This window comes from Cryptomeria japonica, chromosome 5 (assembly GCF_030272615.1).
Source record: "Cryptomeria japonica chromosome 5, Sugi_1.0, whole genome shotgun sequence".
Taxonomy (NCBI): domain Eukaryota; kingdom Viridiplantae; phylum Streptophyta; class Pinopsida; order Cupressales; family Cupressaceae; genus Cryptomeria; species Cryptomeria japonica.
In genome coordinates, this window is record NC_081409.1 from 25,013,109 (window position 1) to 25,157,287 (window position 144,179).

The 144,179-nt window shown below is 37.2% G+C and overlaps 5 protein-coding genes, 1 long non-coding RNA gene and 2 pseudogenes across 7 annotated transcripts; 6 read left to right on the forward strand and 2 right to left on the reverse strand.

Moving 5' to 3' along the window:
* The first annotated feature begins 25,770 nt into the window (after window positions 1–25,770).
* On the forward strand, window positions 25,771–30,754 carry LOC131033697 (probable CoA ligase CCL5; annotated as a pseudogene).
* A 1,458-nt stretch (window positions 30,755–32,212) lies between these two features.
* Window positions 32,213–35,557, forward strand: LOC131033678 (probable CoA ligase CCL5). The gene is made up of 6 exons (XM_057964957.2): window positions 32,213–33,487; window positions 33,845–34,034; window positions 34,472–34,617; window positions 34,756–34,823; window positions 35,015–35,117; window positions 35,232–35,557. The coding sequence occupies exons 1-6, from the start codon at window positions 32,459–32,461 to the stop codon at window positions 35,343–35,345; spliced, it is 1,650 nt and encodes a 549-aa protein (XP_057820940.2). The 5' UTR covers window positions 32,213–32,458; the 3' UTR covers window positions 35,346–35,557.
* Window positions 35,558–35,569: 12 nt separating this feature from the next.
* LOC131033698 (probable CoA ligase CCL5) lies at window positions 35,570–69,120 on the forward strand (annotated as a pseudogene).
* A 29,582-nt stretch (window positions 69,121–98,702) lies between these two features.
* On the reverse strand, window positions 98,703–101,868 carry LOC131033681 (uncharacterized). Its single transcript, XR_009103648.2, has 3 exons — window positions 101,669–101,868; window positions 101,541–101,574; window positions 98,703–98,999 (listed from the first exon to the last, which is right to left on the reverse strand). It is a non-coding gene; the product is annotated as an uncharacterized LOC131033681 (long non-coding RNA).
* A 3,539-nt stretch (window positions 101,869–105,407) lies between these two features.
* On the reverse strand, window positions 105,408–110,420 carry LOC131060704 (uncharacterized). The gene is made up of 4 exons (XM_059220308.1): window positions 108,318–110,420; window positions 108,050–108,213; window positions 106,427–107,952; window positions 105,408–106,336 (listed from the first exon to the last, which is right to left on the reverse strand). The coding sequence occupies exons 1-4, from the start codon at window positions 110,418–110,420 to the stop codon at window positions 105,408–105,410; spliced, it is 4,722 nt and encodes a 1,573-aa protein (XP_059076291.1).
* Window positions 110,421–111,689: 1,269 nt separating this feature from the next.
* Window positions 111,690–115,786, forward strand: LOC131875695 (glutamate decarboxylase 2-like). Its single transcript, XM_059220309.1, has 3 exons — window positions 111,690–112,042; window positions 112,341–112,394; window positions 115,552–115,786. The coding sequence occupies exons 1-3, from the start codon at window positions 111,690–111,692 to the stop codon at window positions 115,784–115,786; spliced, it is 642 nt and encodes a 213-aa protein (XP_059076292.1).
* An 11,354-nt stretch (window positions 115,787–127,140) lies between these two features.
* On the forward strand, window positions 127,141–130,895 carry LOC131033676 (probable CoA ligase CCL5). The gene is made up of 6 exons (XM_057964956.2): window positions 127,141–128,260; window positions 128,926–129,115; window positions 129,717–129,862; window positions 130,002–130,069; window positions 130,266–130,368; window positions 130,490–130,895. The coding sequence occupies exons 1-6, from the start codon at window positions 127,232–127,234 to the stop codon at window positions 130,601–130,603; spliced, it is 1,650 nt and encodes a 549-aa protein (XP_057820939.2). The 5' UTR covers window positions 127,141–127,231; the 3' UTR covers window positions 130,604–130,895.
* Window positions 130,896–132,878: 1,983 nt separating this feature from the next.
* On the forward strand, window positions 132,879–138,541 carry LOC131033675 (probable CoA ligase CCL5). Of its 2 annotated transcripts, XM_059220972.1 has the most exons (8): window positions 133,848–133,985; window positions 134,068–134,333; window positions 134,509–134,698; window positions 135,805–135,950; window positions 136,089–136,156; window positions 136,368–136,470; window positions 136,592–136,601; window positions 138,420–138,541. In XM_059220972.1, the coding sequence occupies exons 2-8, from the start codon at window positions 134,136–134,138 to the stop codon at window positions 138,521–138,523; spliced, it is 819 nt and encodes a 272-aa protein (XP_059076955.1). In that variant the 5' UTR covers window positions 133,848–133,985; window positions 134,068–134,135; the 3' UTR covers window positions 138,524–138,541. The 2 variants fall into 2 exon arrangements, with proteins under 2 accessions (XP_057820937.2, XP_059076955.1); XM_057964954.2 differs by having other exon boundaries at window positions 132,879–134,333.
* The last annotated feature ends 5,638 nt before the right edge of the window (window positions 138,542–144,179 follow it).

A 144,179-nucleotide genomic window follows, 5' to 3' on the forward strand; every position in this document is an offset into this window, starting at 1 on the left:
TGGGTTAAAATAGAGTTATAGTTAGAGATTAACTCGCTTATATATTTAATAATATAGAAATAATAAGTCAAGAGAAGTGCATATTTCTTTATCAATTAATCAAATTAAAGTGCAGGAAGGATATCTCTCACCTCATTCTATATATATTATTAAATATATATAGACTAGAATAGGAACAAATTTATAGGAATAATAGATTTTATAGGCTTTTTTTTAGATTTATTTTTATTTAAAAAATAAATGTCTATTTTTCTGTTCATTTTTTATTGATAATCTTGAAAATAAAGTGATTTTTTTTATAGATATATATAAAAAATTTGATTACTTTTATTTTTTATTTTTTAAATATAGGTAATAAATCAATTAACTATTGTATAGAGATTTGATTCAAACCATTTAAATAAAATTAAATAAAAATTTAAATAAATAATCAAACTATTTGATTACATGTATTACACAACAAATATTTCTATTTAAACAAATAAACCCATGTATCTTTTATAATTATAATTTTGTATTTGTTTTTAATCATTCAATTTTTTATTAATACTTTTTGAAAATCATAATTTTCTTTTTAATCATTTTAATATATAAAATACAATTTTATAACATTTAATCATAAATTTAATTATCAAAATATTTAATAATAAATTTAAATATTTTTCTTTTAGTCATTAAAAAAATACCTATTTGCACTTTATTGTTTATATTATATAATTTAATAATTATTTTATTAAGATCAATTTTAATTAATATTACATAAATATAATTAAAATATTATATAATCTTAACTAATAATTAATTTTAAGATTATTTTTTTTATTATAATTATAATTATATAGATTTAATAATTAAATTAGAATTATATTCTTAAGAAAAATATATATATATTCACTATAATGTTTATAGAATATTATAATTATTACTATTATTTTATCGAAGTGAGAGTTAAAGTTAATATTAAAAAAACATAATTAAAAAAATTTAATTTTAAAATAACAATAATTTAAAATTATAACTCACAATATAACATTAAAAGATAAAAATAGCAATTATTATATTTTTATTAAATTATTGACCAAAGCAAAAAAATCTATTAAGACTACATCATCATTATCATCGTCATTATTATTATAATATTTTTAGATGAATTGATTGAGATAATTATAAAGTTAACTAATTGCATGATGAAGCTAGACAAATTTGATTAATCACTTAAACTTAGAGTGAGTGGGAGTTGAGAGGTGGAAGTGAAGATAAAATAATATCAAATTAAAAATAATAATAATAAATTATTTTTTTTAACTTTTCATGCATTTAAGTGGTCAAATTAAATGCTCCAATTTTTATTATATCTGATTGGAATATGCCTTCTGCCTAATAAACTTTATTACTATATGAAAATTATTTAAATTTCTGTTATCTAAATTTAATGTCAATGAAATTTCTAAATTTTAACTGTTTGTAAAAAGTTTTTCTATTAACCTTTGGGAACATATCTAATGATCTATGATTAAAAATATAGATGGAAAGAAAAATTACACAGTTAAAATGTAAAATATCAATACATTTTTGTAAAAAATTGTGTTCTTAATCAACTTAAGCTTATATTAAATTTAAGATTTTACTCAAATGATTCAAATACAAAAATATTTTAAGATTATACATTATCGTCCATGAACTATAACATTTTTTTTTTTATTGAACCTAAGCTGAGAGCTTTGTAGGAGATTTGTTGATCAGATAACATGCAGTGGCTACAGGTTCGACCCAAAACTTCTACTCAAGGCCAACACCACTTAGCATACTCTTAGCCCTCTCCATCAACATCATGTTCATTCTCTTTGCAACTCCATTCTACTAAGGGGTGTATGGAGTTGTCTTATGTCTTTCAGTCTCGTGCTCTTTACAACACTTACAAGACTCTATAGAACAAAATTCACCACCATTGTTAGTTCTCAAACATTTAACTTTTCTATCAATTTGATTTTCAACTAAAGATTTAAATTCCTTAAACCAACTAAAGACTTTAGCCTTACTCCCGAGGAAATAAACAAATGTCCTATTGTAATCCTCTATGAAATATACAAAGTATATAGGTTTTGATAACGAAGGAACATTTACAAGACCAAACACACCCTAGAAGACTTATGAGAACTTTTATAAAATTGCACATGATTTTGTTTACCAAAGATACAATGTTCACATAAGTCAAACTCGAGATTGCAATCTTCAAGGCCTTCTACAAGATTCTTACATTTTTAGATTTGGAGACCCTTCTCACTAATATGATCGAGTCTCTAGTGCCATAACATTATCTTCTCTGTAGGAAGCTTCATTTCCAAAGAATGAGCACCCTTAGGTACCCAAAAAACACAATCGTCGGAAGTAGATGCAACAGATTTATTCACTTCTTTATCCGATGGTGAGGATGAAGAATCTAAAGATTTATTCTTCTTCAACTTATCAGAAGAAATATTGAATTGAATAGTTCATGCATCTGGCTTGAACAAGGTTCCTATCCGAACTCCTCTAGCCATATTACATCCTCCACTCGAGAAGACAACTTGCACACCCACATCATTCAATTTACTCACTGAAAGGAGGTTTTGTGCCAAACCCAGGATATGCAATTCACCATCAATTTCCTTCACTCAGCCATCGAGGAATTTAATTTGAACTCTTCCACGACCAATTATTTCTAGATGAGAATCATCACTGAGATACACCTTTCCACAATAAAATTCTTCATATTTTGAGAAACAATCTATATGTGACGTTACATGAAAAGATGCCTCGAAATCTATTAACCACACATCTTTAGATGTCTGTGTTGCCAAAGCTACAACCAATGATTCACTGAAATAATCATTCCCCATCTCAATCCTTCCAGATGTGCTTGCCATCTTTTTCAAAAATAGGATATCACACTAATACATTTGGCCTAAAATTCCGATGGAGAAGGTATATTATGAACAAATTTGATTTTTTTTTGCAAAATTGCCCGCATTCGTCGAAATTCCGATGATAATTCGATAATGTTTTCGACAAAGAAGGAATTGGCAACGACATTTGCGTTTTTTACAAAAAGTGACTGCGTTCGTCGAAATTCCGACGACAGCGGGCATTACTTAAAAAAAAAAAAGACCAAGACATTTCAAATCATTTTTGTGGCCTCTTCTCATTCTCATGTTGCCGCCCTAGTAGCGTATTCCTGCCCACAGTTCCACCTTTGTCAAATCCCAACAACTGTATTAAGGTTGTGTCTGCGTAATGCCACGACCAGTTTTTTCTAGGAGGATGGAGCCATAACCTTTCTCGAGTGAGCCGAACAATCCAATGAAGCCGACTACCTCGCATCCTAAAGTGGGTTTTATATCTCGAACTGTTGTTGGAGGATCTGCATACAGAGTGAACAGAGCGAGCTAAAGATAATGTAGTATTGCTGGTCTTACCTTCTTGTACATAAGAATTAGGTTATTAAGGGTCAAACCAGTACAAATTAGAGTTGCAGGATCACAGGCATGGGCCATTATAAAGGCAACAAAGGTAGTGACACCAGCAGGAGTAGACTGTATTGCACTTCCACACCCGCTTACGAGGAGATACAAGTGAAACCCAGGCTTCTATTTAGCTCTCTATTTCTCGGGCGAGATAACGAGCCACTCTATTCAGGGGTAAGGCGAAGAGGATTTCCATGGTGTTTTTTGGTGAAATAAATTGTGTCCTTAGCAATCAATCACGAATTGAATATCTTCAAGGACGTGCATTGATAAATGCAATTGGAAACCTTGGCATTACTGATGCATATGCTGCTGCTCTCAACAAGTTTGGTCATGACCTTGAGAATATTGTAGAGCGGGTATAATTATCTGTTAGTTTTGCGATTTCAGTTTACTTGTATCAAAAAAACATATTATGCCTAACTAGAGCATAACGACTTCAAAAGTTAATCATTTTGACATTAATTTGTAAGCACAACACATATTGTTAACTAAGAATTAACTTTTTTGAGTTTATTGCATATTTTACACATAATTGTTTGTTAAATCTATAAATTCCTTTACCATGGACAAATATCAAACTTTTAATTCCTTCAATTTGAATGTAACTTGTAGATAGGGTAGGTCCAATATGTATTTTGAGCAATTATGTAATCTTAAGGCGAATTATTCTTAAGGCTGTCAACACATGTAATATGCTCTCCAACATTTGGCGATCTCTCTCTCTCTCTCTCTCTCTCTCTCTCTCTCTCTCTCTCTCTCATGCGAAATTTCTCCTCATCCATTGTGTGAAGGTTGGCTGTTAGGTGATACTAAGGATAAATATTCAAAAAGTATAATAATTACACTAATACATATATCACTCTCATGCCTTCCTTAATTTGATATAAGGTCCCTCTAACCTGTTAATGCATGATAGCCTCGGTAAGATAAATGATTGAATGAGAGATAAATGAAGTCTCTCATTCAATCATCTATCCTATCGATAAACTATGATGAAGACTTCAAGCTATTGTTCCTTCATTTGATGATCATTCTTAAATTTGTATATATTCAACCATACTTGCAAAGTTCGATCAATGCTTAACTACCGATAATCATCGGTTGTAAATCTCATAGCACAAAATACTGATTGGTATCGGTTTACATTAAAAGCAATGCACTTCGATTAATATCAGTTAACATATTAACTATGAACACCGATTGTTATTGGGCTTAACCAATGCACTTCGATTATATATCGATTAATATATTAACTGTGAACATTGATTGTTGTCGGGATTAACTAATACATACTGATTAGTATCGGTTGTCTTGCATATGATAGACACATCGATTAAGTATCAGGTGGTTTTTTAAGTGATATACACCGATTTAGGTTTCTATCCACCTCCTTTGTTGACATCCCCTCCCCCATTGTCTAATATATCTATGACTTTTCCAACAACTTTTAATATCACAACAAGAGATAATTTTGTATGAGTTTCTTAAAACCAACTTTATTACTCTCCCCTTGAAAAATTGAAGAAAAAACCATAAAAAAAATTAGGACAATCCTTTTTTCAAGCATCATCAACTATTCCACTAATGAATGCCATGATTTGGAGATTAAAAATCAACAACTTATTGTAGTTCTAGTAACATTTAAGTAATAGGTGACAATGAGTTATACACTCATCATATCCCTTCTAAATGACATTTATAACCTATTATGTTTTTATCTTGCTATATGACATTGGTAGCTTAATTACCTATTAGGGGCTCATTGTCATTCATGGTACTACGATTTCATGTGCAATCATACTTGGGAGGCAACGTAATAGCCTAGTTCTTCTTGTCTCTACATTGTGAAGCAAGAATAATAGTTGTCAATTGTTCCTCTTTTTTAAGGATCCACTTTACCTTTGTTGATTTTTATCTTTTATAACTTGATATCCTCTCTTGCATAGAATTGTCCTAAATCCAAATTCTCTCCTTTCTTGGACGTGTGTGTTCCTTGATTAGGACCTCTTTCATTGTTTTGTAGGCAAATAAACAAAGACATCAACCTCTCCTCTCTACTTATACACAAAATGGCTAATTAAAACCACTTCATATACACAAAATGTCTCCTTGCACTAATCAAGCCTCAAAAATGTGACACCCTTGTTCAACAAGGGTTGATACTCTACAACATGATGCCTATCATTAATGAGCTCAAGGTGGTTTCTTTCATGCTCAATAAAAATATGATCAAAACTTTTTGTAGTTTCACCACCATCATAATATCATTTTGCTATTGTTAACATCATACATCCTCATGCTATGTTGGCAATTCATCGGTCTCTTCAATTTATTCACTCTTTATATGTTAGTGACTACCTTTAACTTATGAACCTTCAAATAAATCATCATAATGACCCCTTCACTATCTTGTGTTGAATGAAAACCCTTCAACTGGACTGCATTGTATAAGAATTTGGTGTGGATCTTTCATTCTTTCCTTGATTTGCTATTTTTTATTGTTCCACCCTACAATTTTGTATTTGAGGTATGTAAAATAGTTGATCTATAGATTTTTTTTATCTCTCTGCATTCTTTTGGTTGCCTTCATTTAAATTATGTAATGTTTCCATAATATCTCTTTTACAACTATCTCTTCCTTTCTTTTGCAATTAAGAGACCATTTGAATTGTAGGTAGACCCCTTCAAATGACAGGGTAGGCTTCCTTTTATACCTAATATTTGTCTTGAAATCATTTTATCCTGATGGCATTAAATTAATGTACTTTCTAGGATACATATTTCCACAGATACAACACAAGTTAAATGTATCCCAAGTCGATGCAAATAAACTTTTGCTCCGGAGATCACCAGAAAATAGAGAAAGAATTTTAATTTAATGCCATCAGCATAAAAAGATTTCAAGACAGATAAATGGTATGCAATTGTATCTATTTGGAATGCTTTACCCAAATAGCGCAATCGATCAGTTGCCTTTGAAAAGAAAGTGGTATGATGAAATCTTTGGGCATAAAATAGATGAAATGCACTCCATACTAATGCTGCACAATATTTTGGTCGATGATATTTTTAAAATAGTAAAGGAAGGTGTATGGAACAACCAAGTTCTTATCATTATAAACAATTAATATTTTAAGATCCTTTTATGATGTGTAAGTTGAGAATATTGTATGGAAGGTCCCTAAATGAATACACTTTAAACTGATTTTAGCAATGACTATCGGATGTAGACAAAATGAATGCTTTTTGGATTAGGATGGTACACATAATCTACTATTAAAAGGTTGTAAAAAATTCTTGGGACTAGGAGGTGTGAAATGGCCTACTCATGCTTTTCATGCCATCAAAATTTGAGTTTGATTGTCATCATTTACTTTGCCAAATTCTTCACATGTAACTCCTGAATCAATTTCCTACACACAAAATGATGAAAAATAGGTTTGTTGATGGGGGATTTCCTAGGTCAAACCTCAGGTTGCGAATTAACCTTGAATTATAATGTTTTCCTTTTGAGGGAAAGGATAGATCTAATCTAAAAATGCTTAAAATTGAACATGATACCTTGATGAATCTTTCTTGATTCCTCACACAAGGTTTTCGGATGTCATGCAGAGTGTTGATCATGAATGTTGTGCTTTAACTTGTGATGTAGAGGAAGGGTGTGATAAATGACCTTTAATGTTTATAAGGGAAATACAAGATCCAAACCCCTAGGCCTACTAGCACCCAAATGGCTCAAATAGGTCAAATGCAAACCAACACTTTTTCAAATGATTCCAAAGGTATGGAATGTTTTTACTACCTCCAAATAAGTTTTTTTAATTGTTTTTGTGGTTCCAAGAACTTGTTTAAGTGCAAAGCCCTCTTTTTAGCCTTCTAGGCATAGTTGCCCAATTAGCCCTCCAGCGAGGAAAATGAATTGTTTTCTCTCAACTTTCCCAAACAACTAAACAAAAAATTTGGATATTCAGACATCCATTTGTCTTCTCTTCAACATACCAGAATATTGCATATGGTTGCTTTGGAAAGTATATGTTGTCCTGTAACTATGCATTGTTTTTAGACTCCAAAAATGACAGTTTTACAAAGGAAGTATATAATGTTTTAACTCCCTCACTCCCAGACTCTCAAAATTCATCCAATATGATTCAAAACTAAGGAAAATGCAATTATTTACAAGTTTTAACCTTCTTAGATGCAAAATCCCTTATTTAGCCTCTCACAAACTCTTAAAAGTAGGGTTTCTCATATACCCCTCTTCCAAACACTATACCATCCAAATGATGATGGATTAAACTTTCATTTGAAATGTCTAAACACTATCAATCATAAAATGTGCCCCTCCTTAAGGCGGATTTGCTACTGCTGCTCCTTAGCAAGCAATTTCTCCACTCTTACATTCGTTGTTTTGGTGATCACCCCAGTTCTCCACCCAATATACACATCAACCTGTTAGTAATTTATTGTACATGTTAGAGGAGTGCCATACCATGAATATTAGGCCTTTTACATTCATGGAATGACCATTCTCATTGTAAATCAACCAAATCAAATGCTAAATTGCACAAATCTGTTAGAACAATGCAACTAGTCTAAAGTTTGAGACAAATGGATTATCAGTGCATCTTCCCTACAAATAAGATGTTCAAGGTCTCTTCATTACATTATGAATTCTAATACACACTCAAGATAAAGTTACCATAAGCCAAAACACCAAAAAAATTCAAGAAAGCCAAAATTTGTTGTTATTGCTCGTCCAAGTCCGTACACCAATATTCTCTGTCGTACAAAGCATTACATCAACCATTTGATCAAAAAATATTAATTGCTGACACACAAGGTCATGAAATTATTTATTGAACTTTCCTAAACTCTTCTAGACTCCCTAAGCCATAAATTCATATTACATCTTTTTGTTGGTCCTAAGATCCTTACCAGGCCCTTTAGGACAAATTACAAACTTATTACAATTTTCATCATTAAAAGCCATAATGGACCTTAAGACATCATAATTGATTGGCTCTTCACTCCTAAGACCTTCAAAAGTCTTTAATGGCTTCATTGAGTCCTTTGGTCTTCCAAATACATCTGCACCAACTTGAATTCTCCTTCAATGCTTGATGAATGCTTGATTGCTTGTTCACTTGGAATTGAATTGATTTTATAATTAAGAGATCACTTGAATTGTAGGTAGACCCCTTCAAATAATAGGGTAGGCTTCCTTTTATACCTAATATATGTCTTGAAAGCTTTTTATCCTGATGGCATTAAATTAAAGTACTTTCTCTTCTATCTAGTATTGGTGGAGTAGAGGTTGCATTGCATCGACCTATGATACATATTTACGTAGATACAACACAAGTTAAATGTATCCCAGGTCGATGCAAAGAAACCTCTGCTCCACAAATCACCAGAAAATAGAGAAAGAACTTTAATTTAATACCATCGAGATAAAAGGCTTTCAAGACAAATAAAATTTGAGTTTGATTGTCATCATTTACTTTGCCAAATTCTTCACATGTAACTCCTGAATCAATTTCCTACACACAAAATGACGAAAATAGGTTTGTTGATGGGGGATTTTCTAGGTCAAATAGGTTTGAATATACCTTGAAATGTGCAATATGGAAGGTTTGTATTCTTAATCTCCTGCCCATTTCTCCTTCAATGGAAATGGAAGTGTGCTTTAACTTGAATTCTCCTTCAATGCTTGATGAATGCTTGATTGCTTGTTCACTTGGAATTTAATTGATTTTATAGTTAAGAGATCACTTGAATTGTAGGTAGACCCCTTCAAATAATAGGGTAGGATTCCTTTTATACCTAATCATACATAAAGTGTTTGAATTTTTTCTCACACATGAGGCAAGAAATGAGGGGTCATATTTTGGGTCCCAATCATGAGTCTTGTCAATTTAGGATGTGACATGCTAAAGCGGGCATCAATGTCTCAAGATTAGATGGACCTTAAGTGATTGTCTCCCTTGCATATGATTTGTTTAGGTGATAAACTTCACCATTCTACTCACAAGAATTTTATTAAGTCTCAAATATAGGGAAACAAAAGGCTTCAAATAAAAAAATTGTACATGCAACTAAATTCATTGACTAATCAGAAGAACAAAATTAAGAAACGGTTTGATCATCTAAGAGATTTTGTAGACTTGCAACTCACCAGCTACTTAGTTTTTGCGGGTAAGAATTTTTTTTGTTTCGGTTATGGTTGTGATGTTTGTAGGGAGACATTTACAAATTTATATCTATTTTCACTATTTAATGGTTTATGGGTTTGTAATGGTAATTTAATGTTCTTTCATATTTTTGTATATATTCTTTATAATAGCCTATTATATTGATTTGTTCTATTATGGATAATGGTGTGGGTCAGATGGCTTTCCCATCAGTGCATGAAAGCATTGCAGGAGTTCTACTTTTAAAAATTACATGAAACATTTTTAATTTATTTGATTGAGTGTTATTTGCAAAAAAGTTTATCAATGATGTTTCCTTTCTCCAAGAATTGTCTAGGATCTTTCCGTTAGATAATATATAACATTGAATGACTAAATCTTTTCTTTACAAATGCTTATTTTATTTAATTATCATTTGAGCGTGAATTAAAATTTATATCTGTACGGAAGCAGAACATACAAGATGAAGACTCATGTGCAAGTAAATTTCATAAAAGAAAGCAAGCAGACATTATCTTGAATGAGATGGAAACAAGCTCATCAGCTACCTAGAAGAGAGCAATTGGAGAAAAGTAGAGGAAAGTGTTAAAGGGTGATAAATACATAGAGAGTATGCAATACAAACAAATAATGTCTGGAGCATGTGATGTGATGTCTCTAATTTATGTCCGGAGGGACTAATTGGTTTTGGAGTTCCTGCAAAACCTATTGGGACACGCTTGGAGGAAATCAATGTGTTCATGCAAGGAGCACCTTTTTTCTATTATGAGAATGATTCTTTTGCACCGAAGGATATTTGAAAGGCAATATCCGAAAATTTCTATAGTGTGGAACCAGAGTTGGCGGACTCGAAGTAATTTTCAGCTTTCAGAAGACCAAGAGGTTATGTACACAATCTCCCAATAGAAGGGTGATTTCAAGCATTGCCTCTCCCCCCCATGATTATTCAGGAAGCACTTCCTCAGACAAAGGACTATTGGCCTCCATGGGATCAAAGAAAAAAATTGAAACATAGACTCTAGACGATGTGGTGGTGTCTTTCGTGAAGAACTCTGCACTATAATTGAAAATTCACGAGGGAAACTGCAAGATAGTGAATAGAAATACATTCTTGAAAAGTGGGAAGAATGGATCTTGGTTTGGGTGGGGCCAGGTCAAGTGGCTCCTCTAGAGGTTGACAAGATAGAAATCATATGGGTAAGTGCACCAAGATGGTGAACAAAAAAGTGGCCACATGCAAAAAAAAAAAAAAAAATTCTCATAACCCGTGCGTGTTCAGGAAATTCAAAAATGCGCTAGGCTTGGTAACACCATGCCTAGCAAAAAACAATTAAAAAACAAAAAGTTCCTTAAAACCCGACGGGTTTTGAGGAAAATTACATTTTATAATAAAAAATCAAAAGTTCGGGTTTTGAGGAAGATTATATTTTATAGTAAAAAATCTAAAGTTCCTCAAAACTCGTACTGGTTTTGAGGAACATTATTTTTTTATAATAAAAAATCAAAAGTTCCTCAAAACCCGTACTGGTTTTGAGGAACATTATAATTTATAATAAAAAATAAAAAGTTCCTCAAAACCCATAAAGGGTTTTGAGGAACATTATACTTTTTAGAAACCCGCTGGTTATGCAAAACTATAAGTTTTTGTCTTAGTTTTGCATAACCCGTATGGGTTATATAAACTAGGAACCAAATAGGAAGTGGGGAGAGAGAGAGAGAGAGAGAGAGAGGGGGGGGGGAGGACGAAGAGAGTTAGAGACAGAGAGAGAAGGGGATAGGAAGAGAGGGAGAGATAGGGGGAGAGAGAGAGAGAGAGAGAGAATGGAGAGGGAGAGATAGGGAGATTAGGAAAAGGAGAGGGGGAGAGGGAGATTGGGAAAATGAGAGGAGGAGAGGGAGATTGAGAGAGAGAGAGAGAGAGAGAGAGAGGGTGATGATAGGATTCAGAGAGGGAGAGGAAGATAGAGAGAGTAGGGAGTAGGAAGAGAGGGATAGAATACGATAAGGAGAGGGGGACGGAGAGAGAGTTAGAGAGAGAGAAGGGGATAGGAAGAGAGGGAGAGATAGGGAAAGAAAGAGGAGAGAGAGAGAGAGAGAGAGAGAGAGAGAGAGAGAGAGAGGTGGAGGGAGAGGGAGAGAGAGGGAGACTAGGAAAAGGAAAGGGGAAGAGGGAGATTGGGAAAAGGAGAGAGAGAGAGAGAGAGAGAGAGAGAGAGAGAGAGAATAGGATAAGGAGAGGGGGAGGGAGAGAGAGGTGGAGAGATAGAGGAGAAATTGGGAGAGAGGGAGAGGTAGAGGGAGGGCAGAGATGGGGAGAATAGGATAAAGAGAGGGAGATTGGGGAAAGGAGAGGGGAGAGGGAGAGAGAGGGAGATTGGGAAAAGGAGAGAGAGAGAGAGAGAGAGAGAGAGAGAGAGAGAGAGAGAGAGAGAGAGAGAGAGAGAGAGAGAGAGAGAGAGAGAGAGAGAGAGAGAATAGGGTAAGGAGAGGGGGAGGAAGAGAGAGGGGGAGAGATAGAGGAGAAATTGGGAGAGAGGGAGATTGGGGAAAGGGGAGAGGGAGAGGGAGAGAGAGGGAGATTGGGAAAAGGAGAGGGGGAGAGGGAGAGAGGGAGGGAGAGAGAGGGAGATTAGGAAAAGGAGAGCAGGAGAGAGAGAGAGAGAGAGAGAGAGAGAGAGAGAGGGTGATTGGGAAAAAGAATGGGAGAGAGGGAGAGGGAGAGAGGGAGATTGGGAAAAGGAGAGGGAGAGAGGGAGAGAGAGGGAGATTGGGAAAAAGGAGAGAGAGAGAGAGAGAGAGAGAGAGAGAGAGAGAGAGAGAGAGAGAGAGAGAGAGAGAGAGAGAGAGAGAATAGGATAAGTAGAGGGGGAGGGAGAGAGAGGGGGAGAGATAGAGGACAAATTGGGAGAGAGGGAGAGGGAGAGGGAGGGTGGAGATGGGGAAATAGGATAAAGAGAGGGAGAGAGGGGGAGATTGGGAAAAGGAGAGGGGGAGAGATAGAGAGAGAGCTAGAGAGAGAGAGAGAGTATGATAAGGAGAGGGGGAGGGAGAGAGAGTAAAGACAGAGAAGGGGATAGGAAGAGAGGGAGAGAGATAGGAAAGAAAGAGAAGGGAGAGAGGGTGAGAGATAGAAGAGAGAGAGAGAGAGAGAGAGAGAGAGAGAGAGAGAGAGAGAGAGAGAGGAGAGAGAGAGAGAGAGAGAGAGAAGCGGATAGAAGAGAGGGAGAGAGTAGGGAAAGAAAGAGAAGAGAAGAGAGAGAGAGAGAGAGAGAGAGAGAGAGAGAATATGATAGGGAGAGAGAGTTAGAGAGAGAAATATATTAGGGGTAGGAAGAGAGGGATAAAATATGATAAGGAGAGGGGGAGGGAGATAGAGTTAGAGATAAAGATAGAAGAGGATAGGAAGAGAGGGAGAGAGATAGGGAAATAAAGAGAAGGGAGAGAGGTGAGAATAGGATTAAGAGAGAGAGAGAGTAGGGGGTAGGAAGAGAGCAATTAAATAGGATAATGACAGGGGGAGGGAGTTAGAGAGAGAGAGAGAGTAGGAAGGGGGATAGAATAGGATAAGGAGAGGGGGAGGGAGAGGGTTAGAGACACAGAGAGAAGGGGATAGGAAGAGAGGGAGAGAGATAGGGAAAGAAAGAGAAGGGAGCGAGAGAGAGAGAGGTGTTGAAATGTGGTGACTGATCAGCAAAGTACTATATACTCAGCACGTATCCTCGTCAGGGTCTAGGGCTGGGCTGGGCCCCAGGCAGGGGTTCAGGGGCGGCAGCCCCCGAGAAAAGTGGGGGTTTCGGGGTGGGAGCCCCCGACAAAATTTTTTTTGCCATTTTTTGTTGATGAAAACCGACATTGTAATTAAACCTTAAAAAGGCCGACTTTGTTTTTTGCCCTAAAAATGCATGTTATAAGCGGCTAGGATGCTTAAGGCATTGTAAGGTTGATGTATTGTTTTTGCTGGATAATAAGAACGATTGGACGACTGTGTATGGTGGACGTAACCCATTCTGGGTGAACCACATTAAATCTCTGTGTTATCTATGTCCTGTTTTATTTCTTTATCTTTTGTATTTAAATCTGCATATAATTGTTAGTTCATATTTGCTTTGGATCTGCTTGAAACCCTAACAATTGGTATCAAAGTGAGGTTTTCTGTAAATTGGCAGGACTTTCAAATTTGAGTGGGAGCAATGGAGGATTCCAAATTCAAGGTTGAAAAGTTTAACGAACAAAATTATCAGTTATGGAAAATGCAAATGGAGGATTACCTGTATCAAAAGGATTTGTGGCGGCCATTGGAAGGAAAGGCAAAGAAAGCGACCATAATGTCAGATGAAGAGTGGGACATTTTAGATAGAAAGGCACTGGGATCCATTCGACTATGCCTTGCACCGTCTATAACATTCAATATAACAGAAGCAAAAATGACTATAGATTTGATGGCAACATTGGCAAAGTTGTATGAGAAACCCTCGGCTTCGAATAAGGTATTTCTTATGAAGCGTCTATTTAATTTGAAAATGAGTGAGGGAGGATCTGTAGCGGAGCACTTAAATGAATTTAATATGATTACCAGTCAATTGTCTTTGGTAAAAATTACTTTTGCAGAAGAGGTTAGGGCTCTCTTGATTTTATGTTCTTTGCCAGAAAGCTGGAATAGCTTGGTTATGGCTGTAAGTAACTCTGTCTCTGGTAAAAATACTTTGGTATTTGATGATATTGTTAGTGTTATCCTAAGCGAGGAAATGTGAAGGAAAAGCACAGGTGAGACTCCAACATCATCGGGTAGTGTTTTGAATGTGGAGAACAGAGGAAGATCAAAGGAAAGAGGAAAAGGCCCTGGGAATGAGAAGTTACGAGGGAAGTCAAAGAAAGGACGCTATCAATCTAGAGGAAAGAAAGATTGTTGGTACTGTGGAAAGCCTGGTCATCTAAAGAAAGACTGTTGGTCTCGGAAAAACAAAGAAGGAGACAAAAATGAAAATGATAGTAAGGAAGCTAATATTGCAAGTAATACTTTACAAGATGCTTTAATCTTATGTTTGGATAATGTTAATGATTCCTGGGTAATAGATTCTGGGGCTTCATTTCACGCTACACCCCATAGAAAATATTTTCTAGATTATGTTCAAGGTGATTTTGGACAAGTATATTTGGGTGATGATGAGCCCTGTCAAATTGTTGGAAAATGAAAGATAAAGATAAAGTTGCAGAATGGTAATGACTGGTTTCTGCAAGAGGTAAGACATGTTCCTAATTTAAGAAGAAATTTAATTTCTGCAGGGCAACTAGGTAGTGAAGGTTGCATAGTTACCTTCTTAGACAGTATGTGGAAGGTCACTAAAGGATCATTAGTAGTAGCTAAAGGTGTGAAGGTAGGCACATTATATCTATGTACAGGTAACACTTACTCTACCCTAGTTGCTATAGATAAAGTTACTACAGGGACAACAACAATAAATGTTGCAAGAACAGATTCGATAATGTGGCACCATAGGCTTGGGCACATGAGTGAGAAATGGATGAAAACCCTTCACTCCAAAAATCTATTGCCAGGACTAAAGAAGATTGATTTAGAGTTCTGTGAAAACTGTGTTTATGGTAAATAGAAAAGAGTTAGATTTCTCAAGGTTGGGAAAGAGAAGAAGAGTGAGAAGTTAGAGCTTGTACATTCAGATGTATGGGGACCGACTCAGGTATCATCTCTTGGTGGCTCTTATTATTATGTTATTTTTATTGATGACCCAACCAGAAAAATATGGGTATATTTCCTAAAACAAAAATCAGATGTTTTTGAAACTTTTAAAAAATGGAAAGCTTTGGTTGAGAATGAGATAGGAAAAAAGTTGAAGTGTCTCAGATCGGATAATGGAGGTGAGTATTGCAGCAAAGCATTTGAAGATTACTGCTCCTTAAATGGGATTCGAAAGAAGAAGACAGTTCCAGGAACTCCATAGGAAAATGGTGTGTCAGAGAGAATGAATAGGACTATCATGGAACATGCGAGGAGCATGAGATTGCATGTTGAATTGCCCTTACATTTTTGGGCAGATGTTGTACATACTGTTGTCTATTTGATAAATAGAGGACCTTCAACCCCTTTGGATGGTGGTATTCCAGAGGAGGCATGGACTGGTAAAAAGGTAAATTATTCTTTTCTAAAAACTTTTGGTTGCGAAGCTTTTGTCCATGTTGATAAAGAAAACAGAACCAAGCTTGATGCTAAATCTCATAAATGTACCTTCATTGGATATGGGATAGATGAATATGGCTATCGGCAATGGGATTTTGAAAATAAGAAAATAATTAGAAGTAGAGATGTTATATTCAATGAGAAGGTTATGTATAAAGAACAGATGCAGGAAAAGAAGCGTGAACAGGACAAACAAGAATATGTGGTGTTGGATGAGATTCCTGAAAATGAAATGCCACAAGTACCTGATGCTCAGCAACAACAGATTGTCCCACAAACTCCTGCAAGTGTTAGATGTTCTACGAGGACAAGTAGACCCCTTGAAATATTTTCTCCTTCTTTGTATTCTATTTTATTAACGGATTCTAGTGAACCAGAAGAATATGAAGAAGCAATGCAGGTGGATGCCAAACAACAGTGGTAGCTAGGCATGAAAGAGGAGATGGACTCATTGATGAAAAATAAGACTTGGGACTTAGTCCATTTACCTACAGAAAAAAGAGCCTTGCCTAACAAATGGGTTTATCGGCTGAAGGAGGAGGAAGGAGGTCAGAAAAGATATAAGACCAAACTTGTGGTAAAAGGTTTTGCACATAAAAAGGGTATAGATTATGATGAAATATTTTCTCTAGTTGTAAAAATGACTTCAATTAGAACTGTACTTAGTCTTGTGGCTATAGATGATTTACATCTTGAACAATTAGATGTCAAAACAACTTTTCTCCATGGAGATTTGGAGGAGGAAATTTACATGTTGCAACCACAGGGATATGAGGTCAAAGGTAAGGAGAACTTGGTGTGCAGGTTGAAGAAAAGTTTGTATGGCCTAAAGCAAGCACCCCGACAATGGTATTTAAAATTTGATAGTTTCATGGCTGAACATAGTTATCATAGATGTCATTCTGATTATTGTGTATATTTTAAGAGATTTGATAATGGCAGTTATATTATCCTGTTGCTTTATGTTGATGACATGCTTGTTGTTGGGTCTAAAATGCAACATATAAATGATCTTAAACAGAAATTAGCCAGGTCATTTGCTATGAAGGATTTGGGTGTAGCTAAGCAAATTCTTGGTATGAGGATTACACGGGATAGGAAAAATAGAACCTTGAATTTGTCCCAAAGTGAGTATATAAAGAAGGTGTTGAAAAGATTTAACATGCAGGATGCAAAAGCAGTTAGTACACCTTTGGCTAGTCATTTCAAATTGACTAAGGAGATGTGCCCAAAGGCACAGGAAGAGGTTAATAAAATGTCTAACATCCCATATTCATCAGCTGTTGGCAGTCTAATGTATGCAATGGTATGCACAAGGCCAGATATTGCACATGCAGTGGGAGTTGTGAGCAGGTTTATGAGTAATCCGGGTATGGAACATTGGAATGCTGTGAAATGGATTCTTCGGTATTTGAAAGGAACTACTACGAAGGCATTATGTTTCAAAGGATCTAATGCTGCTCTGAGTGGATTTGTTGACTCTGATCTGGCGGGTGATATTGATTCACGGAGGAGTACTACAGGGTATGTTTTTACTATAGGGGGAACTGCAGTCAGTTGGATTTCTAGGCTGCAAAAGGTTGTTGCACTTTCAACCACTGAAGCTAAGTATGTTGTTGCTACAGAAGCCAGCAAGGAGATGATTTGGTTACAATGTTTTCTGGAGGAATTGGGTCAGACACAGGAGGATCGCCCATTGTATACTAATAGCCAGAGTGCCATTCATCATGCGAAGAACTCTTCTTTTCATTCAAGGACAAAGCACATTCAGCTCAGGTACCACTTCATCCGGACTATTTTGGAGGAGGGTCAGTTATGCTTGAGAAGATTCACCCAAGTGAGAATCCTACCGATATGTTCATGAAGGCAGTTCCACAGGAGAAGCTAATTTCTTCATTAATTTCTGTTGGTCTTCTTGATTGATAATTGTGGAATTTATACCAGTCGAGTCCTAGTGTTTTATCCAGCGGATGTTGCATGTACAGGGGTGTCATGTAGTATCAATCTCCAAGTGGGAGATTGTTCGGTGTGGAGCCTGATCAGTCTCCAAGTGGGAGATTGTTCGGTGTGGAGCTTGATCAGTCTCCAAGTGGGAGATTGTTAAAATGTGGTGACTGATCAGCAAAGTACTGTACACTCAACACCTATCCTCGTCGAGGTTCGAGGGTGGCAGCCCCGAAGAAAAGCGGGGGTTTGGGGGCGGGAGCCCCCGAGAAATTTTTTTTGCCATTTTTTGTTGATGAAAACCAACATTGTAGTTAAACCCTAAAAAGGCCGACTTTGTTTGTTGCCCTAAAAATGCATGTTATAAGCGGCTAGGATGCTTAAGGCATTGTAAGGTTGATGTACTATTTTTGCTAGATAATAAGAAAGATTGGACGGCTGTGTATGGTGGACGAGGAGAGAGTTAGAGACAAAGAGAGAAGGGGATAGGAAGAGAGGGAGAGAGATAGGGAAAGAAAGAAAAGGGAGAGAGGGTGATAATAGGATTGAGAGAGAGAGAGAGAGATAGAGAGAGAGAGAGTAGGGAGAGGAGGGAGAGAGAGATAGTAGGGGGTAGGAAGATAGGGATAGAATAGTATAAGAGAGAGAAGGGGATAGGGAGAGAGTTAGAGAGAGAGAGAGGAAGATAGGGAGAGAAGAGGAGAGGGAGAGGGGAAGGGAGAGAGAGTTAGAGAGAGAGAGAAGGGGGTAGGAAGATAGGGATAGAATAGTACTAGGAGAGGGGGAGGGAGAGAGAGTTAGAGACAAAGAGAGAAGGGGATAGGGAGAGAGGGAGAGAGGGATAGGGAAAGAAAGAGAAAGGAGAGAGGGTGAGAATAGGATTAAGATATATATATATATATATATATATATAGAGAGAGAGAGAGAGAGTAGGATAAGGAGAGGGGGAGGGAGGGAGAGTTAGGGACAAAGAGAGAAGGGGATAGGAAGAGAGGGAGAGAGATAGGGGAAAAAAGAGAAGGGAGAGAGGGAGAGAGAGAGAGAGAGTAGGGAGATGGGGAGGGAGAGAGAGAGTTGGGGGTAAGAAGAGAGGGATAGAATAGGATAAGGAGAGGGGGAGCGAGAGAGTGTTAGAGATAGAGAGAGAAGGGGATATGAAGAGAGTGACAGAGATAAGGAAAGAAAGAGAAGGGAGAGAGGATGAGAATAGGATTGAGAGAGAGAGAAGGGGATAGGAAGAGAGGGAGAGAATAGGATAAGGAGAGGGGGTGAGAAAGGCAGTTAGAGAGAGAGTAGGGGGAGAGGGGGTAAGATAGAGAATAGGGAATAAGAAGAGAGGGAGAGAATATGATAAGGAGAGGGGAAGGGAGAGAGAGAGGAGATTGGGAGAGAGGGAGAGGGAGAGGAAGAGAGAGAGAGAGAGAGAGAGAGAGAGTGGAGATGGGGAGAATAGGGGAGAATAGGAGAGAGAGAGAGAGAGAGAGAGAGAGAGAGGAAAAGAAGAGAGACATGCATGCATACAAACATATATACATATATCTATATAAATATATGTATATATATAACTATAGATATGCATATATACATACATAAACACATTATATATGTATTTTGTGAAAATCAAAATAATGGTTTTTCATAACCCGTACGGGTATTGTGAAACTCAAAATGATAATTTTCATAACTAGTACGGGTTATGAAAAACGATAATTTTGGTTTTTCATAACCAATACGGGTTATGAAAAACCATATTTTTGGTTTTTCATAACCCGTACGGGTTTTGGGAAATTCAAAATGATGGTATTAGTTCTACATAACCCGTACGGGTTATGTAGAACTATGAATGGTACTTTTTGTTTTTCAAAACCTGAGCGGGTTATATTGCACATCAGAACCCGTGCGGGTTTTGGCTTGCTAAGAGGGTTGGAAAACGACCCTAAGACTTGGAAGCCCATTTTCCCTCCATTTCTGTCCCTTTACACGTTTTTTCATCTTCCAACATGATTTCTCGACTTCATCATCATTAGGTTTACAAATGATCAAGTGGGTATCTCTAAAATTACCACCATAATCTCACACGTCTTCTCATCTTTTTGACCATATAAATTTTTCTATTTTTAGACAACATTAGCATAGTAAACTTTAATTTTCTTTATGAGTGCCTTGACAGTCCTCAGAGACATACATCTACCATTTTTTTAATAACTTTTGATATACTTGACCAAATTCAAAATAAATTACATATTATTATTCTACTCTAGATTCTATATAATTTAAAAAAAAAAGTTTTCATTTTTTATTATTTTGATGCAAGTTATGCCCAACGCACGAACATGTACCAAATTTTCAGGATGCGGTCACTTCAAAAAATCATTAAAAAAAAAAACTCATTGAAAAATTACAAAAAAATACAAAACTTATAGATCTCAATCTTACCTATCATCCTACCAAAGGGTTTTTCAAAATACTAAATCTAATTATATATTTTGTGCAGTGCACGAAAATAGCTATGTTATGTTTTTCAGAAAAAATCAGGAATAGTTTTTCGTGCGAGAAAGGTTTGACCCTTTTAATCTTATCCAATTTTAAAAAAATTTAGTAGTTTAGAAACTAGACTCAGAGTACTACAATTCTTATTCTTTTCTCAACTCCTATTTTTGAGTGCGTGACCTTTGAATATCTCTTTGAAGTTTAGGTTTACTTGTTTTCAGAAAAAAAAGTGGCCACTTATACCCCCCTTTTTGTTCACCATCTTGGTGCACTTACCCATATTAGGATTTGAAGAAGATCACACTCGTGGAACTTCATGTGTGACTGATCGATTGTGCTGTTTGGGTAATGCATTCCAAATAGATACAGTTGCATACCATTTATCTGTCTTGATTAAATCCTTTTATCTTGATGGCATTAAATTAAAGTTATTTCTCTTCTATCTGGTATTGGTGGAGAAGAGGTTGCTTTGCATCGACCTGGGATACATTTAACTTGTGTATGGATACATATTTACATAGATACAACACAAGTTAAATGTATCCTAGGTCGATGCAAAGCAACCTCTTCTCTACCAATACCAGATAGAAGAGAAAGTACTTTAATTTAATGCCATCATGATAAAAGGCTTTAATCAAGACAAACAAATGGTATGAAACTGTATCTATTTGGAATGCATTACCCAAATAGCGCAATCGATCAGTCGCACATGAAGTTCCACAAGTGTGATCTTTTTCAAATCCTAATATGATTTCTATCTCGCCAACCTCTAGAGGATCCACCTGACCTAGCCCCACCCAAACCAAGTTCCATTCTTCGCACTTTTCAAGAATGTATTTCTGTTCACTATCTTGCAGTTTCCCTTGTGAATTTTCAATTATAGTGCAGAGTTCTTCACAAAGGACACCACCACATCGTCTATAGTCTATGCTTCAATTTTTTTCTTTGATCCCATGGAGGCCAATAGTCCTTTGTTTGAGGAAGTTCTTCGTGAATAGTCATGGGGGGGAGAGATAATGCTTGAAATCACCCTTCTATTGGGAGATTGTGTACATAACCTCTTGGTCTTCTGAAAGTTGAAAATTACTTCGAGTCCCCCAACTCTGGTTCCACACTATAGAAATTTTGGTTATTGCCTTCCAAATATCCTTCGGTGCAAAAGCATCATTCTCATAATATAAAAAAGGTGCTCCTTGCATGAACACATTGATTTCCTCCAAGCGTGGCCCAATAGGTTTCGCAGGAACTCCAAAACCAGGTAGTCCCTCTGGACATAAATTAGAGATGTCACATCACACACTCCAGACATTGTTTGTTTGTATTGCATACTCTCTGTGTATTTATCACCCTTTAACATTTTCCTCTGCTTTTCTCCAAGTGCTCTCTTATAGGCAGCTGATGAGCTTGTTTCCTTGTCATTCAAGATAATGCATGCTTGCTTTCTTTTACAAAATTTACTTGCACATGAGTCTTCAGCTTGTATGTTCTTCTTCCGTACAGATATAAATTTTAATTCACGCTCAGATGATAATTAAATAAAATAAGCATTTGTAAAGAAAAGATTTAGTCATTCGATGTTACATATTATCTGACGGAAAGATCCTAGACAATTCTTGGAGAAAGGAAACATCATTGATAATCCTTTTTTGCAAATAACACTGAATCAAATAAATAATAAATGTTTTATGCAATTTTTAAAAGTAGAACTCGTGCAATGCTTTCATGCACCGATGACAAAGCCATCTGACCCACATCATCTCTCACCGTCGGAATTCCGACAACAATTAAAGAAACATCCGACAAGGATACTGTATATCCGACGTCACTTCCATGTCGGACAGTCGTCAAGGAGCAAACATAGCATCCGTCGGAATTCTGACGGTAATCCACCAAAATTTGTGGTCAGGGGAGAAAATATAGCCACCGTCGAAGGAGTTCATAACATCGTCGGACGTCTGACGCAAATGGCATCGTCAGGAAGACCAACGACGAGTTTTCGACGGTAAAATTGGTCGGAAGTCCGACATGGTATCGTCGGAATTTTGACAATTAGCCGTCAGAAATTAGGCCCAAATGTACTAGTGTCAAGAAAACCACTTCTGCAAAACTCCCACTAAAACTAAATCAGTACGAAAAACCCAACAAACCTCACAACTGATATCAAAGGTGATCAGGGTCTGATACTAACTGAAAAGAAACCAGGTAGCGGAATACAACTTTCTACACTAAACTATCAGGAGTGTGAATGCAAAGATTTCTAAACCCTTTAACAATTAGAGATTTATATGTACATCTAAATAAACATTAACAGATATTCAAAACAGAATAAACTCATAACACAACATATATGTGGGAAAACCCTTTTGGGAAAAAACCCACACTCCAAACACTCAACTCAATTGTATTAATCAGCAACAACAACAGTTACAATACAATCTCAGAGCTATGCTCTTCAAGAGTCTTCTTATTACAAGATTCAGGAATAATTTTGGCAATCTAATGATGTCTCTCAAAATATTCAACCTCTCATACAAAATAAGCCAAGGCACCACATATTTATAAAGTTCAACACAAAGAGGAAGGCTCCCATGATTTCTAAGACCAACTTCAAAGCCTAAGAGGTAAGTTGTGTCATAAATAATATAATTACCATTATCCTGACATGTTGCACATAGCAACTTTCAAAAGCACTAACACCTATCTCACACAACACAATTATCTTGCCAAATGCAATGCACGTTCAACATAGCAACTCCAATAACCAAGAATAGGCACTTTCCTTACCTCACACCACTTGTCAAAAGTGAACTCCACCATAAATATTCGCTGCTCAAATACAACTCCAATCCATAATAGAAATACAAGTCAAGACTCTTTAGTCAACATAGGAAATTGCCAAATCAGTTTCCACTCCAAAATGGAAATATATTACATCTTCCCAAAATGTAGAATCTTTCAAGTGAGCACCAATTTCCTAAAAAGGGATTATACCATCTCATCGCTGCCATGTAGGATGCCATCTCACTAAGAGAACCCACAAAGTGAATGGCGACTTAAGAAATTAATAAATTAAAATATATCTACAAATTTAAATTTGAAAGTCTTGTTTTGCATTGCCTTCCAATGGCTACTTCCATTTGTATTTGATACCCACCTGCGAGTTTGTCTGCTGAGTTGGACATAAATTTGAGGCTCTTAATGTCTAAAGGGACTTTAATGAAGAATACTTCATTGGTGGCAACTCTTTAAAGTTTTTTCTAGCGCATGGCTCTGCTCCTAAAATTTGATGTTTTGTAAAGCCTTCCAACGACTATCTCTATTCAAACTTGACACCTCCCCGCAAGTTTGTCAGTTGAGTTGACGTTGCTAAGTTAGAGATTATCTAGCCCTTGTTGCCTCATTATAAGTAATTCTTGACAATTCACTTGCTTAGGCGAAGGAGTACTTTCTATAATGTTGGACGTCTGTTCATCAGATGGCAATTTGTCTGACATCATTAATTATCTTGGACTTACCGTGTTGCAAGAAGGATTGTTGTGATCTTAGCAATCTTTTAAAATATTCTCAAAATAGAATAAAGGACGCCATCATCATGAATCGATGAGCTTGCGTTGGCTTCGTGGCGAAATCTCAGGTTAAAACCGGATCTTTAGCATATGTTCCTCTGTCATCTTTTCTCTAGGTTTTTCTCTCAAGGTACTTTTCATTTATCATAGTTAGTAGACGAAGGTATGTCAGAAGTAGTTAATATTGCCATTATCGAGACAACTCCCAACTATTTTGTGCTTTTCTTGTAGCTTCCCTTCTCTTCGGCTTTCCTTTCCTGTCAAGTAAGTGTGGCCTTCTACTCTTTGGCGAAAATGGCAAAACCCTTTGCCTTTATAGTTAAAGTTTATCCCCACCCGACTTCTTGTTTTGGGGCAGATACTCCTGTTTCTTTGTCCTATCGGAACCGTCAAGTCTCTTTCAAGGAAATTTCGGATCAACATCTCAAAAGACTTATCTGCAATTCAGAGCCACTGGTAATTTTGGCAGTCAAAATGATTCTGGGGTATGGTCATTTGAGCAGACAGGAATACTTGAGGGATAATTCATTTCTCTTAAAGATTTGTTGCATTTTTGCTTGACAATCAGGTTCCTAAGACAGAAGTGTTGGCTCTGACCACACAATTGTTCGAAGCAGACATTTTGGTGGGTTTAGATTTTGTCCTCAAATATGCCATCCTTGATACTGGACCCCCTCGACCAAGGGATATGCTTATGCTTTCAGTTATGGGGGAAACCATCAATTATTATCCGTTTCTTCTGGATCTCAAAGGTCCCGCACTCATGCAACATAGGGCTTTTATGGCAATGGCAATTAGGTTCCTCAAATGGAAATTGTGGGGTGAAGATCCTGACAACCATGACAGGGAGGACAAATTTAGAGATTTTGCCAGGTTAAATGGTTTTCTCCCCCCAAAAGTTGAGCATGAAGGGTCACCTGCAAGTGCAAGTGGAGATGGCAGTGATGCTTCCCAAGCAGGTAGGGATTGTGGGCACTCGGGTGCCTCTGGCAGAAGCAGGGGTCGTCCACGTGGAAGGGGTCGTGCTCAATAGGACTAAGCAATTATGAATTTCTTGCCGCTAGTTATGATTTTGAATTGTTTTTTGTAGAAAAGGAAAACTTCAAAGATGTTTTGATGTTGATATTATTAGACTTGTGGCAGTTAGATTGTCCTTTCAAAACTTTCGAAGATTTTAAGTTGGCTTTGTATAGTTATGAAACTCATTCTCGTTTTTCGCAGATGGATGAATTTGGATAGTTTGGGGAACTACTTCTATCTATTTTGAACATACAGATCTTAAGTTTCTGATACCTTTATGTATCTAGTTTTTAAATTTTAATACAAACTTCTTGGCTCTACCATTTACCAATCAAATTTTTTTTATTAAATAACCAATGTTAAGACTCCAAGATTGAGACATCTTATTCCAACAAATATTGCAACCAAAAATGGGAGCATAATTTGTTTATAGAAAAATTGACCAATCCACATGATTCTTTGATTATTTAATTCCGCATAAATCTAAAACACATCCCAATAAATTCTAAAAACAAACACAGAATCCATATTCAAACTCGCAAATTATTAACAGCCCAGCCAGCCAGACTGCTTAAAATTATTGTATTCACCACGCCCAACATGTGCTATTGCCATTTCAATGAATGAATCAACAATTTTTACCATTCAGAGATTAATAATAGCGTATGAAACAATAATTTCTGTACTTGTGGTGATTGAAAACATCAAAACAAGTCTTTACAGAAGGTTTCTTTCTAACAGCGAAAAGAGTTAGGTCAAAATTTATTTGGATCTGGAGGTCTCAAGATGAATACCTGCAATACCAATTGCACCTACTACTGCAAACGAAAGCAAGTAACATTTCCACAGGATGAATTTCTTCACAGAATCACTCTGGAGAAATAGCTCTCATTGACTTTGCCACGGGAAAAAATCTCCTATCGCCAAGTATGGCAAAATGTGAGATCCTTAGCTGCGGGCTTATCACAGATGGGTGTCAAGAAAGGCGATGTAATTATCCTCGTTTCGCCCAACTCAGTTCACTTCCCCATGATCTCCATTGCCATCATGTCCATCGGTGCAATTGTCACCACAACCAATCCACTAAACACTGAAAGAGAAATTGCAAAGCAGGCGACCGACTCAGAAGCCATACTAGCTTTTGTGACACCAGAACTAAGGAGCGAATTAGCCCACACCAATCTGCCATTAGTTTTCATATCAACAAAAGATTATGTGTTTCCTTCAGATGTCCATCAGGCGACAAACTCCAAGAATGCGAGCATAAGGTCTTTAACAGAGCTTATGGCTTCAGACACCACCCATATGCCCAAAGTAAAAATCCATCAAGCCACTGGCGTCAGCAAAGGTGTGATTTCTACCCATAGAAATCTCATATACCTGGTGTGCGTTGTGCTGACACGTTTCAAAAAGCCTACTTATGTGTGCACTGTGCCCATGTTTCATATATACGGCTTTGGTGCCTTTGCTTGTGGGTCGCTTGCCTCAGGATCTACTACAGTTGTTCTGTCTAAGTTTGAGTTAAGTGATATGCTTGGTGCTGTTGAGAAGTATAGAGCGAACTATTTACCACTGGTGCCTCCAATTTTAGTAGCTCTGACAAAAACAGATATTTCCAGCAAGTATGATTTGGGGTCTTTGCATACTGTCCTCTGTGGAGGAGCCCCCTTGGGCAAAGAAGCTACTCAAGAATTTATTTCTCTGTTTCCCAACAGTGCACTATTGCAGGTGGGTACTTCCAATTATTTTTCTTTTCACTTGTTAAGTCGTTCTACATATTGTTAGTTCTAGACTTATCACCTCTACTTTCTAGAATTTTTGTAGGGGAAGCAGCAAGATACCCTGTTATTAAGCCTTCCACAGTCCATAACTACTTGCAGGTAGGTTTCCAAAAAAATCGATGACACTACATTACCCATCATCAGGACAAATAATGTGTTTGGATTGCAGAATCAAGCTCCTTATGTGTGCCATCTATGTCTCAGTTTTTTCAGAATTAATTCTTTCAAATATAAATGCATATCCATTGCAAGTTCATCCCTCAATGTAATTGCATATGCATTGCTAGTTCATCCTTTAATGCACTAATTTATGTGCATAGTATTAGTGATTTTTAAATCAGTTTTCCCTGCATTGCTAGTTTCTAATTTATCACCTCCAACTTTCAGATTATTTTTTAGATTTATTCAAGTCTACATTTTGGATCACACAACACAGTCCATCATAGGGCTACACACACTAGAGTTACCTGTATAAAGATCTCTATTCTGGAATCTAAGGAAATTTTGTGTCTGATGATGGATCATTTAACGTTTTAAGAAATATGGATTCAGATAATACAAATGCACCTGCATCACCTACTTTTCTCCATATACAATATTAGCAAAATGGCAGCTGTGTATGGTTTTAGGTTTTCTGTAATTACAACATAGGAATATTGGTAAAATGGGAGCTGTGTATAATTTTAGCTTTCTATAATTACAACATAGGATTCTATTGTCTCATTGTTTAGGTAAAAGCTAACTATTGAGTTTGATCTTTGGGCACAATTTAAAGTTTCCGAGTAAAATGACTTGCATTCAGACTCCATAATATTCTATCCTCTGCCAGTCAAGCTTCAAACTAAAGACTAATTTGATTTAGTTGTGGATTTATATTTATACATAATTCATGTTCAAATTCCACATGTCCACCAATGGTGTGGATTCACCTCTACAAGTAAAACGATCCCAATTCGATTCCCACGGTGCCCTGTTCTAAGAGAACTCTAGCTTTTTTCCGTGGATTTACATTTAAACCTACCTATTCAGTTCGAATTCCAAAATGGCCTCTTCTAAGCGAGAAGCTTATTCGTTTTGAGGGGATTCACCTTTAAACACCATCTTCTGTTCTAAGAGAGGGTTGATATGTTGGTATGGATTTACAATTATAAGATGATTCGAGTCTGGAATCTTCTGCTCCTCTATATTCTTGACTTATTCCAGTTTCTTATCACTTATTAGAAGGTGCACAAGTGACTTAACATTGTGTTCCCTTTGGATTAGTTTATTAATAATCTGTACCACTTTTGTATCAATTTGATGAAGATCACTAGCTCCTGTGTTCATTTTGGATTAGGAAGCTTCTCATCAATACAATTAGACATACTTAGCAACAAATAGATATGAATAATGTAATTGAATCAACTTAAGTTGTGTTCATGTCTATCTATGTGAGATGTAAGGCTCTCAAATGATTATTTGAAAGTTCTGTTCTCCTCTGGCAGGGTTTTGCGATGACAGAAACAACGGGAATGGGAGCATCTATGGACACCGTAGAGGAAAGCAGACACTATGGATCAGTTGGGATGATCGCCCCGAACATTGAGGCAAAGATTGTGGATCCTGAATCTGGCATTGCTCTTCCTCCAAACCAAAGGGGACAGTTGTGGCTTCGTGGCCCATGTATCATGAAAGGTATGACTTTTTCTAGTCCTTTACTTTTGTCAAGCAGGTTATAAAATACAAGTAGATTGAATTAGAGCAATTATAGAGATTCAAATAGTGCAGAGAACAAGTTGTGTGAAAAATTTAAACAAACAATGGATGCAAAATCTGTTGGTCTCCTGCATATACTGCATTAAGCAGTTTAATCAAGTCAATCTTCTTTGGCTCCATCTCTTGATAGTGACTGAGGATAGGTAGGCATGCTATTTGGAATTAATGCAGCTGACCCTAAACAAGGGTAGGTGTAGCTTGTCAGTCTTAAGTGAATTATGAGAGAAACCCTTGGTGTTGCTAAAAGCCTGATAGTGCAATGTGGCAAGTATACTGAATATCAGTTGTAGCTAAAAGGAGAAAGTACCTTTCCTCAAAACAAAAAATTGATCAGCTAGGAAGTTTTCTAAGCATTCATCAAACTGGGGAATTCATTAAGGAATATGCAATCAAGCTTTTGGAATTGGTCAAGCACTGTCAAGCTAATAAGCAAGTTCTTGTAAGCTTGATATCATGATATTCATATTAGAATTCAACTGCTTGATCTCTGAGTCAAATTAATTGATCTATAATTCGTGAGTAATGGTTCACATGAATTCATTTCCAATGAGAATGAATAGTCCATTTAACACTCATTGTATTTAGGTGATATTCACAAGAGCATTAGAACTTCTTGGAAGGTCACCTATCCTAGTACTATTCCAACCTAAGCATTCTCATGCTTAACCATTGAGTTTCCCCAAGATCAAGCCATCTTAAGTTGGAGACTACTGGATGGACGACCTCCCAGAAAGTCCCGATGCTTCACTCCTACAAATATCACCTAGATAAAATGAGTGCTCCCGATACTTCACCCCATGAACATCGCCTAGATAAAATAAGTGGTAAGTGGACCATTCATTCTCATGAAAGATAAGCTTGCATAAATAACTACTCATAAAATATAGATCAATGACTATACAATTGAATTCTGATATAAAAATCTTAATTTTAATACAGGGCAGAAATTACCTCATACTTGTCAAAGCCAGATATCAATTTAATTCGAACACTGAGAATTGCGTCTTTTGAATACTGAAATGTTTTGCAGATGTGAATTCTGGATAAATACAAAATATCATTTGCTATCATAGCCAAAGTTATCCATGAGAGTATGGTCATAATAATTATAACTCATGTCATTAAATGGCAGGCTACTTCAGCTCTGGACAAAAATGGCTGGCTGCATACGGGAGATATCTGTTATATCGATACTGAAGGCTATGTATTTGTAGTAGACAGGCTGAAAGAGCTAATAAAATACAAATCTTATCAAGTATAAATTTGATCTGTTTAGCATCTTACATGTAGTGTGATTTTTCAGTTAGCTTGATTAACAAATTTTTATCTTATTCTAGTCTCATAAGATGATTTAGCTTTACTCTACATCACATTGTAGATTGCTCCAGCTGAATTAGAAGCAATTCTACTTTCTCATGCTGAGATTGCTGATGCCGCGGTGATGCTCAATTATAGGATTTAACTTTCTATAACACCTGGCTCTTGAAAATGAATTATTTGTTTATTTTTGAAACACTCTCTTCTATTCCAAGGATTCAAAACTTTTGAAGGCTTATATAAACACCAGTGTTCTCAAGGATAACATTATGTACTGTATGACATTGAAATTTGAAATTCTTATGCATGGATGCAGGTTTCCAGACAAATAAGCAGGCCAGGTTCCAATGGCATATGTAGTTAGGAAACAGGGCAGCACACTCTCTGAAGCTACTATAATTGAATTTGTTGCCAAACAGGTCATTTGCTCTTAAAATATTGTTTGTTTCATGCATTTGAATATTCAATCCTGCTTTCAAACTCTACTACTGGTATAAAATTCTATATAGTTATGTTTCATTGCAGGTTGCGCCCTACAAGAAAGTTAGAAGGGTGGCTTTTGTGAAAGGGATTCCAAAAACTGCAGTAGGAAAGATATTTAGAAAGGATTTGATTAAACTTTCAACATCAAAGCTCTGAAACTTCCAAGAACAAACAAAGAGTAAAAGGGATTTGAATAAGCAGGAAGAGCAATATAATTTGAACATGTGACTGAAGCCACTGCAAGCAGGTTACTTTCCTGCATATGTGGACTGTTGATGATAATAAAGAATGCAAGTTCAGAGTTCTTGCAATCAGCGACATAATCTAATTTGATGATGTGATGAGTGGACTACCCAAACGATGTTGAATGGAGTGATATCAAAATAAAAGGTATAGATAAGCTATGTAATAAAAATGAAGTTATTGGAGACAGAGAATGTAATATGTTAATGTGAAATGACCTCCTAAATTTTACTAAGTACGTACTTAGAAAGGTTTAATAAAATATGAGTGGATTAAAATTAGAGCTTTATTTGAGATTAATTTGTCACGATCTTCTTTTTTTTATGACATATTCAAAAAAAGATGGGGGATACAAAATCTTTTTTTTTTTTATGATCTTCTTTTTACATTTACTATCTCAGTAATATTGAGGTTGGATCATTGTGAAAGCTTCCACAAACTTCTAGTAATATTTTTTATGAACAATTATATTTTTCAAAATTAATATGTAATAATTTAATTTCATAAAGAAAATTGTGCTCTTCTTTATATTTGTTTCACTGAATCCCTTTAAATCGTAAATCATAAGAAAGATGTCTTGTAAATTTAAATGCACATAATTTTTCTTTCATTTTGTATAACTGTAAAATTTGTTGTTTCAATCTTGAAAATTCTCATACAACTCAATTTCTTTTTAATATGTTGCACAAATAAAAATCCAAATATAATAAACAAAATAAAAATGAACTGTGACTTTTATATATATATATATATATATATATATATATATCATACTTCTATTCAACATTTAGAAATTTCTCTATCAACCAAACTTCTCTAATATGAAAAAGGTGGGCAGTCATAAAAGTTTGATATTTGAGTGACGAGGGAGCATAGTAACGAGACTGTTAACCAAACAGAAAAATAGGGACAGGACGATTGGGTAAATAGTAACGAACACATGAAGAGATTCTTTAAAAAGACATTATTCTGTTTCAATTATTTCATCGTTAGATAAATTCGATCCAACATAGATAAAACCCTCATCAGTTGCCCACTAAATGATGCTATTATTATTAATCATTTAAAATAAAACAAAACACAAACAACAATCATATTTGGTCAGAAAAATGCTATTGGTGTAAAAGAGATATTTTTTATATATGTACATTACTAAATTTATATCAGATTCCAAAATGATATTATATTTTGTATTTATTATTTTTAATATAAATCAATAAAAAAGATAAATGATATTTTTACAATTATTTAAAAGAAAAATTAAATATTAATAATTAATTTTTTGTTTAAATATATTCTATGTAATGATTGATTAAACTAATGAAACAAATCCAATCCAATGGATGTATAGTATTTTGACCTAAACATAAACTCACAATATAATATTAAAAGAAAAAAATAAATTTTATTATTATAAGAAACTTATTTAAATTTAGTAGAATGATTTTTATAGATAAAATATAAAAATATCATTACATTCTATTATAAATTGTAAAAATTTATTATTAATTGACTTAAATTTATATTAAATTTTTTTCTACTCAAATAATGTAAATATAAAACTATTAAAAATGATGCACTGTGGCCCATTAAAAGTCCTACTTTAAGCCCCCAAATCTCATTGGTTTCTCCACCGCCAGCTATAATTTCAAAATAAACAAGAAACAAACAAATAAATAAATCCAAATATTTTGTTAGAACATTTCCACCGACCAGTTTCTCTTATATACTTCTTCCTGAGTGGGTTTCTCTTATATACTTCTTCCTGAGTGGTCCTGATCAGCCAAAATTATGGACATCAAAGTATATGCGCTCACCTTAGCCACACGGATTACCAGTGAGAGAATTCCTTTGCTTTTTCTTCCTTGCCATCACCCTATAAACATGTAAATTTGACATTGGTATTGATCGGGTGCACAAATTTGTTGGAAGGATTGAGAGAGACCTCTTATTTTTGAAGCACCTAAATATGACATCCATAACGCCTCTGCAGATGGATCCTAGCAGTGGATACTGCAATGCAAATAGTATTTACTACAGCAAGCGAAAGCCACTGTATCTTCCCCAAGACGAGTACTTGAACCTCCCTGCTTTCCTCTCGCAGCAACCCCACACTGGAAAGATCGCTTTCATTGATTCTACAACAGGATACGAAATCACCTTCCCCCAGCTATGGCAAAGTGCCAGATCCTTAGCAGCAGGGTTAACTGAAATGGGCATCAAGAAAGGCGATGTAATTCTCCTCCTCTCGCCCAATTCGGTCTACTTCCCCATCATCTGCATGGCAATTATGTCTGTGGGTGGTATTGTCACAACCACCAATCCACTTAACACGTCTACAGAGATCACAAAGCAGGCCAGAGACTCATCTGCTGTTCTGGCCTTTGTTACATCAGAACTGGTAAACAAATTGGCTGATGCCAACCTACCACTAGTTCTGATATCAAAAATACCAGGCTTCAGTCAGAAAACAACCATTAATGGCTGTTCCTCTGCCACAAGGTTTTTGGTAGACCTGATGGCGACAGATCCTGCCAAAGCTCCCAATGTCCGAATCAAGCAAGATGACACTGCTACCTTGCTTTACTCTTCTGGCACCACTGGCCTCAGCAAAGGCGTCATCTCCACCCACAGAAACCTCATATCCATGGCCTGTGTTTTTACAAAGCCTTCCACTTGTAGCAATTGTTTTTTGTGCACTGTGCCCATGTTTCACATCTATGGCCTTGCAGCTTTTGCATGTGGGCTGCTGGCCACTGGGTCAACTATTGTTGTGCTATCCAAGTTTGAGCTGGGGGAAATGCTTGGGGCCATTGAGAAGTACAGAGTGACCTATTTGCCTCTTGTACCTCCAATTTTGCTGGCTCTGACAAAAACAGAGATTGCTAGGAAATATGATTTGAAGTCTCTGCACTCTGTGCTTTGTGGTGCAGCACCCCTCAGCAAGGAGTTAACTGAGGAGTTTATTTCTAGATTTCCCTCCATCACATTAATGCAGGTATAGTTAGCCCTCATTGTTTTGGGTTTTGTCTTAACTTCAGTTTTGATAGAAGAAAAGATTCTGAAAGAATGTGATAACAAGGTTTGAAACCATCCATGTTTCAGATCATCTTTCACGATTCATGAAATGTATAACAATTGTCTGAATTGTCGATATGAATCACCCTTCAGAGTAAATTATGCATGTAGGGTCTCAATGACTAACATTTTTTAAACTATGTAAGTTCCATCCAAAACCTTATGTCCTGATGTTTTAGCACGCCCTTTATGATCTATCATGAGGACCATGGACATTGGAAGCCTTAAAATTTGAGCCTTGTTTTTCTTTTCTGATTGGAGCCGAACATTTTTCCAGGGTTATGGGCTGACAGAAACAACAGCAGTAGGAGCATCCACGGATACCCAAGAGGAGAGCAGACACTATGGAACAGCAGGCATGTTGTCCCCAAATACTGATGCAAAGATAGTAGATCCTGATTCTGGCCTTGCTCTCCCTCCAAATCAAAGGGGAGAGTTGTGGCTTCGGGGCCCAACAATTATGAAAGGTATGGAAAATTTTCTTCCTTCGCTACGCTTTTATTTTTCTTCCTCGTAGTAATGTATGCATGCCCCTTAAACTCTGCATAGAACTTATAATGGCCCTTTTTCTTTCTCTTTCTCTTTTGGCGATATTGATTACAATACCAATTAGATTCTTCCCGATTAAACATTTGTGTCTAGCCTAAAAATATTTCCTCTTTAATTTTGCTTCACTAACTGTTGAGTGAGTCTTTTTGGTCAAGTGCTGCCAAGCTCACAAGTTTGTTCTACTAATCCTGAAAATCAACTCAATTCAAATGCTATGAAAGTCGCAAATCCTGTGCACCGAAGGTTCTTGCAGATATGGATTCTTGCTAAAAAGTCATTTTCTATACATCACCGAAAGATTCCCATGAGAATCTTGATATTTATGAGTCATATAACCTATACCATTCAATTGCAGGCTACTTTAGCAATCCAGAAGCTACTACTTCAGCTTTGGACGAAAATGGCTGGCTACGCACGGGCGACTTCTGCTACATTGATAATGAAGGCTATGTCTTTGTAGTAGACCGGCTGAAAGAACTGATAAAATACAAATGTTATCAGGTATTAAGCTTCATTGGCTTCAATAGGATTGACTTGTTAGCATCTGATTAGCAATGTACTCTTTTGGAAACATTGAAAAACAAAAATCCATTTTACTATAGTCATCATGATTTGATATTTCTGTGCATTGATTTATAGGTTGCTCCGGCACAATTAGAAGCACTTCTGATTTCCCATCCTGAGATTGCTGATGCCGCAGTGATACCGTAAGAAATAATTGGTTTTGCATGAAACATCTACAATATCCATCTCTTAGAAACAAACTTAAATGCTGATACCTGATTCAACTCCTATTAGAGAGTTTTGTAATACTTGGAAAACTCTTGAGCACTACATTGGTAATCATGAGCTTCTAAGTTGTGTGAGGGATCGTTGAAATTGTCAATCTTTGGTGCAGGTTTCCGGATAAAGAAGCAGGCCAAGTTCCAATGGCGTACATCGTAAGGAAACAGGGCAGCACACTCTCTGAAACTACTGTTGCCGAATTTGTTGCCAAACAGGTCATATGCTTTGAAAATATTGAGTTCTGATTTCTCATTATTTGATTGGAATTTTAGGACTTGATTCAAATTCTTCAAGTAGTGTGAAGCAATTAGTAGTGTGTGTCATTTCAGGTGGCACCTTACAAGAAGGTTCGCAGGGTGGCTTTTGTGAGTGGGATTCCAAAAACTGCAGCGGGAAAGACACTGAGAAAGGATTTGATCAAACTTTCCGCATCAAAACTTTGAAAGCAAAGGATTTCAGGATCCAGATTCTGTCATAACGAAGATAAATATTAGAGTTTCTCCATTTAAGTCTGCTTATAGCATCCTGGGAAAATATAGACAAGACTTGCTGTTACTCCTGCTTGTTTGCACAGAAAATTATTGTTGCCCCTAGCAAAAAAAACTGTACCCTGTCCACCATATAAATAAAAATTGAGTTTGCCTGTTCATAGTAACGTTCTGCTCAGATGTTATGTAATGAATACCATGACAAGTTGGCAGAAAAAGTGAGAGTAAGCTTAATTTCATACAGGTAGCAATTTCAAATAGAAATTTGGATCAACTAAATTTGTAGGCCAGTTCTAAATTTAGAGGCTAATCTGGAGTAAACAATATATTTCGATAATGTTGCAACATACTGTGCCTGTACTTTATTGCTGAGTAATTCATGGCGATTTTGTGCATTGCCAGGTTGAGAGTGAGAAACAGGCAAATAACGGAGCTTTTCCTGCTCCTGGGGGTATGAGCAGAGGAATAGTGTGGTGGGATAAGTTTCTTTCACGAAAATTTCAAAGCCCAGAAAAGGTTCACGCTAATAAAACACAAAAAGGTTCAAACTAGAAAGCAATTTAAAAAAAAAACAAAAAAAAAACCTCTTTTTCAATCAAATTAAAAGGCAACTTAAAAAAAAAAGAAAAAGAGTGTATTTTTTTTGAGGTTTGTTTGGGCCGTCCACCTTCTTTCTGAAGTCTTAGACGAAATCTTCTCCTTCTACTATGATCCTCTGCATTTTCACAACCAAACAAATCCGGAAACCATATTGGATTCAAAAACATACCAAAATGGAGGTTTTATATGGCCAAAAAATGAACTAAATGAAACTAGATGTAATATAGCTAAGACATCAAGATTTTGTGTAGATATGACAATTAAATGTAGGTTGGGCTTAAATCGCATATTCTATGGGATGGATTATTTAGGTGGCACATGTGGGGCTCAAATAACTTGTGATGTTTTCTTAAAAGAATTATTGTTAGAGTTAGTTTTTTTTTCGGTATCTAATTAATAAATTCCATTTCCATCTCATAGATATCTATTTTCTTTTTCTATGTTCTTTCACATATGGCTATTTAGGAATAGATCAAGTTCTTGTCAATATGGTATTAAGTTATTATGGGATACGGAACCAAGTGTTATGGTGGGGGTATGGACCAAAAGAGCATGATGTATGGCTGGCTCTACTATAGATTATCCAAACCCCCACTATTCTATGACATCAAAGTAACAATTAGTAGCTCACGTGTATAGAGAAAACCAAACTCAAACTCACTATTCCCATGCTACTATGGAAATTTGGTAGATGTATTGAAGTGTTTGACATATATTAAAAGAATATAGCCTCTCAAGGAAAATGGTTATTGCAGTGTACAAAAAACATGGGTGTCCTCATATGGTTGCCATACTATTTTAAAAGGAAGCAAAGTGCAAAATAAATGCTTCCAAATGCCAAATCTAACTGGAGAGATGATGCAAAAATTTCTTGCAAACCCTTAACTATTACAGATTAGATAAACACATAAAATTCAAATTTAAACAAATAAAACCACAACACCAGACATACATGGGAAAACCCTTTTGAGGAAAAAGCCACACTCCAAAAGCCAAACTCAATTGTATTATCAACAACACCAACGGTTACAATACAATGCATATAGCCAATGCTCTTCAAGAGTAGCTACAACAGAGAATTTGAGAACAATTCCAATAGCATAACAATGCCTTTAAAAAAATCAACTTGTCTCTTTAAATCAACTAAGGCATCAACATATAAATAGAGCTCAACACAAAGATGTATGTGCCTATGGTTTCCAAAACCATTTCCAATGCCTAGAGGCAAGTTGTGTCACACACAACATCTTGCTAAACCCATGACACATTGCACATAGCAACTTCCAATGCAACAACACCTATCTCTTCCATAATGGTCATCTTGACAAATGTAATGTAAGTACAACACAGAAGTTACCATGACCAAGAATAGGCTCCTTCCTTACCTCACACCACTTTTTAAAAGTGAACTCAAAACATAAATGCTAACTACCCGAAAATAACTCTCCATGACTCTTCCACCCAACTAGTAACTGTCATAGTCATACTGAAAAATCATCATAGTTTCAACATAGCAACCTATGACACTATCTCCCTAAACTTTAGGACTTCCAAAGTGGGTGTATAATAGGATAAATAATTAAATAAACATGTTTGGACTCTAAGGTTGCGACACCTTAATCCCAACATGTTTCAACATATGCAACAAATAGGTCTCCAACTTGATCAGTTTACGTTTTCCAATATATTCCAAACATGCCAAAATGGGATCTCTAGAATAGAGTATAGGTATCAGGTAAAAACTTAAATGATAGGGGACCTTTGTCAGATGTAGTTGGAAATGGTATGGTAGAAAGTTTATTTTAAAAAATGTGGAAATATAGGCAAGGCATGTGATCAATCTAGTTACCATAAACAATCTAGTTACATACATCTATAGAACAAGTTTCTTCAAAGAGTACACAAGTGTTGAATTGTGGAATAATTCTAGCAACATAATAGTACATGTAAATAATCTTAAAATGTAAATTTCATCCTAACACCTATAGTTGTAGAGTTTACAAATACAAATAAGGAAATTCGTACTCCCTCTAAAGTAGGGGCTAAGTGTAGTGTAGTTAATTGTATAGCTCTACAATTTCACACTCATTTTGGATTCACTTTGGCGGTTGTGCCTCATGCTCCTAATTTATGTCTCATTGTGCTCAGTTTTGGGACTGGATTTCTAGAAGCTTAGTGCAATCCCTTTCTTAGACACCTTTTTTGCTCAGAATGCCAGGACTAGGGTAACTAGCACCCCTGTCTAGACATTTTGGCCATTTGAAATCATAATGATCGGCTTTGCAAGTAGCAAGAAAGTGATCCCTAAAGTAGATGGTCATGGTTTGATATATATATATATATAGAAACAACTTTACCACTTATCTTGCTATGTGAATACCCCCACCACCTAATTTTTTTATCCGCTCCTCTAACTTGATAATCCAATGTAAGATTGTGACATAACTTTTATTTGAAATACTTACATATAAGCCAAATTCCCTTTCTTTCAAATATACTTTGATTGAAGATATATTTAGCAAATCATTATTTGAATGGTTGACAATATATAATAGAGGATTTATACATTTTGATTTTTGAATATTTTGAGTAAATATCTACAATTTAGATGCACTTTTGGTGTGTTAATTTTGATATTTCAAACTATGCTAAATATGGCATTCATAATGGATCTACAGGTGGATCCTAACAGTGGTTACTGCAAGACAAATTATATTTACTACAGCAAGCGAAAGCCACTGTATCTTCCCCAAGACGAGTACTTGAACCTCCCTGCTTTCCTCTCGCAGCAACCCCACACTGGGAATATAGCTTTCATTGAATCTGCAACAGGATACGAAATCACCTTCCCCCAGCTATGGCAAAGTGTCAGATCCTGCAAAAGCTCCCAATGTCTGAATCAAGCAAGATGACACTGCTACCTTGCTTTACTCTTCTGGGACCACTGGCCTCAGCAAAGGCGTCATCTCCACTCACAGAAACCTCATATCCCTGGCCTGTTGTTATATTAAGCCTAGCAATTCTAACAGTTGTTTTTTGTGCACAGTGCCCATGTTTCACATCTGTGGCCTTGCAGCTTTTGCATGTGAGCTGCTGGCCACTGGGTCAACTATTATTGTGCTATCCAAGTTTGAGTTAGGGGATATGCTTGGTGCCATTGAGAAGTACAGAGTGACCTATTTGCCTCTTGTACCTCCAATATTGTTGGCTCTGACAAAACTAGAGATTGCTAGCAAGTATGATTTGAAGTCTCTGCATTCTGTGCTTTGTGGTGGGGCACCTCTCAGCAAGGAGTTAACTGAAGAGTTTATATCTAGATATCCCTCCATCACATTAACACAGGTAAAGTTAGCCCTCCTTGTTTTGAGGTTTTTCTTAACTTCAGTTTTGGTACAAGAAAAGATTCTGAAAAGAATGAAATAACAAGGTTTGAAAGGTGATATCAAATGTGGATCACAGCCTGGTGTTCTGAAAGATCAGCATCATGAGAATAATAAAAGGTGATAAAAAAAAAAAATTGTTTTCTTTGAAGAAAAAGGTTTTGTTTTCTTTATTTTCTGATTGGAGCAACATATTTTTTCTAGGGTTATGCGCTGAAAGAAACAACAGCAATAGGAGCATCCACAGACACCCAAGAGTAGAGCAGACACTATGGAACAGCAGGCATGCAGTTGTGCCCAAATACTGATGCAAAGATAGTGGATCCTGACTCTGGCCTTGCTCTCCCTCCAAATCAAAGGGGAGAGTTATGGCTTCGAGGCCCAACAGTTATGAAAGGTGTAGAAATTTTTCTTTCTCTATGTTTTTAATTTTCTTCTTCAGCGTGGGTAAGGTATATAGAGGAGAGTATTCAGCAGTTACAGCAGCTTAATTGACAATTTTTATTTTTATTTTGCTTATAACTATAGTTTTAATGGCCACATCATCAAAAATGATGATATATCAGCATGTCTTTTTATGTAATGTTTAAAATGGTCCAAAAAAATGAGAGACTGATAGTTGTGTATTAATTCATGTTTTTATTTGATGATATATCAGCATGTCTTTTTATGTAATGTTTAAAAAGGTCCCAAAAAAATGAGAGACTGATAGTTGTGTATTAAATCATGTTTTATTAGTGTGTTGATGTGATATCACATGATTTTTTACGTTTTAGATGTAGAAAATACATTTTATTCAATTATGTGTACCAATCATAACAACTTTAAAGTTACAACTATTGATATAACATTATGAAAAATATTAAAAATTAAATCAACAAATGCTATAACACATATTCAAACATGCTCAACTGTGTGATCTTTTACCCTATACCAAGAATGTTATGCTGAGAATTGTATAGATTTGAATGCGGTAATTTTCCCAATCTTAACAACTAACTATTCTCCTACATATTTGAGCCATAGCTGCCCTACTAAACCCCTAATGATTACCAATTTAGTTCATCACAATCAACTTCTTGTGAAGTCTTTATTTTGATATCAATGATGAGATGCATTGTGGAATGATTATGCAACCCATAGATATAAATTTGTTTTAGACAGTATGAATGGACAAAAACATGAATAAAGGCCTAAAAGTGAATGAATAGGAAAAAGAATCTTGGTTGATTCCTAAATCTCCTAAAAATTCAAGACTCTACCTTAAAACATTTAGACCAATTAGCCATTTTTTAATTTAACTCACCTCAACTCAAATGCTGTGAAAATCACAATTTTTGTGCACCAAAAGGTTTTGCGGATATAAATTCTTGCTAAAAAGTCATTTTCTATACCCATGAGAATATTGATGACCATGAGACATATAACCTATGCCATTCAATTGCAGGCTACTTCAACAATTTGTTAATTTCTATAACCCAGTATATTAGTTGTTATAAATCAGAATTGACTTAAATTGTTCTTTCTGTGAATTTATTGAGAAATTAATCTGTTGCTGGGTTATAGAAATTAACATGGTTTCAAAGTTGTAAACTCTGAATACAAAGCCAAGTTTTGTTTCACAGATTTCTTTAGGTTTCAGCTTTCAATTTCTTTGAGGGTTTTATTTTACAATGAAAACCAGCGTTCAGTATAAGGACAGGGTTGAGCGTGCACCTAGCTTCTTACAATGGAAGGTTTGGATTACATCCCTTCTCAAGAAGAATAGGTTGTGGACCTATGCTAGTACAGAAGTGACTCCTACAGTAAATGATCCTATTGCCCTAGATTTGCATGAAATCAAGGAGGCCAAGGCTCGAAGGATTATCCTTGATGGGGTGAAAGATCATTTGATTCCTCATATATCTCGGAAAGACACTACCAAAGAAATGTGGGATACACTCACAAAACTTTATCAGAGTCGTAAGATGATACTCAAGGACAAGTTGCATAATACCAAGATGTCCAAGGGCAAGAGTGTGACCTCTTACAAGTGTCCAGATTGCCACGGGTCAGGGATGAGTTGGTTGTTGTTGCAGAGACAATTGTTGAAGATGAGCTCGTGTTGATAGCCCTAAATGGCTTCTCAAAGCAGTGGGAAGTGTTTGTCAAGTGCATTGTTGGCAGAGATCGCCTACTCGATTGGGCGAGGCTTTGGGACGATTTTGTCTAGGAGGAGATCCGTGAAAATTCTCATCAAGCATGTTAGACAAAGAAGGTTGAAGATGAAGAAAATCTTGCTCTTGCAAGCCAGGGCAAACATGGGTATGTGCACCAAGTTGTGGTACCAAAAAAGGGTCTTAAGATGCCACTTTTTTTTTTTTCTGAAATCAACAAAGTCTAAACTTCAACGACAAATTGAAGATAGTTACACTCCAAATTTGAAGATGCAACAAGAACAAGAGTCAGAGTGCTTCGAGTCTACTTTCTAAACTACTATTTTTTTTGAAAATGGTGGAGATTAAGGGCTTCAAAAAGGGGGGCCACAAAAAGTGGTCCTGTTTTTATGCAAAAAACATAACATAGTGTCTATTGTGGCCCCCCTAAAATGTTAACTTTTTTTTTTGAATTTTTAAAATCGCTTCAGTGAGAAATTAGCTAACACCTTCTAGTTTATGCCCGAATTTTCAGCTCATTTTTTAATGAGTATATGATTTTTTACTAATTTTCGAAGTGGACACATCTTGAAAAATAGAAATTTGAGCGTGCTCCCCCCTAAAATCATTGAAAACAAATCAAAAATTAAAACTTTTTTTAAAAATTGTGCAGAATGGAGTCTAGTTTCTAAAAATGTAATTTATTTCAAAATCTGATGAACGTGTAAAAATCTATACCCCAAATAGTGCATGTTGGTTTTTGACAAAAAAACGGACACACTAACAAAAGAAATTATAGATGAAAGACTTAACGAAATCAAAATTTGAAATAAATTACATTTTTGGATAGCTAAGAGGGAGCTCAAGATTACCATGGTATTTTTTTTTAACTTCATTGAAACACGTGCAAACCTGATGGAGAGCACGACCAAAAATATGTCAAAATTTTCAATGTTCTGACAAAAACACGTCTCTAGCCTGAAATGGTCGTCCAAACCTTTGGGTTGGATGCCCAAGGCAAATCCAAACCATAGGTTTGGTGTTTCCCAAAGCGGGCCATTTAGCACTCGCCAAATATGGTGAGCGCCCTATTTGGCGTGCGCCAAATGTGATGAATGGATATTCCATTTGGCATGCGCCAAATGTGGTCCATATTCCACATTTGGCGCATGCCAACTAAGGATGAAGAGGGAGATAGCTCAAGGGATAGAAGAATAAAGGAATTGTGAGAGCTAGAAAGGGGAGGGACAAATAAGAGTATGTATCTATAAGAATGAAGAGCCCGAGAAGAGGTAAGGGGGGAGAGAGAATATGAGATCTAGTTCATAGAGAGAGATGGAACTACGAGGGAAGGGACAGGTGAGATGGGGGTTTCTATGTACACATTTGGCAATCTCCCTATTTGGCATGCGCCAAATGTGGAATAGATACAAACTCTTCTTTGTCCCTCTCCTCTTTAGCTCTCACCTCTTTCCCTCGGTTTTTTCCTCACTCCCTCCTCTCTCTAGGTCCTAAGGGGTCATAGGACACCATATGACACCTTAGGACACAAAATGACCCCTAACGACACCTAAGGGGTCATAGCACACCATATGACCTCTTAGGTTACCACAGGACCCATAACGACACCATAGGTTACCATACGACCCATAACAACACCTAAGGGGTCATATGGTGTCCTATGGCCCCATAAGACACCATATGACCCCTTAGGTGTTCATACAACCCATAAAGACACCATATTGTGTCCTAAGGGGTCATATGGTGTCCTAACAGGTCATATGACACCATATGACCCCTTAGGACACCATACAACCCATAACGACACCATATTGTGTCCTAAGGGGTCATAAGACACCATATGACCCCTTAGGACACCATACGACCCATAACGACACCGTATTATGTCCTAGGGGGTCATATGGTGTCCTAGGGGTCATAGGACACCATATAACCCCTTACGACACCATACGACCCATAACGACACCGTATTGTGTCCTACGGGGTCAAATGGTGTCCTAAGGGGTCATATGACACCATATGACCCCTTATGACACCATACTACCCATAATGACACATAAGCGGTCATATGGTGTCCTATGGCCCCCATAGGACACCATATGACGCCTTAGGACACCATACGACCCATAACGACACTGTATTGTGTCCTAGGGGGTCATATGGTGTCCTAGGGGTCATAGGACACCATATGACCCCTTACTACACCATACAAACCATAACAACACCGTATTGTGTCCTAGGGCATCATATGGTGTCCTAAGGGGTCATAGGACACCATATGACCCCTTACGACACCATACTACCCATAACGACACATAAGGGGTCATATGGTGTCCATACGTTGTTGTTATGGGTTGTATGGTGTCCTAAGGGGTCATATGGTGTCTTAAGGGGTCATAAGACACCATATGACCCCTTAGGACACCATACGATTGATAACGACATCGTATTGTGTCCTAGGGGTCATAGGACACAATATGACCCCTTACGACACCATAGGACCCATACCGACACCTAAGGGGTCATATGGTGTCCTATGGGCCCATAGGACACCATATGACCCCTTAGGTGTCCATACGACCCATAAAGACACCATATTGTGTCCTAAGGGGTCATATGGTGTCTTAAGGGGTCACACCATATGACCCCTTAGCACACCATACGACCCATAAAAACACCGTATTGTGTCCAATGGAGTCATATAGTGTCCCAAGGGGTCATAGGACAAAATATGACCCCTTAGGACACCATACAACCCATAACGACACCATATTGTGTCCTAAGGGGTCATATGGTGTCCTAAGGGGTCATAGGACACCATATGACCCCTTAGCACACCATACGACCCATAACAACACTGTATTGTGTCCTAACAGGTCATATGGTGTCCTAAGGGGTCATAGGACACCATATGACCTCTTATGACACCATACGACCCATAACGACTTAGTATTGTGTCCTAGGGGGTCATATGGTGTCCTAAGGGGTCATAGGACACCATATGACCCCTTACAACACCATACAACCTATAACAATACTGTATTGTGTCCTAAGGGGTCATAGGACAACATATGACCCCTTATGACACAATACGACCCATAACGACACTGTACTGTGTCTTAGGGGGTCATATGGTGTCCTAGGGGTCATAGCACACCATATGACCCCTTACAACACCGTATGACCCATAACGACACCGTATTGTGGGGTCATAGGACAACATATGACCCCTTATGACACCATACGACCCATAACGACACTATACTGTGTCCTAGGGGGTCATATGGTGTCCTAGGGGTCATAGGACACCATATGACCCCTTACGACACCGTATGACCCATAGCGACACTGTATTGTGTCCTAGGGGGTCATATGGTGTTCTAAGGGGTCATAGGACACCATATGAACCTTTAGGACACCATACGACCCTTTAGGACACCATACGACCCATAACGACACTGTATTGTGTCCTAGGGGGTCATATGGTGTCCTAAGGGGTCATTGGACACCATATGACCCCTTAGGACACCATAACGACACCATATTGTGTCCTAAGGGGTCATTGGACACCATATGACCCCTTAGGACACCATACGAACCATAACGACACCATATTGTGTCCTAAGGGGTCATATGGTGTCCTAAGGGGTCATAAGACACCATATGACCCCTTAGGACACCATACGACCCACAACAACACCGTATTGTGTCCCTAGGGGCCATATGGTGTCCCAAGGGGTCATAGAACACCATATGACCCCTTATGACACCATACAACCCATAATGACACCGAATTGTGTCCTAGGGGGTCATATGGTGTCCTAAGGGATCATAGAACACCATTTGACCCCTTACGAGACCATACGACCCATAACAACACTATATTGTGTCCTAAGGGGTCATATGGTGTCCTAAGGGGTCATAGGACACCATATGACCCCTTATGACACCATACGACCCATAACGACACCATATTGTGTCCTAGGGGGTCATATGGTGTCCTAGGGATCATAAGACACCAAATGACCCCTTATGACACCATACGATCCATAACAACACTGTATTGTGTCCTAGGGGGTCATATGGTGTCCTAAGGGGTCATAGGACACCATATGACCGCTTATGACACCATACAACCCATAACGACACATAAGGGGTCATATGGTGTCCTATCACCCCATATGATACCATATGACCCCTTAGGTGTCCATACGATGTCGTTATGGGTTGAATGGTGTCCTAAGGGGTCATAAGACACCATATGACCCCTTAGGACACCATACGACCCATAACAACACCGTATTCTATCCTAGGGGGTCATATGGTGTCTTAGGGATCATAGGACACCATATGACCCCTTACGACACCATACGACCCATAACGATACCTAAGGGGTCATATGGTGTCCTAAGGGGTCATAAGACACCCTATGACCCCTTAGGACACCATATGACCCATAATGACACCCTATTATGTCCTACGAGGTCATATGGTGTTTTAAGGGGTCATAGGACACCATATGACGCCTTAGGACACCATATGACCCCCTAGGACACCGTATTGTGTCCTAGCGGGTCATCTAGTGTCCTAACGGTGTCCTAGGGGGTCATATGGTGTCCTAAGACCGTATTGTGTCCTAGGGGGTCATCTAGTGTCCTAACGGTGTCCTAGGGGGTCATATGGTGTCCTAAGGGGTCATAGGACACCATATGACCCCTTAGGACACTATACGACCCATAACGACACCATATTGTGTCCTAAGGGTTTATATAGTGTCCTTCGGGGTCATAGGACACCATATGACCCCTTAGGACACCATACGACCCATAAAGACACTGTATTGTGTCCTAAGGGGTCATATGGTATCCTAAGGGGTCATAGGACACCATACGACCCCTTACGACACCATACGACCCATAACAACACCGTATTATGTCCTATGGGGTCATAGGACACCATATGACCCCTTACAACACCATACGACCCATAACGACATCGTATTGTGTCCTAGGGGGTCATATGGTTTCCTAAGGGGTCATATGGTGTCCTAAGGGGTCACACCATATGACCCCTTAGGACACCATATGACCCATAACGACACTGTATTGTGTCCTACAAAGTCATATGGTGTCCTAAGGGGTCATAAGACACCATATGACCCTTTAGAAAACCATATGACCCCCTAGGACACCGTATTGTATCCTAGGGGGTCATATGGTGTCCTAAGGGGTCATAGGACACCATATGACCCCTTAGGACACCATATAACCCATAACGACACCATATTGTGTCCTAAGGGGTCACATGGTGTCCTAAGGGGTCATAGGACACCATAAGACCCCTTAGGACACATACGACCCATAAAGACACCGTATTGTGTGGTAAGGGGTCATATGGTGTCCTAAGGGGTCATGGGACACCATATGACCCCTTACGACACCATACGACCCATAACGACACCGTATTGTGTCCTAGGGGATCATATGGTGTCGTAAGGGGTCATAGGACACCATATGACCCGTTACGATACCATACAACCCATAACAACACTGTATTGTGTCCTAAGGGGTCATATGGTGTCCTAAGGGGTCATAGGACACCATATGACCCCTTACAACATCATACGACCCATAACAACACCATATTGTGTCCTAGGGAGTCATATGGTGTCCTAGGGGTCATAGGACACCAAATGACCCCTTACGACACCATACGACCCAGAACGAGACCGTATTGTTTCCTAGGGGGTCATATGGTGTCCTAAGGGGTCATAAGACACCATATGACCCCTTAGGACACAATACGACCCATAACGACACCGTATTGTGTCCTAGGGGGTCATATGGTCTCGTAGGGGTAATAGGACACCATATGACCCATAACGACCACTAAGCGGTTATATGGTGTCCTATGGCCCCATAGGACATCATATGACCCCTTAGGTGTCCATACGACCCATAAAGACACCATATTGTGTCCTAAGGAGTCATATGGTGTCCTAAGGGGTCATAGGACACCATATTACCCCTTAGGACACCATACAACCCATAACGACATCGTATTATGTCCTACGAGGTCATATGGTGTCCTAAGGTGTCATAGGACACGATATAACCCCTTTGGACACCATATGACCCCCTAGGACACCATATTGTGTCCTAGGTGGTCATATGGTGTCCTAAGGGGTCATAGGACACCATATGACCCCTTAGGACACCATATGACCACCTAGGACACAATATGGTGTCCTAGGGGGTCATATGGTGTCCTAAAGGGTCATAGGACACCATATGACCCCTTAGGACACCATATGACACATAACGACACCGTATTGTGTCCTAAGGGGTCATAGGACACCATATGACCCCTTACGACACCACACGACCCATAACAACACCGTATTATGTCCTAGGGTGTCATATGGTGTCCTAAGGGGTCATAGGACACCATATGACCCCTTACGACACCATACGACTCATAACGACACCATATTGTGTCCTATATGGAGTCCTAAGGGGTCATAGGACACCATATGACCCCATACAACACTATACGAACCATAAGGACACCGTATTGTGTCCTAGGGGTCATATGGTGTCCTAGGGGTCATAGGACACCATATGACCCCTTACAACACCATACGATCCATAACGACACCGTATTGTGTCCTAGGGGTCATATGGTGTCCTAAGGGGTCATAGGACACCATATGACCTCTTACGACACCATACTACCCATAACGACACATAAGGGGTCATATGGTGTCCTATGGCCCCATAGGACACCATATGACCCCTTAGGTGTCCATATGTTGTCGTTATGGGTCATAAGGTGTCCTAAGGGACACTATACAATCCATAACGACACCGTATTGTGTCCTAGGGGGTCATATGGTTTCCTAGGGGTCATAGGACACCATATGACCCCTTACGACACCATACGACCCATAACGACACCTAAGGGGTCATATGGAGTCCTATGGCCCCATAGGGCACCATATGACCCCTTAAGTGTCCATACAACCCATAAAGACACCATATTGTGTCCTAAGCGGTCATATGGTATCCTAAGGGTTCATAGGACACCATATGACCCCTTAGGACACCATATGACCCATAACGACATCGTATTGTGTCCTACGGGGTCATATGGATTCCTAAGGGGTCATAGGACACCATATGACCCCTTAGGACACCATATGACCCCCTAAGACACCGTATTGTGTCCTAGGGTTCATATGGTGTCCTAAGGGGTCATAGGACACCATATGATCCCTTAGGACACTATACGACCTATAACGACACCATATTGTGTCCTAAGGGGTCATATGGTGTCCTAAGGGGTCATACAACACTATACGACCCATTAGGACACCATACGACCCATAATGACACTGTATTGTGTCCTAAGGTGTCATATGGTGTCCTAAAGGGTCATATGACACCGTATGACCCCTTACGACATCATACAACCCATAATGACACCGTATTGTGTCCTAGGGGGTCATATGGTGTCCTAAGGTGTCATAGGACACCATATGACCCCTTATGACACCATACTACCCATAACAACACCGTATTGTGTCCTAAGGGGTCATAGGACACCATAAGACCCCTTACGATACCAGATGACCCATAACGACACCGTATTGTGTCCCAGGGGGTCAGATGGTGTCCTAGGGGTCATAGGACACCATGTGGCCCCTTACGACACCATACGACCCATAACGACATCGTATTGTGTCCTAGGGGGTCATATGGTGTCCTAAGGGGTCATAGAACACCATATAACCTCTTAGGACACCATAGTACCCATAACAACACATAAGGGGTCATATGGTGTCCTATGGCCCCATAGGACACCATATGACCCCTTAAGTGTTCATACGGTGTCGTTATGGGTCGTATGGTGTCCTAAAGGGTCATATGGTGTCCTAAGGGGTCATAAGACACCATATGACCCCTTTGGACACCATACGACCCATAACGACACCATATTTTGTCCTAGGGGGTCATATGGTGTCCTAGGGGTCATAGGACACCATCTGACCCCTTATGACACCATACGACCCATAACGACAACTAAGGGGTCATATGGTGTCATGTGGCCCCATAAGACACTATATGACCCCTTAGGTGTCCATACAACCCATAAAGACACCATATTGTGTCCTAAGGGGTCATATGGTGTCTTAACAGGTCATAAGACACCATATGACCCCTTAGGACACCATACGACCCATAACGACACCGTATTGTGTCCTATGGGGTCATATGCTGTCCTAAGGGGTCATAGGACACTATATGACCCCTTTCGACACCATACGACCCATAACGACACAATATTGTGTCCTAGGGGGTCATATGGTGTCCTATGGGGTCATAGGACACCATATAACCCCTTACAACACCATATGACCCATAACAACACCTAAGGGGTCATATGGTGTCGTATGGGGCCAGAGGACACCATATGACCCCTTAGGTGTCCATACGACCCATAAAGACACCATATTGTGTCTTAAGGGGTCATATGGTGTCTTATGACACCTTAGGACAGGGGGTCATAGGACACCATATGACCCCTTACGACACCCCATAGGACACCATATGACCCCTTAGGTGTCCATACGACCCATAAAGACACCATATTGTGTCTTAAGGGGTCATATGGTGTCCTAAGGGGTCATAGCACACAATATGACCCCTTAGGAAACCATATGACCCATAACGACATCGTATTATGTCCTATGGGGTCATATGGTGTCCTAAGGTGTCATAGGACACCATATGACCCCTTAGGACACCATATGACCCCCTATGACATCGTATTGTGTCTTAGAGGGTAATATGGTGTCTTAAGGGGTAATAGGACACCATATGACCCCTTAGAACACCATACGACCCATAACGACACCATATTGTGTCCTAAGGGGTCAGAAGACACCATATGACCCATTAGGACACCATATGACCCATAACAACACCGTATTGTGTCCTAAGGGGTCATAGGACACCATATGACCCCTTACGACACCATACGACCCATAATGACACTGTATTGTGTCCTAGGGGGTCATATGGTGTCCTGAGGGGTCATAGGACACCATATGACACCTTACAACACCATACGACCCATACCGACACCGTATTATGTCCTAAGGGGTCATAGAACACCATATGGCCCCTTACGACACCATACGACCCATAACGACACCGTATTGTGTCCTAGGGGGTCATATGCTGTCCTAGGGGTCATAGGACACCATATGACCCCTTACGACACCATACGACCCATAACGACAACGTATTGTGTCCTAGGGGGTCATATGGTGTCCTAAGGGGTCATAGGACACCATATGACCCCTTACGACACCATACTACCCATAACGACACATAAGGGGTCATATGGTGTCCTATGTCCCCATAGGACACCATATGACCCCTTAGGTGTCCATATGGTGTCGTTATGGGTCGTATGGTGTCCTAAGGGGTCATATGGTGTCCTAAGGGGTCATAAGACACCATATGACCCCTTAGGACACCAAACGACTCATAACGACACCGTATTGTGTCCTAGGGGGTCATATAGTGTCCTATGGGTCATAGGACACCATATGACCCCTTCCGACATGATATGACCCATAACGACAACTAAGGGGTCATATGGTGTCCTATGGCCCCATAAGACACCATATGACCCTGTAAGTGTCCATACGACCCATAAAGACACCATATTGTGTCCTAAGGGGTCATATGGTGTCCGAAGGGGTCATAGGACACCATATGACCGCTTAGGACACCATACGACCCATAATGATACATAAGGGGTCATATGGTGTCCTAAGGGGTCATAGGACACCATACGACCCATAATGATACATAAGGGGTCATATGGTGTCCTATGGCCCCATAGGACACCATATGACCCCTTACAACACCATATGACCCATAACGACACTTTATTGTGTCCTAGGGGGTCATATGGTGTCCTAAGGGGTCATATGACACCATATGACCCCTTACGACACCATATGACCCATAACGACACATAAGGGGTCATATGGTGTCCTATGGCCCCATAGGACACCATATGACCCCTTAGGTGTCCATACGGTGTCGTTATGGGTCACATGGTGTCCTAAGGGGTCATAAGACACCATATGACCCCTTACGACACCATACGACCCATAATGACACCGTATTATGTCCTAGGGGGTCATATATTGTCCTAGGGGTCATAGGATACCATATGACCCCTTACGACACCATACGACCGATAACAACACCGTATTATTTCCTAGGGGGTCATATGGTGTCGTAAGGGGTCATAGGACACCATATGACCCCTTATGACACCATACTACACATAACGACATATAAGGGGTCATATGGTGTCCTATGTCCCCATTGGACACCATATGACCCCATAGGTGTCCATACTATGTTGTTATGGGTCGTATGGTGTCTTAAGGGATGAGATGGTGTCCTAAGGGGTCATAAGACACCATGTGACCCCTTACGACACCATACGACCCATAACGACACCTAAGGGGTCATATGGTGTCCTATAGCCCCACAGGACACCATATGACTCCTTAGGTTTCCATACGACCCATAAAGACACCATATTGTTTCCTAAGGGGTCATAGGACACCATATGACCCCTTAGGACACCATACGACCCATAACGATGTCGTATTGTGTCCTACAGAGTCATATGGTGTCCTAAGGGGTCATAGGACACTATATGACCCCCTAGGACACCATATTGTGTCCTAGGTGGTCATAAGGTGTCCTAAGGGGTCATAGGACACCATATGACCCCTTAGGACACCATACGACCCATAACGAGACCATATTATGTCCTAAGGGGTCATATGGTGTCCTAAGGGGTTATAGGACACCATATGACCCCTTTGGACACCATATGACCCCCTAGGACACCGTATTGTGTCCTAGGGTGTCATATTGTGTCCTAAGGGGTCATAGGACACCATATGACCCCTTACGACACCATACGACCTGGAACGACACCTAAGGGATCATATGGTGTCCTATGGCCCCATAGGAAACCATATGACCCCTTAGGTGTCCATATGACCCATAACGACACCATATTGTGTCCTAAGGGGTCATATGGTGTCCTAAGGGGTCATAGGACACCATATGACCCCTTAGGGACACTATACGACCCATAACGACACCTAAGGGATCATATGGTGTCCTAAGACACCATATTATGTCCTAAAGAGTCATATGGTTTAATTTTTATGGTTGTGGCTATCAAACTATAGGGTATAGAGCAGAAATTTATCAAAGGTTAAAAAATTTCAATGGAAGTCATTTGGCTAGCGCCAAAATGAGCTTCACAAAAAAAAGGTTATAGGGTAGAGAGTAGAAATTTATCAAAGGTCAAAAATTTAAATGAGCTGCACTAAAAAACGGTTATATGGGACCCTTGACCCGTGATCCAAGCCCACATTCTCTCATTTTGTCTTCTTTCTGCGCATGATCAGACAAAAAAATGCTTTTTGCATGGTGTTGACATTTTATGCAAGGTTATTTTATACATTCCATTAGCTCTCCACCACCTTTTTTTTCATTTGGCAATGTCAAAGAGGAAGAACGTAGTTTTTTTTATCAAATTTGAATAATTGAGGTAATATTTTCTTGTTTTTTGAATTCAAATACTTATTAAGTGTTATTTTGTTTAAATGTTAGAATAAAAGTGTGAGTCAAAATTGATCATAATCCTATTAGATTTACATTAGATTTAACAATGCATTTGAAGGAAGTTGCATAAGAAAATTATTTGTTAAGGGGTTTAAAACAAAATTTGCAATTTCATACATCCTTTTTAAGATCAAATGAAATAATTTAGAAAAGGAATACATGAAATAATTTCAATTTCATATATCCATTTTAACATATGCATAATTAGGACAATCATAGATGCATAATTTCACTTTATTCTCTTTTATGTGCATGTACATGTAGAAATCATCATCATGCCGAGGAAACGACCAAAAAATGTAACACCGGAAGAGCGTGAAGCTAAGAATGCAAAAAAAAGAGAAGGAATGAAGCAACTTTGTGAACAAAGGAAATTGAATACCATAGAAGAAGAGGTGCCAATTGAAGAGGAACATGAAATATCCATCCAATCTAAGAGAGAGACAAAATTGGCCACACAAAGGCAACAGATGCAAAACCTTTGTGCAATGAGACAATTGAATCCCGAGGTTGAGAGCATTTCTACCATAATTCAAGTTGAAGGCACCCCATCTCTTACATCTCAAGTTGAAGGCACACCATCTCTTATTGGCACACCGTTGGTGTCTACAACATCTCATATTGAATGCACTCCCTCTATGACATTTGACGTTGCAAGTACTTCACAACTGACATCAAGTATTGGAGCTACACCATCTTGGACACCTCAATTTCAAGGTATGTCATCATTTTCATCTCTGGTTGAAGGTATGCCACCTATCCCTAATGTTGTTGACATTCCTAATCTTGAGGTAACTCAAAGTTTGAGAACACCTCCTAGAGTTTTGCATAGAAAGCCTAAGTATTTGATTGATATTGATGCCAATGTTTTGAAACCAATGGTTGACAAGATTCCGAAGCGTACTTGTCAAAGACATGCTAACCGGATATGGAAAATATTTTTTGAGCCTTTAAATGAGATAGGAAGATGTCAACTATTTGTTGAAATGATGAGAAATCTGAAATTTAGGCCTATAATGAAGATTCTTGGGCTAAGAACATCGATTGAATCAAGTGACAAATCTATTGTGAGGAATATGATACTGTTGGTTTTAACTCACGCACAAAAGACGTGTCATTACATCAACAATTGTAAGCACTCAAACTAAGAAAGCTCGCCTCCTTAGAAAGACAAGTAAACAATTGAAGATAAGTAGACAAACTCTAATGAGAGCTTTGGGAAGGCAACAAAGAGCGGAGGATCCATATAACAATGAGTTATGGGCATTTTCTGGTAGATTACCACAGAAAGATAAAGCAATTGTTGAAGCCTTGAGATCCCTAATTGAAGATTTTTGGAAGAATAACACAAGGGTCTCTCCAAATCAAAGAGATGTTGTAAGAAGGAGGATTGGTAGTAAAATCTGTGATCCACATCCGAAACATTTTTTGGATATGACTCAAACACAATTTTTTGCCAAGTTTCAACGTATGTATCCTCAAATAAAAATTAGTCAAAGATTCTTTGAAATGGTAAAGCCTTTTTATGTCAAAATAAATCACACAGGCACAACTTGTTGTTGTAGAGTACATATTGAATTTTCTAACCATTATGATGTTTATCAACGCATATGTATAGATTTGCATGCTAACAATGTTTTGCAGGAATGCAACATAAATGGTCCACCGACATCTTCAAGGGAATTCATATCTAGCATCTTATGTGAAAGAGTAGATGGTCAAGTATATTACAATAAGTGTTGCTTGGATGGCACATGTGTTGATTGTGGTGGATTGCGACATTTACAAATTTGTCAACATATGGATATTGGACAAGAAATTGGTAATGAATTAATAGAATTTGGAAAATATAAGACAATGGCCTACATGCTAAAAGATGGAAAAGAAGCAAAAAGGTGTGAATTGGTAAGTGAGAAGATTCCAGTGTATCAGTTTATGGGCATCTTTCATGAGAATATAGTGTATGAGTATGCAAGGCATAACCATTGAGCTTGTTGGTTGGACTCACAATTTAAGCTATGCAAGGACACATTTCCACTTCATACAATCATTTCAATTGTTGACTTTGTAGAGAACTACACACTACAACCACAGAATGAGGTGCAATCACAATATTACAACTCCACACAAGTTGCCATATTTGTGAATATAGCATTCATTCATGCACATGATAGTATGGAAGAGGATAGGAAGATATTGAGGGAGTATCATTTTTACATCAGTGATGATCGCTCACACTCTATAGAGTTTGTGCAAGGTTGTTTTCAGATATTCTACGATGATTTGGCTAGCTGAGGCATATCATTCCGTCAACATATCATATGGTCGGATAATTGTGCATCGCAATTTAAGAACTCTTGGATGTTTTATTGGTTGAGTAGGATGCATAAGTTGACTGCTATTCAACATATGTGGAATTTCTCTGAGGCTGGGCATGGAAAAGGGGAGCATGATGGTGCAGGAGCATGTATTAAAAGAGCTTTAGCACAAGAAGAGTTAAAGTAAAAAGGGAATGCAAACTTGAAAGATGCATCAATTGTTCAATGGTGCAATGGTACAATTGGTCCAGGTAATCAAGGTAAGTCTTCAGTACACAGATTTTTTTAGTTGGTAGATGATAATAACATTGCAAAATTAGAAGATTGTTGTATATTGATAGGATCGAGTGAGCTACACTCTTTCAAAAGCTCTAATGCAGGTTCATGGACTATCCATACACGGCGGATGGCATGTTATTGTTCTTCATGTAGAGATGGTGCCTATAATGACTGTGAGTCAAAGGAGTGGGTGGACGAATGGTATATGAGACCTCTAATCCCACTTGAGACATACCGACCTCCGAGTGCACTACAACTCACATAGATGGAAGCATCAATTGACTTTGACCATGTCTCAGATTTGTCGAACCAGGTAAATTATCCACATGCAATTTTTTGTACTTTAATATTTTACCTTAGTTGTTTCCTAAATTCTTCTCACTTTATCATTGCAGGGCATGTTTATGCAGTAATTGCAGCTAAAGACAATGAAGAAGGAATAGATTATTACCTGTGTCATTGTGTGGACGCAAAAAAGAAATTGGATCGCCCTGTGGTAGATGGAGAAAATATTGAGTACCCCATAGGATCAGTAGTTGTTACTGGTACATGGCTTAGAAGGTACCCAGTGAAGAAGTCTAACTTGTGGTTGTTTGAGGACTTCGAGACACATAGGAAGATTCTTCATTATTCTAACCTTGTTGTAGCTTCAAATGTTCATTTGATCAGATATGGGGGTAGACCACTAAACAAGAACCTATGGAAGGTTCGTGAGTCTAACCATGAGGCCATACTAGACACGATAAAGAGCAGATCAGATCCAGATGGTTCATTGGATTAAATGTAAATGTAAAAAATTATGAGTTCCATCTTATTTGGATATATGTACATGACTTGTATTTTTGACTACTCGAGGAATTGTAATATAAAAAAATGTGTTTTTGTCTTGTTTTGTGTGATTTTATGTAAATAATGTCATTTTGGACCATTATAGATCACATGGGATCATTTCGTGAAGTATAGCCTACTAATATGTTAAAAGATGTAAAAAATGTTCATTTGTTGTCAATCACTCAAAGTGTAAAAAATTGTCAAAATTCGGCATGGTTTTTCTCGATGTTAGTGACATGTAAGAATGATCCATCTGATCCTACGGGGTCATGTTATGGTACTCTAAAAAATCCTCTCTCGGTTTCGGTAGACTCGGATCCAGTTGCTCGTGGCGATTCTTTCTCGGTTGCGACAAAAAGCGTCAGATGAGTTCAATAAAAAGTTGCACAATGCCCCATCTTTCAATCCGCTCATCACGACACCGAACCGTCAGCTCGTACGCATTGGGGTGGCCGGGTTTATGCTAGGAATGCTTTATTTTTTCTCTCCAACTCGCCCAATCGTTGCCGGACACCCCTAGCAGCGAAATCGCCCAAGTGCTCAAATTGCTCAAAGTTATCAATATTCGGCATCGCGTTTCTCAGCACCCGTTAATCATAAGAATGATCTGTTTAATCTTGCGAGGTCGTGTTATGGCACTCTAAAAAATCCTCTCTCAGTTTCGGTAGACTCGGATCCAGTTGCTCATGGCGACTCTTTCTCGGTTGCAGCAAAAAGCATCAGATGAGTTCAATGAAAAGTTACACAATGCCCCATATTTCAATCCTCTCGTCGCGGCACCGAACCGTCAACTCGTACGTGTCGGGGTGGCTGGGTTTACACTAGGAATTCTTTTTTTTTTCTCTCCAAATCATCCGATCGTTGCGAGACACACCCTAGCAGCAAAATCGCCCAAGTGCTCAAATTACTCAAAGTTGTCAATATTCAACATCGTGTTTCTCCATGTCCATTAATCATAAGAATGATCCGTCTGATCCTGTGGGGTCATGTTATGGCACTTTAAAAAAGCCTCTCTCGGTTTTGGTAGACTCGGATCTAGTTGCTCGTGGCAACTCTTTCTTGGTTGCGACAAAAAGCGTCAGATGAGTTCAATGAAAAGTTGCACAATGCCCCATATTTCAATCTGCTTGTCGTGGCACTGAACCATCAGATCATACGCATTAGGGTGGCCGGTTTTATGCTAGGAATGACTTCTTTTTGCTCTCCAACTCGCCTAATCGTTGCGGGACACACCCTAGTAGCAAAATCGCCCAAGTGCTCAAATTGCTCAAAGTTGTCAATATTCGGCATCGCGTTTCTCTGCACCCGTTAATCATAAGAATGATTCATCTGATCCTGTGGGGTTGTGTTATGGCACTCTAAAAAAGCCTCTCTCGGTTTCGATAGAATCAGATCTAGTTGCCCGTGGCGACTCTTTCTCGGTTGCGACAAAAAGCGTCAGATGAGTTCAATGAAAAGTTGCACAATGCCCCATCTTTCAATCTGCTCGTCGCGGCACGGAACCGTCAGCTTGTACGCATCGGGGTGGTTGGGTTTACGCTAGGAATGCCTTCTTTTTGCTCTCCAACTTGCCCGATCGTTGTCGGACACACACTAGCAGCGAAATCGCCTAAGTGCTCAAACTACTCAAGGTTGTCAATATTTGGCATCGCGTTTTTTGGTGCCCGTTAATCATAAGAATAATTAGTTTGATCTTGCGGGGTTGTGTTATGGCACTCTAAGAAAGCCTCTCTCGGTTTTGGTAAACTCGGATCCAGTTGCTCATGGCGACTCTTTCTCAGTTGCGACAAAAAGCGTCGGATGAGTTTAATGAAAAGTTGCACAATGCCCCATCTTTCAATCCGCTCGTCGTAGCACCGAACCATCAGCTTGTACGCATTGGGGTGGCCGGGTTTACACTAGGAATGCCTTATTTTTGCTCTCCAACTCGCCCGATTGTTGCGGGACACACCCTAGCAGCGAAATCGCCCAAGTGCTCAAATTGCTCAAAGTTGTCAATATTCGGCATCACGTTTCTTGGTGCCCGTTAATCATAAGAATGATCTGTCTGATCTTGTGGGGTTGTGTTATGGCACTCTAAAAAGTCCTCTCTCGGTTTGGGTAGACTCGGATCCAGTTTCTTGTGGCGACTCTTTCTCGGTTGCGACAAAAAGCGTCAGATGAGTTCAATGAAAAGTTGCACAATGCCCCATCTTTCAATCCGCTCGTTGCGACACTGAACCGTCAGATCGTACGCATTGGGGTGGCTAGGTTTACGCTAGGAATGCCTTCTTTTTTCTCTCCAACTCGCTCGATCATTGCGGGACACACCCTAGCAGCGAAATCGCCCAAGTGCTCAAACTACTCAAAGTTGTCAATATTCGGCATCATGTTTCTCGACGCCTGTTAATCATAAGAATGATCCATCTGATCCTGCAGGGTTGTGTTTTGGCACTCTAAAAAAGCCTCTCTCAGTTTCAGTAGACTCGGATCCAGTTGCTCGTGGTGATTCTTTCTCGATTGTGACAAAAAGCGTCAGATGAGTTCAATGAAAAGTTGCACAATGCCCCTTCTTTCAATCTTCTCATCACGACACTGAACCATCAGCTCGTACATGTCGGGGTGGCCAGGTTTACGCTAGGAATGCCTTTTTTTTGCTCTCCAACTCGCCCGATCGTTGCCGGACACACCCTAGTAGCGAAATTGCCAAAGTGCTCAAACTACTCAAAGTTGTCAATATTTGGCATCGTGTTTCTCGACACCCGTTAATCATAAGAACAATCCGTCTAATCCTGCAAGGTCATGTTATGACACTCTAAAAAAGCCTCTCTCAATTTCGGTAGACTCGGATCCAGTTGCTCGTGGCGACTCTTTCTCGGTTGCGACAAAAAGTGTCAAATGAGTTCAATGAAAAGTTGCACAATGCTCCATATTTCAATCCGCTCATCGCGGCACTGAACCATCAACTTTTATGCATCGAGGTGGCTGGGTTTACGCTAGGAATGCCTTCTTTTTGCTCTCCAGCTCGCCTGATCATTGCGGGACACACCCTAGCAGCAAAATCGCCCAAGTGCTCAAATTGCTCAAAGTTGTCAATATTCGGCATCGCGTTACTCGTCGCCCGTTAATCATAAGAACAATCCATCTAATCCTATAGGGTTGTGTTATGGCACTCTAAAAAATCCTCTCTCGGTTTTGGTAGACTCGGATCCAGTTGCTCGTGGCGACTCTTTCTCGATTGCAACAAAAATCATCAGATGAGTTCAATGAAAAGTTGCACAATGCCCCATATTTCAATCCGCTCATCGTGGCACGAAACCGTCAGCTTGTACGTGTCGGGGTGGTCGGGTTTACGCTAGGAATGCCTTCTTTTTTCTCTCCAACTTGCCCGATTGTTGCGGGCCACACCCTAGCAGCGAAATCGCCCAAGTGCTCAAATTGCTCAAAGTTGTCAATATTCGGCATCGCATTTCTCAGCGCCCGTTAATCATAAGAACGATCCGTCTGATCCTGCGGGGTCGTGTTGCGGCACCAAACCATCAACTCATACACGTCGGGGTGGCTTGTGTCTTGGATTACAAACACATATTTAGGTTCAAAGCTTAAGTAACAATAAACTTTGTGCAATTATTCATCTAATCATTTGTACTGCAACTATGGATAGCCATGATAAATGATTTGCATTAACCAAAAAGCTACAATCCATGCAACATTGTATACCGTTAAAACTATCAAATATATCCAATACAAACAAATAGGCTTGCCAAAAGCCATATGGACTTAGAATTTCACATATTCATAAAACAAAACATATGTTCAAAATTGCTATAAAGGCATACAACATGATATCCAATAAAGTCAAATAGGGGCTTGCCAAAAGCCATATGGACATAGAATGTCACATATTTGTAATATAAAACATATGTTCAAATTTGCCATATAGGCATACAACATGGTATCCAATAAAGTCAAATAGGAGCTTGCCAAAAGCCATATGGCAATAGAATTTCACATATTCGTAATACAAAACATATGTTCAAAATTGCCATATAGGCATACAACATAGGACCCTATTCTATTCATTTCCCTCTAGGGGAAGGAAACATATGACAAGATATCTTTGTCTATCGAGGGGATGGAGAAGTATATGAAGCAGGTGTCTTTCTAGTACGTCCACTCGACCTCCTCTCCAGACTTTTTTGTAACTCCACCTGATACAATGAAAAGAATGATGTTAGCATATACAAAAATTGAATTTTAGAATGACATATAATAGAATAGTCACTTACCGCATACAAATAATCATGATGTTCATCCACAACAGGTGCACGTTCATGATCTGGAGTGACAAGCCCCTCCTGTAAGCATCACAATATAAATTAAACTAAATACAAGTGTCGTTAAAATTTTCAATAACATATTATTAAGATAACAAATGTAATGCTAAATTTACTAAATTTACAAATATGTCTCATACTTCTGTTAAAGCAGTTGAACTTGCTACTGCTGCAGCAACACCACACTCCATTGACATGTGGACAGCAGGAGGAGTCTCTAATGTCAACATCTGAAAATTAAACAAAGTATATTGATTAATCACCAAAACTATCTATATTATTTAATAACAACATTAAAGATAAATTGTTTACCTGGGTGAAAGATTGTCGATGAAATACACTACGAGGTGTTGATGTTGAAGCTCTAGCATCAAACTATTTGACATCCAAAATGAGTAATTAGAAAATTATTCACATAAGGTTCAACTATCTACATATAATAATTATATTTTTTCACTCGTTGTATACCTGTGGAGTCGACAAAGTAGTGAAAAAGGGTGTTGTAGGAATGTTGCTAGTATTGTGAACACTTTGACCCTGATTTTTTATCATAATAATTTACTAATTTAGATATATTCTCAAATTTACATATAAGATTTAATAAAAAGAATGAAACGAACTTGTAATGAAATTCACCTGGGTATCAATGCCAAATGTTTTGTTCAACAAGGATTCTGTCATGACAATGTTCTCTGTAGCAAACTCCGCTTGTGCACATGCATTCTTAGAACTATTAGGATCATAAGTGCAAAGAGAACCACAAGATCGACAAAAATGAGTTGGAACTCGATGCCTAGAAGAATCAACATCATCACTCGCATCACCCTTTACTAGAGGCCTAGCATACTGTATAAGGGTCTGAGTGAGCGAGCTAATTGAGTCTAGAGTTTCGACCTCAATACTCTCCTTCACAATGGAAGGAATAATAACATGCTCCATCATAGGTCTGGCCAAGGGTCTTGGTGGGAGATTTGGATCATGCTGTGCACCCTCTCTATCATGTGAGGAACCCCCACCTCTACCTTGGAAATCTAGAAAATCAAAATAGTTTGGGATCTCATTAAGGACAAACTCACAGTACAGTTTTCTCAAAAAGTATTGGGGTACCTCATGATTATTGCATGGGGGCTGATCAAATACCATCCACCACCTATCCCAAAAATTGTTCTTCATCCCTTCATGATGACACCAATGAATAGGGAATCTCCTACATCCAGGGTGTAAAGGTTGATTCGTTCGGGGGTCCGTAAAAAGAGCACACAAGTCAAATTTATTAATTTTCTTTTTCTTCACTGCCGCATATGATAATTTGTCAGCATAAAATTGCTTTTGTTCTTCCTTCTTACGGGACCAAAAATTTATTTTCCCACTCACAGATTGTATGTGAGATACAATAGATTGCAAAGAACTGGCAAGGTTTGTCCTATGGGAGTTTGTTCCAGTGGGATCTTTTAGCCTTGTGATTAAACCTTCAAGCTCTTTTTGGCTATTTTCTATTTGACCTAATAGGTTTTCTTGTGTACCTATGGGATGTCTAGGGATTGTAGGAGGTTCTTGATGTGCTTCTTCTTCAATATGGTCTTCATGAGGAGGTGATTGATGTGCTTCTTCTTCAATATGGTCTTCATGAGGAGGTGATTGAGTGTTTTCAACATTTTCTTGTCTAATCTCATTTCCTAATAATGAAAATAAATTTAAATCAATAAAATTAGTCTAATATTCAAATTAATAAAAAAAATGACAATAAGAAAATAAAAATACATACCTCTTCGAGATCTTCGATGGCGTGGCGGGATTTTGATGAGAGATGGACAACTTAGTGCCCAATTTCAAGCTTTTACAAAGGGCGAGCGCAATAAAATGGCACCCGAAAATGCCAAAATGCGGGTTTGGAATGCAAAATGCATCCAAAATGTGGAGCAGGGTTTTTATGAAGTCTACAATGCACGTCTTATAAGGCGCACGCCTTATAAGGCGTGCGCACTAGAGGGCATGTGCCCTATAGTGCGTGTGCCTTATGTGCTTTAAAATTTTTTTTTGAAGTGTGTCACCTTTTTGGTACCACAATTTCGTGCATATACCCACATAAATTCAATAAAGGGCAAACTGAAGAGTCTTCTTCCAAGGATGGGAAGAAGAAAGATTTGAGTAAGATAAAATGTTTTTTCTGCCATCAAATGGGTCACTACGCTAGTCAATGCCTGAATAAGAAAAACAAGGGAAAGCAGAAGAAGCAAGTTGCTGGTACAGTAGAGGTGGATGAGTTTGCAACACGGTTGGAGAATGATTTTTCACTCATTTCATGTGTATGGTATATTGATAGTGGGGCTTCTTGCCACATGACAGGAGTCAAAGAATATTTCAGCAAATTGGAGGAGAAAAAGATAGATTTCTGTATTGAGCTTGGAGACAATGGCAAATATCAAGCAACTGGTGTGGGCACAGTCAAGTTTCAGAGGGAGTCTGGCAAATCTCTATTGGTGGAGGATGTTTTGTATGTCCCTAGCATGACAAAGAATTTAATCTTTGTTTCTAGTTTCGAGGACAAGAGTTACATCGTGACCTTTGAAGAGGGAAAAGTCTATATCTGTCCAAAGAACTCCAAGGTAGCAAAATTTATTGGAGTCAGGCATGGCAACTTGTTTCCATTGCAGTTTTAATCAACCCATGCATCGGTGAACAACAGTAGAGGGCTTGGAGAATTGTGGCATGGTAGGATGGCTCATCTTCACCATGGAGCACTTAATATGCTCAAGGAAATAGTGACAGGGCTGCCTTAGATGGAATTTCAAAAGCATGAGGTGTGCAAGGGTTGCGCTCTTGGGAAATATGCCAAGACCAATTTTCCAAGCAATGGCACTAAATCTAAAAGGATTTTGGATCTCATACACTCAGATGTATGTGGGCCTATATCAACAGTATCCTTAAAAGGGTATGAGTATTATGTTACCTTCATTGATGATTTCTCTAGGAAGACATGGATATTTTATGAAGAATAAAGATGAAGTCTTGAATAGGTTCAAAGAGTTTAAGGCTCTCGTAGAGAACCAAACAGGGAGGAAGATCAAGATACTGAGGTCTAATAATGGAGGCGAGTATACCTTGAATGTCTTCAAATATTTTTGTGCTCATGAAGGTATCAAGAAAGAGTTGACAGTTCCGTACAACCCTCAACAGAATGGGGTTGCTGAATGAAAAAATTGGGCTATAGTTGGAGCAGCTAAGGCCATGCTTCATGATCAAGACCTGCCTTGGTTTTTATGGGCAAAAGTGTGCAATACAACTATGTATTTGCAGAATAGGAGCCCACACAAAGTGCTGGGCAAATTGACTCCAGAAGAGGCATTCACTAGGAAGAAACCAGATTTGACACACATTCGCATTTTTGAATGCCTTGTGTATTGTCATATTCTCATGGAGAAGAGAACCAAATTGGAACCAACTGCAGAGAAGGGTATCCTAGTTGGGTACAGTGAAACTTCTAAGGCCCATCGTGTTTACATTCCTTCCCTCAAGAAAATAGTTATTCGTAGAGATGTGAAGTTTGAAGAGGAAAGAGCTCTTCAGAAGTCTAGAAGCTTGATGGGGGTTCAAGAGGAGGAGAAAACACCCAAGGTTGTTGTTGCACAAATTCTTGAGACTCAAGTCACACAAGTTGGAGAGCAGAGAAAGCATGCCAAGCAAGTTGATCAAGAGGAAGAATAGAGGATTTCTCAACCTCAGACTCCTATGACAGGGAGGAGGAGAAATAGGGCGGTTGAGTAGACACTGAAAGAGGCTCAGGAGTATGTTGGTGATCCTCAGGATCCAATTAGATGGATAAAGCCTCCCAAACATTTTTCTGATTATATGGCACTCATGAGTGTATTGATTGAGGTGGAGCCTTCTAGCTTTCAGGAGGCATCCAAGCATCAGGTTTGGAGGGATGCCATGGTGGAGGAGCATTCTTCCATCATGAAGAATAGTGTGTAGGAGGTAGTGCCACGACCTGAAAACAGGTCAGTGATAGGGTTGAGATGACTATATAAGATCAAGCATGCTACAGATGGTAGTGTGGAAAAGTTAAAAGCGAGATTTGTGGCTAAGGGGTTTTCTTAGAAGAAAGGGATCGACTATGATGAGACCTTTGCCCCACTAGCCAGGTACTCATCCATAAGGGCTATCATTTTTGTAGCAGTGCAAATGGGTTGGAGGATTCACCATATGGATGTGAAGATAACCTTCCTCAATGGAGTAATTGAGGAAGATATTTACATAGAACAACCAGAGGGTTTTGAGGTGCATGGGAGCAATTCTCATGTGCGCAAGTTGAAGAGAGCACTATATGGGCTCAAGCAGGCTCCCAAGGCATGGTATGCGCGTATTGATGGTTACCTGCAAAGTGTGGGCTTCATCAAGAGTGATGTTGATCTAAACCTGTACTATGTTCAGGTGAAGGGCAAACTTCTCATATTGGTATTATATGTTGATGACTTGTTTCTTACAGGGTCAGAAGAGCTTATAGCATTGCAAGCAGGATCTTGTAAGAGAGTTCAAGATGAAGGACTTGGGTTTGATGCACTACTTTTTGGGATTGGAGTTGTGGCAGAAAGAGGGAGAAATCTTCCTTGGACAAGGGAGGTATACAATTGATATCTTGAAGCGATTTAGGAAGGAAAATGGTAAGCCCATATCCACGCCACTTGTAATTGGAAGAAGTTTGATGCTTCTAAATCAGAGGTAGTGGACCCAACTTTGTATAGACAGTTGATAGGCTCTCTAATGTATCTGGTCAACACAAGGCCAGACATTTGTTTTTCAGTGAATTCACTTAGTGAATTTATGATGGAACCTAAATGTGTGCATTGGGTGGTTGCAAAACATGTTTTGAGGTATCTTCGAGGCACGGTTGATTATGGGCTGAGATATATTCAGCAGGATGGAGTGAAGCTTGAGGGGTTCACCGATGCAGATTGGGCAGGTTGTACAACTGACAAGAAGAGCACTTCTAGGTGCTGTTTGAGTTTGTGATCAAGAGTTGTTTCTTGGTACAGTAGAAAACAAAAGTTGGTTGCTCTAAGTTTTGAGGAGGCCGAGTATATAAAAGCTATTATGGCTACATGTGAGGCTATCTGGCTTCAGAAACTTCTAGTTGGACTCTTTGATCAAGAGCTAGATCCAACAGTCATTTACTGTGATAATCAGAGTTGTATCAAACTCTCTGTGAATCTTGTATTTCATGACAAGTCGAAGCATAATGAGATCAAGTACCACTTCATCAGAGATTGTGTGGAGAAGGGGATAGGGAAGTTACAATATATTCCTATGGACGAACAGATAGCAGAACCTGACAAAGGCTTTGATGAAGAGCAAGTATCTATTCTTTAGGGATAAACTAGGTGTTGTGCAGAACACCTTCCTTACTAAGAGGGAGTATTAAGTTTCTATAGTTTGAAAGGTGTGGTTGTGGAAGTTGCTTAAGTGTAGCTTGTGTTGAATGTTCAATATGAGAATGTTTTCTATTTTGTAAATAGAATATTTCATAGAGTTGTGAGGTTTACACCAAGAGCAGTTTTATGTGTGGATAGTTTTAGTTATGTGAGACAAGTTTCCTTTCTCTTGCTTCATGTAAGGAAAATTCTAATTTGCATCATGCAAGGAAAGTTTTTCTTAGAATGTGTTTCTTGAGGAAAGTTTCACTTCTCTTGCATAGTTGATGTTTTCATCAAGAAGGCTATATATGTAAAATTGCAGTAGCAACTACGATGGTATTCGAAAAGAAAATTTTCTCTAGAAGCTAAATAGAAGATTCAATATTTGCAGGGTTTTCCCCGTATTGGGGTTTCCTGAGTATATCAGTGTTATCTGTGTTCATGTGTTTGGTTTCATTCGAATTTGTTTCCGTTGTTCAATTTGTTAATTAACCCAGTGTGTTAGTTGTTATAAATCAGATTGACTTGAAATGTTCTTTCTGTGAATTTATTGAGCAATTAATCTATTGTTGGGTTATAGAAATTAACACAATCCAAAAGCTACTACTTCAGCTTTGGACGAAAATGGCTGGCTACATACAGGCGACCTTTGCTACATTGATAATGAAGGCTATGTCTTTGTAGTAGACAGGCTCAAAGAACTCATTAAATACAAAGGTTATCAGGTATTAAGCTTCATTTCCTTCAATAGGATTGGCTTGTTAGCCTCTGACTTGCAATGTACTCTTTGGGACACATTGAATAACCAAAATCCATATTACTATAGTCATGATGATTTGATATTTCTGTGCATTGCTTTATAGGTTGCTCCAGCAGCACTTCTGCTTTCTCATCAAGAGTTGTTTCTTGGTACAGTAGAAAACAAAAGTTGGTTGCTCTAAGTTTTGAGGAGGCCGAGTATATAAAAGCTATTATGGCTACATGTGAGGCTATCTGGCTTCAGAAACTTCTAGTTGGACTCTTTGATCAAGAGCTAGATCCAACAGTCATTTACTGTGATAATCAGAGTTGTATCAAACTCTCTGTGAATCTTGTATTTCATGACAAGTCGAAGCATAATGAGATCAAGTACCACTTCATCAGAGATTGTGTGGAGAAGGGGATAGGGAAGTTACAATATATTCCTATGGACGAACAGATAGCAGAACCTGACAAAGGCTTTGATGAAGAGCAAGTGTCTATTCTTTAGGGATAAACTAGGTGTTGTGCAGAACACCTTCCTTACTAAGAGGGAGTATTAAGTTTCTATAGTTTGAAAGGTGTGGTTGTGGAAGTTGCTTAAGTGTAGCTTGTGTTGAATGTTCAATATGAGAATGTTTTCTATTTTGTAAATAGAATATTTCATAGAGTTGTGAGGTTTACACCAAGAGCAGTTTTATGTGTGGATAGTTTTAGTTATGTGAGACAAGTTTCCTTTCTCTTGCTTCATGTAAGGAAAATTCTAATTCGCATCATGCAAGGAAAGTTTTTCTTAGAATGTGTTTCTTGAGGAAAGTTTCACTTCTCTTGCATAGTTGATGTTTTCATCAAGAAGGCTATATATGTAAAATTGCAGTAGCAACTACGATGGTATTCGAAAAGAAAATTTTCTCTAGAAGCTAAATAGAAGATTCAATATTTGCAGGGTTTTCCCCGTATTGGGGTTTCCTGAGTATATCAGTGTTATCTGTGTTCATGTGTTTGGTTTCATTTGAATTTGTTTCCGTTGTTCAATTTGTTAATTAACCCAGTGTGTTAGTTGTTATAAATCAGATTGACTTGAAATGTTCTTTCTGTGAATTTATTGAGCAATTAATCTGTTGTTGGGTTATAGAAATTAACACAATCCAAAAGCTACTACTTCAGCTTTGGACGAAAATGGCTGGCTACATACAGGCGACCTTTGCTACATTGATAATGAAGGCTATGTCTTTGTAGTAGACAGGCTCAAAGAACTCATTAAATACAAAGGTTATCAGGTATTAAGCTTCATTTCCTTCAATAGGATTGGCTTGTTAGCCTCTGACTTGCAATGTACTCTTTGGGACACATTGAATAACCAAAATCCATATTACTATAGTCATGATGATTTGATATTTCTGTGCATTGCTTTATAGGTTGCTCCAGCAGCACTTCTGCTTTCTCATCATGAGATTGCTGGTGTCGCAGTGATACCGTAAGTAAGAATTGATTTTGCATTCTCACTTATAGCATGAAAAATCTACAGTACCCCTCTCTTACAATTAACAGACTTTTATGTTGATACCTGATTCAACTCCTATTCAGAGAGTTTTGTACTGCTGGAAAAAAACTCTTGAGCACAATATTGGTAATCATGAGCTTCTAAGTTGTGTGGGGGATCGTTGAAATTGTTAATGTTTGGTGCAGGTTTCCGGACAAAGAAGCACACTCTCTGAACTTACTGTTGTCGACTTTGTTTCCAAATAGGTCGTTTGCTTTAAAAACATGGAGACTTAAGGTTTGGTTTCTCATTATTGGATTGGAATTTTAGGTCTTTCTTTAAACTCTTCAAGTAGTGTGAAATAACTAGTAGTATGTGTCATTTCAGGTTCGCAGGGTGGCTTTTGTTAGCGGGATTCCAAAAACTGCAGCTGGAAAGATACTAAGAAAGGACTTGATTAAACTTTCTGCATCAAGACTTTGAAAGCAAAAGATTTCAGTATCCAGATTCTCTTCTAATGGCAAATCACGCAAACATAACCGTTTTAGATAGAGGAAATTAGAGCCAGGGAAATGCAAGCAGGTTATGTATCTGCATATATATGTGGTTTGTCACGATGAAGACCAGGATTAGAGTTTCTCCATCTATGCCTGCTTATAGTCAAGAATTGCTATTACTCTTAATTGTTTGGACAAAGAATATTTGTTGTCCGTAGCTAAACAATTGTAGACTATCCGCCATACAAATAATAAAAAATAGAGTTTGCACGTGCATACTAATGTTCTGCTCATATTTTTATGTATTGATTGCCATGACAAGTTAGCAGAAAAAGTAAGAGTAAGATTAATTTCATATAGGTAGCAATTTCAATTGGAAATTATGGATTAACGAAATCGGTAGGTTAATTCCAAATCACCCAAAGGTTGTACTTTTCTAGGCTACTCAGTAGTAAACACTGTATGCCAGATCCAACTGTGGTTTACGTTTGACTCGGATAATGTTGCATACCGAAGGGCGAAATCAAAGTCCTGACGTCTCACATTTTTATTATTGGGCAATGGCCCACACATTTACAAAAATGTTCTCCCACGCCGCAGAGAAACTGACTGATGCAATCGAAAAACTTTGAAACTGACTGCTTCAAAGTTCGTGTTGTTGGACACAAGAAGGTTCAAATCGGAAAACACAAAAAGGCTCGGATTTCCACTCAAATTAAAACTTTAAAGATTTAAAAAACAAAGAAAGCCCTTTTTTTTTTCTTTTCCCAGAGGTTCATTCAAGAGTCGCCCACGTTCTTTCCAGAATCCATCCTTTTAATACGACCCTGTGCGTTTTAAGGGCAGGCAGACCTGTGGACAAATTGATAGCCAAAAAATGAACCTGGATGCATTATAGCTAAGATATTCTAAGATTTATTGCAGATCTGATGACTAAATCTAACGCCACCTTTTTCTTTATGGATGGTATGGCGGCCATAAAAAATATGTGGATTACGTATAAAATTGTGAAGGGAATCATGAGTCGGTATGAATAAGACATAATGGCAATGAAGTTGCCCAAATAAGGTCGGCAGTCTCAGCCGTAAGAAGTTGAGACAAAGCCGTAATAGGTGTCATCTAATTATGGGAAGATTAGGAGATAGACCATTCAAAATTTATCATTGATTGTGTTTAATAATTAATTGAAAAAAAATATTAGTTATATTTTTATTTAAATTATTTAAAAAACACGGTCAAATAATAAATTTGGGTGCTATATAGAGAATGGTGTGGATTATGATATAACTTGAACATTTGAAAGTGTTAAGTATTGTTTGGACTTTCTTAGTCTATGATTTAAACAACCTAGAATTGGATGGTCTAAATTGGGGTTTTTTTTTTCCCTTCCTCTAAAGTTTGGATCATATATGACAACTTAGAAATTTATTAGGTACTCATTTGGATTCACATGTTATATAATATTTTAAGGTATAAATAAATCGTAAAAAATTATAATAGATAAATATAATATGGTATTCTAATTGATAATATTTATATATGTTATTTAATAATATTTACTATAAAAATATAAATGAATTTTAAATATATAAAATATCATTGTTTCAATTTTTTTTTTCTTTTTAAATTAATATGAAATTTTAGAATAGTTTCACTTTTTTATATGAATTTAGAAACTTGTCATAATATATTAAATAAAAGATTTTGATATTTATTATTACTTATTATAATTGATTATCATTATATATATATATATATATGCAATTTTCTAATATTTATTATAAATATTTATTAATTTAGAATCTTTTCAAAATAGAATATAATTGTAAACAAGATTATCTTGAATATTTTTCAGTATGAATTTAGAATCTTAGTAAATTTAAGATTTTTGCATGTATCACTAATTTGTCATTGTTCTTCAATTTTACATTCCTTTTATATATATGTTTGACAATTGTTACTTTTCTTAAAATGTCAAATGAAAGGCATTGAATCATAAAATTTCCAAATGATCAATATGGGTGGCCACCAAATTCTAGGCTTGATGGAAAGGGTTGTGTAAGAGTTGTAGAATGTCTTTCAAATTACATGACATGGTCTCTAATGCTATGAAAGTGGTGCACGAAGTGAGGAGTTGTGTGACATAGCTAATGACATCATATGAGTGTAAACAAAGTAAGTTGTATGTAAGCACTATTAATTATGGGTAGCTTGGACAGTTGTTCGTCCTGACCCAAAAATAGCAGCATTAGGTATGGGTAGTTTGGACAGTCGTTCGTCCTGACCAAGAAATTAGAAAATGGTTGTTTTTGTTAGATCCTATTGTTAGGATAAAAACAATTGTTATTTAATAGTGGCTCTTTTTAGGTGACACCTCATAGCCAAAATTAGTTATTGGTTATTGAGTTGTCTTAATCTCAGCCGTTGGTTTGAATTAATCTCGGCTGTTGGTTTTCCAATAGAGTAGTATAAAAAGGGGTCATGGGTCATTTAGAAAAGATGAAGTTTGAGAATTATTTGCAGAGTTAGCAAATAGTCTTGGGGTGTTAGCAACGGGCACAGTGATAGCATTGGGGATAGCAGTGCAGGAATATCAGTGGGAGAAATTGGGAGATTGTCGGAGTTCTGCCAATGAGAGGCAAGGAATTTTGTATCTCTTAATTTGTTGAAGTTAATATATTTCTCATCTGCAGTACTGGTTTTCCCTTCGGGGTTTTTCCAGGGATAATTGTCTGGAAATATCGTGTCATTGTGTTACATATTTCTTTCCGCCTATTTTTATTTGTGAAGTTGTAGTTGTGTTATTTTCCAATATTTGTTGATCAAATAATCTATTAAAGATAGGAGGTTAATAATCAGTAACTGCAATAGAATTTTCACATGGTATTAGACCTAAGTTGAGGGTAGAAAAGGTTTACCCTAGGCAAGGAAAGAAATTGAAGGGTTATTAAATCTAGATTGACTTGTTTAGAATTATTATTTCTTTTATCACTTGAGATGGCCTCAGCAGGTTTAAGAGATCAGGACAGATTAGATGGAGCCTCAAATTTTGGTGTCTGGAAAGCCAGAATTTCTTTATTGCTAGAAGAGAATGGTATCAAGGAATATGTTACCACTGTTGTGACTGTACCTACAGATGCAACACTTCTTGCAGCATATAAGAAGGATGATGCCAAAGTGAGGAGGATAATCCTTGACGGTGTTAAGGATCACATAGTTCCTCATATCTCAGATTTGGATAAAGGGAGAGCAATGTGGGATGCCATCCTGAATCTGTACTAGAATGCAACCGCCAACCAGAAGCTGATTCTTAGAGAAAAGTTGAGGAATACTCGGATGAACAAGGGAGAAGACGTTACATGTTACCTCACCAGGCTTAGACTTGTCAAGGATGAGTTAGCAGCTGTTGGAGATAAACCAGATGATGACGAGCTAGTAAGAATAGCCCTAAATGGGTTTTCTAAGCAGTGGGATGTCTTTGTTCAAGTTATTAATGGATGAGACACCTTACCAAGTTGGGATCGACTTTGGAGTCATTTCACTAAGGAGGAGCTTAGACTAAGCCTTGTCAATGGAGTCAACAATAAGAGTCAGAAAAGTGAGGTGGAACAGGAAAACATTGCCCTAGTGGGTAAAGGGAAAGCAAAGAAGGGATCTAGTAAAGGATCAAATCCACAAGGTGAGAAGAAGAAGAAGGATCTGTCAAAGATCAAATGCTTTGGATGTCGCGAGTTTGGCCACTATGTCAGCAATTGCCCACAAAGGAAGAAAGATAAGAAGGGCAAGAACCAAGTGGCAACTTCAGCAAGTGCAGAGGAGCTCTCTAGTAGATTGGAGGATGAGTTTCCACTCATAGATTGTATGACTAGCTCAACCTAACAGAGTGTCTAGTATATAGATAGTGGGGCATCATTTCATATGAAAGGAGTTAGAGAGTACTTCTCTAGCTACAAGGAGGAGAACACCAGAATCCAAATCTCTATGGGGAACTTGTCCAAACTCAACCCAGTTGGGAAACAGACTATTTAGTTTTAGAGGGAGAATGGCAAGATGATTTCCATTCATGATGTATTACATGTTCTAGGCTTAGGTATGAATATGATTTCCATATCTATCCTTCAGGATAAAGGTTACAATGTACTCTTTAGAGGGGCTCATGTGTTGATCAAGCATAAGGATTGGATATCACCCATAGCAATTGGAGTTAGGAGTGGTTGACTTTATAGGTTGCAGTTTGATACTCCTAAGGCACTCCTGAGCATTAGTAATCCTAGAGATCTTGGAGAGCTATGGCATAGGAGAATGGGCCATATACATCATGGAGCACTTAAATTGCTTCGTGAGACTGTGACAGGTGTTCCAGAGGTGAGCATAGAGCATGATGATATATGTAAGGGATGTGTGTTGGGGAAGTTTGTGAAAGCATATTTTCTAAGAAGTGACACAAGATCTGAGGGTGTTCTTGATTTAGTACATTCAGATGTATGTGGACCTATGTCGACGAAGTCTCTCAGAGGGTATGAGTACTTTGTTACTTTTATTGATGATTTCTCCAGGAAGACCTGGATATACTTATTGAAGACCAAGGATGAGGTTTTCAATCACTTCCAAGAGTTTAAAGCTCTTGTGGAGAATTCGACGGGAAAGAAGATAAAGGTTCTTTGGTTAGAAAATGGAGGCGAGTACAAAGGAAATGAGTTTTGGGAGTTCTGCACCAAGGAAGGAATCAAGAGAGAGTGGATTGTTCCTTACAATCCGCAACAGCATGGAGTTGCTGAGAGGAAGAATCGGTCTATATCGGAGGTAGCAAGAGCTATGTTGCATGACCAGAATATGCCTCGTTATCTGTGGGTAGAGGCATGCAGTACAATAGTATACATACAAAATAGAGTTCCACATAAGGTACTAGAGAAGATGACACCAGAGGAAGCATTCACTGGGAAGAAGCAAGATGTTAGACACTTCAAGATCTTTGGGAGTTTGGCATATTGCCACATTCCTAAGGATACACATACCAAGTTAGATCAGACTGCGGTACTTTATGGGGTACAGTGAAACCTCAAAGGCATATTGGATATTTATTGCAAGGATCAGGAGGATTATAGTCAGGCGTGATGTCAAGTTCAAGGAGGAGAAGGAATTTAGAAGGTCCAGAGATTTGCCAGCAAATGATCAGAGTGAGCAACCGACAAAAGCTCCAAGGATAGCTCAATCGAGTCAAGGGCAGCAAAGCTCAAGTACAGTTACTGTAGACACCTAAAATTGTCATGTCTAATTAAATAAATATTTTATTTATTTAATTATCTAAGCTTAATTCTTCTATTAATTAAATAAATCTTTATTTATTTAATTCATTCATTTATCCTCTTCTAGCCTTATTTCTCATTTAAATAAATACATTTATTTATTTAAATTATCCTTTTCCTAAATTAAATAAATATCTTATTTATTTAATTATCCTACTTTTTCTATTAATTAAATAAATCTTTATTTATTTAATTAATTCATTAGCCTTTTCTACCCATGACACATGTCATTCATCTCTTAATTCATACACTACCTACCCCTCTCATTATTTTATTATTTCTTTTACCTACCCTCTAATCATAGCCGACCTCCTTTTACACCTCTCAATCTTATCCCTCCATTTCATATTGTGTCTTCTATATAAGGAGATGCTTCCTTCATTATCAGACCCTAATGAGCTAACTACTTGATCAATTGACTACACTACAATCCTACTTGCAACCACATTCTGTTCTTTGTTGAGCTCTTGTGCATATAAAATCTGAGAGCAAATATATAAAGCAAGATCAATGGAGATAGGAAGAATGGAGATCAAAACCCTATTGGACATGTGATGGTATAATCTTTGTGATTTCATGTGATTTGCATTGTCTTAGGTAATCTTCATATGTTATGGTGGATCTTTGTTGATTGTTAGGCTAGGGTTTTGTGGTTGAATTCATTTAGCCTTTCAATATTGTTATTATTGTTATCCATTTTCACCGTATACATTTTGGCACGCTCGGTACCTCAAACATAGGATATGGTCCAAGAAGTCGATCTCCACCTAAGAGCAGTTTGGAACAACAAATTAGGGACTTACAAAAGAAAATGGAGGGCATAAATACACCGAAGCCAACATACACAATGAGAGACATATGTCCTTATCCATTTGACAAGAGCATTCCAATGCCTCAATTTCCTACACATTTTGTGACGCCTAAATTTGACAAGTATAGAGGAAAAGGGGATCCTAAGGTGCACATAAGACAATTTTTCACAGCTTGCATTGAGGTAGCAGCAGAAGAGACATATTTGATGAGATTATTCCCACAAAGCTTAGGCGATCAAGCTATGGAATGGTTCTCCCAACTTCCACCTGGAATTAAGTCATGGGGTGACTTAGCAAAGGCATTTATTCAACATTTCTCCTACAATATAGAGATAGACATATCAGTCACTACTTTGTGCAACACCAAGCAAAAAGAGGGAGAATCTTTTGCATCATTTTTACAAAGATGGAGAAATCTAGCCAGCAGATGCTCTTGTGAAATTCCACAAAAACAAATGGTAGAAATGTTCACCCAAAATGTCAACAAAGAGATTGGTTATGACTTAAGGAAAGCTTGTTTGTCCACCTTCAAGGATGTCATTGAAAAAGGCTTAGCAACAGAAAAGGTCCTAATTGAACAAGGAGTCATTAAAATATTCAAGGAAAACAAAGATGACTTTAAAGGAGAAGACAAGCCAAGATTTTGGAATAAAAACAAGAACACAGTCAATGATGGTGTTGTTGATGCCAACACAGTGCATCCCAAATTCATTTTTTCAGGATCAAGTTCTACAAACAATCAAGTGAATACTCAAACAACTTCCAGATCATGAAGGAAGTACACCCCATTGGGAGAACCACTTGAGTCAGTTTTCAAGAAGTTAGTGGCAAACAAGGTGATCACAATTCCAGATTTCCCACCATATGAACCAAAGGTCAAACCAAATTGGTGGAATGATGATGAGTATTGTGAATTTCATAAGAGAAAGGGTCATAAGACAGGAAATTGTCATCGACTGAAGAACATCATACAAGATCTCATTGATAGAGGTGACATTGAGATTGAGGGACATTCGTCTAATCAAGAACATGAGATGTTTAAGGAACCATTCCCAAAACATGACAAAGGAAAACCTAAAGCCATAGAGGATCAAACCAACTATACCAGAGCATCCTATAACTATGATTCAACTATCAATCACACCTCAATGGACAATTACGTCTCTACCATTATCATCAAGGACAAAGCGTCTGAGAATTCTACTCAGAGACCCCAGATTGTCCTAAAAGGTATTGGATCTTCTTCCAAACCTACCTCTGAATGTCATGTTACAACCCGTCGAGGTAAAATCACTTTGCAAGGTGCTCCAACTAAAAACACCACTGCCTCATCAACCAAACCTGAGTATGACCTTGTAGAACAACTAGGGAAGACGCCCGTGCTCATTTCAATCCTTGAGCTATTACGCATATCTCCCGCACATAAATCCATTCTTGACAAAATCTTGAGAGATACTGCTATTTCTACTGATCTAAATGTGGACCAGTTTCAAGCCATGGTGGGATACCTTTCCATTCCACATTCACTTACTTTCACGAAAGTTGATGACGCCTCTGTAAGTCAGCCACATAATGTGCCATTACACATTGAAGCCTTCATACACAAACATCGAATAAAACGAGTCCTGATAGATGGAGGAGCAGGTCTAAACATTTGCACATTAAGCACTATCACACAATTGGGATATTCTGATAAAGCTGTGAATTCTACAAACAAGATCACCATTAAGGCATATGATGATGAAGAGCGTTCATCCAAGGGTACAATCATCTTACCTCTCAAAGTTGGGCCAGTTACAAAGGATGTGGTCTGTCAACTCCTGGATTTAAATCTCACTTATAACATATTGTTAGGACGCCCTTGGATCCATGAAATGAGGGCAGTCCCATCCACATATCACCAATGCATTAAGTTTCCTCATAATGGAGTGGAAGTAACAGTTAACGGTGATCCTAATCCATTCATATATTGTAATAACCTGAAATCAAAGACTGAGACCATCATTCCTAGTAATCAGGAGGTTGTTCCTTCGTCGGCATACATTGATCCTGAGTCATTAAAACCTTCGACATCAAAACAAGGTGAGCTTAAAGGCAAGTTTCAGGACAAAGGCATGGGGGAATATACTTTCAGTCAAACCATGTACTTAAGACAAGTCATGAGTTCCCCAAAAGAATATGGAAGACCACATCCTAACAAGCAAATCTCCATCATGACGCTCAAATGGGATCCTACTACCTTTCAAAGATGGGGTGAACTAGAAGAGGAAGATTTATACCAAATGCTTTTCAGAGACAATGAAGAAGAAACACAAGACCACATCAATCTACCATGTGAGAAATATGGCAAAGGCTTCAAAATTCTACAAAAATTCGGGTATGATGGAAAAAGCCCTCTGGGGTTACGAAAGGAAGCAATCATTGAACCTTTACAACCTGAATTGACTTTCAAGAAGTAACGCTTGAAAGGACTTGGTTTCTTAACTTCGAAGGTCCACACCCAAAGGACAGAAGAACCCTTACAAATCAAAGCTGCCAAAATTCAACAAGAGAATTGCTATTCCACATATTCCAACAAATGGGAATGGGGTTCCGATAAGTCTTCCAGTGACTACGAGCTCACCGAGACATTCAGAGAGCCAGGTGAACCCACAGAAGAGGAGGAGTTTTATAACAAATTCAGAGTTGGTCTAGAAACAACCCATGAGGAATCTACACAGTCCTTGTCTCAAGGTTCTAAGTTGAAATCACATAGGATGAGAACACCTGTTCCGGAATGTGCTACTAGTGATGATAATTTGGATTCGCTCGTGATCGAGACTGATGAGGAGAGTGCCATCGATGACCTCGATAATTACCTTGACATACCCGAATATAACCACATCTTCACTCTTAGCCCCGCTAACTTCGAAGACATTAACGGGCTTCCCCTTGTTCACCACCAACTCATTGACTGGGATCATGAAGGACCTGCACAGTTGGATACATTCCAAAACGATGAAGCTTTTATTGACTATCTAGGCATACAAGATGACCTTCCCCCTGGAGATCATAAAGTAGGATACACCATAGAACTCAATAGCGTGGCATATTTTGGTGAGGGTGTCGGACCTTCCAGTCGCAAAAATGTGAAAATAAGAACAAATCAAGGGTCTTATGGCGAAAACCACATTGTGGCACTATCTGACCCCAAAAAAGTAAAAAGAAAGGACGTATCTGAGGGTGAAAACCTCTCTGAGGCGCCTGAAGATGGAAGGCTCGACATTCTCCTAGCATCATATGAGGAAAAATCATCCATGTTGGTAGAGGAGACTATCAAAACAAACATCGGTACAGAAGAGGTTCCACACAACATATTCTTAGCTCAATCACTGACAGAGCCTGAAAGGTCAAAATTCATAAGTTTCTTCAAAAAATGACAAATCAACTTCACCTGGTCATACGCTGATATGCCTGGATTGGATCCGGATTTGGTAATGCATCATCTGACAGTCAAACCGAGGGCAAAACCAGTAAAACAGAAATTAAGAAAAATGCATCCGCAAGTGGCATTACTAGTCAAAGCAGAACTTGAGAAATTACTCGATGTCGGATTCATATGCCCAATTGATTATCTTGAATGGATCTCCAACTTGGTACCTGTCAACCAGATCGCAGCATCAGAATTTGCACAGATTTCAGAGACATCAACAAAGCTTGTCCAAAGGATGACTTCCCATTACCAAACATTGACTTGATTATTGATCTCACAGCAGGTCATGAAATGCTATCATTAATGGATGGATTCTCTGGTTATAATCAGATAAGAATCGCACCCGAGGATCAACACAAAAAATCATTTACTTGTCCATGGGGAACTTTCTGCTGGAATGTCATGCCTTTCAGGTTAAAGAATGCAGGTGCTACATATCAAAGAGCCATGACTACTATCTTTCATGATCTCATGCATGTAACTATGGAAGATTATGTTGATGACCTCTTGGTCAAATCAATAGACAAAAATACACATTTGGACATACTTTCAGTTGCCTTTGATCGGTTGGAAAAATACAAAGTAAGATTAAACCCTAAGAAATGTGTCTTTGGAGTAACCTATGGGAAGCTCCTAGGATTCATTGTATCCAAAAGAGGAATTGAAGCGGATCCAGCAAAAGTCAAAGCTATCTTGGAAATGCAACCACCAAGAAATATCAGTCAACTTTGATCCTTACAAGGCAGACTCCAGTCCATCCGAAGATTCATAGCACAACTGGCAGATAAGTGTAATCCTTTTCAACACTTGCTACATAAAAACATCAAATTCAAATGGGATGATAACTGTCAACAGGCTTTCCAGATGCTCAAAGATTATCTTCTAAATCCGCCAGTTCTGATGCCACCAGTTCCAGATCAACCACTGTTATTATACATTTCAGCTACTCCAACAACATTGGGGGCACTCTTAGCGCAACAAATTGCTAAAGGCAAGGAAAAAGCAGTATATTATATCAGTCGCACATTGGTGGGATATGAGCTAAACTACACACCAATTGAGCACGCATGCCTCGCTGTGGTCTTTGCTTCACAGAAATTACGACATTACATGCTTACTCATAAGACAAAGTTAGTTGCAAGGATAGATCCATTGAAATACCTTCTCAATAAGGCAACACTTACTGGGCGACTGGCCAAATGGGTAATGATACTAAGTGAATTCGACATCAAGTATGTGGACAGAAAAGCAATAAAAGGACAAGCCATTGCAGATCAATTAGTAGATGCTCCCATGATAGATGATGTTCCTCTAAGTTTAGAATTTCCAGATGAATCCATTTTGACAATGTCACATGCAAAGCCATGGCAACTATACTTTGACGGCTCATATACACAGCATGGGGCAGGAGCTGGCATCCTCTTTATAACTCCTCAAGGGGATTCTATACCAAAATCATATCGCTTATCATTTTCTTGCACTAACAATATAGCGAAATATGAGGCATTAACAATAGGATTACGAATTGCAGTTCAATGGAAGATCCAGGAACTTCATGTTTTTGGGGACTCCCAACTTGTTATCCGTCAAGCAACTGGTGATTATCAAACAAAAGATGAAAAGTTAATGCCTTATAAACAAATGGTGGATGGTCTGAAACAACATTTCACAAAGATAGACTTTGAGCAGATACCAAGAGAGCAGAATCGCGTCGCAGATGCCATGGCTACAATTGCTTCACTGATCAATCTACCTCCAAACGAGACCCGCTATGAGTTCTTGGTGGATAACCTTTTGGTACCTTCATATGAGATCATGCCTACTGAGATAATATGCGTTGTCGGTCCCGAATCCCAGTTATATGGTTCCATTTTCACATACCTACGAGACAATACTTTACCTCTTGCTCTATCAAATAACCAACGTCGCACTTTCATTCGCCAATCCTCTCGATATGTCATTTTAGCTGATATCCTATACCGGCGAGGTCTAGATGGTACTCTTCTTAGATGTTTAGAAAGCGACGAAGCTCAGATTGCATTACGGGAAGTGCATGAAGGGATATGTGGTCCACATGCTAGTGGTCCTACCTTGGCCAAGAAACTCATCAGGACTGGATATTACTAGCCCAATATGGAGAAAGACTCATATCAGTTTGTCAAGAAATGTAAGCAATGTCAAATTCATGGAGACCTCATACATGCGCCAGCACAAGAACTTCAACCACTTGCGTCTCCTTGGCCCTTTTGTCAGTGGGGACTCGATCTCATAGGCAAGATTCACCCTCCTTCCAATGGTCATAAATTCATTATCACTGCCACAGAGTATTTTACAAAATGGATTGAAGCCATGCCTCTCACACAAGTTACTGGAAAACAGATTGCTACATTCATCCTCAACTATATCATTTGCTGATACGGTATTCCTGTTTCTATTATCACTGATAACGGGCGTCCCTTCAAAAATCAGGATGTTTGCGAACTCTGTGACCGCTTCCATATCTCCCATCGTTTCTCCACACCATACTACCCCCAAGGTAATGGCCAAGCTGAGTTGTCTAATAAAACAATCTTTAAAATCCTAAAGAAGACAGTCGACGATGCTGGTCGTAATTGGCATATTCAACTTAATCCTGCACTTTGGGCCTACCGCACAAGTGTCCGTACACCTACAGGAGCTACACCCTATTCACTAGTCTATGGTTCTGAAGCCATCTTGCCTATTGAGGTCGAGCTACCCTCTTTACGGGTCTCTTTGCAAAATATCATCAGTGATGAAGACTACAGGGTCTCTCGCTTACAAGAGCTGGAACTATTGGATGAACGAAGACAAACGGCTTATAGTCATCTCAAAGCTTACCAACAACGAATGAGTCGCAACTACAATCACAAGGTCAAGCCTCGCACATTTGAGGTAGGTGACTTAGTTCTCAGAGAAAATCCTAAAAATCAACAAGACAGAGAGAAGAAGGGCAAGTTCGAACCAAACTGGCTTGGTCCTTACATTATTACAACAACATATGGATCTGGTGCATATCAGCTCTCAACTACAGAAGGTGAACCTTTGGAGGATCCTATCAACAACATGCACCTTCGCAGGTTCTACACATAGCTCTTCAGAGTATCCTAATTCAAAAATACAAAAAAAAAAAATTAAAAATTTCAAAAAAAAAAAAAAAAATTCAAAAATTCAAAAATACAAAAATTTTTTTTATAAAACAAAAAAATCGTTACTTGGTGAAAACCTGGCAAACAGGCGCCTTGTGACACAAAAAACATTGAAAAATCGAAAAAAGTAAAGAGAAATAATTTCGTCCAACGGTGAAAACCACTTCGGTGGCGCCCTGGGCAAGTACCATGGTGAAAACTGGGTCACCAGCGCCATGCATAGAGACATTGCTCCTCCCTCCTTCAGGATTATCTTTCATCATTTCACTTTGCACACACTCACAACCTATTCGTTCATAAAAATCTTACCCATTCCCATCATGGCTTGGCAATTGATCTACCCAAGATTGGTTAGCCATTCATAATAAACATTCCTTTTCATCCCTTTCCATCCATAATAAATTAGATCCTATCTATGGCTAAGGCAAATCCTACGTCTAGTGATGGGTGTGGAACTGAGAACATCACATGTTTCGAGGAGTACAATTTCTTCCAGCTTTCTTCAGTTTATTCGCGCGCAATCCGCAATAAAGCAACATTTGCATTGCCAGATCCGCAATAAAGTTTCATCTTCTCCGCAATAAAGTATCAATTTCATAGATTCAGTCAGTTTTAGATGAGACACAGCAGCAACAATGGGCTTCAACAAATCAAAGCTTTCAACAGACTCAGACAACATTATGGTTCAGTGCTATCTATCCTTTCTGTGAAAGTAAACATTGTGACCACAATCAAATAAGACTTATACAAGTGACAAGAGACACTAAACTTGAGGACTACAGTGGATGTTGGTGTCGAGTCTTGGTTTTCTTTTGATTTCATCTTTTTTGGTGACATGCCTTTTAGCTTTTCCGGGATGTTTTTGACTAGAGATTATATCTCCAGGATGTCTTTGACTAGAAAGGCGAGGATGGGGTATCGTCACCTATTTGTATTTTCTGTCTGTGGATTGTCTCTTAGTAATGCTATGACTTGTCCAAGGATATGAGGACACTGTGAGTCTAGTATGAATTGGGGCATTCCTTGTTTGTGACTGTCTTATCTCCATGCAAACAGGTACAATGACTTTCTGGGTCGAACATATGCCTCGATTGTCATAACCTATTTTGCCATAATAAAGCTCAATGATGATAACGCACAAGAAGCTCTTTCACTGTCATATCTTCTGTCTTTCACCCCCCCTTTTCTTGATTGACCTTCATCGTCCTTCTCGAGTCCGCGTAGCCTGCTATCAAATGATTGAGTATAATGACACACCAAAAACATTTGCATTTCATGTAGTTGCACCTACATTACCACATATAAGCATTTCATACATACATATAGATATCACAACTGCATCACATCCTGCACACAACACCTGTTAGCACAATTTACATTTGCATTATCATATTCATCTGCATTACTTACATTCACATTTGCATCATGCATACACATATAAAACATAAACGAACAAAAAAAAAATAAATTGCATTGCATCATATACATATTTGCATCCATATCATAAGCATCACATAAGAACATCTCATCACATAGGTACACATGCATATAGCTGCCGCAAAGATGCATCATCTCATATATATATATATATATATAAAGTGTCATGATACAATGATGTCAAAATCATATGGCTACAATCACCCGCAGGTGTCTACATCATTATACAAAATGGTACAAAACTGATTCAGAGGAACTCACTGATCACTCCTGCCAACACTATTGGTAGTGCTAATCCTATCCATGTCATGGTATCCCATGCCACGTGTCCCACCCTCATTTCCAATCTTGGATCCTAGAACACTTGTCTAAGGGCATCCCTGTCTCCGTCTCGATCGTACGGAATCAGCTCCCCATCAATCGGTATCCGCATAATCCTATATACATCCTCCAGGGTGACTGTCATCACACCCATCGGCAGATGAAACGTGCACATCTCAGAGTGCCATCTCTCAACCAGTGCAGTCAGCAAACCCATGTTTGCCCGAAACTCAGGCACATATAGCACATGTCTCAAACCCATCTTTTCGATGGCAGCTCTGTCCTCGAGCGACAACTCAGGTCGCAACCTCTGCGTCGACAAGAATCTCTCCCGTGACTCTAGCATCGGCAAATACTCATGCAGTCAAACAACTCAATCATGTCAGTTGTAGTGGCATTCACTGTTTATCACAAAATGCTACTCGCTATCTAAATGCATATGGCTATCTACCCTAGTGACACTTACTGTTCATCACAAAGTGTTGCTATTTATCCTCGTGGTACTCACTGTTCATCACAAAGTACTACGTGTGTGACACTCCCTGTTCATCACAAAGTGTTACTCACATTTGCACTCACTGTTCATCACAAAGTGCTGCTCATATTTCAGTACTCCCTGTTCATCACAAAGTACTCTATCTTGGTACTCACTGTTCATCACAAAGTGCCTTGATCTATCCTAGTCTTCCTAGAGGACCTGCTTGAGTGTATCCCCTCAGCAGCTTATCCAATCGACAACGTATGTTCATCACAGAACTGCCGATTTGACCTAGAAGATGCAAATTCATACTTTTCAAACGCAAACACGCTTACATAACATAAAGGCACTCAAAGACTGCACAGACGCACCTACCTGACGCAGACGTGCCTATGCTCTGCATAGACGTGCCTAGTTGACATAGACGTGCCTTCTTGGCACAAACGCGCCTGAACAGCACAGACGCGGCCGCAATTGACGCAGACACGGGTCCAGACATAGACATGCTTGGCACAAACACAGACGCGCCTAGCGAACACAGACGCGCCTGGCACCAACGCAGACGCGCCCAAACATTTTTTGACACTTTTTGGACCCTAGTCTAAGCACATTTATTACCCTATTCGACATGCATTAATGACAAAATTCAATGCGTCAAAGTACAAGGAGGTTTGGTAGTACTTACTAGCTCTCCTGCCTCTGCTGGCCTCTGGAATCGGCGAACGCGGTCAAATCTATGAACCAAAGCCATCGCTGCTGACTGTTGTTGCTCTTTTCTCTCTCTGCACTCTAATCTCTCATGAATGTGTAGATGACAATGAGGATGTATTTTCCCCCGTGGTCTATCTTATAGCCTACCCTAGCCCTCGCATTCATTTCCTGAGTCAGTCTTCGTTATCTCATGACTTTGTCACTTTATCAGGTCAATCCATTCTAGCCTTTCTTTCTTATCAAGAGATTGTCTGCAATCTTTTCAGACATTTTCATCCAATCTCTCGAGGGGGCATATCATTCCCATTCTGGGGCAACTCTGTATCAGTTCATCTTATCTTCTTTGAAACAACGCAACAAGCTGCATTGTCTCAAAGAGGGGCAAAATGTAGACACCTAAAATTGTCATGTCTAATTAAATAAATATTTTATTTATTTAATTATCTAAGCTTAATTCTTCTATTAATTAAATAAATCTTTATTTATTTAATTCATTCATTTATCCTCTTCTAGCCTTATTTCTCATTTAAATAAATACATTTATTTATTTAAATTATCCTTTTCCTAAATTAAATAAATATCTTATTTATTTAATTATCCTACTTCTTCTATTAATTAAATAAATCTTTATTTATTTAATTAATTCATTAGCCTTTTCTACCCATGACACATGTCATTCATCTCTTAATTCATACACTACCTACCCCTCTCATTATTTTATTATTTCTTTTACCTACCCTCTAATCATAGCCGACCTCCTTTTACACCTCTCAATCTTATCCCTCCATTTCATATTGTGTCTTCTATATAAGGAGATGCTTCCTTCATTATCAAACCCTAATGAGCTAACTACTTGATCAATTGACTACACTACGATCCTACTTGCAACCACATTCCGTTCTTTGTTAAGCTCTTGTGCATATAAAATCTGAGAGCAAATATATCAAGCAAGATCAATGGAGATAGGAAGAATGGAGATCAAAACCCTATTGGACATGTGATGGTATAATCTTTGTGATTTCATGTGATTTGCATTGTCTTAGGTAATCTTCATATGTTATGGTGGATCTTTGTTGATTGTTAGGCTAGGGTTTTGTGGTTGAATTCATTTAGCCTTTCAATATTGTTATTATTGTTATCCATTTTCACCGTATACAGTTACTAGTACAAGCATAGGCTCAGGTAGTGAGAGTTCGCAGAGTATGGAGTAACTCATGCAACAGGAGATGCATCAAGAAGACATGGAGGTTGATGTTTCATCCTCTACAGTTGGCAATAGGAATCATGAGGTTCAACCAACACAAAAGAATACTCAAGAGTTAGTGGGTACTCCTAGGAGGAGTAGTAGACAATGGAAACAACCAACCAGGTATGATGACTATGTAGCATTAGTTAGTCAGTTGGTAGATAGTGAACCTTCTAGCTATCAGGAGGCTGCACAACATCAGGTGTGGCAAGATGCAATGGTTGAGGAGTATACCTCAATAATGCAGAACAATGTGTGGGAAGTAGTTCCTAGACCAACAAATAGGGTTGTGGTTGGATCACGTTGGATCTATAAGATCAAGCACGGTGCAGATGGTAGCATCGAGAAATACAAGGCAAGGTTCATGGCAAAGGGGTTCTCTCAAAAGGAGGGAATAGACTATGAGGAGACATTTGCTCCAGTGGCTTGGTATACTTCTATATGAGCTGTAATATTGGTTTCAACATAGATGGGATGGCAGATCCATCAAATAGATGTCAAGACAGTGTTCTGAAATGGCGAGTTGAAAGAGGAGGTATACATAGAACAACCAGAGGGCTTTGTAGCACACAATAAAGAGACCTGCATGTGTAGATTAAAGAAAGCTTTGTACGGACTCAAGCAGGCTCCCAGAGTGTGGTATGAGTGCATTGATAGTTACTTGCAGGAAATGGGCTTTGTGAAGAGTGAGGTGGATGCTAACCTCTACTACTTGGTGGTTGGGGGTGAGATTCTCATTCTTGTTCTATATGTGGATGACTTGTTTCTAACAGGTTCACTAGGGCTCATAGAAGAGTGCAAGAGGGACCTTGCAGCAGAGTTCAAGATGAAGGATTTGGGACTTATGCACTACTTTCTAGGCATGGAGGTATGGCAGACAGGTGGAGATATTTTCCTTGGGCAAGGGAAATATTGCATCGAAATCTTGAAGAGGTTCAAGATGGAAGATTGCAAATCCATGTCTACACCTATGATCACAAATTGGAGGAAGGTAGACACATCCAGAGAGAAGGATGTAGATCCCACCTTATATAGGCAGTTGATTGGTTCTCTCATGTATTTGGTCAATAGCAGGCTAGATATAGCATTTGTAGTTAAGTCTCTTAGCCAGTTCATGGTTGAGACAAAGGGAGTGCATTGGACAGTGACAAAGCATGTGTTGCGTTATTTGCGAGGTACAATTGAGTATGGGATTAGATATACTTGAGGTGAAGGAATCAGGTTGATGGGCTATACTGATGCAGATTGGGCAAGCAGTACAACAGACAAGAGAAGCACTTCAGGGTGTTGTTTCAGTTTGGGATCAGGAGTTGTCTCTTGGTTCAGCAGGAAGCAAAAGTTTGTGGCTCTAAGTTCAGCAGAGTCAGAATACATAGTAGCTAGCATGGTGACATGTGAAGCTATATGGCTTCGAAAGTTGCTAGTAGCCTTGTTTGGTCAGAAGGTTGAGACTACGGTGATACACTGGGACAATCAGAGTTGCATCAAGTTGACTGAGAATCCAGTGTTTCATGATAGATCAAAACATATAGACATCAGGTATCACTTCATCAGGGATTGTGTACAGAGGGGGATTGTTCAGCTACAGTACATACCTACAGAGGAGCAGGTAGTAGACATTCTGAAAAAGGCATTGGGGAAGGAGAAATTCATCTTCTTTAGAAATAAGTTGGGTGTCGTGCAAAACAACTTCCTCACTAAGGAGTGTTAATTATGGGTAGCTTGGATAGCTGTTCGACCTGACTCAGAAATAGCAGCACTAGGTATGGGTAGTTTGGACATCTGTTCGTCTTGACCCAGAAATTAGAAAATGGTTTCTTTTTTTCAGATCTTATTGTTAGGATAAAAACAATTGTTATTTAATAGTGGCTCTTTTTAGGTGACACCTCATAGCCAAAATTAGTTATTGGTTATTGATAGGGAGGCAGTGCAAGTGGAATGCTCAAGTGACTTATATGTTCACTAAGTATAGGACCTTACTATTTTCAAGGAATTTTTGATGTAATCAGAGTGCAAAGGTTCATAGACCATCTCAAACTTCCTCTTGTTTCACCTCCCTAAGTCAAGACCTCTTGTATGCTGAAAGGCTTCAACCCCATAACCACTCTGGCTTGCTAAAACTATGTTCTTGGGGTCTGTCCCACAAAAGGTGTCAAATTCACATGAGGAAAACTTGTTTCAATTGGCATTGATATCTTTTGTGCTTTTCATTCACCATTCGTGTACCCGATTTGACCAAAATTCAATTTTAAGGCCTAAAAAGGCTACAAGCAATTAGCCCTCCTTTTGGGGTTTTGTGCTCACCTTGTTCAAGCGATGGACTTCCAGACTGAAAGGTTTATATTTTTGGATACCCTTTTGGGAGTTCTTGAAGATTCATCAAGTTTGGGGGTCCCCAAGTCCTTCTCCATGACTATCCCAAAAATGGGCATAAAAGGAGGGTTTTGGAAGGGTTTGTTGTCAAAAACCACATTTCAAGCTTGGGAACCTCAAAATGATTCAAAGACACATATTTCTACCTTGCTATTGGCTAACAAGACCATAACCAAAAAATTTTAAACCTCACAAAGTGAAGAACAAGATTTTCATGATATGCATACAAAGGAAATGCAACATTTGACAATTTTGCACTTTTGCCTTCCACAAGCACTTTTTTTGCAAAATTCCAATTACAACAGAAGCATATGAACATAAAAAACATTAGAGAAAATAAGGAATCCAATTTTCCCTACACAAAAGGCATTAGGCAAGTACAAATGTTAAATAGTTCACTATCAAGTAAATGGGACTGCACTTTTCCTCTTTTCACTGTTTTTCCATTTTGGACCTGCACTTTGCAATGTTAAAACACATATTTGAAGGTTTGTTTGTGCTCTATAAAAAATGCTCTGTCTTCTTCATACATGAATTCCTTCATACCTGCAATTTGAAGAAGAGAAAATCCATTTACAACTTCAACAATATGCAAAAATCAGTCATACTTGACTGTGGTAGCCTGTTGCGCATTTTACATTTTTGCCTAAGGAGATCATTGTTTGATCTTGGCTTTTACATTACCCAAGGGCAGGGCTTACTCCTTTCTTGTACTTTTTTACAAGCAAACAAAGTATGGATAGAGGTTTTCACACCAATGAATGGTGGAGAGCAAACTAGGAAAGAAAACAACTACCAAACAGTGACTCACTGTTTTGGCTTACAATTCATGAAACTGAAACATATAACCTTCCTCTTCCAGACTTAGGAAGTCTCTTTGCTTTCTCACAACACTTAGACAACACATATGTCTGTTCACCAAAAGGATGCAAATGCTATGGGAGAGCAAAGCATCATACTTGTGCAAAGACCCTAGCCAAATGGCTTACTTGCCTAGGGCTCCATGGCCACAAAACACCTTGTACCCGCACTCTTGAAACCAAAACTCATATTTACATAATGTAAAAATTGACCAACTGGTTCTTGAGAAGCCATGAACACTTTAAGACTCCAAGAAACCAAGTTGGTCAAGCATTCTTGCCCAAATTCCTAGACTGGGCAGTGAAACTGTGAAATCAAAACAATTTTGCTACAAATTCAAAACTTAATCAAATTTAATGCCACCAAAGGGAGGATTCTAAGAAAACATAGTGGAAACTGAAACTACAAGAATAGTATGGAAAAGTACAGCAGGTGTACGGATTGCTGCTCACACCAAGTTAGAAATTTGGGAAAAACAAGGTAAAATGAGTGTAAACTTTCATAATCCTTAAAAACTCCGATTGAAAAACCCTTAAAATAGTTCTAACAAGAGAATAAATACCATTCCAAGTTGGTTAACCTCTTTTACGGATAGGTACATGTCCAAACACACTAAAATTTGACATTTTGGATGCCAAAAATGACAACTTTTGTGCCTAGAAGGTGTAGGGTTGGACTCAAAACCCACAAAACACCTAAGAACAATTCACACACCTAAAAACCAAACATAAAACATGCCTAGACCTTTTCAGAACAAAATCACATAAAACACTCACTTTTTACAACATTTTGCCAGGCAACTCCAAAATTGGCAATTTTGAGCAAAAGATGAAAATAGGAAAACAAAACCTCATAATGAGTTCAAAACTCATCCAAACAACTTAAAGAAACACAAAAACAACTTAAACAACCATTCCCACTCAAAACTAATGAAAATCAAACTTGCTCTCAAACCTGTGTTGAAAAATGAGGCCCAGGTGCTCCTGCACTAGTTATTGAGTTGTCTTAATCTCAACCGTTGGTTTGAATTTATCTCGGTCGTTGGTTTTCCAACAGAGTAGTATAAAAAGGGGTCATGGGTCATTTGGAAAAGATGAAGTTTGAGAATTATTTGCAGAGTTAGCAAATAGTCTTGCGGTGTTAGCAAGGGGTGCAATGATAGTGTTGGGGATAGCAGTGCAGGAATATCAGTGGGAGAAATTGGGAGATTGTCATTGTTCTTCCTGTGAGAGGCAAGTAATTTTCTATCTCTTAATTTTTTGAAGTTAATATATTTCTCATCTGCAATACTGGTTTTCCCTTCAGAGTTTTTCTAGGGACAACTGTCCAGAAATATCGTGTCATTGTGTTACATATTTCTTTTCGCCTATTTTTATTTGTGAAGTTGTAGTTGTGTTATTTTCCAATATTTTTTGATCAAATAATCTATTAAAGATAGGAGGTTAATAATCAATAACTGCAATAGAATTTTCACAAGCACTATTTCTAGCATTGCATGTGTAGTGTTTAATAAGAGAAGCTATGTGTGGGATGGTGTATTATTAAGCAAGTGACTAAGACAAGTGCAACCTTCTTGAAGATAAATCATCATGTTTACACTAAAAGACACTTGTGAAATCCATTTGGGAGCATTTTCAACATGTTTGAAGGGTCTAGAATAACTACAAGAATTTGATCTCTTACCAATCATTGATATGGTGATTCTCTAGGGATTAACTATATACACACCTTATCAACAATGCATGCATATATGTGTCTAAGGATTATATCACAAAAATCAATTGAAGCTAAGTTAAAAAAAAATAGCTTATTTTGAAAAGGATGAGTATGATATGATGAATGACATTGGTGAGTGATATATCTACCTTTAGTGATATAAGAATTGTTTCATCCTAAACCACAATGTTGTAAATGAGGCATACTTGAAAAATTTAGAACTTTGATAGTGACTTTGTGATGAGATTATTCAAGTTGTTGCCATTGACCAAGAATCCTAGTGTCTATCTTTATGCATATTTTACAAATGGTAGATGCATTATGCTTCACATACAATGCAATTTTTGTTACTACTATGCTAAGACAAATATTTTTAGGGTCCATGTCTAGTATCTAACTATAATACTAGAATTTTTTTACACTTTTTTGTTCATTTTAGCCCTTAGCCCATGTGTGTCCATTCTTTATGTTTGAAAAGACTCCTTTAAAATTTATTTTGTATGATTCTCTTTAGTGAATTTGTAATTATGGGTTAGTTTTAGAGGATTCTATATATATTTAGAAAGTATGACTTTTTGTTTTGTTTTAGATGCTCAAAAAGTTGTAGGTTCTTGTCTAACATTGTCAAGGCCACTTGACCCAATCATGGTTGCTATGTTAGCCTCCTGAAATAGTCATGGCCACCCACAAGGCTACTACTTGTCCATTTTAGACCCTAAATCATCACATTTTCAATCCAAATCAATACCAAAGGTCCTTAATAATTTCCTATATCCATCCATGTCTATAAATCAACATTTTATTAGGTGATATTGCTAGATAATTTTGTTGGGAAATATATAGGTTCAATACCGAAGATTGTGAAAATCAATGTCTATCTTATAAACCAATTAAAGGATGAGACACAAGGCTTTGACAACTACAACATGAATCTAAAAATTATATGTAAATCTGAAAATTAAGTTTTCTTAACATGGAAAATCATGCTTAGATCCTTCTTCTTAATGATGCCAAAACTCAGCCTACATGTAATGCTTAATAACCTATCTAATGTGAAGTTATAACAATAAAGAGTAAATAATAACATCATCGTAAGATAGAAGAAATGAGGCACAAATCAACAACATAAGATCATCACATAACATAGGATTTGTGTGGAGAAAACCTTGAAAAAAGAAGCTCCACCAAGAAGAGATGTCAAGTGTGCATTATCAACAATAAATATGACTACAATATATTCACTTTCATTTTTCTCTTAGCCTGCAACATAGCAACACCTATGTAGCTATGAACACCCTCCTTAGGCCTCCCACCTGTCCTTGTAATACAAATCCATAAATAGAAACCCTACAATAATTAGAATTTCTATTTCATTTTTCTAATTCTTCAAGTCACAATATGATGCAAGAGAAGAGCATACTCAACTTTTCAAGAGAAACCAATATATGCAATCTAGATCTCTCAAAAACACTAACAATTATTATTCCCATAAATAATAATACCATGTAAGAGTTGGTATAAAATATTCTATACCATAAAATATTTGACTATGAAAATAGCTACCTAAGATCTATGAGTTTCAATGAAAGTCTGCAAGAGAATCAAACATGAGTAAATACTTATATTTATCAAAGGATACAAAAATGGATCAATGATACATGATGTATAAGTGAGGCCTTACTATTATAAGCAAGGTGAGGGGATAGATGAATATAAGATTATAAAATTTATCACAATCATATGACATGAGATTTAAGGATATGTGTATCCTAAGTGTACACTAACTAAACAAGTTAACTAACAAGTGTGAATGTGACCTAAATAGGAACTAGTTAAAGGCAATCTCCATTTTCATACCATCTCCTTCATTTAAGTTTTTTTGTCCACACGATTGCTTTAAATTTCTCTCATGATAAATTTTTTATTTCTACATTGGTGTTTGGACACTCTCTCATGCTAATTTCATCTAATTACTATTTTTTCATCCATATTTTCTCCTTATATTTACCTTTCCTCCACTACTATTTTGGACTAGTGATGCCCTTACATTTTATCTTATTCTCTTACAATATCTTAACAATCAAATCAACACCATTTCTTTCAATAGAAAGGGTCCAACCTTGGCTAAGATGATCACATGTGGAATCATCAGTTTTAATTTGAAACTACTACAATCTATTAATGTCTTTGTATTCTTTCTATGTGTCTTCATTTTTATGCTCACATGTTGTGGCCCCAAAATTAATGTCCATATAGCACCATAAATGTAATAAGAAACCCAAATAAAGTCATTTATTTTTTTATCCAATCTACATTTGTTTGAAGCATGTATAGATAATGTCATCTCCCTTGTATCTTTTTTTTCGTATAAGACTTGTACCTTTTGTTTCTATGAAAATCAATGTCCATGTATTTGTATTTGTTTACCAAATGCAAGGGGTTTCCTTCGAACTCAAAGTTTATTTGCTTCTTTTTTCTTCTCAAGGTAAAGATCATGACTTTGGATTTGCCAATGTTCACTTGCATTCCCACTTCCTGAAAAATTAGTTCTAGAGCTATCAAGTGTTCTTGCAGACTCTAGATATTATTTTTACCTATAAAATAAGGTCATCTACATTTAACAACAACTTTACCACTTATGTTCAGCTAGGTGAACACCTCCACCACCTAACTTGTCTATCCACTCCTTTGACTTGACAATTTAGTGTAAGATCATGACATAACTATTAATTGAAATTCTTACATATGTAGACACCTAAAATTATCCTTTAATTAAATAAATATTAGAAATTTATTTAATTAATTCATTAGCCTCTTCCACTATTAATTAAATGTCCTCTATTAATTAAATAAATATTAAAAATTTATTTAATTAATTCATTAGCCTCTTCCACTATTAATTAAATAAATATTTTAATTTATTTAATTAATTCACCAAGCCATTTCTTTCTAATTTAAATGAATATTTATTATTTTATTTAATCCCATCCCTCTTTTCCAAATTAAATAAATATTTTATTTATTTAATTTATGTGTCCTTTCTTCTATTAATTAAATAAATACTTTTAATTAATTAATTAATTCATTTATCTTTTTCTTTTTATCCACATGAGAACATGTCTCCCTAAATTACCTACTCCTCAATCTTACCCCTTCATTTTAAATTTAACCTCTTAATCCTATTCACCCTTATTCTTCACCCTTTCTACCTCTTAATCTTCTCTCTCTGTCTTTACCTATCATCTAATCATGTTGAGTCTCTATCATCTATGTGATCATGTCCATTCATCATTTAACCTCTTAGTCTAAACCCTCCATTCTTAAGATTAATTCTATAAAAGAGCATTCTTCCTTCCATTTGGGGCTAATCATAACATACCATTAGAGCATACTCAAATTGTGTCTAAATCACTCTAGCAATATATCATCACATCATCTTTGTATCATAGCTATACATCATCACAACCACATCCATTTCTCTTTGAGCTCTTGTGTAAATGCAAAATAAATCTGAGAGCAAATACATCAAATACAAGATCATGGAGGATAGGAGAACAATGTAAGCAAGCCTATTATGAACGTGAAGGTATAGCTTTGTTTATCTCATTTTGCTTACATTGCATGGTAGTTCTCTACATTGAGTTGAATTAGTTTGCAAATCTAGGGCTAGAGGTTGGCTTTATTAGGGTCTACAAATAAGATTCAAAATTCGACATAAACAACATATAATAAATTTTCCCTTTCTTTCAAATATAATTTAATTGAACAAATTTTATCCAAATCATCTTTGAATGGTTGAAAATATAGAGTAGAGGATTTATAAAATTTGATTTTTCACATATTTTGGCTCAATATCTATAACTTAGATGCACTTTTGGTGTGTTAATTTGGATATTTGACATATTTTATATTATATTTTATAAGAAGTTGCATTCATTTGCTACAAATGAAATTTGGGTTTATTCTCATCTAAAAGACATGGGAACATTATCCCTATTTGCTTCTACTATATTACAACAATGTGTTATTATTGTCTATCTAATTTGACTTCATTTCTTTTATTAAAAAAAAACAGAAATAATTCAAGTTGCTTGTAAATAAGATTATAATAATAGCTCACTAGTTGTGCAATCCAAAGTCCACTAACCTCTACTTCAAATACAATTCCAACTATTAAATCACTAGCCAGAACAACAAGTAATAGGGATGAAGCACATTGTAGATGTAAAAACATGTTACATAAAATTCACATAATTCTATATAAATGGATTAAACATGCTAAAATTCACATTTACAATAACAACACATTGGAGATCTAAAAACATGTTACATCATTCAATTCACATAATTCTAGATGAATTTATTAAACACAATAAAATTCTCATTTACAATAACAAATAATCAGTTCGCAAAGATGCTTTACTTGTTTACAATATAGTTTAAACATTAAACTATTTTAGAATTTTGGATGCAATAAGAATCAAGCACATTGGGGTGAACTCACAAAGCTGGTTCCCACTTTTGCCAATGAAGGAAATTTGTGAAAGTGGAGAATTTTGTTTAGGGGGGGTTCGAACAGACTACCCTTTGGGGTTCGAGCGAAGCCCCCACTTCACTCAAACCCAATCTTTCAAGCGAAGCACCTTTAATGCTTGATTATGTCATTTTTCAATTATATAGGGGAGGGTTCAATCGAACCCCCCTTCATTCGAACCCCCCTAAAAATGGGGGGTTTTCTCGAACCCCCTTTCGTTCGAACCCCTTTTTTAACACTTCTCTGGAGCTTTCTACATTTTTTTGCAGATTTTTGGCCTTCAAACCTCTGGTTGAAGGCTCAAATGGAATGATCTTGACAACCCAAAATCTAGTATTGTAGTCCTCAAAGCAAGCTTTCCAATGAATATAATATTATTACATATTGAGTTTATTATGAACTTGTTTTTTTAATTTTACCAAACATAGGTTTTTCACCAAACATGAACTTCTTTGTTCAACACATTGGGAAAAATAAGAAACTAATTCAAAAAAATTCTGAAAAATATCTAACCCCTAGGTATTGATGTCTTCTTTCTAACAAAAAAAATAAATTTAATTTCGATATATATAGAACAAGTTATGTGTTCAAACTTAGACCTATGTCGGAATAATGACTAGTCAAACTTCAAAACTTAATAAAATGAAAAATATTGAACACATCACTATCAAACCAACTGCAAGCCCTAGATATTGATGTTACAAACCAAAATTCGAAAGAATTGAGTTTTTATCATTTATAGAAAAAAAGTTATCCGTTTCGGGAGGCACATCACTCTTAAAAAATGTAGTTTGTTGTAAAAAACTACTTTTTGAGGGAGATGGAAATTTTTTTAAAAAAATTGAAATATATATATATATATATATATATATAATCTAGAGACAAAATGCTACAAATCACTAATTTACATCATCTTCAAATTGTTTATAGTTTAAAAGTTATAGTTGTCAAAAGTTGAAGATTATTTTAAAAGTGTTAATCTCAGTGTCAAAAGTGGCAAAAAAGTGGGAACCATTATTGTGAATTCACCCATTGCAGATCTTAAAACATGTTACATGAAATCCACATATGTAATTCTAGATAAATTTATCAAACATGTTAAACTTCTCATTCAAAATAACAACACATTGTAGATCTAAAAACATGTTACATGAAAGCCACATAATTCTAAATAAAATTTTATTAAACATGCTAAAATTCTCATTTACAATAACAGATAATCAATTCACAAAGAAGCTTTACTTGTTTACAATATGATTTAAATATAAAACTATTTAAAAATTTTGGATGCCATAGAAATAAAGCACATTGTAGATCTTAGAACATGTTACATGAAATTCACATAATTCTAGATAAATTTATTAAACATGCTAAAATTTTCATTTACAACAACAAATTGTAGATCTAAAAACATGTTAAATGAAATTCACATAGTTCTAGATAAATTCATTAAACGTGCTAAAATTCCCATTTACAATAACAAATAATCTATTCACAAAGATGCTTTATTTGTTTACAATATGATTTAAATATAAATTTATTTTAAAATTTTGGATGTAATAGGAATCAAGCACATTGCATATCTAAAAACATGTTCCATGAAATTCATATAATTCTAGATAAATTTATTAAACATGTTAAGATTCTCATTTACAATAACAAATAATCAATTCACAAAGTTGTTTTATTTGTTTACAATATGATTTAAAAATAAAATTATTTTAAAATTTTAGATGCAATAAGAATCAAGCACATTATAGATATAAAAACATGTTACATGAAATGCACATAATTCTAGATAAATTTATTAAACATATTAAATTCTCATTTACAATAACAAATAATAAAAAAATACTATACTTTACTTGTTTACAATAGGATTATATAACTATTTTAAAATTATGGATGTCAACCCATTTAAAATCAGATTTTAAGCCATCAAAAACTCATTCTTTCCTCCACCGCCCTCTATACCTAATTTCAAAACAAGAGACGCTTTACGTTTGAGATTGTTGTATAGTTTTAGTGGGAGAAGCATTTAGCTTAAGCTTTTGAATAAGACTATGGTGTGAAACAAAGAATATGAATTCGATGAGTTATATAACATTTGACTTTTTGTATGATCTAGTATTGCTTGTAATGTGCGGATGCAATCTTTTACTTTTGAAGCTATTGATATACTTTAGTATATTATAGATATATTGTATTGAAGGTGATATGACTAAATGCCAATGCAAAGGATGAAAATATTTTATGAACATTTGTAGCATTTAAAACATATTGTTTAACTAGGTAACTCAACAAATAGTGTTATGTATATAATTTTGATTTCACGATTAACAATCCAAATAATCCATGAGGTTCAGATTCAGATATGCAATCTACTCATATGAAACAAGCTATGAGGTTTTAGAACGTATGATTTGGAAAGCAAGTATTAAAACTTATATAATTAGATTTTCAAAATGTTTGAAATTTTTTTTAAAAAAATTATATTAAAACTTATATAGTTAGATTTTCAAAATGTTTGAGATTTTAAAAAAAAAAATTATATTAAAACTTATATAATTAGATTTTCAAAATGTTTGAAATTTTTTTTAAAAAATATTATATTAAAACTTATATAATTAGATGTTAAATTGAATGGATGTATTAATCGGGTTGAAGATGAAAATGTTGAAGTTGAATTTTCATGTATTTTGTATCGTGTAAGTTAAGAAATTTAAAATGTATATAATTATTATGACATTATTTTATATAATATGTAATAAAATTAAAAAATGTATATAATTGTTATGACATTATTTTATATAATATGTAATAAATTCATATTAATATAAATGAATTTCTATACCTAAAATTGTGTAAATGTTTTCAACGATACATAATTGACAACACGTGTTATTTCATTTTTAAAAACACGCACAAATTTAAATATATAAAACTAATGATATCATGAGTTACAAATAACAAAAATAAAACATTTTTAAACATCAAATGTGTCATTTGTAATATTTAATTTATAAATTATTTATCATAACACAAATTATCATTTTTTAATTATAATATGCAAAAGCTATCTCTCAATTTTTAAGAAATATGAGCATTGAACTCCTTATTGAATGGCAAGTATCTTATAGACTAAATTGAGACTAAATTAAGTAAATCAAGGAATTGTCAACAATGTCAGTAAAGAAAGTGAATTGAACATGGTTGACATGATGTTCAAATCCCGAAGTTCAGATATGAAACTATACTGGCTTCCTTCTCATTGTCATATATCTTTGCACAGTCAATATGTCTGTAGCCAACCAGCCAAACCTCTTACCAATTTGGTCCCTAATGTAGAGGAAATTACTTTCTTTATTGTGGCCGAATCAAATATCTATCCCTTCCATCCTATGCCTGCCCATGTCTAATATCAGTCGTTTCTGTTATACCATTCTCTGGTTAGTATTCATAGCAATTTCAAACAAATATATATAGATTACCAAAAAAATTAAAAGAGCGCCAAATGGATGAAGAAAGCAATTAAAAAACAAGAAGAGCTTTTCCAGGAAACCCTAACCACACAGTACCATAACAGATGAGACAGTCAAAAACAAATTATCGCAATAGGAAAATTCGTAGAGATCACGATGAGTCAAAATGAATTCCGAAACACTTACTCGTCGTAATAAGGTAGACCACAACCAAAATAGAACAAGATATGAAGTGAACCTACGCAATTATCTCTGCAAATGTCAAAATAGCAATGCCCTATAAGATTTTCCGCAAGCTCGGGCATCTGATGTGAAGAACTTTTTGGCAACTAATTAAGCTTGTGTAAATCTTGACAAATTAAATTGTAATAAATATACAGTTCATAAATCAGCAGGAGATGCCAAGTGGATCCAGAAATGCATTGTGGAGCAGGGAAAATAAGACAAATAACTCTCATCTAATCTGGCCAGGCTGTAAGCCACGAGGTGGGCTCTAGTGAGGAACATAGTCCAGGTGCCTTGTTTGTGTTTCCACATGCATCTCTACAAACAGTCCACGTGACTTGTGCGTGTCTCCACATTTTTATGCATAGAAGAGATCACAGAAACTTAATTTTCTTTACAGTTTGATGTATTGCATCCCTTGTTCAGATGATACCATTACAGAATAGACAGAAGGAAAAGTTGTAGAGTTTGGATTTACGCATACCTATTGCATTTGCTTGAAATTTAATGTTTACTTTTACCATTTCACTGGTTAAGCTGGTCATCGCTTTTCTACTTGATTCTTGGTTGCAATGGATGTAGGGTGAACAACCTGGAACAATGGCGGCAGCTTCTAATTGTTTGAGTGTGGAGGATTCGATGATGCGATGGGACTGTTGAGTAGCAATGGTGTCACTCCCACTGCAGAATCCAATGATTTGGAGTTGTTGAGTGAGGGTTTGGATGGTGTGGGAAAGTCTGGTTCAATTCAGCACTGCCATGGGAGCGACATGAACAACTCCACCGATTTTTCCGATTTTTCTGAGTTGCAGCGACTGGCTTCTTTGCTTGAGGAAATGTGAAGTTGCCAAAAAAGTACAAGGTTGGTGGATTTTAGAGGTGAAATGATTGATATTGAATGACTAATTTTGTGTCTGAGAAAGAATATCAGATCTCTCTGTTTTAAGCTTTGTTCTTTGTTGGTTAGATTGAAGAAATAAAAGAAAGAGGGATCCGTATTGGGTCAGAGTGTGTTTGATTTGAAAAGCTTCTTTCTGAATTTGTCTTGCATAATCCAGCTTGGAGGTTTATTGATTAAGAACTTAAAAGTTCTGAGAAAGTGCAAAATAAGGGTTTTCTTTATTTGAAATTTGGGTGTGCAGAGTTTTGATGGTGGATAAACTTGGGGATGAGATGAATAAGGCAGGGGTTTTATCCATGAGGAATTCAGCGGAGAATATTGAACTCCCAACTGAAAATTTAACCAGTTTTGATGATAATTGTGATCACTCATCTAGTCATCTGGTACGTTTGGCACTGGGATTGAGGATTTTGAGATGAAGAGAAGTGATCCTGAAATAGGATATGGCTTCTAATAGTGCAAGTCAATCCATGCTCTTTAAAGGGCAAAGAGAGGAGGCTGAAAACTATCTGAAGATGGTGGATGAAGTGCAGAAGCTTATGGAATCTGCATCACTCTCAGAGGCCGGGGTGAATAAAGCACAGAACTTGGTGCAGGAGGCAATGGGTCGGTTGGAAGAAGAATTTAGACAGATATTGGTTATTTACAGCGAGCCATTGGATGAGGAGCTGGCTTCCAATCCATCCTCAATGGCTTCCTATAGGCCTATGGCCTCATATAGGTCTAGGACTGCACTGGCAATGAAGGGTTTTTAGACAGAGAATCAAATAGTTCAGATGACGATGATGAAGGCGCAGAAGAGGAAGAAGTCGCTGTATCACATTCTCTGACTTAAGGAATTTGTGAAATGGATCTGATTCCTCAGGATGCCATTCCCAATCTGCATAGCATAGCAGAGAGGATGGTTTCGGCAGGTTATTCAAGAGAATTCATTATAATTATTTTTTTGGAGTTGGGTTTCTTCATACAAATTTTTTTTTTAAAATTAAAAATCTATACATATTTGCAGTCTAAAAGCGAGAATTGTATCACCTATTCTGCTTCGAGGCACTGATTGCTCAGTCTGCTGCCAAATTTTATGTTTTTAACGAAGTTTTTATGTATTACTTTGAATAAAAATGCTTCTGCAATTTGTTTATATCAACAGCTTTGTCGGAGTAGCCCAGTATAAAGAGTCGAGATGCCAACGAAAACACCAAAAATAAAGACGAAAGAAAACCGAAATCAGACAGACAAGGTTTCTCTTTTAAATATTTCCACAAAAGGTAATAAATATACATTTACAGGAAAACTAGATGGCACGGTAACTGCAAATATTTTGGAAGTGCTAAATCTGTAATGAATGAAAACATGTCATGTGTTACCTTGGTTCCCTACGTTCTGGTAAGGAGCGTCTCCCTGGTTTGTTTCACAATCACAAAAAAATAATGACTTCGCATGCAATGAAGAAATCTGAGTATACAGTGACGATAAAAGAACAAGAGAAACTTACCCGACCGCCATGATTGGAACTCCGAAGGGTTTAGCAGCAAGGCCGCATCAAACTATAAGCAGAAGATTTTTATCCTGAATCCTAGCTTTGAAACCGAGCTTCTATGAGGCGGAAAAGATTTAGGGCAAAGATTGAGTAATAATAATTATTTTTGGAAGAGGCGGTGGAGCAGCATTGCAGGCGGTCGAGAAGTCGAGAAGTCGAGAAGTTTCCCGAAGCTTAAATCATTTAAGTTTTATTTTTTATAACAAAATTCAACGGCAGGAACAAATGAAAATAAGAATAAATATTTTTATTTCAATTATTAAAATTAAAACATTTAAAAAAAAAAAGTTAAAAAATACTAGAATGTGATTGGTCAACTGATATAAGAAATACATCTAACCTATGCCTGCAGGCACGGCAGGAACTAATAAACAAGAAATAAATTAAAAAATCCAAATGATTTCTAAGAACATTACCACCAACCCATTTGCCTTAGATTTTTCCTGATTCACAGCACGTTCATTGCGTTCTTAAACTTGCACCGAAGTGACCACGTATCTTGGTTGACCTGATCAGCGGTCACCTACATCACAGATGTTCCTTCTATTTCTTCTTCCTTGCCATTGCCATATAACTAGTATACTTATATTTTAAAAAATCTATGTAAAATTCGCCGAGAGATATCTAATTTCAAAATATTTAAGATTCATAAAAATGAATAAATCATTTTACCTTCTATGTGACAAACGAGAGCTATGCAAGAAAAATACTTGCATCAATCAAAAGATTCACTATAAATATGTTATTAGAGGAGTTATGCAAGACGATCAAAATAACCAACCAAATGCCTTATAAATCATCATATTGATAGAAGAAAATATTTTTACATATAGCATTTTCGAATAGAAATCTCACATAGTATCCCAGAATTCATAAACAATGAATAAATCACCATACCTTCTATTTGACAAGTGAGAACTATGCAAGAAAAAAATTGCAACAATTTATAGAATCACTATAAATATATTATTATAGGTATGTTGCAAGAAGATAAGAACAATTCAACACATGCATTATAAATCATCAAATTGATAGAAGAAAATGTATTTACATATAACAATTTTAATGAAAACCTTAGATAATATCCCACACTAATCCTACCAAAAAAATATTATTTCTCTTATATCATAATATAAGTCAAACAAAATTGATAAATATTTCTAAAATGTGTAAAATGTTTGTAAAAATAAAAAATATTGAAAATCAAATACAAAGTAACTATAGTAATAACACTTCATTGTAATGGTGTAAACCCATTGCAAATTCTTCAGTGATGAGAATAGTATTACGACCTTTGTTTTCATAGTGATCACGATATACTTCTTTCAACATAGCTGGAAATCCAGCCACTATTGTATATGCCTCATGAGTTTTCCTTGCAACATCTTCCATTTCCAATATTTCGAGTTCTTCGACATCATCTATCATTAAGGCAGTTTTATCAATTTCCTTGATGATTTTGTCGCAATACTCTAAAATGGTTCTTGCACATTTGTCGATAGGGGTTTCGACAAAATTATTAGAGTTTACAGAAGCATGAGGACTCTCAACAATGATTTCTGATTCATTCTGTGAAGCATCCATAGTTTCAACTTTTTGCTAAAAATAATAAAAAAACAATAAAACTAAGATTAGTATTAAGGTACAATGAGAATAAAATAATTCATAATTTGAAATAAAATAAAATTATAAAAAAATAATATTAAGTAATACAAATTGTACATGAAATAAATAATGAAAATACCTAATAGTCATTGGAAAAATTCAACCATTAAAATATGATATTAGCTGGCTTACTATGTTGAGATGTCACCAAAATCATATGAAATACCACAAAAATTATAAAATCATAAGCAAATGACGTGACAATAAAAAAATTAATCTTTCTATTTGATTATTAAATAACCAATAAAATATAATTAACAACATAACAAACATTGACAATTTTTTTGTAGTCACCAAATTCATTAGTTTTGTTTGATGCAAGAAAGAATACATAAACCATAAAATATCACATTCTTAGCAATTTTACAACAATAGTTACAAAATATTTTTAAAATTGAATTTAGGCTTTATTGCATCAAATAATAATATAAAAAATAGAATAATTGAATATAGTCATAAATGCAATGTTTAAATAGTTTGCACACATTTATCAAATAATATCTATAGACTACTTTCACTTTCTTAACCATGGATGCACAGGTAATATCTCTCGATCTTCAGTATCGTCAAGAATAGTCCGAACTTTAATTGTCACATTGGACTTCACTGCATACAAGACAGGTATCCCATAGTATGCATGCAACAACCTGAATGATGGCATAATTTGATGCACTGTGAATCTTATAGAGTACCCGAGCTTAAGAGTAGTAAGAAACCATTCCTCAGGTGGGCCTGTGTGATAACTGATCCGTGATTGTCCCTTAAGAAATCTCATAAACTTCATACTAAGTTGATCGGATAGAGTGTGCTTCTCAATTTTTATTGTTGGTCTAATAACGATTCTCCAAATGCATCCAACAAGGTAAAGATCTCGAATCTCATGGTATAGAGAAATCGACCAACCACACAAATCTACAATCTCAATTTGAAGATTATTAAATCTGACATCTAAGTTCATTTTGATCTTCGATTCATATAAGAAGTTAAAATATACAGCATAATTGTCAAATTTGAATTGAGTGGTCCTTAATCCATTGTTGTTAATTTTCTTGACCATCCTGTCTCTGACCCAATAGCGAACACTCAATTCCTCTATACGAAGGAGGACATTGCGTGGAAGATACGGGTGATACATTGACATCCAAGTGGACACCCATTTTGTACGTATATTATCTGACATCTTCCTGACATGCATGCAAATTATTATTAGCTCTTAAATTACTATTAAATTGCTCAAGGAATATACTTTCCAATTTAAATAGAAAATCACATAAAGGGTAATAAACATTAAGCAAATGAATGTTATTAAAGTACCTAAAATATATATTCATACATTTTTAGTCAAAGAGATATACGTACACACATTGTTTTCTAGGTTAGTATATTAAACACAAGGAGGACCATAACAATTCATACATGTACGAATTTTCTTTACCATGATGATATAAAAAATGATGCAAGATTATATTAGGTGCATCTAAGAAATATGGCTGTCAAAAGGAAATCTCCTTCACATTTCAAATGAAATTTATACTGGATATGGAAATAAATAAATAAATGGCTTGTTTAAATTTATGTAACATTAACTGATAATTTATATTTGTTTATTTAATAGATATTGTGGAAGCATTTAGTGGTGTATAAAATGTTAACAATTATTTGTTGTGGGCAGACATAACACAAGTATTAGAGCCATGGAAGCAAATTTGATCAAAAAAATATATACACAAATTTAATCTCCTACAAATTTGAGTTTATTTTATTTAGCCTTATTTTTGGAAAGTTGTCTACCCTTTTTTATTTTCTCATAATGAATGGTAATATTATTTTAAAGCCCTCTAGAGATTTGTATGGAAACAAAAAACCTTCCATTGATTGAATTCATGTAATATTTCTTATCATTTATAATTATTGAGTAGACATTGTGAAAGCATATATGATATATTAAATATTAGAAATAATTATAGTGGCAATAAAGAACAGAGGTGTCAAAGACAATAAAAAAAAATTCAACAAAAAATATATTACATCAATTATCTTCCAAAAGTTTGAGCCTATTTTCCTCAGCCTTGCGCTTCGCAAGTTGTCTACCCTTTTTCATTTTCTCATAACGATCATATGTAAATGGTGGCATTATTCTCAAACCCTCTAGAGATTTTACACGAGATACTGCAACAAATGTCAATCCAGTTCTTTCTCTTGGTCCTATATCGATAGTTACTTTTGGAAGAGTCAATCCTTGAGATTTATGTATAGTCAATGCCCATGCCAATCTCAATGGTAGCTGAAGTGTTCTGCCCTTTTGTATTGGTGTTATTGGAATTGTATTTGGATGATGATCTTCAAATGGTAATCCTGAGTAATTATCAAATTCAACCATCACATATGTCGGTGGGTCAGGTGGAGCACTTCCTGGCTTGTAGACAATCTTTTGAACATATCCCAAAGCTCCATTTACAAGACCTGCTTGTATCCAAAGGTTTGAAGTTAGCATGACCCTTGAATTCTTACTGATCAATAACTCTAGATCAAGTTCACAAGTTGAGAAATCTTCTGCTAGATTAACACTTCCTGCTTTTGTTGCAACACTTCGTGCAACGGGATGCCTCAATGAATATAACATTTTTTTATTATGACTATGAACATTGTCATTTGTGGAGAACAAATGGACAGTATTTTCAAATTCAGAATTACTTGCAACATCTATGTTAGTACGGGTTCTCATCATTAGTAGCTTCCAATCATCAATTTGAGGGTTTGCATCTCTTAGATTTGTCAAAAGTTGACGAAATCTTTGTTGCTGAATATTTTCTCCATCTTGTCTGAATATTTTATCTAAAGTAACCACAATTTTGAATTCCTCCCATAGTAGCTTTGCCCGTCTATTACTGGCATATGCAGGTCTATCATTAACCGGAGGCAATTGACCCAAATCTCCTACCAAAATCATAGATATACCTGAAAGATAATTCAAAATAATTATTTTTAAAATATATAATATTGTTATTGAAATTTATTTTTCCTCATTAGTCAAAATTAAATGCATACCTGCAAAACTTAGGTGTGCACTTTGTGGGTATGCTTGTCGGAGTCGAGAATCTATGTTTTCCAACATGTTTTGACCAATGAAGCTCATTTCATCAATCAAAATGTACTTGATATGCGCCATTTCTTCTTGAAAAATGGCAAGTCTTGTTCCCTGTAGTTGAGTGAAATCTCGTATTGGGATTCTCAATTTGGAATGAACTGTAGAGGCCCCTATATTGAACGCTGCAACTCCTGTTGGTGCGAGTAATAGAAGGGGAGAACGAGATGGCATTGCAGCATTTTCAAGAGCTTGACTGATGGCACCAATTAAATATGACTTTCTTGTACCTGTTGTTCCCTGAATTATCATGAACAATGGCACTTTATTTTGACTCCTCTGATAGTGTGTCATAATTATATCAACTGCCTTTTTTTGCTTATCACTGAGGGTCATGTAGTTGATGCATTGGGGTATATCATCATATATAAGACATCCATGATCCTTCATGTTAGTTATGAAACTGATTGCTGTAGTTGTGTACTCTTCACCTTGATAATCAGTAGACCAATTTGTATGTCTATCAATGTCTCTTCTCCCCAACATATCTATTTCTGAAAATTGTATATTTTGACCATGATGTAGCCTAGATATAATTTCCCATTCATGCTCTGTGGTATTTCTCTGAATAGCTTCATTCTCTTCAATTTCTGAATCAGTATTAGCCTCTGCATTTTCAATACTTGTTATTCGTTCGACATGCCAAGGATTGTAGGTAAATGACTCCCAATTTGCTATCATAGAGTCATCATCATGACCAATATCCCTTTCTATGTCACGAAATGGTTTGTAGAGTAATAACTCTGATAAACAAAAGTCAATCCATTTATTTGACTCACGTGGAGGAAGAGATACAAACCGAGGAAAAACTCTAACAATTGCTGCTCTTTCCCTTGGTTCCCATTTGTTGTCTCGTTTTCTTTTAGGATTATATATCCATGATCTAGCTGCATCAATTAATGTGACACCTTCCATACAAAGAGGCCTTGTTTTATATCCATCAATGAAAGATTTTGTCTGCTCTTCATTATTCTCTTCATCATTTATAGTTATAGGTTTGAACACCTCACGTGAGACATTTAGATTAACAAATCTTCTGCTACTCTCTACTAATGGAAGTTCTAACAACATGTGACATGTTTCTTGAGCACCAATGTCCCTTTCAATAATTGTTTCAGTCAGAAGCCTTCTATATGCTCGAGCAGCTAAATCATTAGGGTCTTCCATGTTGGAGAGGCGCATCAACATCTGGTGATATGTTTCAGAGCTTTTCTCTGCTTTCGCTGCATACTTGGCAATATATTTGACTACTGCATGTTTGGAAAGAACAGGTTGCCAATCTATATTTGCTCTCCATAATTGCAATATGTGACGATTATGTGAATTCACCCTATCATCATTTCTTGCAGGTTCAAATTTTTTTTCACCTGTTTCTATATCTTCATATAATTTGGACCCACTGAGATTCAAAGGCCAAGGAGCATTATACCTATAAAAAATATCAAGACTTGTCATAAATATTTGGTTACTTTTCTTTTGTATAGTATTTAATTCTTATATAAATATTTGATTTGATAAATATTTACCTACAAACCATCTTTCCTCTTTTTTTTCGCAGGCATGCACCCTCCCTACACAATGTATGTCGTTCTACACAGTTAAGGATCTCTTCATAGTCCTTATCAATATCTATCTCTGCAAGTTGTCTTGTATTTTTTAGACATGGATGTAGAGGAAAATTTTGAAATGCCTACAATTTAAAATAAAAACAAATATGTTAGCTACATCATAAGCTATAAAATACTTTATGTCAAACAATAAACCATATATATGTTGAAGTTTTCATAGACTTGCCTGTATATTTCGTTGATGTGGATCTTCTCTAGGATTCCATGCATGAACAATGGAATGAAAGTATTTTTCTGCATGTTTTCGTTGCTCTTCATTTGACCAGTCAATATTGTCCATATTGGGTGCTCCATTCATCCATATGAATCCATGCACATGTGGTGACCCCCTATGTTGCCACTCATACCTAGACCAAAAATCTTCAACATTCATTCCTTTTTCTAGGATTTCTTTTCTAAATATTGAATGTCTTAAGTGCATGTAATGTGCAACTATATGGGGGTAGTTGATAACATTCTGCTTTCTCCAATTTTGAGCTTCTCGTGGAGTGGTTGGTGATGTTCCCGACATTAGTGCATGCAAATCAGGCCAATACATATCTGCTGCACTTAATGTGAAGAATATCGTAGGGGAGCCTATTTGATGAAGCATGTCTATTAATTCTGCACAACATTTGGCCCAATATGACCTTGTACCCCTCAATGATGTTCCAAACCGCATCAACCTATCTGCCAAATGGGATTGTGGCATATTTTCCATATGTTGACGCAATTCATTGATAGTGATTGGCATGTCATGAAAACCTCGTTTTACAAAGATTGCAGATGAATTTTGTGCACGATGTCTCATAATCATGTTCATCATAAAATATTTGAATCTTGGATGTTGACCAAATCGATGATCTCTATACCGCAGTAGATGTTTCACAAATTCATGCAAATGCACTCGCCTCATTCGTGGCTCTAACCAGTCACATTTACCATCAGGAAACAATGTTGGAAATGCCATATCAAGTAATCCCAATGTGACATACTCATTGATAGGAGATGTACCAATTGCTGGCCAATCGATCAATGCTGTTTGATTTGTATCAGGATTATTAATCCATGCATGTATTAATTCCATTTCTTTTTGAGCATTAGGTAGTTTAGAAGCCATTGAATTTGTGTGGTCAATTGTATTACCTTCATCTATTTCCATGATTGGACTCACAAATATGATTTCATTTGCATCAGAATCAAATTCCATATGCACTGTCTTCAATCTGTTGAAAATATTTTCATCAAAATTGCTAGATAGATCATTGAGAGCATTCTCATTAACTATGACATCAGAATAATATTTATCATGCTCAATTTTGTATTTAAGTGCTTTGTACACACGATCCCTATTCACTGTAAAGTTATAATTTGTGCCACGTTGGTCCCTTCTTCGAACAATAATGATTGGCAAATGATCTATTGTATGTGGCAAAATGTTTGAAATATGTTCCACATTTTGTGGAAAACTTATTGTGTGTCCTTTGTATTTGTATTGACCACCTGTTGCATGTGTAACTTGTAATATTGGGTTGACACGTGCAATCAACATTTCTTCTACTTGAGTCAAACTTGCAAGCTCTTCTGGTTGTGGCCCGGGATCCATATTGTTTGAAGCTAAAAATCTATTGTTTCCTCTCTCTTGTCTACATCTAGTGCATATAGGACCTTGTGAGCTACGATTTACTTTAATTCCCAGATAACACTCTTGACAAAAATAACACATGCTTGGCATTCTAAAGCGATCTAATTGGTGTCGAAATTGCATTTGAAATCTTTGAAAATCAGCTCGAATCATTCCATTTGTATTTTGTCTATTTTGTGCATCACCTTCTGCACCCAAATTATTCTCAAATTGACTTCTAGGTCGAGGTGTCTCTGCAACTCGTTCTATTGACCTTGAGCTTTCATTCTGAAGATGACACTCAATATTTTGATTTGATGGTTGATTGTACTGCCCACTTGAATGTGAATCAACCTGTTGCCTTTGGTCTCTTTCAATATGAGAGAGTTGTTGAGATGTTCTTTGATGACTATTTGTAATAATATTAGCTTCCTCTCTATTTAGAAATTCCAACTCTTGTATTGTTACTTCTGCTCGTCTAGCATTTCTTTGTCTTCGAGCTTCACTTTGTCTTCTTCTTTCTTCTTCCCTTTGATCATCTGTCAAACGTTCCCGTTGTCGTCTCCTATATTCTCTTTGATATTCTCTCTGATACTCTCTTCTTTGTGCTCTTTGATATTGCCTCCTCTCCTCTTCCGATTCAAAATTCAATATTGGTTGATCCATAGCTACACAATAAATTATATTTCTAATTTATATAATGTGATAGGATCAGAGTAGAAATGAAGTTTAAAAAAACTGTGAAGAAAAGTAGAATTATTTGTAACAATTGAATATTGGAATTATCTATGTATAGAGAGAATGATTGAACTTGTTATGAGAGTGTATGGTGATAGATACATTATTAACAAATTTCATACACAATTGTTGTTAAATGCATATGGTGGTATGGAATATACAAATAAATTAAAAAAAAAGATGAGAATGTAATAAATTAGAATTTATTAAAAACCAAAATTTCTAAAAATAAAATAGATTATTGTTATAAATTTGAATTTACAATATATTTTAAAAATTATTTCACAAAAAAAAAATTATTGTAAAAAATAGCATACTAACCTAGAAGACAAATTCTCCTGAAAATGTGAAAGTGTTTGCTTGGTGAACAAAAATTTTAATGCCTACACAACATTAAATTAACAAATCTATATCAATATACATTTAATTAAGTGCACCCTATAGTTTTAGAGTTTCATATTAGAATAATTTTCTATCTTTTTATTTGAAATATAATATTCATCTTCAAATTTGAAAGAAAAAGATGTAACTAATAGTAAATTTAGAAAGTAAAATATGAAACAAAATGAAAAGTTTCTATTTTGAACAAATTCTATCTAAATTAACATTTCAAGCAAAAAAATATATTTTTTCATGATTTCTAATTTTTTTTTAAAATTTAATATTCTAAATTTATTCTATGATATGCAACTTTCTAATTTTGAAAAATATTATATTTCCTATAAATTACACCTGTGTAAAAGAAAATGTAAGAAGAATAAGTGCTTCTCATCCATAGCTGTAGTAACAAGTTATAAAGGAAAACAAAAAACTTTCAAACAATGGTCCATAATTTATTAAAAAACAGAGTTTCTAGATATTAGAGAGCATATATAATATGGATTCTACCTAAAAAGCATTGAAAATTAAATTCTGATTCTGCACTGTGCTGATAATGTTTTTAATTCACCTCCCTTAACAAATATTTTATTAAATTCAATTTTTTTCTTAGTTATATAGTGGATCTCTAATGGCCAACTATGACTGGAATTTAACAATTTAATAAATTATTCTGAGAAGCTCATCAGAATTGTTAAAATTTTCAAAATCTCATGGGCTGGTGACAATTATCAAATTTTAAATAAATTACTATCAAATGCCAGGACTCTGACAGAAAATCTGGAAAGAACGGAGAAATTTAAAATATTATCCAAAGACATGGGGGTTCCTGTAGTGGCCTTCTCCTTCTCGCTCAAGGACAACACTGAGCACGATGAATATGAAATATCAGATCATCTAAGAAAATATGGGTGGATTGTTCCAGCCTATACAATGGATCCAGATGCTCAGCACATTACACTTCTGCGTGTTGTGGTGAGAGAGGACTTCAACCGAACGCTGGCAGAGCACCTGGCTGCAGATGTTGACAGAGTATCGAAGGAATTGGAAGAGCTTCCTCCTAAGATAATTCATGCAGTTCAAGGCTTAGCCATTAGTGAAGAAGGTAAAAAGGGGCAACAGGCAAAAGAAGCTATCACAGAGTCGAATGGTGGTGATAGCCATAGTCACAGGCGAAGAAAGGGATGCCATGCCCACCATCCTCAAAACTCTGGGGACAAAACAAAGGGCATCTGCTAAAACATTTGTTAGTCCTCTTATATGTTCTTATTTTCATGGGGTCCTTTGTGTTTGTTGAATAAATGTTTCCTATTACTGTAAACTAAATGCGTGTGTTTTCATTTCTTTGAAGTTTTGTAGGGGTGCAAAGTTTTTCAATGCATTTTTAAACATGTTAATATGTAGGAGAGCGCAATTTTACTGTTGGTCAGTAGCTGTGAATCATGATTTTTTCATCCTATATTGAATCAGCTTTGCAGTTTTACTGTTGGTCGGAGAAGAAGAAGAAGCAACAGCAGTTGGGAGGTTTGGCATAGTTAAGCTTGCAAAGGTCTCTAGTTTGAAACCCAGCAACACCAGTAGACTCTAGGAACAACAAAAGCCAAATTTCACCGGTTCAAGACTCGACAAGACTAGAACCAAGGGCGTGTGAGATTTGTACCCAAGCAGATTGAAAAACAAACATAAACAAAGAATAATGATGTTTACGTTTCCAGCTCGAAATGGGAGAATCAAAAGCTTCTTCACAATATTGATGGGGCATTTGTGTTCGGATCAGAATGAAGCTTTTGTCACAGTGGGTGCGTGACTGAGGTAAGTGTTTTCATTGAGATAAATAAGTTTTTCTTTCTTTTTTTTATATTCAAATTATTCTAAGTACGTAAAATCACATGATATGATTGGATTAGATTGGAATGAATGTGACTTGTTATCCTGCATGTTTTTAATGGAATTTAAAGAGAACCCATTAAAGTAGCTCAGAGCTCATCCCAAATAACATGGAATAAATTTTCACGGTCATTACACCACTTTCTCGAGCCACTTTTAAAATATGGGTCAACCATGTCATTTTCCCTGCATGATACAGATTACAGAGATGTGATTTTCAACCAAAAAAATTTCGTACAGAAATTTCAGCCATATTTTTATGAATACGTGTCAGTGTTTCTATTTAGAAGAGCATAATTCATCTTTGAGAAAGTGCTTTACTGCGCCACAAGTCTTTTAAAGCCAAAATAACCTTGATGAACTATACAAATGGAAGAGCTTCTCAACAAAATCCAGAGAACTATAAAAAGCGCGGAAAGCTTCTTCTTTCTGAATAAAGCGTTTTTTCCTCGTATGTTAATGTTTTCTTTTAGGATGCGTTATAGTGCTGTGAGAGTTTTCTAAATAAATCAGTTTACAAACAAAATAATAGCAGATTTGGATACAGAGATTTTAGTTTTGCATGCATTGAAAATTCCCTTCTAAGCTTCTACAATATAGAGCATTTGAGAGAGTGCATATCTCTAGAAAATGGAATTTTTAAATGGTCATCGAAACTTTTCAACTTTGCTAATAGTTATTGTGCTACTTGCCTCAGTTTTTGTGTTGATTGCACAATGGAGAACAAATTGTCTGTTCAAAGCACCTGGTAATGAACAAAGATAATATTAACATATGCGATTTCTTTTTTCATTTGTACAAGACAATACAATAACATGCAAAATACCTGTAATGAGTCAATTGAATCCGAAGTTGGCAGAGATATTAGATCATAACCGTATGTGCTTGCAATGCTGGTCCGTTAGAAACAAAACACATCAGAGATATACACAATAAACTGAATCACAATAAACTGAATATATGTTCACACAAGGCAGAGGTAATGAAATTGGCCTACAAATAAACTGCCTGCAACATTTGTTATTGTTTAAGATTTAAGAAACCCTAAGAAACAATATACCGCGGACCATTTTTTGGTACAACTATTGAGGGCTTTTTTCGAAAACATATTCTGCCAACATAAAGAGATAAACAATTGAATGCAAGATGTTAACATTGACTAAATAACATCATGAATCAAATTGCCCATCAAAACCAAAGACAACTATAATATATTATGTAGCAATAATATCAAAGTTGAACTTACAGACAAACAAATATAAGCAGATATTACCTGAGCATATCTGTTGTAATCAATGAATTCCTATGTTTTATGAAGAAATCAAATCTGATGAAAATCTGTGTGTGGCATGCAAAAGTGGAAACCTATTGAATAAAAAAGAAAAGTTATTAACAGATCAACAGTTCAAATCCTCGATATGTTTGCCGTCATTTATGAGATAAGTGTGTTACACATGAACTGCAATAAAGAATTCTACAACATTACTGTGCTTCATTTCCATTAAAGCGAATCAAATTTTAGGAGTTCTGTTAGGCCAGCGCGCCCATTAACCTCCCTGAACTCTCACGCCTTTAAGGCTATTCACTTATGAATTTATGAATGGAGATTTTTTAAGATTTCTAGGCAATATCTCATGTAAATATAATTTTTTGGCAGAGATTTGACAGAATTTAATGAAATATAAACCTTTAAATCGATTGGCTCCTCAACAGATTGTTGAAGATATTCCAAAATAAGAACGCCATGAATTCAAAACTCTTTTATGAAACAACTTACTTATAGATTTCAACCTAAATAATAAAAATATTCATATGTGTGCCTATGATAAAAATAAGAATGCCATGATTTCAACATTGTTCTCTAAATCAAATTCCTAAAATTTCTCCATTGAAAATTTAGAAAATATACAGAGAGAAATGCCAGTATTTCTTCCTTTGGCTTAAATATAAAATATTGACAGAGGAAAATGCAAACCTAAAGCTTGTCGAAAGCAAGAGAATACAACTGCATAGCTATCGCAGTGACCAAAAGGAACATGATCATGTTCAAATAGTTGAGGCTCTGAACTTCCAAAGGTAAACGAAGAAACGAATGGAGAAATGGTAAGAGATGTTCGCTATGTATGAATGGAGAAAAGTGGTAGCCTATGCAATACTGACTATTTTAAGTCATCTTTGTCGTGCAAAATGTAACGCTCAATGGTGGAGTGAAATGCGCTACAAAATGTAACGCATGAGAGTGAGATGCAATGCCCTAAAAAATTGGATTAAGTGTAATTTTCTGCTTGTACACCGTTACACAAATCCTCTGACATCACTGCCAGATATTGAAGCAGAGTTGGGTCACCCTAACCAAGAATAGTCGCACTGGCCAATAATATTCACCTTGGCCAAGAAAATGTAAGAAGAATAAGTTCTTCTCATCCATAGCTGTAGTAACAAGTTATAAAGGAAAACAAAAAACTTTCAAACAATGGTCCATAATTTATTAAAAAACAGAGTTTCTAGATATTAGAGAGCATATATAATATGGATTCTACCTAAAAAGCATTGAAAATTAAATTCTGATTCTGCACTGTGCTGATAATGTTTTTAATTCACCTCCCTTAACAAATATTTTATTAAATTCAATTTTTTTCTTAGTTATATATTGGATCTCTAATGGCCAACTATGACTGGAATTTAACAATTTAATAAATTATTCTGAGAAGCTCATCAGAATTGTTAAAATTTTCAAAATCTCATGGGCTGGTGACAATTATCAAATTTTAAATAAATTACTATCAAATGCCAGGACTCTGACAGAAAATCTGGAAAGAACGGAGAAATTTAAAATATTATCCAAAGACATGGGGGTTCCTGTAGTGGCCTTCTCCTTCTCGCTCAAGGACAACACTGAGCACGATGAATATGAAATATCAGATCATCTAAGAAAATATGGGTGGATTGTTCCAGCCTATACAATGGCTCCAGATGCTCAGCACATTACACTTCTGTGTGTTGTGGTGAGAGAGGACTTCAACCTGTAGCGTCCTAAAATTGCGACACTTGCAATTTCGACTGCATTTTGGTCTTCACGATGGCGACGCAACACGCAACCTGAATGGAGACCCCAAAACTTGCTCACGACACCAAAAACTGCATTTTTCAAGCACCTTGGCCTGAACCTCCTTGCACCCCGCTGTCCCGGAGGTGGGACCAGAGCGCCCAGCGCCCTGGTCCCTCAGGACCTGGGCACCCAACGCCCTGGTCCTCCAGGACCATGGCGCCCAGCGCCCTGGTCCTCCAGGACCATGGCGCCCAGCGCCCTGGTCCCTGGGTCCTATTTTGGGCCCGGTCTCCTAAGTGATATCGGGTCTTTTTGATTGCAATTTGGAAATATACTTCCCTGGTCGGCCTAAGGTCAGGAAAATCAGTCTATCAGCCCTAATTGACAAGTATATAAACTACATTTTTCTCTCTCATTTGGAGAGAACACATACATGACGGAAAAAGCGTGGAAACTATACTCAAGCATTCAAGCATTCAAGCATTCCTTCTAAGTCTCCATTCAAGGCTAAGTGTTGCATTCAAGACAAGGATTCAACCATTGAAGAGGAGATCACTTACTACATGCTACATACAACATACTACATACTACAACATACAACATCTAAACCTTCGCACATAAGGATACCAAAATCCTTAGAACAAGGTATTAGTACTTGTTTACATTACAGTCATTTACATTTACAGCTCTTGCTCATTTCTTGGTTAATTCCAAAACCGGGGTTTGATCTAAAGGCAAACCCCTAATCCCTAACCCCCCCAATCGTCTTCGCTTTTCTGTGTGTAGGTTGCAGGTACGCGGCTGAGATTGAAGATCTGGAATCCTTGTGCAGAGACGAACCGATCCCCCTTCGTTTGACGGATTTTTCGGAGGACCGTGGCGCCGGGCGCCATCGTCCCGACAACTTTTGCTCAAATTTGCAGGACAGCGCCGTATCGACATTTTACTGCTAATTCCAGGTCCGCAGCTTCATCCTATAACCTAAACTCAGTTTATAAGTGAATCTTTGTCACTTTCTATGCATGCTTAGCTTAATTCTTCTATGCACATTCTTTACAAAAGAGGGTAGCCTTGCTTTCCTAACCCTTGAAATTCATTTAGCATCCAATCTTACATTGTGTGGGATTGAATCTTGTGAGTTTCAACCCCTCTTTTGAATGTAAAGTCTTCCCCTTAAGTGAAAACCCATCGAATCCTAGCGAACCTCCCTTCTCTCTCCTCGGAGTCAGAAGAGGGGAGAAAAACTAGGGTTCGACCGCGATTTTCCGCTTTACATTTTGGTGAACCCGACGTGAACATCCTTTCTGATTTTTCATGCTTAGATCTGAAAAGTTAATTACATTTCCATGTTTGATCTTTTGCAAAATTTTAGAGGTGATTGCATAAAAACCCTAAATTTTCTTTTTGAACATTGAACTTGCGAAATGTTTAATTGTTAATGCTTGCTTCAGATCTGCTTTTCTATTACAAATTATCAATTCATGTCTGTACTTTAATTTTGAAAATTAAGTGGTTAAAAGTCAAAACCCTAATTTTTGAAACCCTCTTGATTCAACCTTTGTCCGACAATTTCACTGATCAAAACATCTCCAAATCAGCTGTAACTTTGGATTCCGCAATAAAATCACATTATCTTTCATCCCTGAAAATTTGGAAAAAAGTTGCGAGGACCGTGTTGCACTCCGAGCGCCATCGTCCTCGACATTTTTTCCGAAATTTCGGGAGCGACATCTTACTGTGTTTTTCTGCTAAAATCCAGAATTTTGGCTGATTTTATCAATTATAACACTTTCAAAATTACAGTCAAAGTTGGTCTTGTGATTGCTTGGTTTAAGGCTCCTAATCATTCAAAAATTGTCGAAATTAAAATTTTGTGTCAAAATTGCGTTTTTATTATCATAAATCTGAAAAGTGTGTCTACATTCATTCGAAATTTCAGTGCTTTATTCAAATTCTTGCAATTTATGACTTTTGAAATTAAGTGCTTAATTACAACAACTTTGATTTCCGCTTTCAAAATCGAATTTTGCGTGAAATTGAGTCAATTTTTAATTTTCAAAATTTGCATTGCTTTTGACATTCCCTCTAAAATCATAAAATTCAAAATTTCAGTTTCCCTCTCTTTTTCAAAATTCAAAATTTTGCATTTTTCGACAATCTTGATAGGGTTCAATTTTGAGATTGCAACTTTAATTTGGCCTATCTACAGATCGTAAAATCCCTCAATTTTTTCAGATTAGCTCTAAAATCATCATACCTTTCATCCCTGCAAATTTCAAAAAAAGTTGCAAGGACCGTGTTGCACTCCGAGCGCCACGGTCCCGGACATTTTTTCCGAAATTTCGGGAGACTGTTGTGATTGTATTTAACAGCTTAAATCTGGAAGATTGGCTGGTTTTACTGAAAATTGCTACCTCTAAGATCAAAATCTTTTCTCTCTCCCTAGTGCATGAGTTTTACAACAGTAAGCCCTACTTACACTATTCCCGTTAGACGAAGCCGTAGAATTAAGTCCTTCTGAGGTTTAACTACCGAGGAGATGGAACCTAATTTGAGTAGCCTTTTTAACGAGGACATGGGTAATTCCTCTAATCCTCCTAATGATCAAGAAGCTCCCCATGAAGTTTCCGTTGAACAACTTTCCAAATTGGATAACCAATTTGACGATTTTCACCAATGGATGTCTCATGAGTATCCCGATAGTCAAGCTCTTCCTTTAATTGAGGGTCTAAAACGCATGCTTCAAAGTGATAAGAATGGAATTGATGTTTTACGTGGTATCGCACATATTGTGGATTCGAATATGATGCCTATGAAGAGTTGTGCTGAATCTTTAGGTTATACACAACCTCCTACACAAGTCAATCATTCTATTCCTTTGACAACTCCTATTGCTAGTATACCTACCTTTACATCAAACATCATGGCTACCTCTATACAAGACATTCCTCCTGTGATCACTAGTCATGGGGGCAATCCTCCCTCTTCTTCAATTAATCCTCTTCCTTCATTCAATCCAACTTCTTCGTACATTCCTTCAATGAATGTTCCTATTACATCTTAACAAATGAACATGACGCAAGGGGGCAATTCATTTAACCATTCCATTCCTCCTTGTAGTGTTCCTCCTATCCAATCATCCCCTATGGTTGACTATCATAGGGTCCCACCACCTTACTCTTTACCTTCTTTCAATAACATCACACCTCCATCTCAATCTAACACACCTAATATGAATTCTTCGACTGAAGCGACCATTAACAATCTTGCACAAACTGTCTCTTCTTTACATCAACAAATTGCCTCTATGAATCAATCTAAGTTTAGTGTGCCCACATTTGATGTTGCGAGCCCACTTTCTCTTGATATTGTTCGAGCTATCCCTCCTAAACATGTTGAAATTCCGCATTTGGAGCTTTATAATGGTAAAGGAGATCCTCTAACACATGTTAAGACTTTTCAAACAATTTGTACTGATTTTGCTTATGACTCAAGGTTGCTTGCAAAACTGTTCACTAGAACATTAAGAGACAAAGCCCTACAATGGTATTGCTCGTTGCCTTCTTATTCTATTACTTCTTTCGAACAACTTGCAAATGCTTTCATTCAACAATTTCAAAACAATATAAGTCCTAAAGTTACTTTGATTGATTTAATGCATTGTAAACAAGGTGTTAAAGAAAAAGTGACTGATTTTATTGGTAGATATAAGCATTTGTATGCTCAAATTTCTTTTCCAGTGCCTGATATTGATATTCAAAGAATCTTTATTTCTAATTTACAAAAATATATTCGAGACAAACTTCTGTTTTCTGAGTTTACTTCTTTCCAACAGTTGTGTGCCACTCTTCACAATTATCAACTGACTGTGAGTCAAATGGAACAATCACATCCTATGGCTCCAAGTGATAAGGGTGATAGCAGTCAACAACCATTTGGGAAGATTAAACCGAACAGAGATTCCATCAAATTCAATGAAAACATCATCAACAACAATGTGAATGCAGCATCAGGTGTGCCTCCTATTTCTAAATTTTTCAGGAAAGAAAGAAAGTATACTCCTTTGAATGAATCATTGCATGATATTATGAATAAGTTATTGGGACAAAATGTGCTTACTCTTCCTCCTATAAGACAAATTGATCCTGCAAAGATTACTTCACCTTATTTTGATCACAAAGCTTTTTGTCATTTTCATCGTCAGCCTGGTCATGATACTGAAAAATGTTTTTCTTTAAAGGGTAAAATTCAGGATTTGATTGATAATAATACTATTTCTGTTTCTGGAGTGAATGATAAAGGCAACACATCTGTAGCTCCTCCTAACCAAAATCTTCAGATTTTCACTGATCCATTGCCTTCTCATACCTCTAATGCAATTGAGGCTAATGATTCCTCTCTTTCATCTGATGGTCTTGTGTCTATGACTCCGAATGTGATTAACTTTGTAGAGCAGCAAGAAATCCCTAAAGAACCTTCCATCACATTTGATTCTAGTGAAACCATTAGAGCACCTGATGGTCCTTTATACATAGTTGCAAAAGTCAAGAATACACCTTGCCGTGGAGTGCTTATTGATCCTTCGTGCATGATTAATGTTATTACTGAAGAATTTCTTTTTACTTTGCAATTGAATCAAGTGATCTATGACAAAACAGATGTGATTGTGAAACTATTTGATGCATTTTCTTCTCCTGCAATTGGTTCTATTACATTGCCTATTGAGGTCCATAATAAATCTCTTGATGTGAACTTTGCTATTATTCCTTCTTCCGAACAATTTCGTGTGAAGCTTGGCTATCCTTGGCTATCTTCCATGAAGGCTATTGCTTCTCCTATACATAAGTGTTTGAAATTTCCCCATAATGGTGAAGTTGTTACTGTCAATCATAGTCTCTTTAAACCAGCTGAAAGAACCTCTAGTGTTCCTATTGATTATTTTTGGCCTAAACAATTCCAATCTCTTCCCCCGCGAAGTGATCATCTTTTCAAATCTTATCAAAAGTGGAAAACAGATATGATCCTATCTTTAAGTGAACCTAGAACACCTAAACTTGACATTCCTATCATTCTTGAGAAGGAAATTCTTCCTTTGAAAGATAAAACTAATGTCTTTCCTCAAGAAGATTCCCAACCCGTCCCCATGGATGTGACTATGTCTATGCCTGATAAACCTTCTAAGAGTAGACCTATACCTCCTCGTCATGATGGACTTGGTCTTCTCCCTAAATCAAAAATTCCTCCTTTATATGGAGCAGTTCCTCCTCCTGCCTTTTATAGAGAAAAGAGACCTTCTTCTTCTCCTATTATCCAGCCTAAGAGACCGCAACCTAAACACCCAAGTACTAAGGATGAGAACATTCCTCCTCCTCAATCTTCTACACTTCCTACTAAGACTAGACGTAATCGTTCTGCACGCGAACGCCGACGAAAACGTCATCTTAGGGCTCAAGCAGCCGCTTCTCAAAATTTACAATCTCCAAAAACACCTTCAACAAGCATTATTCCATTTTCGCCTCAGCCGGATATTGAGCCTAAATCTCCTAAACATAAGATGCATGATGGTTTTGATCCTGTGCGAGTTAAAGATCCTATTTTTATAAATCTTGATGATGATATAGATGAAAATGTTATTCATGATGAAAATGTTACTCCTCTTGCTTCTGATAGTGAATATGAACTTGTTGATGTTGATAACCATTTATCTAATGAATTTTCTAAAGCACTTATCCTAGCTCCTAGACAAGAACAACGTGGCTTGGAACATGAACATAGCCCTTGTTTGGACCTTGTGATAGCTCCATCTGCTATGTTGGATGTTCCTCCTCTAGCGTGTTCCCTGCCTTCCCGAAACATTGATCAGCAAGATCGGGGGGTAGATGACGTGCTAGACTAGTTACATTAGCATAGCAGATTCTCTCCCCCTCCCTTTTGTTACTTCTTCTATATGTTATTCTCATTCTTCTATTTGTTGTCCTTGGTGTTGTCTACTTGAGGACGATGCAAAGCATTGAGATCTCTCGATCTCTCTCATGTTGACTCAAAAGACACATGTGTTCCCTTCTTCTAGGTGACCTTTCTTGATTGGGGAATGAAGAACAATTATGCATACATACATATGATATATACATGACTTATCATATAGCATACTGACCCCGAGGAAAGCGAAGTCACCTCGTGCTTTGTGTTTTGTGTCTATTATCCTTGGGTTTATCTCACACTTGGGAGCTAAATCCTTGCGATAACGCGCTCCTTTCCTTTCTCATTTCTTATGTGTATCACTACGTTAAAACAATCACCCCCGTTAAGGCGCGTGCGATCGCTTTAACGTAGGGGGGCATACACCCTGACTATCCTTTCACGATACTTGAAAATTTCTTGGAGAACTTAGCTTTGCCTTGAAAATTTTCGGTATTTCTCTTACATGACTCATAGTGAGGGAACCTTACTACTGACAGTCATGGTTCTCCCTCGTGATCTTCCCTTTTACTTTGTCAATCGAAGTCGTAAGATCCTTAGTCCACTGGGGGCTTGGTGTATCTTGCCTCCTTGACGTGGTGAAAGTCTTTCAATGTTGTTTCCTTGTACTTTATCGGAAGTATGAGCATACATACTCCCGCTAAAGTGGGGGCTAAATGTAGCGTCCTAAAATTGCGACACTTGCAATTTCGACTGCATTTTGGTCTTCACGATGGCGATGCAACACGCAACCTGAATGGAGACCCCAAAACTTGCTCACGACACCAAAAACTGCATTTTTCAAGCACCTTGGCCTGAACCTCCTTGCACCCCGCTGTCCCGGAGGTGGGACCAGAGCGCCCAGCGCCCTGGTCCCTAAGGACCAGAGCGCCCAGCGCCCTGGTCCCTCAGGACCTGGGCGCCCAGCGCCCTGGTCCCTGGGTCCTATTTTGGGCCCGGTCTCCTAAGTGATATCGGGTCTTTTTGATTGCAATTTGGAAATATACTTCCCTGGTCGGCCTAAGGTCGGGAAAATCAGTCTATCAGCCCTAATTGACAAGTATATAAACTACATTTTTCTCTCTCATTTGGAGAGAACACATACATGACGGAAAAAGCGTGGAAACTATACTCAAGCATTCAAGCATTCAAGCATTCCTTCTAAGTCTCCATTCAAGGCTAAGTGTTGCATTCAAGACAAGGATTCAACCATTGAAGAGGAGATCACTTACTGCATGCTACATACAACATACTACATACTACAACATACAACATCTAAACCTTCGCACATAAGGATACCAACATCCTTAGAACAAGGTATTAGTACTTGTTTACATTACAGTCATTTACATTTATAGCTCTTGCTCATTTCTTGGTTAATTCCAAAACCGGGGTTTGATCTAAAGGCAAACCCCTAATCCCTAACCCCCCCAATCGTCTTCGCTTTTCTGTGTGTAGGTTGCAGGTATGCGGCTGAGATTGAAGATCTGGAATCCTTGTGCAGAGACGAACCGATCCCCCTTCGTTTGACGGATTTTTCGGAGGACCGTGGCGCCGGGCGCCATTGTCCCGACAACTTTTGCTCAAATTTGCAGGACAGCGCCGTATCGACATTTTACTGCTAATTCCAGGTCCGCAGCTTCATCCTATAACCTAAACTCAGTTTATAAGCGAATCTTTGTCACTTTCTATGCATGCTTAGCTTAATTCTTCTATGCACATTCTTTACAAAAGAGGGTAGCCTTGCTTTCCTAACCCTTGAAATTCATTTAGCATCCAATCTTACATTGTGTGGGATTGAATCTTATGAGTTTCAACCCCTCTTTTGAATGTAAAGTCTTCCCCTTAAGTGAAAACCCATCGAATCCTAGCGAACCTCCCTTCTCTCTCCTCGGAGTCGGAAGAGGGGAGAACAACTAGGGTTCGACCGCGATTTTCCGCTTTACACAACCGAACGCTGGCAGAGCGCCTGGCTGCAGATGTTGACAGAGTATCGAAGGAATTGGAAGAGCTTCCTCCTAAGATAATTCATGCAGTTCAAGGCTTAGCCATTAGTGAAGAAGATAAAAAGGGGCAGCAGGCAAAAGAAGCTATCACAGAGTCGAATGGTGGTGATAGCCATAGTCACAGGCGAAGAAAGGGATGCCATGCCCGCCATCCTCAAAACTCTGGGGACAAAACAAAGGGCATCTGCTAAAACATTTGTTAGTCCTCTTATATGTTCTTATTTTCATGGGGTCCTTTGTGTTTGTTGAATAAATGTTTCCTATTACTGTAAACTAAATGCGTGTGTTTTCATTTCTTTGAAGTTTTGTAGGGGTGCAAAGTTTTTCAATGCATTTTTAAACATGTTAATATGTAGGAGTGCGCAATTTTACTGTTGGTCAGTAGCTGTGAATCATGATTTTTTCATCCTATATTGAATCAGCTTTGCAGTTTTACTGTTGGTCGGAGAAGAAGAAGAAGCAACAGCAGTTGGGAGGTTTGGCATAGTTAAGCTTGCAAAGGTCTCTAGTTTGAAACCCAGCAACACCAGTAGACTCTAGGAACAACAAAAGCCAAAGTTCACCGGTTCAAGACTCGACAAGACCAGAACCAAGGGCGTGTGAGATTTGTACCCAAGCAGATTGAAAAACAAACATAAACAAAGAATAATGATGTTTACGTTTCCAGCTCGAAATGGGAGAATCAAAAGCTTCTTCACAATATTGATGGGGCATTTGTGTTCGGATCAGAATGAAGCTTTTGTCACAGTGGGTGCGTGACTGAGGTAAGTGTTTTCATTGAGATAAATAAGTTTTTCTTTCTTTTTTTTATATTCAAATTATTCTAAGTACGTAAAATCACATGATATGATTGGATTAGATTGGAATGAATGTGACTTGTTATCCTGCATGTTTTTAATGGAATTTAAAGAGAACCCATTAAAGTAGCTCAGAGCTCATCCCAAATAACATGGAATAAATTTTCACGGTCATTACACCACTTTCTCGAGCCACTTTTAAAATATGGGTCAACCATGTCATTTTCCCTGCATGATACAGATTACAGAGATGTGATTTTCAACCAAAAAAATTTCGTACAGAAATTTCAGTCATATTTTTATGAATACGTGTCAGTGTTTCTATTTAGAAGAGCATAATTCATCTTTGAGAAAGTGCTTTACTGCGCCACAAGTCTTTTAAAGCCAAAATAGCCTTGATGAACTGTACAAATGGAAGAGCTTCTCAACAAAATCTAGAGAACTATAAAAAGCGTGGAAAGCTTCTTCTTTCTGAATAAAGCGTTTTTTCCTCGTATGTTAATGTTTTCTTTTAGGATGCGTTATAGTGCTGTGAGAGTTTTCTAAATAAATTAGTTTACAAACAAAATAATAGCAGATTTGGATACAGAGATTTTAGTTTTGCATGCACTGAAAATTCCCTTCTAAGCTTCTACAATATAGAGCATTTGAGAGAGTGCATATCTCTAGAAAATGGAATTTTTAAATGGTCATCGAAACTTTTCAACTTTGCTAATAGTTATTGTGCTACTTGCCTCAGTTTTTGTGTTGATTGCACAATGGAGAACAAATTGTCTGTTCAAAGCACCTGGTAATGAACAAAGATAATATTAACATATGCGATTTCTTTTTTCATTTGTACAAGACAATACAATAACATGCAAAATACCTGTAATGAGTCAATTGAATCCAAAGTTGGCAGAGATATTAGATCATAACCGTATGTGCTTGCAATGCTGGTCCGTTAGAAACAAAACACATCAGAGATATACACAATAAACTGAATCACAATAAACTGAATATATGTTCACACAAGGCAGGGTTAATGAAATTGGCCTACAAATAAACTGCCTGCAACATTTGTTATTGTTTAAGATTTAAGAAACCCTAACAAACAATATACCGCGGACAATTTTTTGGTACAACTACTGAGGGCTTTTTTCGAAAACATATTCTGCCAACATAAAGAGATAAACAATTGAATGCAAGATGTTAACATTGACTAAATAACATCATGAATCAAATTGCCCATCAAAACCAAAGACAACTATAATATATTATGTAGCAATAATATCAAAGTTGAACTTACAGACAAACAAATATAAGCAGATATTACCTGAGCATATCTGTTGTAATCAATGAATTCCTATGTTTTATGAAGAAATCAAATCTGACGAAAATCTGTGTGTGGCATGCAAAAGTGGAAACCTATTGAATAAAAAAGAAAAGTTATTAACAGATCAACAGTTCAAATCCTCGATATGTTTGCCGTCATTTATGAGATAAGTGTGTTACACATGAACTGCAATAAAGAATTCTACAACATTACTGTGCTTCATTTCCATTAAAGCGAATCAAATTTTAGGAGTTCTGTTAGGCCAGCGCGCCCATTAACCTCCCTGAACTCTCACGCCTTTAAGGCTATTCACTTATGAATTTATGAATGGAGATTTTTTAAGATTTCTAGGCAATATCTCATGTAAATATAATTTTTTGGCAGAGATTTGACAGAATTTAATGAAATATAAACCTTTAAATCGATTGGCTCCTCAACAGATTGTTGAAGATATTCCAAAATAAGAACGCCATGAATTCAAAACTCTTTTATGAAACAACTTACTTATAGATTTCAACTTAAATAATAAAAATATTCAAATGTGTGCCTATGATAAAAATAAGAATGCCATGATTTCAACATTGTTCTCTAAATCAAATTCCTAAAATTTCTCCATTGAAAATTTAGAAAAGATACAGAGAGAAATGCCAGTATTTCTTCCTTTGGCTTAAATATAAAATATTGACAAAGGAAAATGCAAACCTAAAGCTTGTCGAAAGCAAGAGAATACAACTGCATAGCTATCGCAGTGACCAAAAGGAACATGATCATGTTCAAATAGTTGAGGCTCTGAACTTCCAAAGGTAAACGAAGAAACGAATGGAGAAATGGTAAGAGATGTTCGCTATGTATGAATGGAGAAAAGTGGTAGCCTATGCAATACTGACTATTTTAAGTCATCTTTGTCGTGCAAAATGTAACGCTCAATGGTGGAGTGAAATGCGCTACAAAATGTAACGCATGAGAGTGAGATGCAATGCCCTACAAAATTGGATTAAGTGTAATTTTCTGCTTGTACACCGTTACACAAATCCTCTGACATCACTGCCAGATATTGAAGCAGAGTTGGGTCACCCTAACCAAGAATAGTCGCACTGGCCAATAATATTCACCTTGGCCAAGAATACAATCCGCTACAGCTATATCGCCACTCCTTGAGATTTTTGACATCTGAATGCACGTCAATTTCTTATAAAAATGGTTTTGTGTTAACGGATAAGATCGATTCCATTGTAGATCGCCTCTCGGCGAAAAAATGAGTATTTCGTTGTCATTGGTATTGATTGCGTGCACAAATTTGTTGGAAGAATTGAGAAATATCTTTTCTTTTACTTTTGAAGCACCTAAGTATGACATCCATAATGGATTTCCATGTGGATCCTAGCAGTGGATACTGCAATTCAGATTGTATTTACTACAGCAAGCGAAAGCCATTAAATCTTCCCCAAGAAGAGTTCTTGAACCTCCCTGCTTTCCTCTCGCGGCAACCCCACACTGGGAAGATAGCTTTCATTGATTCTGGAACAGGATACAAAATCAGCTACCCTCAGGTATGGCACAGCGTCAGATCATTAGCAGCAGGGTTAGCCGAAATGGGCATCAAGAAAGGCGATGTAATTCTCCTCCTCTCGCCCAATTCGGTCTATTTCCCCATCATCTGCATGGCAATTATGTCTGTGGGTGGTATTGTCACAACCACCAATCCACTTAACACGGCTGCAGAGATCACAAAGCAGGCCAGAGACTCATCTGCTGTCTTGGCCTTTGTTACATCAGAACTGGTAAACAAATTGGCTGATGCCAAACTACCACTAGTTCTGATACCAACAATGCCAGGCTTCAGTCAGGCAACAACCAACAATGGCGGTGCCTCTGCCACAAGGTCTTTGAAGGACCTGATGGCAACAGATCCTGCTAAAGCCCCCAATGTCCGAATCAAGCAAGATGACACTGCTACCTTGCTTTACTCTTCTGGCACCACTGGCCTCAGCAAAGGCGTCATCTCCACCCACAGAAACCTCATATCCATGGCCTGTGTTTTTATGAAGCCTAGCAGTTATAACAATTGCTTTTTGTGCACTGTGCCCATGTTTCACATCTATGGCCTTGCAGCTTTTGCATGTGGGCTGCTGGCCACTGGGTCAACTATTGTTGTGCTATCCAAGTTTGAGTTGGGGGAAATGCTTGCGGCTATTGAGAAGTACAGAGTGACCTATTTGCCTCTTGTACCTCCAATTTTACTGGCTCTGACAAAAACAGAGATTGCTAGGAAGTATGATTTGAAGTCCCTGCATTCTGTGCTTAGTGGTGGGGCACCCCTCAGCAAGGAGTTAACTGAAGAGTTTATTTCTAGATTTCCTTCCATCACAATAATGCAGGTAAGTTACTCCTCCTCGTTTTGGGTCTTCCCTTAATCTCATTTTTGGTAGAAGAATAGACTGAAATAATGTGATAATAAGGTTTTAAGCCATCTATGTTTTGGATCACCTTTCCTAATGAAATGCATAATTATTGTCTAAATCATCGATCCTTTGGATCACCTCTCAGGCTTAATTCGACATCTATTGTTTCAATGAATAACATTTTTTAAACCACGAGTGTTCAAATCCAAAACATCTAGGGTTTCAAATATTGTTTGTATATTAATTGCATTCTGATGTTTTACCTCACCCTTCGTGATTCATAAAGAAAACCATGGATCACGACCTGATGTTTTAGATCACCCTTCTTCATGAATCATGGCCTGGTGTTTTAGTTCACCCTTCTTCATGAATCATGGCCTGGTGTTTTAGTTCACCCTTCATGATTCAAAAAAAAACCATGGATCACGACCTAATGTTTTAGATCACATTTCATTATGCATCAGAAGGATCATGGATCATGAATAGTGATTCAAATGTTGATGTTTTAAAAAACAAATATTATGACATGTCTTTTTAGAAGAAAAAAAAATTGTTTTTGTTTTTGTTTTTAATGGGTATTGAAAACCTCAAAACTTTGAGCCTTGTTTTTATTTTTTGATTGGGAAAACATTTTTTCCCAGGGTTATGGGCTGACAGAAACAACAGCAATAGGAGCATCCACGGACAGCCAAGATGAGAGCAGACACTATGGAACAGCAGGCATGTTGGCCCCAAGTACCGATGCAAAGATAGTGGATCCTGATTCAGGCCTTGCTCTCCCTCCAAATCAAATGGGAGAGCTATGGCTTCGGGGCCCAACCATCATGAAAGGTGTGGAAATTCTTCTTCCTTCCCTATGCTTCTATTTTTCTTCTTCATATTGGGTATGGTATGTATTCCCCGTAGTCAAAATTCAATCATGTTTATATTTCAATGACGCTTAAGTGTCATAAGCCTTATAATAGCCTTTTTTTTCATTTTCTTTTTTTCTTTTTAAAGCTTTCTTTATGATAGAATCCTATCGTTTGCAAATACAGGATTTGAATGCAGTACTTTTCGCAATCTTGATAATTAAAGCCGTAACCAGCTCTACACATTTGAGCCATAGGCTTCCCTAAGAAATCCCTGATGATTACCACTTTAGCTCATCACAATCAACTTCTCGCGAAGTATTTGTTTTGATATCACGATGAGATGCATTACAGAATGATTAAGCAACCTGTAGATCTAAATTTGTTCTAGACAATAGGAAAGGACAAAAACAAGAATAAAAGCCTAACAAGTCATAATAGCAAAGATGACAATGAAAGGGAAAAAAGGCTAAATGCAGATATGAATTCTCGCTAAAAAGCCATTTTTAATCCATCACTAAAAGATTCCCATGAGAATCTTGATGATCACGAGACCTTTAACATGCTGCATTCAATTGCAGGCTACTTCAGCAATCCAGAAGCTACTACTTCGGCCTTGGACGAAAATGGCTGGCTACGTACAGGGGACCTCTGCTACATTGATAACGAAGGCTATGTCTTTGTAGTGGACAGGCTCAAAGAACTCATAAAATACAAAGGTTATCAGGTATTAAGCTTGATTTCCTTCAATTCGATTGGCTTGTTAGCATCTGACTTGAGATGTACTCTTTTGGAAACACCAAAAAAGCGAAAATCCATGTTACTACAGTCATGATGATTTGATATTTTTGTGCATTGCTTTACAGGTTGCTCCAGCAGAATTAGAAGCACTTCTGCTTTCTCATCCTGAGATTGCTGATGTCGCAGTGATACCGTAAGTAAGAATTGATTTTGCATCCTTAATTATAACATGAAACATCTACAATACCCATCTCTCAAAAACAGATTTAAATACTGATACGTGATTCGGAGACTTTTGTACTGCTCAAAAAACTCTCGAGTACAATAGTGGTAATCATGAGTTTCTATATTTTATGACAGATCATTGAAATTGTTAATGTTTGGTGCAGGTTTCCGGACAAAGAAGCAGGCCAAGTTCCAATGGCGTACATCGTAAGAAAACAGGGCAGTACACTCTCTGAAGCTACAGTTGTGGACTTTGTTGCCAAACAGGTCAGTTGCTTTAAAAATATTGATACTTGAGTTTTAACTTCTCATCATTGGATTGGAATTTTAGGACTTGCTTCCAACTCCTCAAGTACTGTGAAATAATTGGTTGTATGTGTCATTTCAGGTGGCACCTTACAAGAAGGTTCGCAGGGTGGCTTTTGTGAGTGGGATTCCAAAAACTGCAGCGGGAAAGATACTAAGAAAGGACTTGATCAAAGTTTCTGCATCAAGACTTTAAAGACAAAAGATTTCAGTATCCAGAGTGTCTTTAGATAGAAGAAATTAGAACCAGGGAAGGGAACATCTGACTGTTGCAAATGCAAGCAAGTTATGTGGTCTGTCATGATGAAGACCAAGACCATGATCAGAGTTCCTCCATTTATGCCTGCTCATAGTATTCTAGGAAAATATAATCTAACAATTACTATTGCTCCTGTTTGTTTGGACATCAAATTGGTGTTGTCCGTAGCAAAAACAATTGTAGCCCTTCCACCATACAAATAAAAGTTGAGTTTGCACTTGCATATTAATGTTCTGCTCAAATTTTATGTAATGTACCATCACAAGTTAGCAGAAAAAGTGAGTAAGATTTAATATCATAAACAGTAGGGGTTTCATATGAAAATTTTGGATTAAGTAAATGGGTAGGTCAGTTCGAAATCACCCAAAGGTTGTACATTTGACTTGGATATATTTGTTCTAGGTCAGGAACGTTTGGGTGGCTTCCCATGCCCCACACATTGACAAAAAGTCGCAGCCTTCTACGAACTGCTGCGAATGACCAGAGGAATGGACTGATGTAAACGAAAAGTTTCTTTCACGAAAATTTCAAAGCCAAAAAAAAGTTCATATCCTTGAAACGAAAAAAAGTTCTAACTGGAAAACACAAAAGGTCCAGATTTCCAGTCAAAGTAAAAGGCAAAAACTTTTTAAAAATCAACAAAGCGTTTGCTATTTCCCGACGTTTGTTCAAGAGTCGGCCACGTTCTATCCAGAATCCAGACCGGGTTCGAATCGAACCAAATCCGGGGCCACATGTGGGCAAATCGATAGCCGAAAAATGAACTAAATTCAACTGGATGTATATAGCTAAGACACCAAGATTTATTGCAGTTCTGACGACTAAATCAACGCCTTTTTTAGCTAAGACGTCAAAATTTATTGCAGATCCTAGGACTAAATCTAACGCCTTTTTTATGGATGATATGGGCGGCCATTAAAAAAATGTCGATTACGTATGTAAGGATTGAAATTTGAAACGGAATCATGAGTTGGTATGAATAAGACATAAGGACAATGAAGTTGCCCGACTAAAGTCGGTAATCAATAGAGCTGGGAATCGCTAATTTGATGCCAAGTAAGAAGTTGATATAAACCTTGGCAACCATGAATGGATATATACGTGTCGGAGAATGAAACGGAATCATATGTAATGAGGTCAAGCACATTACAGATCTTTAAAGAAATACTATAATTCTAAACAAATTTATTAAACATACTCCCAACCACAAATAATCAATTACAAAGGTGATTTATTGAATAATCATTTGATTTTCAATGATTAATAATTTAGTCATTATTACGATTCTCATTTTAATAATTCAACATTAGAAAATTAAAAAAAAAATATTTTCATAATCTTTAAAAAAATAAATACTACACTATTACATGACATGAATTTTTTTAAAAATTATATTACCTTGTTTAGGTCTAGAAACCAATAAAAATTGGGTTAAACCCTGTATTACCACATTGGTTGATGACGATACAAACATGATCTATTATATGTCCCCATCTTTTCAATCTAACAAAATGGTTGAAGCCTCTATCAAAACTAAACTCACCCAAACTGATAAACATAGAAAAAATACATATTCAAAACATCTAACAGAGAAAAAGACAAATTACACAGGCCTCTTCCTCGCATTCTTAACACACTCATGGTTCTAGTTTGTACAATTCACATTTGAATTTAGGTATTCATTGTCTCATCTTTGACCTCATCTTCTTCTAACTCACAACTCTTGGAGAATAGAGGAATAAAATCCTCAAGAAGGGATACCTACAATGTATTGGCTATTGCCTCAACAACAATTTGTAGACATATGTGTGTCTTCTTAATAACATGCAAGTGCTCCAAATTATAGTTAAAGTGAACCTCACCTTATTCGATAAGGTCACCAACATCATCATGAAGAAGAAAAGAACTTACAATAGTGGAAAGTATGGCTCTACATGACAAAAAAGATGAGTGACATCAAAGGTGTTCCACCACCTTGTGGTATATCCCAAGTTTAACAATTGTTTCATGTTGCCTCTTGAATGCACTCATTAGGGCAACCATCCAAACCCTTAGCTAGCTCTCAGATCTGAACCACCTATTTTTGTAGCGCAAGATTAATGATCCCTTGGTGAATATGCATCATAAACTTCACAATGACCTCTGAACCACCTATTTTTGTAGCACAAGATTAATGATCCCTTGGTGAATATGCATCATAAACTTCACAATGACCTCTGAACCACCTATTTTTATAACACAAGATTAATGATCCCTTGGTGAATATACATCATAAACTTCACAATGACCTCCTCCTCTGATACCTTCCTCTTCCTTGGTATCAACATATTCACCTTATTTTCCCCTTTTCCTTGGACACAGTCCACTATTTTACCCCGTTGATAAAATGGCCATATGGACCATCAAATTGAGGACTGATAGCATCTGCAACCAAGTCAACACGTAACTCCGTTGACTGATCCTTACGCACAGCAATATAGATATCAATCAAATTATATGCAGCAACCTCAGCCATAAGTAGCACCTATAGATGAGAAATTTCATTTGAATTTTCTTCCTTGCCATTTGTCCTGGGTGCACAAATTTGTTGAAGAATAGAGAGAGATCTTTCATTTTAGAAGTAAAGTTGAAATCCATTATGGATCTGTAGGTGGATCCTAGCAGTGGATACTGCAATTCAAATTCTATTTACTACAGCAAGCGAAGGCCACTGTATCTTCCCCAAGACGAGTACTTGAATCTCCCAGCTTTCCTCTCGCAGCAACCCCATACTGGGAAGATCGCTTTCATTGATTCTGCAACAGGATACAAAATCACATTTCCCCAACTATGGCACAGCGTCAGATCGTTAGCAGCAGGGTTAGCCGAAATGGGCATCAAGAAAGGCGATGTAATTCTCCTCATCTCGCCTAATTCGGTCTACTTCCCCATCATCTGCATGGCAATTATGTCTGTGGGTGCAATTGTCACAACCACCAATCCACTTAACACAAATGCAGAGATCAGAAATCAGGCCAGAGACTCATCTGCTGTCCTGGCCTTCGTTACATCAGAACTGGTAAACAAATTGGCTGATACGAACCTACTACTAGTTCTGATATCAAAAATACCAGGCTTCAGTCAGGGAACAACCAACAATGGCGGTTCCTCTGCCACAAGGTCTTTGGCGGACCTGATGGCAACAGATCCTGCTAAAGCTCCCAATGTCCAAATCAAGCAAGATGACACTGCTACCTTGCTTTACTCTTCTGGCACAACTGGCCTCAGCAAAGGCGTCATCTCCACCCACAGAAACCTCATATCCATGGTCTGTGTTTCGGTAAGTAGGCTTAACTTGTCTACCACTTCTGACAATTGTTTTGTGTGTACTGTGCCCATGTTTCACATGTATGGCCTTGCAGCTTTTGCTTGTGGGCTGGTGGCCTCTGGTTCAACTATTGTTGTGCTATCTAAGTTTGAGTTGGGGGAAATGCTTGGGACCATTGAGAAGTACAGAGTGACCTATTTGCCTCTTGTACCTCCAATACTGCTGGCTGTGACAAAAACAGAGATTTCTAGGAAGTATGATTTGAAGTCTCTGCATTCTGTGCTTTGTGGTGGGGCACCCCTAAGCAAGGAGTTAACTGAAGAGTTTATATCTAGATTTCCCTCCATCACAATAATGCAGGTAAGTTCGCCCTCCTTGTTTTGGGTTTTTTATTAACCTCATTTTTTTTGGGTAGAAGGAAAGAAGATTTGAAACCATCCATGTTTAGTTTTTCGTTTTAACATTATGGATATTGGAAGCCTCAACACTTTGAGCATTGCTTTTATTCTCTGATTGGGGCAACATTTTTTCCAAGGGTTATGGACTGACAGAAACAACAGCAATAGGAGCAACCACAGACACCCAAGAGGAGAGCAGACACTACGGAACAGCAGGCATGTTGTGCCCAAATACAGGTGCAAAGATAGTGGATCCTGATTCTGGCCTTGCTCTCCCTCCAAATCAAAGGGGAGAGTTGTGGCTTCGGGGCCCAACAATTATGAAAGGTGTGGAAATTTTCCTTATACTTTGATTTTTCTTCCTTATACTTTTATTTTTCTTCCTTATATTTATGTTCCTTAGTCTATGCGGAGTGTTCTGTTGTAGAGTTGTAAACTACCCTGTTGTTTAAACAATTTTCCATATTATCAACTACCCTATTGATTGAACTCTTTGATCAAGGTTACCCAAAACTGCAACGAACATTGTTGTAAGTTTGTGATGGAATGAAAATGGTAGGCATTTCTCAGATGCCTGAGAGTCAAACGAAAAGAGTGTGACCCAGATTTTAGTCCACATCATTGCAATAACGTGGCCCATAACCCTAATCAATATGTAGCAAAAACAGGGGATTCTAATTTCTATTAAAAATGCAATAGTTTGGATTTTTAATCATTCTTGAATATAATGATGAACCTTTCTGGTTTCATCCTAACATTTGTGAATATAAATATACACATTGAAACGGCTTTACAAATTACATAAATTATGTAGAATAACTTCGTTAAAACATAGATAAAATTAAAAAACTCTTAATAATATAAAAAAAAATCTGTCACTAAACTTGTAAACTATACAACACCTAACCAACATGGATGATGGAAGACTAAAAGATTCAAAATATACATATGCTCAGTGTGTCTCGTAAAAAACCCAATGTATAATAAACCGTGTAAATGCAAAGTGGCCAACCACATAAAAGAGTTGGGCGTGGCTGACAAGGGTTATAGCAGTAATATTCAGTCCCATAGAATGCAAAAAGGAGAAACAGCAAGCATCAGATGCCATGCACAATGTCATTTGCTTAAATATCTCTTAGATTTCTTCTGATTAAACATTTCTTTCTGGTCTAAAAGTATCTTCTATTTAATTTTACATTACTACATGCTTAAATTTGAGTTTTTTTACAAGGTCAAGTGCTGCCAAGCTCACAAGCTTGTTCTAGTAATCCTGAAAATCAACTCAACTCGAATGCTGTGAAAGTCACAATTTCTGTGCACCCAAAGTTTTTGCAGATATGAATTCTCGCTAAAAAGTCATTTTCCATACATCACCAAAAAAATCCCATGAGAAGATGATCACAAGACATATAACTTATGCCTTTCAATTGCAGGCTACTTCAGCAATCCAGAAGCTACTACTTCAGCTTTGGACGAAAATGGCTGGCTACGTACAGGCGACCTCTGCTACATTGATAATGAAGGCTATGTCTTTGTAGTAGACAGGCTCAAAGAACTCATTAAATACAAAGGTTATCAGGTATTAAGCTTCATTTCCTTCAATACGATTGGCTTGTTAGCCTCTGACTTGCAATGTACTCTTTGGGACACATTGAAAAAACAAAATCCATATTAGTACAGTCATGATGATTTGGTATTTCTGTGCATTGCTTTACAGGTTGCTCCAGCAGAATTAGAAGCACTTCTGCTTTCTCATCCTGAGATTGCTGATGTCGGAGTGATACCGTAAGTAAGAATTGATTTTGCATTCTCACTTGTAGCATGAAACATCTACAATACCCATCTCTTAAACACAGACTTAAATTCTGATACCTGATTCAACTTCTGTTCGGAGAGTTTTATGCTACTGAAAAAACTATTGCGCACTACCTATATTGGTAATCCTGAGTTTCTATGTTGTATGAGGGATCATTGAAATTTTTAATCATTCGTGCAGGTTTCCGGACAAAGAAGCAGGCCAAGTTCCAATGGCTTACATTGTAAGGAAACAGGGCAGCACACTCTCTGAAGCTACTGTTGTCGACTTTGTTGCAAAACAGGTCATTTGCTTTGAAAATATTGGAACCTGAGTTTTGATTTCTCAATATTAGATTGGAATTTTAGGACTTCCTTCAAACACTTCTAGTATTGTGAAATAATTAGTAGTATGTATCATTTCAGGTGGCACCTTACAAGTGTTGGAAGTGGAGACACTCTGAGAGGGGGGGGGTGAATCAGAGTGTAACGATTTTCACAAGAATTTCTTTACAACTTGACAATCTTGTTTAATAATAAGCACAGATGAATGTAAGATGAAAAGCTAAACAAATGAGACTTGACACCTTAAACTAACATTGTTAACAACACAAGAAATACATAATAAGACCAAATGAAAAACTTGAATCATGTTTTTCAGAAAGCAAAAAGTTTTTGATTCTTTTACAAAAACATAGAACAGTTAAACGAGTATTGCAAAGATTGCATCACATAAGTTCAAACAAAACAGAGTATGAAATAAAGGAAGCAAAAGACATGTAGTATCAGAGCATAAACCAGTAAGACAAACTGAGACAAGACAGGGCACATAACACCATAGTTTTCATGAGTGGAAAACCCTCCTGGGGTAGAAAAACCACTCGGTAAGATCCCTTATATTATTTCAAAGAGCACCAACTCAGTACGCAAGATTTAGAAACCACAAGGCCTCAAGGAGCACCAACCCCTCTTTCTTATCCAATAGAAACATTCCAACTCAAGCTACAGTCACTAGTAATTTTATGATTGCACTTAGTTCTGCAGTCACAAAACCATCAGTGATTGGAGCGAGTATATTTTACCAATCTGTACAAATGACTCTCTCTAAATGATTTTTTGCAACAATATTCTTCAAGGCTTTGAATCATAGATAGAGAATAATAACATTCTTTTAAAGAAATTAAACAATATCAGAGAGAAAACTCAATCTCTGAACAACAAAATAATTTCAACCATTATAGCCTCATGTACTCTGCAACAAAACAGAGTAATACTCTCGAACCCTCGACTATCAAAAAAATCTCTGATAGTCTTTTGTTATACACAGCACTTTGTTTTTCTTTTTCAACAAATTCTTTGTCTTTCCCTTATTCACACTCCTCACTCCAATTTCAACATGTTCTGTTCTGTATTTAAACTGTTCTCTTCCCCAAACAAAAAAACATCTTCAAGAATAACCCTCGTATAGGGTTACCAAACCCTTACGGGAATTTGCAAATTGAAAACAAATAACCGATTAACTGTGCAACGGAAAGAGAAGCTGAGAGATAAACTAAAGATGCTTGAATTTCCCAAATTTGAAAACCAAAAATAAAGCTAAGTCTGTTTCATTATTTCCATTTTTCATGACTGAAAAACCAGATTCGAAATACCTGAATCTTTTTTAAACAGATGAACAAGAATATTACCTGTAATACGCAACCTCATTGATAACTGAAAAGAAACTAACCAGAAATCCATTTAGCTCACTGTTAAGACCACTCTTGCATCATTCTTCCCAACCAAACAAACTAACTCGAGCTCCTTTGCTACAGCGGCGGCTGCATCTCTCATGGCGTCTAGGGTTTGAGACGGACTTCAACCAACAATAAACTTGTTCAAAAACAAATGAAACAAAGCGATGCTTCCAAAAACTTTTAATATGTCGGTCACATAGAGTATTCCAAAGTATATGCTACTAGTCCGTATACATATTAAACACAATATTAACCAAAGATGTTGTTCAATAAATGCCAAGTCAGTGTTATTCACTGTATCCGTGTCACCAGCCTGGCCCGAGAGAAAGGCTTTTTAAAAAATATAACAAGTCAGCTTAATTCAATGTATCCGTGTCACCAGCCTGGCCCGAGAGAAAGGCTTTTTAAGAATATAACCACATGCTTAATACACTCGCCTCAAAATATGAAATTTAAGCAACACAACTTCTCCCTTTTTATTTTCTTGTCATCGAGGACAAAAGTATCAAAGAGCAACAACAAGAAGGTTCGCAGGGTGGCTTTTGTGAGTGGGATTCCTAAAACTACAGCGGGAAAGACACTAAGAAAGGATTTGATCAAACTTTCCGTATCAAGACTTTGAATTCAAAAGATTCCAATATCCAGATTCTCTTTTGCTGACAAAACATGCAAACATGACCATTTTAGATAGAGGAAATTTGGGCCAGTGAAGGGAACATCCTACTGTAGCAAATGCAAGCAGGTTATAATGTATCTGCATATATGGGTGGTCTGTAATGATGAGGACCCAGATAAATTTCTCCATTTATGCCTATATATATAATTATTATTCTATTAATAGTCTTCTTATCAACAATAAAATTGTATATATATGCAAATTTGTATTTTTTCTCATTGAAATTCTTGACTTATAATTTTAGTGGTATTCTAATTTTATCAATTATTAAACTGGTGGTCTATGTTAGAGAATTTTGAATCAAAAAAGGGAACCTCTTCCCCATCCTCATCCTTATCTTCTTGATTATTGTACCCTTTTTCCTCTTCTTTTTTATATTTTTTGATATGTTGACAATAATTCATTTGAATCATTTATTTTCTCTTGTCTTGCTCTCTACTTCCTAATAATAAATCATAAAATTTGATTCAAAACATTGAAAAAGCATTATAAAATAAAAAACAATTTAGAATCTTGACTGTTAGTTTTCATGATCAGATTAACAATAATGAGCAGGAAATAATAATGCACAGACACAAGAATCAAAGCACACAAATAGAAAGGGCACACAACACAAGTCTACCCTAGGAAAACCTCCCTCTTGGAGGAAAAACCCAGCAACAACAGATCCTCAGATCTGATTATTCATTATGAATAAAATTGCAGTCTTACAACACTTATCTCAGGCTGAATACATGTGCAGATATCTTCGGCTTCAAATGACCCTTTTGTATTCAGCATAATCGTGCCTTCTTTAGCATGAACAATAGACTTAAGTTTGCATCAATCAGAGTAGAGTCGCATCCATAGATCAGGTATCTTCACACCAAAGGAGAGAAAATATATTTCGCATTGTTATTGCAGATCTGATTTGCATATATATTAATTGTATCAAGATGCATTCTATGTAGCTTTTTTATATGAGGATTGGTGCCTTATTGGGTCGGCCCAATAAGGCACTTTTGGTGCTAAAGTCTTTGTACTTTTCCCACGTTATATGTGCAAGATAGGGTCAGCCCTATATCTCACTCCATGATTTATTTAGGTTAGGAAGAGAAAAGGGCCCAACCCTATCCTAATTTGTGCACATAGATAGGGCCCAACCCTATGTGCCCTTTTACATAAATACATTAGATGGAGATAGGGCCCAACCCTATTTACATGCCTCCTTAATGAAGAAGGGCCCAACCCTATAAGGATTCGGATGATGCCTTAAGGCAATCTGAATCCTTTTTATTTTCCTATCCTAGTTACACAAAAAAACAACACTCCCTCTTAACTAGGGAGGAAAATAAATACATAGCCAAATTCTCATGGACAAACCCATGGCATGAACATTCATAGGGTTTAGGATTAGGGCCCAGTCCTAATAGTACAATCAATATACAATTTGTGATTTGATCACGCAATTACATTACAAGGAACCTTTACATGATCTTCTCTTGCAATGCCTGCAGAGGATGAAGCCAACACTTCATTACTTTACACTTTCCTGGGGACCTACATGCATATCCGTAGAGGATGACAGAGACCTTTCCATATGCACACCTGCAATAATTAATACTCAAAGATATATATAACCATACAACATAAATCATGCACAACCGCAGAGGATACATAAGCTTCTTCACTAAGAAGAACAACCTGTCACCTTGCACAGTGTAGAGGGTGAACTCACCTTGCACTCCGCAGAGGGTGAGAAATTACCGCCACCTTGCACTCCGCAAAGGGTGGACTCACCTTGCACTCCATAGAGGGTGAGAGAGAATTGCCACCTTGCACTCCGCAGAGGGTGGATGATACACCCAGTGTATCATGGTTAGTATCATCATAAATAAACATTTTGCAATAGACAAGGAATATACATTATATATATATTATCAATTCCTCTATTAAACCATAATTATTAGAACCCAAGAATAAAATGAGATATTAAAAGATATCAAGACTCCCTCTAAAACCCTATCTAAATAAAGAATTCACAGACCTGATGATTCATTCTTACTTACAAAGTGGACCCATAGCATCTTAAAAGAGAGAGAGATGAAAGGTAGACTTCATAATTAGTCCAATGACAAGATCTGATTGAGGTAGGGATTCTCAGGTCATGCATGAATGCTTTCTTCAAAGAGACATAATCTGAAAACTTTATCTTCAAGAGTAGACATTAGGTTACCTTAGAGACATGATATAGTAAAACAAAACACCAACCCTTACAAACCCTCAACACACAGATTCAGACATATAGATAAAAGACATTTACCTATACTCGGATCCTAATACACATCCATATATATACACTATCACTATTCATCCATGAATACATTGAATATATAAGTGATAGAAGGTATATGATAGTAGAAATATATAAGGATGACAGCATGTATCAAAATTAGGTAAGTTTTAAGGTAGCTTTAAATCACCTACAACTTCACTTACCTATCTCCCTTGAAATAAATTGAGATTCATCACCTTTGAAGGTTCTAAGATACTAAGAGGATGAGGAATCCATTGATGTAGATGAAGGACCTTGACTGTGCATGTAATCATCTGAAAACCCTAGCTGTCACACAGAAATCCAAGCTGTAAATCTGATCACTACACATGCAAACCTAGGCTCTGATACCATGTTGATTTTAGGTAATCAGATGTTAATCTAGTTACTTAAGTTATAAACAGATTGAGAATAAGCAAAAATAACAATAAGAACACACAACACAAGACACAAGTACCCTAGGAGAACCTCCCTCTTAGAGGAAAAACCCACCATGAAAGATTCAGATCAGATTCTTAATTGTGAGCAGATTACATGAATCAGATTACTTATCTGATTTGGTTGCCAATCTAGGGTAGACTGAACCTAGCATATGCAACTATAGTGTGTCTTCGAGGAGAGCAAAATATCGACATCAATTGAAGAGGGAGATCACTGAAGTATAGCGCATCACCTTGCCCAACAAGTTGTCCAATGGATTCGCTCTCTAAGATGCCTGATTCGCTGACTGTTCTTGCATAAGGTTGATCGCACTTCATAAGGATATTTCTTGTGTAGAATGAATCTTGTTTATATACAAGATTCATGTTCAAGTCTTCTAAGTCGACCTTAACTAATTTCCTTTATTTTACATATTTCACTTTGCACTTTGGCGCCCAATTTGGGGCCTACATAACTTGCAACTTGTGACACGTTTTCTATTTGGGGCCCAGCCCTATGAAATGCTTAACCACACGTTTCATTTAGGTGTGTGTTTCACACGTTTCATGTGGAGGAATACATAATGTGTTGTGTGTGGACAAGGTATGGTTATTGGGCCCAGTGGTGCAGGAGCACCCTTCCAAGCTCTTCCTCCTTCTTTGTTTTGTTGGTGTTATGCTTCTTTATGAAGCCATTGTACATACAATAAGAGCCATGTGCTCATTGGTCCTAGTTAGGGTCCTAGTGGAGATCTTAAGGACCATAAGTCAAGAATAGGATTTCTTGGAAATAGAGGGTATGTGTGCATTTGAGGTGTTTAAGGGTCCTTCATAGCATGGTGGTGTCCTTAGGTTGGCCCAATGTGGGTCTAGGAGTCAAGAAAAGCAACATTGGGAAAGTTGCTCAAAAGTTGCACGACAATTTTTAAAAGTTGTCAAGCAACTTTTCCACCATGAGGCCAAAATTCTTAGTTTGGCGTGGACAACCCTAATAAGGGCACACAGACCAAGGAGAGGGTAGTATAAGTATTTCCAAACCCTAAGTTAATGGGTTGGTGGTCAGACATTGTACGACAAAAGTAAGAAAAGCTTGACTATGACTGTTTGTTGGTTACCAATCAATTTGAATGAAGCAACCGAGAAATTTAATGGATTGATTTGCATGTAAAAATGTGTGGAGTGACTTCTATCGTGTATATACTTTCATTTTGAGCACTTAGATTAGGTCTTGGTTTGTCGGTGAAGTGTCTTTGTAAATATTTTGTTAATTGTCTTCTCTCTGTCCAGTTTTGGACTGGTTTGTGTAAATGGATGCATAACTCCATTCCCCATTGTGGAACCACCATGAAACCATGGGGAATGAGAGTGAAAACCTTGTACTATAGTTCAATGCAAGCAAGGCCCTTGAGAATGCAAGGAAGCCATTTGAAGACCCATTTCTAGGCGAGACTGGACAGTGCCCGGTTAGGAATGGTTGTTGGTGCAGAGGTCTTGAAGAGCAAGGTTGGTCAGAGGAGAGTGCACCCTTTGAAGGAGGTGTAGAGGAGTGTGTGAAGCACCACTGGTGTGAAGGAGGAGTCTCCACCAATCCAGACAAGGTGGCTCAAACACAAAACATCCACTGTGACCCAGGCAGACCACAAAAACCCTCACAAAACCCTTAAAAACCCCAAAATTCGCCCAAGGCACTGTACGACCACTTGGAGGCCCAAAACCAGAGAAATCCTTGAGCCCTTGCCAAGTGAATGGTAGTCCATTTTGGGAGTTTGGGTAGTTTGTGCATCGTTTGTGAGAGGGAGCCCTAAAAGTCTGGGTAGGAGACCTAATTGGTCCTAATCCTTGTAGCCCTATTTTGTAGGCAAAACACAAAATAGTGAAACCGGTAGGAGGAATGAAGGTTGTAACCTCTTGGGGGCACATGGATGGATGTAAAACATGGTTTAAGACCTTTCCTAACCTTGCTAAGACCTTGGAAGGTGTAGAACAAGCCTAGCCCTTATTAGCCATAGTAAAGGGTTTTGAGTCTCATGAGTAGGTGAGACCTTAGGAGAAGCATTGTAACTCATTGGTGGGTGGAATTGGGCAAGGTCAGGGGATTCCTCAAGAAAAGGAAGTCCTAGAGACCCTAGGGTGTGCGGAGAACACCAGGTGATCCAAGGAAAGGATCCAAGAGCATAGACTAGGCTAGTCTATCCCAAACACCATCCCATCATATTGGTATCAAAGCAAGTTAAAGATTTGTTGGACTGTGTATGTCTCTATATATTGGTGAATCCGTAGGGGAGGGCAGAATGGTCACTAATGTAGAGTTGGCTAGAGAGGTAAAAGAGCAGAAGGAGAAAAATAGACTCCTTGAAGATGCTATGAGTGAGATAAGGAACAAGCTACAAGAAGTGGTTGATTAGAGAGTACATGAACTTTGGGATTCAGACAACCATGATAGAGGCAAGAAGATTATAGCCCTTGATGACATCATACCTGAACCAGACCCCTTAATCGTTGAAGAACCTTTTGTAAAGGCTATCAAGGCTTTGAATACAAAATCTTTTGAAGGATTGCCACATTTCAATGGAAGGATGGATATTGACACCATCATGGAATGGATTGAGGGCATGGAAAACCACTTTGAGTGTGAAGGAGTGACAGAGGCTCAAAAGGTTAAAGTTGCCAAATCAAGACTAAGGGGAGCAGCTTTGACATGGTGGAAGTACCTGCAAGAAGAGAGAGTTAGCATGGGGAAGCTACCTATTGCCAATTGGAAGGCCATGGTGAGTAAAGTCAAGGAGAACTACTTACCAGAGGATTATGAAGTTCAACTTCATAAGAAGAGACAGGGTTTGAAGTAAAAAGACCTTGATGTGACCTCCTA

Coding starts and splice junctions, on each gene's coding strand:
- LOC131033678 (XM_057964957.2), top strand. CDS start 32,459: ATGACATCCATAACGCCTCTGCAGATGGATCCTAGCAGTGGATACTGC. Junction 33,488..33,844: donor CCTCCATCACATTAATGCAG/GTATAGTTAGCC, acceptor ACATTTTTCCAG/GGTTATGGGCTGACAGAAAC. Junction 34,824..35,014: donor GCTGATGCCGCAGTGATACC/GTAAGAAATAAT, acceptor TCTTTGGTGCAG/GTTTCCGGATAAAGAAGCAG.
- LOC131060704 (XM_059220308.1), bottom strand. CDS start 110,420: ATGGATCAACCAATATTGAATTTTGAATCGGAAGAGGAGAGGAGGCAA. Junction 107,953..108,049: donor AGAGGAAAGATGGTTTGTAG/GTAAATATTTAT, acceptor TATTTTTTATAG/GTATAATGCTCCTTGGCCTT. Junction 106,337..106,426: donor TGCACACCTAAGTTTTGCAG/GTATGCATTTAA, acceptor ATTATCTTTCAG/GTATATCTATGATTTTGGTA.
- LOC131875695 (XM_059220309.1), top strand. CDS start 111,690: ATGGGGGTTCCTGTAGTGGCCTTCTCCTTCTCGCTCAAGGACAACACT. Junction 112,043..112,340: donor GGTGATAGCCATAGTCACAG/GCGAAGAAAGGG, acceptor ATATTGAATCAG/CTTTGCAGTTTTACTGTTGG. Junction 112,395..115,551: donor GAAGCAACAGCAGTTGGGAG/GTTTGGCATAGT, acceptor ATCAAATGCCAG/GACTCTGACAGAAAATCTGG.
- LOC131033676 (XM_057964956.2), top strand. CDS start 127,232: ATGACATCCATAATGGATTTCCATGTGGATCCTAGCAGTGGATACTGC. Junction 129,116..129,716: donor GGGCCCAACCATCATGAAAG/GTGTGGAAATTC, acceptor ATTCAATTGCAG/GCTACTTCAGCAATCCAGAA. Junction 129,863..130,001: donor TAAAATACAAAGGTTATCAG/GTATTAAGCTTG, acceptor ATTGCTTTACAG/GTTGCTCCAGCAGAATTAGA.
- LOC131033675 (XM_057964954.2), top strand. CDS start 133,536: ATGGGCATCAAGAAAGGCGATGTAATTCTCCTCATCTCGCCTAATTCG. Junction 134,334..134,508: donor CCTCCATCACAATAATGCAG/GTAAGTTCGCCC, acceptor ATTTTTTCCAAG/GGTTATGGACTGACAGAAAC. Junction 134,699..135,804: donor GGGCCCAACAATTATGAAAG/GTGTGGAAATTT, acceptor TTTCAATTGCAG/GCTACTTCAGCAATCCAGAA.